We start from the raw sequence: 121,896 nt of genomic DNA on the forward strand, positions 1-121,896 counted from the left end.
TTTTTACCTAACAGACTTCTTACATAATTTACTCTATTCCAGATTCTAGTCAGGATATTGTTAGTATGCTGTGTCCAGGTTAATTTTTATTTATTTGTTTAAGGGCTAAATACAACTTTGAATCCCCGAAACTCACTCGTGACTGCAACGCCACACAGCATCAAAAACGCCTTTAAGTTCACAAGGTGTTTATATATAAAAAAACTATTTTATTGTTTAGAGAAATAAACTAAAATACAACTTTGCTTGAATGTTAATCAGTGTAAACAATGAAAGGAAAGAAGGATGTTAAACATTCACTATCCTATAATAAACAAATATGAGTTACGACACTCAACGAACTTATATTTAAATTCTTGTTGTTGTTGTTTTGAATTAAGCACAAAGCTACACAATGGGCTATCTATTGTCTGCCCACCACGGGTAAGGAAACCCGGTTTTTAGCGTGGTAAGTCCGCAGACATACCGCTGAGCCACTGGGGGGCTTCTCGTTTCGTATCTTGTTATATTTTGTCTAGTTTGCTAGATAAATTTATACTTTACAGACTTATTAGAAGCATAAGTTATTTTAAACATTTTTGTTTATACCGGTTTTAGGTTTTTTTTTTTGTTTTGTGTACACGTATTAGATCAAAAAACAAAAATGTAGATACGTAAAAGTTTAGTGTCAGTTTTTTATAAGATAGAAAATATGTGACAGTACAATTATATATATGAACACACAACATTAAAAATACAACATGACGTTGCTTTATTCCTGTTTAGTATATTCACCAGAATAAATAAACAATATATTTTATAACTCAAACATGTTTTAACTGAACGATGGTATGGTTATTTTATTTTAGAGAAATGAAGGTCAGTGACAAATTTAACGTGTTTATTTTTATACAAAATATTATATAACTAATTGTGGGAATAAAATGGGGGGTCATTTGTGATAGGTGCAGGATAATTTAACACAAATTATCAAAATTACAATTTACACTACAGCAATTATTGTTTTAATAAGTCATTCGAACATGGCCATTATCGTATTATTCAAATCATTTAAACATGGTCATTATGGGATACAGATAATAGAAGTTGTAATTCACTGGATGCAGATACTGTAACTTGTAATTTACACAATACAGATAATTACAGCTTGTAGTTTACTAAATCAACATATGTTATTCATCATGAGTTCAACAAAATGAACCAAATAAATTTCAAATATTTACATGTGACTTGTTTGTTTGTTTTTGAATTTCACGCAAAGCTACTCGTGGGCTATCTGCGCTAGTCGTCCCTAATTTAGCAGCGTAAGAAGGAAGCTAGTCATCACCACCCACCGCCAACTCTTGCACTACTCTTTTATTAATGAATAATGGGATTGACCGTCACATAATAACGCTGAAACAGCGAGCATGTTTGGTGCGACGAGGATGTGAACCCGCGACCCTCAGATTACGAGTCGCACGCCTTAAGCAACCTGGCCATGCCGGGCCTTAACATGTGACATCCACGTCTACAAGTAATAATAAAAAGTTATATATCTTCTGTTACGAACAACTCACTGATAAAAATTGAGTAAAAATGTACTTACATGACCACAACAAACATGAAAACACTAATAAACATGTGTGAGAAACGGGCTATTATTGAAATTTAACACTTTTATACCACGTGACGTCAGTGGTTCGTTTTGAAGAAAGTGACGTCACTGAATGCCTTCTATATGTTAAGGTTAGCCTGCTTCAGTTTTGTGTAGTTTCCGTCAATTGACTGAAAGAAAAAAGATATATTACACTGAAAAAATTAATATTTTTGAAAAGAAATATATAACTAAAAGCATCATTGCAAATCGTGTAAATATTTGATATCAGTCATATGAAATTTTCTATATGAATTTAAATTAACCATCAGCGGATACACAAATATGAAACGAGATATAACCTGTCATGATATCTCTCTACCGTGTGGAATATTAGCAGAGTTGAGAAATATCCGCCTAAAAGTTTAACAAATTTAGTTTTAATGAAAAATTTTCAAGGTATTGTGAAATTCGTTTTACCATACGTTTTTAAATCAAATTACAATCTATAATCCAAAATTTATATTAATTAGAGCAATATTCAATTAGATATTTTACTAGCTAATTTAGGGATATATTCACCAATGACAAATAATATTAAATTAATGCAAATACGCGCCATTAATAAATATACCCAAGTTAGATCTATCATATTTAATAATGTTCTGCACATGACTAAATGATAAAATGTGTTAGCTTTTGTGTAGCACTCGAAAGATGTCCCTTTCAAAAGCGAACAATTTATTTTACCACGTTTTCATTTTATTCGATTATTTACTTGAGATGATTTGGAAACAATAGTGTATATCTATGTGCTGATTATGTAGAAATCAAATCACTAACCTCGAGTTATAAACCAAAGTAATGCTACTGAACAACAGAGGTGGTGGTTTATCCAACAAGGTTCATCTGAAGTATCCTTAACAGTTATATTACACTGTTCCTGAATGTGATGTGCGAGTTAAAATCTACTTATAACAGAAACTTTTATTTTCTGTTGGTGATGACTTCCAATTGACCTTAGCAACCCTGCTACGAACGTCTCCGACAACAATATTCGAAGGACTCTGAGGAGGTTCTATTTTTCAAAAATATTAAAAAATAATGAATTTCTATTCGGTTACTTTCTTTGAAATGTCATTATTTTCACGTCACTTCCTCTGACGAAGGTCCGGTTCCTGCACTATTAAAAGCTTTCACAGTAACTACGTATTCTGTTCCTACGTTCAAACCTCGAATTGTTACTTCTTCTTCATCATCTTTGTCTGTTACGTCATCTGTCGTCACAGTCTCATAAGAGAATCTACTTGAAGAGTCCTTGACCTTATAGCTGACGTAGTAACCTTTCAGAACTCCGTTCCACTGGTGTCTAGGTGGACTCTAGATAAGTTGTTAACAATGTTAATCCAAAGTCACAACACTTACCTTACAAGATATTAACATTGTTAGTTCAATGTCACAATACTTACCTTCCAACTCACTAACAGTGTTCCTGAGTCCAGAGCCAAAACATTAACATCCACAGGTGACGCTTCTGGTTCTGTAAAATAGTTTACTCCATCATAATTCATTATAATTAACACATTGATGTGTAATTACGTTCATAATTTATTAAGATTAAACACATCTACATATTATGATAAGTCAAGATGTAATACATTTAAAATGGAGTGATAAAACACTCTAGGATACTTTACTTGTATAATTATCTTAATGAGTTACTGTATTACAGTAGGTGTTTGTAAAATAAGTTTGCATAGCTAAAGATAACTTGTAAAACAGATGAATCCACAAACATCTTTCTAAAATCGTACTTTACACAATTCTGTTATGTTAGAGAGATTTGTTTACAGTGATGTCAAGAAACCCACTTGTTGAGAAATTTATATGCAAAAACGGCTCGTTTGGGTTGAGAAAATATTTTACATAGAAAAGCGAACAACGTTTCGACCTTCTTCGGTCATCGTCAGGTAAACCTGCCGTTTTTGCATATAGATTTGTTTACAATAATAAAGATGAGACACCTACCTTCCTCCTGTGTAGTAAATTTAACAGGGTCAGAAGGTTCACTGAGTCCTATACTGTTCTCTGCCTGAATTTCTATTGTGTATTCTGTACCAGGAAGAAGATCTCGAAGCAACAGGTTTGTTTCACCAAAAGATAAAACTTGTTCTTTTAGTTTTTTCACTCCGAAATATCCTAAGAAAATAAACTTCGAATTATAGGGCATAATTGTATAAAACTATTATTTTATTAGCTTTTTGAGATCATTATGCTTCTAGAAACTTGTTCTGTCGTTCACACAGAACAAAGCTTAACGTATCATATCATACAAATGTCTGATATTATTTCACTGAATTTCGCATTATGATTATTATTAGTCCAATATTTATGAACAACTTTATATAGACACTGTTTACAATTAAATATGGTTTTATCGTTTTTTATAAACAAACAATTACTTCACATTATTTATTATTGTAATTTTAATTGTTGTTAAATTTGTGTTTAGATATAACACAACTCACTTGATGATTCCCAGAACCGAACAATGAACTGAGTGACTGCTGACAGTGTTGGTGATGACTTCCAACTGACTTTAGCAACTCTGCTACGAACGTCTCCGACAACAATATTGGAAGGACACTGAGGAGGTTCTATTTTTCAAAAATATTAAAAATAATGAATTTTTATTCGGTTACTTTCTTTGAAATGTTATTATTTTTATACTAACAGTTTACACAAAGATATGATACAATTTAGCATAGATATAAGATTTATGTAAATGTTACGTTATAGTTACTTTAAAAAAAATTAGTGACTAATTATGTTTTTTAGAATGTCTTACCTTTGTATGCTACAGTAACTGATATAAAATAAGGCTTACCATTCACAATCATCTTAATATTCCAGCTGTCGTTTCCGTATGAGTTCTCTACATAACACGTATAGAGGGCAGCATCTTGAGTTTGAACATTTCTGATGACGAGTAGAGTTAGTCCCAACCGATGTTTCTTTACTGTAAGTTTCATGCCTGTGGTGATACGGAAAACGTTAAGTTAAATAATCTTTTATATTATATTAGTAAATTATTTCGATATTTACATCAAACAATAAAAGTTAAATAATCCTACCGGTTCGACCAAGGTTCTAACAAGTGATTGTTTTTTAGCCAGCTCACTGCTAGAGGTCGCTCTCCCCTTACAATACATTGCACGCTCTTTGTATATCCTCGCTGCACAGTTACAACTTCACCTTTGCTCTCAATAAATGGAGGAACTGTCGAGAAATCAACATAACACCTGAAGCAATTACAAATTATGTATAAAACCTTCATAATTTTAAATAATCTAAACAACAATGTGTTGTAATATAAATGTTCATCCCTACAAGAGATAGTAATAGAATAAAGATTAATGAAGTATAATCTGTTCAAGCCACATTCATTATTAGAATGTTCGATACGATAAAGATCGAGTTATTCTTGTTTCAGTTATTTCAAATTTTAAGTTTATTTCTAATTATTTAAATAAAGTTGTTACTAGTATCAAGTAAAGATAAACTTAAAAATTACTTAAACAAGGTATTTCTATCAGACTTAATAATCTTTGAATACTCGGAGAGTTATTAAACAATAAGAAACGTTACCGTGGACAGATACGCGGACAGCTTTCTCCAACTTTTTTCCCATTCCGTTATCGGCCTGACACAGGTACGTTCCTGAATCTGTCTCCTTAAGGTCGTTAATCAACAGTGTTCCATTGTCCAACACTTTCAACTTGTAGCTCCTGGAAACAGGGGTCAAGGAGCCTGATGGATCTGAAGAATATAAGGGTTTGTAAATATTATTCCGTAAAGCCACCTAGATAACATGCTGTGAACTATTCCTTGTAGTAGGAACCATTATTAAAAGATGGAATAATAGGTTAATTGAACAGAAACTATTCCTAACACTCGCTCTAAGGATGTTAAAATATTTGTTTTAAATTTCAGGGCGATTGACACATTAGTATTATGCTGTTTACTCATTACCGATAAATACAGTCTACTAATTATTTATTGTTACAGAAATGTAAAATGTAAACTTAAATATAAGAAAAGAATTTTGTAATAACTAACTTTTTATTTTCCAGGCGACTCTAGGAACCGGATATCCCCCGACAGAACAACCAATCAACGTTCGTGTACCCAAAATAGCCTGGACATTATTTTCTGGTTGTTGTTTCCAGAAAGGTGGCGCTGTTCAGGAGAAAACTTGCGATGACTTGTAGAAAGTTTTAACAATGTGCAAGTAAAGGAAAATTATTTCGGTGACCAGATTATTGTTGTAAGTCGTAGGTAGATAAAGAATAACTGATTAAGAACAGAAAATATTTGTTTTAAAATCAAGATAAACATGAATGAATCAATTAATTCAGAGAAAGTTTCAACAGGAGAAATTACTTTTAACCATAACAGCAGCTGTAAAACTGTCAGATCTTGTGTAATTACTAGATACTTGGATAACGTTACCTCTAACAATCAGAGCAGCTGTAAAACTGTCAGATCCTGCTGAATTAGCGACTGTACAGGTGTAGTTGGCTACGTCTTCAGATTGGATACGTTGGATTCTTAAATTGCTTGAAAAGGTGTCTAGTCTTAAAACAGTAATTCGTTCGTTCGTTGATAGAGGTTTTCCATCTTTCTTCCAGCTAAAGGTAACTGGTAAATCTCCTTTCTTGAGATTACACACGATTTGTACTCTGGAACCCAACTCAATATCACTAGGAAACTCATCAGGTTGTAATATTGGTGGTTCTTTGGAAGAAATGTTGAGGAAACAAACATAGAAGATATTATTGTTAGTTCAAATTTTGAGTTAACAGATTAATATCATGTGGTAGCTGATGTAGTTGTGAGATCAAACTTCTCAGACATGGTAACTAGTTTAAAACTTGTGTTAATAGATTATTAATATATAGTAAATGATGTGGTTGTGATAACAAACTAAATAGAATATGGTAAGTAGCTTACAATTTGTGTTAACAGATTAATAACACATGGGGTTGATAAATGTGGTAATTGTCAACTGTACATATAAGCCAAATGAATTAACAATATTTTCGATTTTCTGTGTAAATGTTACATTACATTAAGTGTTTAGACAGGTTCTAATGTTTTCTTAGGTTTATTGTACGTTTCTATTAAATTAAAAATCTCGCTCAAATAAACCATCAGTGGAATGACAACGTATTAACAACGTTAATTTTAAACTTCTGTGTTGTATATCAGTTAGGATGGGTGTCTGTGTTTATTACATCCTGGTGGATTCCGAATTTTATTTTAACATAGAACCACCAACTTTACAACCTGGAGAATTTCCTAGTGACATTGAGCTGGGTTCGAGAGTACAAATCGTTTGTAATCTCAAGAAGGGAGATTTACCAGTTACTCTTACGTGGAAGAAAGATGGAAAACCTCTATCAACCAACGAACGAGTTACTGTATTAAGTTTTGATGCTTTTTTCTAGTGACTTAAGAATCCAAACAATTATTCCTGAAGACGTAGCCAACTACAGCTGTACAGCCACCAATTCAGCAGGATCTGACAGTTTTACATCTGCTCTGATCGTTAGAGGTAGTGTTACATGTTATAACTGAATGTAATTAAACAATATATAGATTTACAGCTGCTCTGATCTTTAGAGGTTATGTGATATAACACACTGTAATTAAACAAGATCTGACAGTAATGTTACCTCGAGTAAACTTTACTAATTTAACTGATGTTTGTAAGTTGTCTTCCTCTGATTTTTAAATGACTAAGTGAATATCGTGTATCACAAAAGTGGTTCATAATAGGATTCGCAAGGAATTCCACAAACCCTGATAGATCGTTCGGCAAAATAACATGTTAAACAGTAAAAATTCAATTCAAGCAACACTTAAACATTTAATGTTTATTTCTAAGCCTGTACACGTAAAAAGGAACAAAAATATGTATGTTTGACTCACTACGAAAATAAAATCTATTCAAACAAGTCCATTGATAATTATTCTATTTATTATTTTTCACTTGCCAGCCTACAAATAGAAATTTATTATATTGGCCCAAACCTTTATATAATGTTAAGTAAGGTAATGTGAATATCATATGGGTATGTAAAGTACGTGTTATATTCTATATTATTTTTACCTTAAAACATCATAATGTTAGTGTAGAACAGGGGTAAGTAACTTATTTTTCATAGTGGCCACAATTGTGGCTAATTAAAACAACGTTGGCCACAATATTAAAAAAAGAAATGTTAGTTTTATCAAAATAATCGCATTTCAAGTAACCTTCAATCTGAAAATTGATGGTTTTCATCAACAACTTTCGTGAAACTTGTCTTAATATCAAATATAAATATTTAATATAAATAATATAAATATAAATAAATAATAATAAAAATATAAAATAAAATGTACAATGGGCATCTTAGCTCTGCCTCTCAGTTTGTCAGTAAGCCGAGATGTATCTACACTTGAAAAAATCTAGCGTAGAAAATGTTGACTCGCACACCTGTGTAGATCCAAACATGGAAGATAATTTGGAAATTGCTATCTTTAAATTTGGAAGACACTCATTTATCATAATAGTAAGCTAAATCTCTCTGATAGAACATTTTTGTTTACCTTTTATGTGTTCTACACTTTGCAGGGTAAGCATCTCGTCTTCAAATCCACACTTATCCAAAGAGAAAAAAAAAATGTAATTTTCTAAGTCAAATTGAAGTGGATCATGCAAAAAATCAAATATTTTTTTAAAATTCGTAGAAACGTTATTCAAATTTTTAGATGGATTTTTTTATCCAGTTTGCATAGAGATCATCTGTAGTAACAGAGAAACCATAGTCCTTATTATTTTCTAGAAAACTATTCAACTTTGCAAAATGTATCAAATCATTTTTTGTAATTGTTCCACAAGGAGATTTATCTTTAATTGAAATTCATGAATAGACTGTGACTGCTCGCTTGTTATTTTACCTCTTCCCTGAAGCTTCGTATTAAAATTATCCAAGTGAGCCATCATGTTGCACAGAAAGTGCAAATCACACTGTCGTGACAAAGTTTCAATTTCAAAGAAATTTTCAATCTTACATTTTTCAACGAGGTACTCTTTCATTTGAGGAAATAAAGTTAATAGTTTCAAAACGTTTCATCTACTTCACCATCTTACATTTGCAAAATCAGTAAGATAATCAAAAGTACAGCCGTTGCTTTTCTTCAAAGACTAGACAAACTGTCGATGGATGTGAGAGCTTCCACTTCTAATATAATTCACAATTTTTACAACAATGTCCATGAAATTTTTCAACTCATCACTTTTAGGCATCTGAACACAAATTTTCCTGATGCAAAATGCAATGGAAAGGTGGTAATGTGGACTTCATATTATTTTCAAATAAATGCTGCTTCAAAAGAGAAACAAATCCTAATTTCGCCCTAGTTATGGCGGGAGCACCGTCTGTTGTGACAGAAACCAGTTTTTAAATAAAGTTTGAATAATTTTGACATTTCCAGGCCTGGCATGGCCAAGTGCGTAAGGCGTGCGACCTGTAATCTGAGGGTCGCGGGTTCGCGCCCGCGTCGCGCTAAGCATGCTCGCCCTCCCAGCCGTGGGGTGTATAATGTTACGGTCAATCCCACTATTCGTTGGTAAAAGAGTAGCCCAAGAGTTGGCGGTGGGTGGTGATGACTAGCTGCCTTCCCTCTAGTTTACACTGCTAAATTAGGGACGGCTAGCACATATAGCCCTCGAGTAGCTTTGTGCGAAATTCCAAAACAAACAAACAGACATTTCCAGAAGTGTTTCAAAGATGTTTTTGTACATGTTCGATCTCGTAATTCACATAGGCCATGCATTTCTTCCCTCACTTAAAGTTATGAAATTACATGTCGAACCCAAAATATCATTAACATCTGTTGACTTATCTAGTGATTAAGAAAAATACAAACGGTCTTTTAGTTGTTGAAGCAACTGATTTTATGTCTTTCGCTAACTCTAGCATTCTTCTGACAACTGTTCTTTGACTTAATTGTAAATTATTTACCATTTGAAGAATATCATCTTTTATTTTTGAATCATAATTCTCTAACAGAGTTTGACTACAATCACAATCATTATTCCTTTTACTAGTTATCAATTAATGTTGCTACCTACGACATTCCCGCAGTTTAAGAGTTAAATATTTTGTACATTTCTAACGATCCTTGTTTCAACGTTTTTAGATTCCCAGTTTATTACTTATCTTGTGTGGTTAATCATTTTATATTTACACACCACTAAAAATAATATTCTGGTTACTGATATAATTTTTTACAGTCATGTTACCAAAAAACAGTTCTTCGTCATAAATTTAGTTTCCTTTTCAATAGCGCCACCATTCTGGAAACAACAACCAGAGAACACTGTCCAGGCTATTTTTGGTACCCGAACGTTGATTGCTTGTTCTGTCGGAGGGTATCCTGCTCCTGGAGTCACCTGGAAAATAAAAAGTTAGTTATTACAAAATTCTGTTCTATATTTAACTTTACAATTTATATTTGTGTAAGAATAAATAATAAGTAGACTGTAATTAGCGGTAATTAATAAACAACATAATACTAATGTGTCTATTGTTCTGAAATATAAAACCAATATTTTAACTTCTTAGAACGACTGTTGGGAATCGTTTCTGAATAATTAAATAACACATTATCCATGTTTTAATAACTGTTCCTGCTACAATTTAAAGTAACAATTTACAAAATATTATCTAGGTGGCTTGACACAATAACTGATAAAAACTACCAATATTCTTCAGGTCCTTCAGGCTCCTTGACACCTATCTCCAGGAGCTACAAGATGAATGTGTTGGACAACGGAACACTGCTGATAAACGACGTTAAGGAGACAGATTCAGGAACTTACCTGTGTCAGGCTGAAAACGGAGTGGGAGAAAAGTTGGAGAAAGCTGTCCGTCTGTCTGTCCACGGTAACAATTATTGTTTAATAACTCCGAGTATTCAAAGATTAAGTCTGATGGAAATACTTTGTTAAAGTAACTGTAAGTCTATTGTTAGTTCATATTAGTAATAACTTTATTTAAATTATTAGAAATAATCTTAGTTTGAAATGATTGAAACAAAAATAACTATAGATCTTTATATCGTATCGAACATTTATATTACTAAACATTGTTTTGTAGTTTATTGAAAATTATGAATGTTTTATAGATAACCTGTAATTGACTTAGGTGTTATGTGGTTTGTCGACAGTGCCTCCATCGATTGAGAGCTATAGTGAAGTTGTAACTGTACAGCAAGGGTACACAAAGAGTGTACGATGTATTGTAAGGGGAGAGCGTCCTCTACTGGTCAGATGGCTAAAGAACAATGACGAATTAGAACCTTGGTCGAACCGGTAAGATTATTCAGTTTTTAATGTTTGACGTAAATATCGAAATAGTTTAATAATATAATGAAAAAGCTCAATGAACTTAACGTTTTCTGTACCACCACAGTCACGAAACTTACAGTAAAGAAACTCCAGTTGGGACTAACTCTACTCTCGTCATCAGAAATATTCAAACTCAAGATGCTGCCCTCTATACGTGTTCTGTAGAGAACTCATACGGAAACGACAGCTGGAGTATTAAGATGATTGTGAATGGTAAGGTTTACTTTATATAGTGTAAGTACATCAGTTAATGTGCTATAAAAATGTAAAGCGTTCAAAACAAAATCAGCGACTAACCCTAATTTAGTTGTGTAAATATTGTGATTGTGAGTCTAAACAGTAATGTTTGGTTATGTGTATCAAATACCTATTGGTATATACGTGGCATTTACTTAAAGGTTAATTATATCAATTTAATCTTCGTCGTATCTTTATGTTAACTGTTAATATAAAGACAGTGCATGAATAATAACCAAATAAACATTTATTTTGGAAAACAGAACCACCTCAGAGTCCTTCGAATATTGCTGTTGGAGACGTTCGTAGCAGGGTCGCTAAGGTCAGTTGGAAGTCATCACCAACACTGTCAGCAGTCACTCAGTTCATTGTTCGGTTCTGGAAATCATCAAGTAAGTTGTGTTATATCTAAACACAAATTTAACAACAATTAAAATTACAATAATAAATAATGTGAAGTAATTGTTTGTTAAAAAGTAAGTGGTAAAACAATGCTTACATAAAGTTATACATAAATACCAGACTAATAAAAATCACAGTAAAATAATATAACACATTTGTATGCCACGATACGTTAAGTTTTTTTTCTGTGTGAATAAAAGAACAAGTTTCTAGAAACATAATGATCATCACTAAAAGCTACAAAAATGATAATTTTACACGATTATCGCCTATAATTCAAAGTTTATTTTCTTAGAATATTTCGGAGTGAAAAAACTAAAAGAACAAGTTTTATCCTTTGGTGAAACGAGCCTGTTGCTTCGAGATCTTCGTCCTGGTACAGAATACACTGTAGAGATTCAGGCAGAAAACAGTATAGGACTCAGTGAACCTTCTGATCCTGTTAGGTTTACTACACAGGAGGAAGGTAGGTGTCTCATCTTTATTAGTGTTAACAAACAATATAATAGAATTTTTAAAGTACGATCTTAGAAAGATGCTTGTAGATTCATCTGTTTTATAAGTACAGTATCTTAAGCTATACAAATATCTAATAGAGTAATTCTTTAAGATAATCATAGAATTAAAGTATCCTAAAAGTGTTTTATCACTTCATTTTAAATATATTACATCTTGGCTTACCATAATATGTAGATTTGTTAAGTCTTAATAAATTATGAACGTAATTACCCATCACTGTGGTAATTATAAAGAATTATTTTACAGAACCAGGAGCGTCACCTGTGGATGTTAATGTTTTGGCTCTGGACTCAGGAACACTGTTAGTAAGTTGGAAGGTAATTGTTGTGACTTAGAACTAACACTGTTAGTAAGTTGAAAGGTAAGTGTTGTGACTTAGAACTAACACTGTTAGTAAGTTGTATGGTAAGTGTTCTGACTGAGAACTAACATCGTTAACAACTTGTCTAGAGTCCACCCAAAGACCAGTGGAACGGAGTTCTGAAAGGTTACTACGTCAGCTACAAGGTCAAGGACTCTTCAAGTAGATTCTCTTATGAGACTGTGACGACAGATGACGTCACTGACAAAGATGAAGAAGAAGTTACAATTGAGGTTTGAACGTAGGAACGGAATATGTAGTGACTGTGAAAGCTTTTAATAGTGCAGGAACCGGACCTTCGTCAGAGGAAATGACGTGTGCCACACTCCGGGGAGGTTCGTCAAATATTACAGAAGATTGCATAATGTAGATTACTTGTTTCTGTGTAAAACTGATACATAAAAATCAAAGAATTATTTTGTCTTTATATGAATAATTTGTTACAAACTGACAGCTGATAAACAAATATGGTTCTTGTTCAGATCCACCATCAGCTCCTAACGTAAGACTAATCGGTGTGGACACTGACTCATTGACCCTGGACTGGAGAAACCCACCCGAAGAAGGACCTGTTTTACGTAAGTCAGTTTTCAAACATCTGATAAGTTATGAAAATCATTATATTTTACAAACTTAATGACCGTTAATCTAATATCCACTCAACATGGTGTGTTAAATCTGGTTAAGTTAGTCCAGTTTTACTGTTTAGAATACGTACTGGAGTTACAAAAAAATGGGATGAAGAAACACCAGCGCAACCTACCGGGATCTATCAGTAGCTACAAAGTAACCCACCTACAGGCAGGATCTCGGTATGAACTTAGACTGGCAGCTTACAACAAGTTTGGAAGAGGAAGTGCGTCGTCTCCTGTTGTAGCTTTTACTGAAGCTCTTGGTAAGTTCAAAGATTTAAACCAACAGAGATACGGGTATGAACATAAGACAGGCTTAAACTGTTAGGTGTTGGTTAGTGAATGTGGATCGTGTTATGTAAATATATTTTTTAAATTATTCCAGTAAACGTTAGTTATATCTGTTTTTCTTGGTAAACTGAAACCAAAAGCTGTTTTCTGTTTACAGGAGTTAAATCAGCTCAGGAAACAGAAGACGGACCTTTCTATATCCGGTTATATTTCATAATTCCTGTTGCCGTTTCCCTCACTGTTATTGTTTGTGCTGTGGTAGTTGCTTGGGCTTGTCTGAAGAAGGAACACATAGTGGAAAGTAAGTAAATCAGTCGTTACGTTATCTTATGTTGTCGTAATGGTCGTTTATTTTAACCCTTCATCTTAGATACGTAATTCAAGTTTTTCAGACACTTGTCATCTGTAGCTAAACCACTGAAGTATGATAAGTTGATGATGAACTAAAATATTTTACAATTGTAGCATTTTGATTGAAATGGACGCAAAAATTATAGATTTCTTCTACGTACAGAAAATCAACCAATATACGTAGCTTATGGGTACAGATCATCTTACGAACCTTCCACAACCATACAAGGAACACTAAAGACACGTGAGAGTCGGGCACTTGAAAATGGATATGACATTCCATGGGACGTTTCAGGACACAGAAGAAGTGGGGTAAAGTAACCAATAAAATTTTCTGTTATAAGTAGATTTTAACTCGCACATCACATTCAGGAACAGTGTGATATAACTGTCATGGTTACTTCAGATGAACCTTGTTGGATAAACCACCACCTCTGTTGTTCAGTAGCATTACTTTGGTTAATAACTCGAGGTAAGTGATATTATTTATACATCATAACATATGGATATACACGATAGTTTCCATATTCTCTTGGGTAAATAACCGAATAAAATGAAAATGTAGTAAAGTAAATTGTTCGGATTTTTTAAGGGACATCTTTCAAATGCTACAAAAGCTTCCACATTTTATCATTTAGTCATGTACTGAACATTATTAAATATGTCAGAACTAACTTTAGTATATTGATTAATGACGCATATTTACATTAATTTAATATTAGCTGTTATTAGTGAATATATCCTTTAAATTAGCTAGTGAAATATGCAATTGAATATTGCTCTAATTAATATAAATTTTGGATTATAGATTTTAATTTTATTTACCTTGAAGACGTATAGTAAAACGAAGTTCACAATATCTTGAGAACTATTCATTAAAACTAAATTTACTAAACTTTAAGTCGCGTATTTCTCAACTGTGCTAATATTTCACAGAATGAAGAGATATCATGACATGTTATACGTTGTTTGATTGTTCTACATGCTCTGATGGTTACTTTATATTCATATAGAAAGTTTCATGTGAATTATACCAAATATATGAACGGTTTGTATTGATGCTTTTAATTATAGAGAACTTGAATTTTTAGGTGTAAAATTTTTGTTTTTCTCTATTCAGACAAGTGACGGAAACTACACAAAACTGAAGCAGTTTAACCCTAATCTGTAGAAGATATTCAGGAAAGTTGAGTGACGTCACTTCCTTCAATACGGACCAGTGACGTCGCACTGTATGAAAGAATTAAATTTCATTTTGAACACTGCGTTTCTTACTCATGTATATTGGTATTATGTTTGATGTGTTTATGTAAGTACATGTTTGCTTAATGTTTATCAGCGAGTTGATTGTAACAGAAAATATGTAACTTATGAAACGTGGATGTCACATTTAGATATTTGACATTTATCTGGTTCATTTTGTTGAAATCATGATGTATAAGATATGTTGATTTAGTAAACTACAAGCTGTAATTATCTGTATCCCATGAACTACAACTTCTATTATCTGTATTTTAGAATGACCATGTTTGAATGATTTATTAAAACAATAATTCCTGTGTTCAAATGCCTAATTTGACTATTTGTATTAAATTATCTAATTTTCTAAAATAAAAATATCTATAACATCGTTCAATTTAAATGTTTTTGTTATAGAATATATTGTTTATTTATTCTTGTGAATATACTAAACAGTAATAAAACAACGTTATGTTCTATTTTTAATGTTGTGTGTTCGTGTATTTAAATATTCTTGTGCTGTTACATATTTTCGATCTTATTAAGAACTGATACTTAACTTGATTTCCAATCAAGTAATGGAAACTATACGTACCTGAAACACGTTAACCCTTACACTAAGATGATACCTGGTAATGTTCAGTGACGTCACTTTGAATAGAAGCTTTAAATATGAACTTTCTATTAAGTTCACCCGTTAAAAGAAAAATATGAACCAAATAGCACAAGAATCAATACAAAATTCGAAACAGAAATCCACAGAAAAATCACCCATAGTGGATTATACATTCCCTGGAACACAGCACATGAAACAAAACAAAAACTCAACATATTTAGAAACCAAAAAAGACACAGCCATAAAACTACGCTCTGTCGATAAAAGTTACAAAATAAAACGACACTTCATCAACATCAACTAATTCCCTCCAATAACCTTTGAAAAAATTCAATACACACACCTGCAACAATAAACAACAAAACCTGACACTGCTACACACCATATATTCTCGACATCAGCGAAAAATAACCAAGATTTAAATAAAAACTTATAATAAAACACAACATTCCAGTAAACACCAAATTTATTCAAAAATCAAGTACAAAACTAAAGTTCATACTATGTAAAAATTACACTGACAAACACAACACCAACATACATGACTTCTATATTGGAGAAACAAGCAGAAAAATGGAAACCGGGTTCAAGGAATATATATAAAAAAAACGCACACACTTTCACAGGTTTTTGAACACCACAAATCAAATACACACAACACAACCATAGAAAATACCCAAATACTAAGTAGGGAAACAAATATAAACAAACGCAAAATCAAAGAAGCTCTGCTTATACAACTAAAACCAAAATTAAACCAATATAGAGAAACACATTTATACCTATACTAAATAATAACGTAACTCAGGGATGGACAACTCCATGGCCATAATTGGCCAGCCTGAATTTAGGAATCAACTTTTTTCATTTATTTTTATCGCAAATTTGGCAAACAGCACAACCCCACGTCATCTTTAATGTCATGCGCTTCATCATTGCCACATACTCGGCCCATTCTGTAACTTCAGTATGGTTTAGATGCGTGTTATTGAGTGTGCGTTTTGCAGGCGCTTGCAAACATATTTTATTGTGCAACTTTCAAGTGTTTAAATATATTTTGTTTTTAATCCCACAATATGGATAAGTGGATAATTCAAAAACAAAAGAATCCAGATGATGGTGAACACTCAGAAAATAAAGACAACCTAATTGGTTCTGTCATTACTGATGAAAATAGAATGATGTGTGACTTGAATAACGTAAAACAAGAATTTAATGTAAGTTGAGAGTTGAAGTTTACAGTGATTGAAGTAAATAATAAATCAGTGTGTCTTTTGTGTAACAAAGTGTTTAGGAATAATAAAGTATACAACTTTAAGCAACAGTTTAACAATTTTCACAAATAATTTGGTGTGAAATTTTCAGTTGATAGCAAAAATCGGATGAATGAAATTAGCCTTCTGAAAGAACAACTTCATGAACAAAAGGGAGGCTTACAAAGATTTTTAAGAACGATAGAATAGCTAGTTACGTTAGCTAGCGATAAAGTAGCTTGGATTCTAGCTAAAAAGAAACAAATCATTTTCTGATGCTGAACTAGTAAAAGAAATACTGGTTGTAGTCATTGAAACTCTGTTGGAGAATTATAATTCAAAAATAAAAGATAATATTCTTCAAAAGGTAAATAATTTGCAATTAACTCGAAAAACAATTGTCCGTACAATGCTAGAGTTAGCGAAATACATAGAAAATAAGTTGCTTCAACAATTAAAGACTGTATTTTTCTTTAGCACTAGATGAGTCAACACACGTTAGTGACACTGCACAATTGATATTTCGGGTTCGATGTGTATCTTCAGATCTTGAAGTGAGGGAAGAAATGCATGGCCTTTGTGGATTACGAGATCGAACATGTAGAAAAAACACGATATATGATTGACACATAATAACACATAATTATTATTATTATTATTATTATTTAATATTTATTATTATTATTATTATTTAATATTTATTATTATTATTATTATTTAATATTTATTATTATTATTATTATTATTTAATATTTATTATTATTATTATTAATTAATATTTATTATTATTATTTAATATTTATTATTATTATTATTATTATTTAATATTTATTATTATTATTATTAATTAATATTTATTATTATTATTTAATATTTATTATTATTATTATTGTTTATTATTTAATATTTATTATTATTATTATTAATTAATATTTATTATTATTATTTTAATATTTATTATTATTATTATTTAATATTTATTATTATTATTTAATATTTATTATTATTATTATTATTTAATATTTATTATTATTATTATTTAATATTTTATTATTATTATATTATTTAATATTTATTATTATTATTATTATTATTAATTAATATTTATTATTATTATTATTTATTATTATTATTATTTAATATTTATTATTATTATTTAATATTTATTATTATTATTATTATTTAATTATTTATTATTATGTTATTAATTAATATTTATTATTATTATTAATTTATTTATTATTATTATTTATTTATTATTATTATTATTATTATTATTATTATTATTTAATATTTTTATTATTATTATTATTATTTATTAATATTTATTATTATTATTTAATTATTATTTTATTATTATTATTTAATATTTATTATTATTATTATTTTTATTTTTATTATTATTATTAATAAATTAATTATTTATTATTATTATTATTATTATTGATTATTTATTTTATTATTATTATTTTATTAATATTTATTATTATTATTATTATTATTATTATTATATTAATATTATTATTATTATTGAATATTTATTATTATTATTGAATATTTTTATTATTATTATTGAATATTTATTATTATTATTATTGAATATTTATTATTATTATTATTATTAATTAATATTTATTATTATTATTTTAATATTTATTATTATTATTATTATTATTATTTTATTATTATTATTATTATTATTATTGAATATTATTATTATTTAATATCTATTATTATTATTATTATTATGGAATATTATTATTAGTATTGAATATTTATTATTATTATTGAATATTTATTATTATTATTATTGAATATTTATTATTATTATTTAATATTTATTATTATTATTGAATATTTATTATTATTATTGAATATTTATTATTATTATTGAATATTTATTATTATTATGGTTGAATATTTATTATTATTATTATTGAATATTTATTATTATTATTTAATATTTATTATTATTATTTAATATTTATTATTATTATTTATTATTTATTATTATTATTATTATTATTTAATATTTGTTATTATTATTATTATTATTTAATATTTATTATTATTATTATTATTATTTAATATTTATTATTAGTATTGAATATTTATTATTATTATTTAATATCTATTATTATTATTATTATTGAATATTTATTATTATTATTGAATATTTATATGAATGGATTAACGAGATTCCCACTGTCCCTATCTACTATCATTAATATTTATTATTATTATTATTATTAATTAATTAATATTTATTATTATTATTATTAATTAATATTTATTATTATTATTATTAATTAATATTTATTATTATTATTATTATTAATAAATTATAATTAATTAATTATTATTAATTAATATTTATTATTATCATTTGATATTTATTATTATTATTATTTTTAATGTATTTATTTATTTATTTTTATATTTAAAATATAAATTAACTAGGGAGAGATATTTAGGACTAGCTTCATCATGTATGAGGTACCTGTCTAGAATAGTAATTCGTTTTTCATCCGATTCTTATTAAAGTATATTATTGTACTATGTAGGAGTCTATCTGGTATGGTTGGTATGTTCGAATATTTGCGAATGAATTGAGATGATATAGTTCTTGGAACTCTGTATGCAGTTGTGAGGAGTGTGTTTTGGATTGTTTGTAGTTTGGTTTTAATTGTTTTATCACTGCATAATCTATTACTGGTCTAATATATATTTTATAGATTTTTAGTATGTTATCTGTAGATGCTCCACTGTTTTTACCAGTTAGACTCCTAGCATAGTTAGTTCTTCGCCAGACTTTATTCTTAATTTCGTTCACATGATTGATCCAAGTTAGTTTTGAATCATAGGTCAAACCTAAAAATTTTGCCGATATTGCAGTCTGAAGAGGTGTGCCATTCATATATAATTCTGGCTGTTGTTTATTTGTGTTTTGTTAATTTCGTAAAGACTACGGGTTGTGTTTTTTGCTGTGTTTATTTTTATTCTGTATTTTTGACAGTATTCACTTATTCTATTAAGTTGCGGTTGTATGTTAGTGGTTGCGGCACATTTCCAGATTGCCACATCATCTGCGAACTGTGAAGAGAATCCATGATTTGGATCCCTCAGTGGCATATTGTTTACATACATGATGAAGAGTATTGGGCTAACCACCCCTCCCTGAGGGACACCAGCTTTAGGAGTAAAGTATTCAGAAAATGTACCCTCAATATTTACTCTACACTTTCTATTTTCCAAAAAGTTAGATAACCAGCGAATAATTCCTCACGGTAGTTCCATTTCATTCATTCGGAACCTTAAACCATCGTGCCATACAGTGTCGAATGCTTTCTCGATATCAAGGAAGCAAGCGACAGTACATTATTTTTTCAATGAAGCTATCTATTATAGTTTCGGTTGATCTGATTAGGTGATCTGTCGTTTGTCTAAATTTCCTGAATCCATTTTGTTCTTTTGGTAATTTTGATGTTATCTCTAAGAATGTGGAGAGTCTATAACTGATTATTTTTTCGAAAATTTTGCCTACACAGTTGGTCAGGCTGATTGGCCGGTAGCTATTAGGTTTATTTACTGGCTTTCCTTCCTTATGGCACATTAATATATTAGCAAGCTTCCAAGAAACTGGGATGTATCCTGAGGGTAGAGATAGGTTAAAAAGTGATTTTAGGTGGTCAAACTATATCGGAGCGCTCTTTTTTAGAAGGATAGCTTGTATTTCATCTTCACCTGGAGATTTGTCTTTTGTGTTTTTTTATTGCTTTGAGTAATTCTTGAAGGGATATTTCATTTGTTAGTAACGTATTTGCATAATCTGTGTTCGGTCTTGTGTTTGTCTCAGTTATGTTTATTGGAAAAATTGGTTCAAATTGTTGTTTATTGTTTAATATGTGATTAGTGACTTTATTTTAGAAATATGTATCCATATTTGAATCATTGTGAGTTTTAAAAGTATTTTGAAGTTGATCTTTGAAAGCTTGGGCTATTTCTTTATTTGTGTGTGCTATTGTATTATTATGTTCGAGTGCAGGATATTTCTTTGGGACTGTATTATCATTGATGAGTCTTTTAAGGTGTGACCAGAATTTTTTTCGGGTCAGTTTTATCATTTAGTTTTGAGCAGTAGTTGTTCCATTTATCTTGTTTTTGTTGTTTTATTTGTGTTCCGATGTGATTTCTTATATTGTTTATTTGCGTTTTTATTTCTCTGTTTCTTGTTATCATGCACTGTCTTCTTAATCGTCTTCGTTTTTTGATTAAGACGATTATTTCTGTGGTGGGTTTCCATGTGTTGTTTGTTGTTTTATGGTGTTGTTTTGATATTGTTTCCATTCCTTGGCTGCTTTCTGAAGGCACTCCATTGTTGTTTGACAGTAGTTATCCATTTCAATATGGATTTTAACTTCTTTTATAACTTTATTAGGTGATAGATTGTCTAATTCCTGTTTGTAATCTTGCCAATTTTCTTTTCTGTAATTAAATGTTTCTTTCTTAAGGGTTATATTTTTATGGGGGCGAGATCGAAGACGCAATAAATTGGTAGGTGATCACTATCATCTTTTCCCACTTGGAATTTTATTAGTTTTTGGCTCAGATTATATGTACACATGCACAGGTCTACTAAGTCACTGGAGTTAGTGGAATACGCTATGTGTGTAGGGGTGGTATCATTTAATAAGACTATGAATCATCTATCAATTGTAAGAGGCTTCTACCATTGTTGTTTGAGCTCCATCATCCAAAGTTAACACATTTTTACTATTTAAGTCACCAATAACTATAGAGTTTTGGTTGTGGGAAAAGATGTTGTTGAGTAATGCTATATCTAGTTGTTTATTTGGTGAGCAGTAAATCCCTGCTACAGTTACTTTTGTTTTGTTTCTTTGCAGGATATCGATTGTAACATGTTCGTTGTTACAACCTCAATGTAATTTTTATAACTGATAGTTCCATTTTGTAGAGCAGCATAATGCCTCTATTTTCATCATTTTTGTTTATTCTGTCTTTCCTTATTGTTGTATAATTTGGTATTTTAAATTTATTGTTATTGTATATCAGAGTTTCGCTTACTATTATAATATGTTATTGTAAGAAATAGACTGAAGCAGCTGGGGTTCGAACTTTCAGCCATTTCCACACTCACCCACATTGCCGTGAGGCCACAGTTTTTGTTGCACGAACATATCAGTGTTAAGCGTCACTTTTACCATAGATGTTACATTAATTGTGTGTGTGTGTGTGTTTTCTTTTAACAAATCCAGATCGGGCTCTCTGCTGAGCCCACCTAGGGGAATCGAACCCCTAATTTTAGCGTTGTAAATCCGTAGACGTACTAGCGGGGGCCTGTTACGTTCAGTATAAGCTTTACCATTCTTTCTCTGCTTCCTTAACTTGTTTAATTCTTGTTAGAAACTTCTTATGGATACAATAAATATAACAGAATTTCTAAACCAACACTATGTACATTATTTTCAGAAAAAAATATTGTTTATAGAATTTACACTGCGACAAAAGGTTTCCTTGTAAACACAAGAAAACAACGCCACTTAATGTTTCCACTAAGAAAATATAAAATATTATGTCATTAATGTATAAAAACCATTCTGTGTTGTTTGTAATTTACATATATATCTAAACTGTTATTTAAACAGCACCAAACACATTATAGTGACTGTAAACAAGAAAATTAAACATAGCTCACGAATAAAAACTAACAGTGTTAGGATAAAGATAGAATGTAAATATTTTAAGATAAATCAACAGAGACAAGGAAGAATTATTAATATATAAATGTTTCCCAAGTTATCAATTTAATTGTACCATTCTTCCTTCACTTCTGTAACTTGTTCATTTTTGGTTAGGAACTTCTTACAGTTATAGTAAACACTGATTACATTGTACTAAAAGTTAGACACTGACAGAGTGTAGCATAACACTCATAAATGCAATCACATTGTTTCTCTTCATTTCCTTCAAGTATTATTTAGATCGTACTGGACGACCTACAAGAGTAAGGTCAATAGAGCCATCTAGTCTCTTGTTATTTTAATAAAAAGTAGTAGTTTGTCCACAAGTGGTAAAATTAATTTCACAGTTTCTATTGTCATCTTCAAGGCGATTGTCATAAATTTCTTCTTACAGAGTTTCGTGCTATTTACCATGTTCCACAGATAAATAACGTTTATCTGGTAAACATCACATATCATTACACCGTATTACCAGACACCTAGTTATTTCTTCTTAATACAATAGTTTGTGATTTTTATCGTAGTTCAAGTTTTTTAGATGTGAGAGGATCAGGTCCCCTTTTTCTCCTCCTTGAGAACCTGAGAAAACCATACTTACATTGACTGATTTCAAAGCAATGTTCATGTAGGGGTCACCAGTTACATTAATGTGTAATGTACACCATTACTTATGTTCGATATTACATAGTTCCATACTTAATAAACAGTTTAGTATGTTACACACACTTTTCACTAGTTATAATCTCATTTGAATAACATTTTAAATGTTTCAACTTAATCTGAAACTAATGTGGTTTAATCAGTCCAGTATTAGAGGGCCTGATTAACTCTTTCTTTCTAAAATAAATGTTAAATGGCAACAGGTGCTTAGATCTATTTACATCACGTATGTATTAATTATAATTTAAACACAGTAGGTCGTTTTATGACAACATTTCATAAATTAATTTAAGGAATTAAACCAGAGTCTATCAGAGATAGTTTTATGTAATGAACATGTAATGAATTTGGATGGTGTGTTACGTGTGCTACTATAAATAATGATTTTTGCATTGTGTGTAATTTATTTAACTGTTTAGGTGTTATGTTTAACGATACTGGACATAAGTGTTCTAAGACAGGGTGTATGTATGTTTTGTATATTTTGATAACGTTATCTCCTATGATTCCGTGCTTTTTGTACCTTAGACTTCTTTCAGGACAAATGTCCATGTAGGTTTCCATATCAACATCTTGCGTTACGTATAAGATATCTAATGTTGGTTTTAAAACGTCTTTCACTTAAACGAACGGTTAGGTATATACTTACAACACATTTTTCACTTGTTCTGGACTAACATAAAAACGTTGTACATATAAAAACCCTTTTGTATCTGAGATCGGCTGGTATGGGTATTAACACTTTTACTAATAAAGCAGAGAACAACGTTTCGACCTTCCTAGATCCTTTTTAAGACAACAAAGAGAGAGAGTGCACCGAACAATACCGGACACGTCTCAGGAACGAGAGTATAAACGGTTACGTCATTGTAGGTGGCGTTGTAGATACGTGTAAGGTTATTAATTCGTATAGGTATAAAAGGGTTTCTTTATATTTGTTTTAGTTGTTTAAGTAAGGCTTCTTTAATTTTGTGTTTATTTCCCTTCTTAGTATTTGGGTGTTTTCTATGGTTATGTTGTGTTTATTTGATTCGTAGTATTCTAAAACGTGGACAGGATTGTCTTTTGTATTCTTTGAATCTGGTTTCCATTTTTCTTCTTGTTTCTCTAATATAGAAGTCGTGACTGTTGTTGTATTGTATTTTATACATAATGTTGGTGTTGTGTTTCTCAGTGTAGTTTTTACATAGTATGGACTTTAGTTTCGTACCTGGTTTTTGAATATATTTGGTGTTTACTAGAATGTTGTTTTTTTGTAATAAGTTTTTATCCAAATGTTGGTTACTTTTTCGCTGATGTCGGGAAAATATGGTATGTAGCAGTGTAAGGTTTTGTAGTTTCTTGTGTCTTAGGATTTATTATTGTTTGTTGTCGATTGTGTTGTTAGTCTCTATGTGTGCGTGTAATTTTTTCAACGGATATTGGAAGAAATTTGTTGATGTTGATGAAGTGTTGTTTTATTTTATTGATTTCGTCGTTAATTTTATCAGGTGAACATAGTTTTGTGGCTGTGTTTATTTGGTTTCTTAATACGTTGAGTTTTTGTTTTGTTTCATGTGCTGAGTCCCAGGGAATGTATAATCCACTACGGGTGATTCTTCTGTGGATTTCTGTTTTCAATTGTGTATCGGTTCTTGTGATATTGAAGTTGAAAAATACTATTTGGTTATTTTTACATGAAAAATGTCAGTGCTAATTACGAGAATAAATTAAGGGGCCATTTGTGATAACTGGTGGATAATTTAATACAAATAGATAAATTTGTTATTTGAACACAGGAATTATTGTTTCAACAAATCAATCAAATACGGCCATTATTCTTTTAATAAATCATTTAAACACGGCCATTGTGGAATACAGATAACAGAAGTAGTAGTAGCTATAATGTAAACACAGTAGGTCGTTTTTTTGATAAGTTTTCATAATTGATTATGTTAATTAAACCAGAGTCTATCGGCGATAGTTTCCATGTAATGAACTTGTCATGAATTTAATTTGGATGGTGGGTTACATGTGCTTTTATAAATAATTAGTTTTGTATTGTGTGTAATTTATTTAACTGTTTAGGTGCTATATTTAACCATACTGGTCATACGTGTTCTATGTATGTTTTGTATATTTTGATAATGTTATCTGCTATGGTTCCATGCTTTTATCACCTTTGATTTCTTAAATAATTTATTTGTTTCCAAATTGTTGTTAATATAGTTCCTTTTCTTCTTATTTTTGAGAGTTTGGTCTCATAGTCCAGGGAGGCTCTGGTTCACTTTGAGTGTTCATTATAATACTACAGGAGGGTCGGAGTAAATCACACTTGTTCCGACCCCTTCCAGGACAAATGTCCATGTAGGTTTCCAGATTAAAATCTTCTGTTGCGTATAACTTCTCTAATGTTCGTTTTGAAACGTCTTTCACTTAAACGAACGGTTTGGTAAACACAAACAACACATTTTTCACTGTTTCTTGACTAACATAAAACATTTTACCAGGTCATCCCTTAAGTAATGCCCGATTTTTGGTTCAGAACAAATGAAGGATTTCAAACGTCTTAATGTTATTTATCAATAATGTATGTTACATTATTATTAATTATTTCCTGCCAACGATTCACAGGCTTCTGAATGCCACTTCTATGAAATTCTTAGTGTTTGGAAGAAAAGAATGTAGAATGTATTCCAAGCTCTTTTCCATCAAGATAGTTCTGTAAACGTCAGAATAAATGGTAATCGGATGGGGCAAGGTCTGGAGAATAAGGAGGATGTGGATGAGTTTCCCAGTCTAGCTCTTTAATCTTTGCAGATGTGATCCTTGCTGTATGGAGCCGTGCATTATCCTGGTGTAACACAACACCTTCACGACTGATCAAAGCAGGCCTCTTTTCGTCCAGTACAACATTCAAATGCTGTAATGTTGACAATAGAAGTCAGAGTAATCGTTTCATTGAGTGGTAGAAACTCAAAGTGGATAACACCAACAATATTCCACCAAACGCTTAACAACTTTCCAAGGGTGGAGGTCTATTTAAAGCTTTGCTTTAGCCAGTTACCTGTACTGAGCCATTGTATGCGGAGCTTAAGATTTTTATAAAATATTCATTTTTCGTCTCCAGTCATTAACTTGTTTAAAAAATCTGTGTTACGTTCACGAGAGTGCAGAAAGTGTAAATGTCCACTCTTGCTCTAAGGTTGACTTCTGTCAAATTATGGGGGACCCATTTTCAAGGTTTTGACACCTTTCCAAGTTGTTGAACTGTTGAATGGATTGAATTAAGCTTTTGTACTGGTTCTTCAACTGTTACAGCACAATCTTTATCAAGTGCAGCCAGCAACAAGTCATCATTAATCTCAATAAGATGACCTGAACGTAGAGCATCACTCAAGCTGTAATCACCTGATCTGAACATCTGAAACCACCTTCAACGTTTTCTTTCATTGAGAGACTCTACACCATAAACACTATGAATGTTTTGTGTAGTGTCTGCTGCACTATTGCCTTTTTTAAGTTCATAAAGTATTATATGCCTAATATGCTCCTCAGACATATCCATCTTCATAAGGGTTTATTTGATTAATGATCTGAAAAAGTGGAGTTGGGTTACTTTCTTTAATTTGTCTGAACATTTTTATACACATCCTACTACATGTTTTACTCATTAAAGCCTTCTACAAAGACAGAAATGATGATGCACTTTCTATATTAAATTTTCGGACATTACTTACGAGATGACCTGATACATACAAAAAACCATTTTGTATTAATTATCACATTTGTCCAAAACTCTTGTGGGGTTTATAATCTTTTGATAGCCTTATTACGTGTTTATTTCTAAAATATATATTAACATCAAAGAGGTTCTTAGGCCTAATTCCATCATTTGTGCAATTGCCATCAAGTTCACACAATAGATCGTTGTTTTTTTCCACCAATTTTTTCTCAAAGTTAGAGAAATATGCAGAAGTTTCTGTTACAATTTGTATATTTGTGAATAAAACTTGATATACTGCGAGGAACTTTATATGATACAGTAATTATTCAGTTTTGTATTGATGATATTTTATTTGTATGTTTTAAGGGCTAAGTACAACTTTGCATACCCCGAGAACTCACTCTTGAATACAACGCCACACAGTGTTAAAGAAACGCCTTTAAATTTGCAATATATTATTCATTTGCAACAACTATTTTATTGTCTAGAGAAATAAACTAAAACGCGATACGCAAGTGCTACATGCGCTGCCGTCCCCAGTTTAGTTGTGTAAAACAAAAAAGAGGGCAACTACTCATCACTACCAACCACCGACGAATAATGGGATTGACCTTAACTTCATAACTCACCCACAGCTGAAAGGATGAGCATATTTGGTGTGTCGAGGATTCGAGCCCGCTATCCTCAGATTGCAAGTCGTGAGCTCTAACCAACTGGACCTGCTAGTCATAAAACTATTTATAACAAATATGTAATGATATTTCTATTACTAATAAACGCTGACATAAACATTATGTAATCATGTATTTATACCGACACAAGGAACACCAGAAAAAGTGAGTATGACACAGAAACTTCATATTAGAAGTTATAGTTTCTGTCCAAAGCGACGTCAGTGGAACAGAGTTACAGGAAAGACGTCACTGAATAATGCTAGGTAATATCTTAGTGTTAGGGTTAACTTGTTACAGTTTTGTTTAGTTTCCGTCACTTAACAGGAAATTAAAAAGTATCAGTTCTTAATAAGATCGAAAATATGTGACAGTACAAGAATATTTAAATACACGAACACACAACATTAAAAATAGAACATAACATTGTTTTATTACTGTTTAGTATATTCACAAGAATAAATAAACAATATATTCTATAACAAAAATGCTTAAATTGAACGATGTTATGGATATTTTTATTTGAAAACAATGAAGGTCAGTGACAAATTTAATGTGTTCATTATTACATGAACAGTTATATAACCAATCGTGAGAATAAAATGAGGGGTCATTTGTGATAACTGCAGGATAATTTAACACATTATCAAAATTGTCATTTAAACACAACAATTATTGTTTTAATAAGTCATTCAAACGCGGACAATACTCTTTTAACAAAACACTCAAGAGTTGACATTCTTGTTTTAATAAAGCATTCAAACGTGGTCATTATACAATGCAGATAATAGAAGTTGTACTGATTCCAACAAAATGAACCAAATAAAAGTCAAATATCTACATGTGACATCCACGTCTAAAGTAATAATAACTTACAAGTGACATGTGTTATGTTTCGAACAATTAGCTGATAAACATTGAGTATACACGTACTTACATGAACACAACAAACATAAATATGAGTAAGAAACGCAGTGTCAATATTGAAATTTAATACTTTCACATAGCGTGACGTCATGGACCTACTGAAGGAAGCACGTCAATCAACTTTACTGAATATCTTCTACGTGTTAGGGTTAAACTGTTTCAGTTTTGTGTAGTTCTGTCATTTGACTGAAAAGAGAAAAAGAAATATTACACCTGAAAATTCAAATTCTATAAAGAAATATATATATAATTAAAAGCATCATTGCAAACCATTCAAGTATTTGGTATTATTCATATTAAACATTCTATATGAATTTAAAGTAACCATCATCAGCAGATGTAGAACAATGGAACAACATAAACATATCATGATATCTCTTCATTGTGTGGAATATTAACACAGTTGAGAAATACTCGACTAAAAATTTAGTAAATTTAGTTTTTAATGAATAATTCTCAAGATATTGTGAACTTCGTTTTACTATAAGTTTAAGGCAAATAAAGTAACAATCTATAATTCAAAATTTCTATTAATTACAGCAATATTCAATTAGATATTTCACTAACTGATTTAAATGAGTTATTCAGGTATGACACCTAATATTAACTTATGCAAATATAGATCATTAATAAATATTCTCAAGTTAGTTTTCTCATATTTAATACTGTTCAATACAATAACTAAACGATAAAATATGGAGATTTTTGTAGCATTCAAAATATGTATTTATTTTATACGATTATATAGGTGATTTACTAGAGATGCTTTGTAAACTAACCTGTGTTAATGGGGTAAAAATGATATCACTAACCAAGAGTTACTAACCACAATAATCCTCCTGAAGAAAAGAGGCAGTGGTTTATCTGAGAAGGTTGTATCTAGGAACATTATGTTTTGAAAAAGGTTAGTTACATGTCCTTTGTTAGTTACAAACAAAAATTAATAATTCATCACTGAGAAAAATGTGTAAAGATGTTCAGCAAAGTGAATATTTGTAAAAATCGTTTGTAATAATATTTTACACGAATTTGACTTAATCACTTTTTAAATCTCTCTTCACAATAAAACAAGTAATTCAACTGAAGTAACCCTAATATTTATAATACATTTTATCTCAATACGATGCTTGATTTCAAATCTATTTATCAAAGAAACCTTTCTCAGCTACATTACACCCTTCCTCTATATTCTGAAACGTCTCATGAAATGTCATATCCACTTTCAAAGGCCCTACTGTCACGTGACTTTAATGTTCCCTGTATGGTTGGAGGAGGTTCGTAGGATGATCTGTACCCGCAAGCTACGTATATTGGTTGATTTTCTGTAGGTAAAAGAAACAGTTGTGCTATACACAACTTTTGATAATATTGAAATCGTTCCACAATTAATAACAAGAGAAAAATATAGTTTGTGTATTTGTTAAAGTGTAAGGATTAAAAGAAATATAGAATTTTTGTGTCCATTTAAACCAAAATGTCACAATAGTTAAACATTATAGTTCATCATCAACTGACCATACTTCAGTGGTTTATCTACAATTATAAGTCTTTTAAACTTGTCAATCTGGCTAGTATTACGTACCTAACATGAAGTGGTAGAAGAACGACCATTACGACAACATAAGATAACGTAACGACTGATTTACTTACTTTCCACTATGTGTTCCTTCTTCAAACAAGCCCAAGCAACTACCACAGCACAAACAATAACTGTAAGGGAAATCGCAACAGGAATTATGAAATATAACCGGATATAGAAAGGTCCTTCTTCTGTTTCCTGAGCTGACTTAACTCCTATAAGCAGGAAATAGCTGCTGATTTCAATTTACCAAGACAAACAGGTATAACTAACGTTTACTAAAGTAATTAAAATATTATTTACATATTACAGTCCACATTCACTAACCAACACTTAACAGTTTAAGCCTATCTTATGTTCATACCCTTATCTCTGTTAGTTTAACTCTTTGAACTTCCCAAGTGCTTCAGTAAAGGCTACAACAGGAGACGACACACTTTCTCTTCAAACTTGTTGTAGGCTGCCAATTTAAGTTCATACCGAGATCCTGTCTGTAGGTGGGTTACTTTATAGCTACTGATAGATCCCGGTAGGTGGCGCTGGTGTTTAACCATCCCATCTTTTTAAACTCCAGTTCGTATTCTAAACAGTAAAACTGGACTAACTTAACCAGATTTAACACACCATGTTGAGTGGATATCAGACTAACAGTCATTAAGTTTATAGAAGATAAGTTATGTATATATTTATCAGATGTTTCAAAAGTAATTTACGTAGAACAGGTCCTTCTTTCTGTGGGTTTCTCCAGTCTAAGGTCAAGGGGTCAGTGTCCACACCTACAAGTTTTACGATAGGAGCAGATGGTGGATCTGAACAAGAACCATATTTGTTTATCAGCTATCAATTTGTAACAAATGATTCATATAAAGACATAAAATAGCATGGATAGTATGTGTTATTATTTATTTGCTTATGTTGTAATAGTACATAAAATGGTCATTATTCCCTTCAAACTTTGAAGAATTTAGAAATTAACCTATTTTATGTGTATAAAGGAGCAAATTTGCACATTTTCATTTACATAAGGTCTGAATAAAACAACATATGAATCAAAATGTACATGTATTTATACTAAAGTTGTACAAAAATGTTTAGAAGTGAGTAGTTTTTCAAGACTTGCGACTGTAATGTAAATCACTTTCATGTATCAGCCCCCAGATATAGTCTTCCATCATATTTTCTTTATACGCTCTTTGGTAGCGGCGTTCAAAGTCCAGTATGTCTTGGTGGAAGTGCTGCCTTGAGAGTATGCTCTCATATTCTCCTTGAATTTACCAAGATGATCGTCAAGGATATGGACTTTCAGGGACATCCTGTGGCCTATTTTGCCGTAGTTCTTCACCAGGACCTCAACCAGTTCCACATAATTTTCGGACTTGTAATGACCCAAGAAGCCACGAACAACTGCGGCAAAGCTGCCCCAAAACTTTGTTTTTCCTTTCTACTGAGATTTTTTGGGAATTCTGTGCACTCCAGGATCTTCTTTATTTGTGGTCCAACGAAGACACCAGCTTTTATCTTTGCCTGAGATAGCTTAGGGAAGAAGTCTCAAAGGTACTTGAAGGCTGCAGACTTCTTATCAAGAGCTGTGACAAATTGTTTCATAAGAACCAGTTTTATGTGTAATGATGGGAACAACACCTTCTTAAGGTCCACCAGTGGCTTACACTTGACATTGTGCCTTCTCACAGAGAACTCGGTCCTTTGTGACCAGTACTTCCTATTGTAGTGCGCTGCGGTGTCCCTGCTGTCCCAAAGGCAAAGATAACAGGAAAACTTGGTAAAGCTTCCTTGGAGACCCATAAGGAATGCCACCATTTTTAAGTCTCCAATAACCTTCCAGCCATACTCATCATACTTCATGGCTTCTAGCAAGGTCTTGACGCTGTTGTATTCCTCTTTGAGTTGCACAGAATGAGCCAGGGGAAGAGACGGATACTTATTCTTGTTATGAAGCAGCATAGCTTTGAGACTTCTAGATGACATATCAATGAAGAGGCGCCACTCGTTCGGGTTACAGACCGGATACATTGTGGCAGAAGCAGAGCCCAGCTTGATAAGTGAAGAAGCTTGAAAAATGTCGGTGAGGCTTCCTCTGACTTGCGACTTGCACACTTTCATCCAACAAATCCCACTCCTCGAGCCTAGATGTCGAAAGCTCGGCATTCGACTTTGTTAGACCAAGATCTCTGATCAGGTTATTAAGGTCTCTTTGGTTGGGGTAGTATGGGTCTCTCTCACCAGCTGCACCTCTGAAATTGTAATCTGGATCTTCAACGTCTACCTCCTTTTCTAGAAAATTCTTGTAAGTTCTACAACGTTCTGGAGAGTTCTTGAAAATTCTAGTAAGTTCGAGAAAATTCTCTATCAGCTACCCAGCACTGAATCTACCTGGAATGTTCTGGAAAATTGGTAAATTTGAGAATTTCATTACCCAGGTCACAAAAGCAAAGTTTGAAGAGAAAAACAGATTTTTCCATTTACTTTAAGCATAAGCAATTGAAAAATGACACTTTCTGCCCAGGAACAAGAAACACTAAAAATTTTCTTACATGTTTTCTAGGTTTAGGTAAGACCACATCGATAATTTAATAATAAATTCTTTTATTTTTACGTAATAATTTGAAAATGAAACAATTTATTTACATTACACAATCTTATGTAATATTTCTCTAAAAAGTTAGCTCTCAGTCACATCACTTACCTTCCAACTTATTGACAATGTTAGTCGTAAGTCACCACACTTACCTTCCAACTTATTGACAATGTTAGTCGTAAGTCACCACACTTACCTTCCAACTTACTGATAATGTTAGTTCTAAGTCACAACACTTACCTTCCATCTTACTAACAGTGTTCCTGAGTCCAGAGCCAAAACATTAACATCCACAGGTGACGCTCCTGGTTGGGTAAAATAGTTTACTCCATCACAATTCGTTATAATTAGTACATTGATGTATAATTACGTTAATAATTCACTACGATTTAACATATCTACATATTGTGATAAGCCAAAATGTAATACATTTAAAACAGATTGATAAATGAATGTTAAGATACTTTAATTCTATGACTATCTTCATGAATTACTGTATTAGGCGTTTGTAAAATGTGTTTGTATAGCTTAATATACTGTAGTAGTAAAAGAGATGAATCCACAAACATCCTTCTAAGGCCGTACTTTACACAATTCCATCATCTTAAAGACATTTGTTTGCAATTATAAAGACATCTACCTTCCTCCTGTTGAGTACTAGTAATACGGTCAAAAGGCTCACTGAGTCCTCTACTGTTCTCTGCCCGAATCTGTGCAGTGTATTCTTAGCGACCGTGCTACGAACTTCTCCGATAACAATATTCGAAGGACTCTGAGGAGGTTCTGTTTTAAAAAATAATAAAATAATTAATGTTTATTCGGTTATTTTCTTTCAATTGTTATTATTTTTATACAAGCAGTTAATACAAAGATATGATGTAATTTAACACAGATATAAGTAACATTTAAGTTAATGATACGCAATATATACTTTAATAAATTAGGGTACATAAATTACGTTTTTTAGAATGTCTTACATTTTATACTTCAGCAACTAATGTACAAACACTACATAAAATAAGGCTTACCATTCACAATCATCTTAATATTCCAGCTGTCGTTTCCGTATGAGTTCTCTACAGAACACGTATAGAGGGCAGCATCTCGAGTTTGACTATTTCTGATGACGAGAGTAGAGTTAGTCCCAACTAGAGTTTCTTTACTGTAAGTTTCGTGGCTGTAGTGATACAGAAAACGTTAAGTTAATTAACCTTTTACATTATATTATTTCGATATTTACGTCAAACAGTAAAAACTGAATAATCTTACCGGTTCGACGAAGATTCTTATTCGTGATTGTTCTTTAGCCATCTGAACAGTAGAGGTCGCTCTCCCCTTACAATACATCGTTGATGGTGTTAGTTACTGTTTTTCTAGGTCAAAGTGAGCTAAATTACTTCGACCCTTTTCAGGGCAATGTCCATATATTGATATACATTTATATTTATTGATATATATTTTTATTTATATTTGTTATTATTATATATATATTTAGTTAGTTAGTTATCACCATTAGATTCCATCTAGGAACATAGGGCCGCAATGGCTTGCGGATTCTTCAACAAGTATTTGAGTGAGTAGGTTGTTAGCCCACTGCACCGGGCCGTCCCTAATTTAGCGGTGTAAGACCAGAGGGAAGGCAGTTAGTCATCACCACCCACCGCCAACACTTGGGCTACTCTTTTACCAACGAATAGTGAGATTGACTGTAACATTATAACGCCCTCACGGCTGGGAGGGCGAGTACGTTTGGCGCGACGCGGGCGCGAACCAGCGACCCTCGGTTTACGAGTCGCACACCTTACGCGCTTGGCCATGCCAGGCCATATTTATTTATTTATTTATTTATTTTATTACTGTTATTATTATTCTTTTATGTTTAAGATATATATTGATCGGGGAGAAGTGTTTAGGACTAACTTCATAATGTATGAGGTACCTGTCTTTTTAGCATAGTAATTCGTTTTTCATCCAATTTTTATCAAAGTACGTTATTGTACCATGTGGGAGTCTATCTGGTATGGTTGGTATATTTGAATATTTTTGTATAAATTATGAGATAATTTTGAGATAATGTTGCTCTGAGAACTCCTTATGCTGTTGTGAGGAGATTGTTTTGGATTGTTTGTTGTTTGATTTTAATTGTTTTATCACTTACAGTTATCCATGCTGGAGCTGCATGGTCGATTGCTGGTCTAATGTATGTTTTGTAAATTTTAGTGTGTTGTTTGTTGATACTCCACTATTCTTGCCAGTTAGACTCCTAGCATAGTTGGTTCTTCGCCAGATTTTATTTTTAATTTCATTTACTTTCTTCCTTCACTACTGTAACTTTAGTTTTGGTTAAGATGATGTGCTACTATAAATAATGAGTTTTGTATTGTGTATAATTCATTTAACTGTTTAAGTGTTATGTTTAACCATACTGGACATACGTATTCTAAGGCAAGGCATACATATGTTTTGTACATTTTTATAATGTTATTTACTATGATTCCGTGGTTTTTACACCTTAGCCTTCTTGTATAATTTATTCGTTTCCAAATTGTTGTTAATATATTTATTTTATTCCTACTCTTGAGAGTTTAGTCTTACAGTCCAGGGAGGGTTAGGTTCACTTTGACCTCTTCCTCCTGTCAATACTGTTAAATGTTCATTGTCATACTACATGAGGGTTAGAGAAAACCACAATCATTCCGACCCCTTCCAGGACAGATGTCTATGTAGGTTTCCAGATTAACATCTTCTCTAATGTGCGGTTTGAAACGTCTTTCACTCAAACTAACGGTTCGGTATATACAGACAACACACTTTTATTCCTTCTTGACTAAGCTAAGAAACATTTTACATATAAAAACCTTTTTGTATTTGTTATAACATTTCTCCAAAACTTGTGTTGGTTTTATAATCTTGTGATAGCCTTATTACGAGTTCATTTCTAAAATATATATTGACAGCAGAGAGGTACTTAGGCCTAATTCCATCATTTATGTAGTAGCGACTGATTTCACATAATGGATCGTTTTTATCTTTTTCCACCATTTTTTTCTCAAAGTTAGAGAATTATGCAAAAGTCTTTGTTGCAATTTGTGAATAAAACTTTACGATATACTGCGAGGAACTTTGTATGATACGGTAATTATTCAGTTTGGTGTTTATAGTATTTTATTTATATTTTTAAGGGCTAAATACAACTTTGAATACTTGCAAATTCACTCGAGACTACAACGTCACACACCGTCGAAGAAACACCTTTATATTCAGAATATATTCATGTATAACAACTATTTTATTGTTTAAAGAAATAAGTTGTTGTTTTGAATTTAGGACAAAATTACACAATGGGCTATCTGTGCTCTGTCCACCATGGGTATCCAAACCCGGTTTTTAGCATTGTAAGTCCACAGACATACCGCTGAGCCACTGGGGGCAGAGAATTGACTGATTGATTGATTTAGTGTTTTATGGCACAAAGCAGCTAGGCTATCTGCGCCAAACGTCCGGTAAAAAGGTAAAAATAAATTAAATGTAGTAAAATACATAAAAAGGAATGAAGGTAAAACAAAACAGCATTGAAAAACAGAAAAAGCATAAAACCAATGTTGACACCTAGTCTACAATGTTAAGAGAGAAAGTAGAGTAAAAGAAGTTGTAAAGTATTTACTCTAGCATAATGGTAATGATCATAACCCGCCAGGAAGACTAACAGGTAAGTACAAGAACCACCATCAGTCACCTGAAGTTGGTCTTTCTAGTCCTGGTTCCGGGTTATGTGTCATAGCAGCCATTATCAACATGTAAAATAATAGAAGTTTTAAAAGACATATAGCAAAATCGTAATAATGAGTAGCCAAATGTCCAGTAAAAAGATAAAAGTCAAGTAAATGTAGTAAAATTTGTAAAAGTAAATGAAGGTAAAACCAAAACAGCAATTAAAACAGAAAATGGCGTAAAACCAATGTTGACATCCAGTCTACAAAGTTGTAAAGGACTACCTGTAGCAAAATGGTAATGATCATAACCCGCCAGGAAGACTAACAGGTAAGTATAAGAACCACCGTCAGTCACCTGAAGTTGGTCTTTCCAGTCCTGGTTCCGGGTTATGTGTCATTGTGTCCAGTACTAAAAGGTAAAGTAGTAAAAGTGTGAAATGACATGCAGCAAAAGTGTAATAACAACTCGCCAGGATGACTAACGAATAGTTCAAACGGGTAGTTCAAACAGCAGCGTTAGTCACCTGAAGTTGGCCTTTCCAGTCCTGGTGTCGAGTTATTTAATGTTCTGGCCAATGTCCAATGTCAAATTGAACGAGAGAGAATAAAACTGTAAAAAAGGAACCACAATTAAAAAGGTGTAATGAATAAATATGCAACACTTAAATGAGATTAAAAAGATTAATGGCCATTAAAAAATTAAAAACGTTATCAAGGTGGACAGTGTCACCATCACCAATAACACTGTCCAATGTTACAGATAGACCCTGGGAAAAAATATGTTTAAAATATTGCCGTCGTTGAGAATTGTAACGATGGCAAGAAAGTAAAACGTGGCTGATAGTGATTTGAGTGTCACACAAACTACACATTGGTGCATCAGTTCCAGATAAAAGAAAACGATGAGTTAAAAAACTGTGACCAATGCGTAGTCTAGTTAGAACAACTTCCTCCTTCCGAACTTTACGGAAGCTAGATGGCCAAAGTCCAATATAGGGTTTTATGTGAAAAAGCTTGTTGTCGCGTTGCTCACTCCAAGTGGACTGCCAGCTGGCACGGAGCCGAGCCTTAAAGACGAGACCATAGTCCATGTACGGAATAGGCACAGGGGTGATAGTGCCGGAGCAGATAGATTTAGCTGCCGTGTCTGCAAGCTCGTTCCCGCGAATACCAACATGGCCTGGTATCCAGAAAAACTGGATAGAAGTACATGTAATGAGAAATGGGCCAGTCGGTTTTTTTTTGAATATCAGCGAGAACAGGATGTGAGCCAACGTGTAGCGATTCCAGGGCCAGTATAGAACTAAGCGAATCAGAATAAATAGTGCAGTTGGAGTACTGCTCAGCTGCAATATGATCCAGGGCAAGAGATATGGCATACAGTTCAGCAGTGAACACAGAAGCTGTAGAGGGGATTCTGCGCGCAACTACTGAGCCACAGCAAACCATAGCAGATCCCACTAAATTACCTGATTTGGAACCATCTGTATAAATGGGAACTGAATGATTGTTCGAAAGATGTTCATTAAATAAAAGACGGTACTTCCAATCTGGAGTATCTGCCTTTTTTAGATGACTGAAAGAAAGGTCACATTTGGGGGCTGTAATAAGCCATGGTGGGATGGGCTGACCTATGGAATCTGCAATGTTATCCAAGGACAGACCCAATTCATCCAATTGCGCCCGGATGCAAAGGCCAAACGGAGCAATGACAGATCGTCTGTTCTGAAAAAGTACTGCCCACCGAGGAAGAAAAACACATCCCCAGGTGGGATGCTTTGTTAAGGAACGAAGTTTCGAAGTATATTGTAAAGATAGTTGCAAACGGCGAAGGTGCAGAGAAGGTTCATGAGATTCAACGTATAAGCTTTGAACTGGAGAGGTACGGGAAGCCCCAGTGCAAAGTCGAAGTCCTTGGTGATGAATGGGGTCCAGCTTCTTTAAGGCCGAGGGTCTGGCAGAGCCATAGACCATTGATCCATAGTCGAGTTTTGATCGAATAAGAGCACGATATATCTTTATCATTGAACATCGATCTGCTCCCCCAACTGGTAGCAGAGAGGACACGGAGGATGTTCAGTGCTCTTGTGCATTTGACCCGAAGCTGCTTTAAGTGTGATATAAAGGTCAGCTTACGATCAAAGATAAGCCTCAAGAACTTGGTCTCCGGGACCACTGCCAGCAAAACTTCACCGATAAGAAGTTTAGGATCAGGGTGAATACCCCGTTGACGGCAAAAGTGCATGCATACGGTTTTAGAGAGAGAGAAATTAGAGCCGTTCGCCATAGTCCACTTCAGTACACGATTGAGGGCAGTTTGTATTTGCCGCTCAATATATCTCATGTTCGACGACTGACATGAGATGTGAAAGTCGTCGACATACATCCCATTTGCAATAGTGAGAGGGAGTTGTTCAGTGATGGCATTTATCTTTATACTGAAAAGTGTGACACTCAAAACACAGCCTTGAGGGACTCCAAGTTTCTGTACAAAAGAACGGGAAAGTGTCGAACCCACACGAACTTGGAATTTCCTGTACATTAAAAAAATTTTAATAAACATGGGTAAATGGCAACGTAACCCATATGTTGTGTCATAAGCCTTCTCAATGTCAAAGAATATTAATACAAGATGTTGACGTTTGAGAAAGGCTTCTCTAATAGATATTTCAAGACGAATTAAGTGGTCTGTGGTGGAGTGAACCCACACTGGGTGGTCGATAGGAGGTTGTTTGATTCGAGGAACCAAACAAGACGAGCATTAACCATCCTTTCTAAGGTCTTACAGAGACAGCTCGTCAAAGCAATTGGACGGTAGTTTGAAGGAATCTTGGGATCTTTCCCTGGCTTAGAGAAAGGTAAAATAATAGCCTGGCGCCAGGCATCAGGAAAAACATTCTCCTGCCAGATCTGGTTAAAGACAATCAGAAGGACATCAAGAGAAGCAGGAGATAGATGGTGCAGCATATCATAATGAACATCATCAGGTCCAACAGATGTACTGGCAGTTCCACCGGTGTAAAGGGACAATTATAGTCAAAGAGACAGTCAGTTCGAAAGGAAAGAGGTGAACGCTCTGCCCGAGTCTTGATGGCCAAGAAGGTGGAAGAACAAGCAGAAGTGCTAGATATCCGGCAAAAGCTTTCACCTAGAGTATTGGTGATGCTCCGGATATCAGCTACTTTTTTGGCCATGAGAGAGTAAGATCAATAGGGGAACAGAATTGTAGTGCCCACTGACCTTTTGAACCCTGTCCCATATGACTTTGGAACTGGTGGTAGAAGATATGCCAGTTGGGAACGTAATCCAAGATTCCTTCTGGCTTTGATGTCTTACCCACCTTGCATGTGCACGGGCCCATTGGAAAGCGACACGGTTTGAAAGTGTGGGATATCTACGAAAAGTATCCCAGGCCCGTTTTTGGACCTTCCGTGCTAAGTGGCAAGCAGGATTCCACCACGGATGAGGATATCGTGGAAAACGTGTCGAGGTTTTAGGAATACACAGAGCAGCTGCTTGTATAATACAGCCAGTTACTGCTGCCACACAATCGTCTATTGATGGCTGATTTATGATGGCAGGATCAAGTTTTTCGAGATCAGTGAAAGTGTCCCAGTCTGCCTGATCTAGCTTCCACCGGGGCACGCGGGTAGTGTGGCATCGACCACGGCCAGTCTCTCTCAAAAGGATAGGAAAATGATCACTGTCTAGTGGATTACTGTCAACCCTCCATGAAAAATGGGAGAATAATGAAGGGGAGCAAACCGAGAGATCAATAGCGGTAAAGGACTGACTAGGTGCATGACAATAAGTGGAAGAACCAGCATTGAAAAGAGAAAGATTGTGATCAGAGAGCATATGCTCTACAGATCGACCCCTCCCATCAATAACAGCACTTCCCCGGAGGGGATGATGTCCATTAAAATCCTCCAGGATTAGAAATGGAGATGGCAACTGTTCAACAAGAGCATCAAGGTCTGATTGATCAGATGTCTCTCCAGGGGACAGGTACAGAGAACAAACAGTGATGGTATGACCCAAGGAAACACGGATGGCTACGGCCTCCAAGGGTGTGTTGAGTGACAAAGACAGGGTGGGCACATGCTTATCAACCAATAGTGCCACCCCTCCATGTACTCGTCCATCACACAGCCTGTCATTTCTGTACAGAGAAAACTGCCGAATGGAGACTGTATCAGCAGGTTTGAGAAATGTTTCTTGTAAGGAAAGACAAACAGGATGGTAGGAAGCAATCAGTGTTTTGATATCATCCAGATTAGAACGTAAACCTCGACAGTTCCATTGTATCAAGGTGGCCATTTTTAAGAACGGGTAGGTGAAGTGGCTGGAGAACCACTCTGTTTACGACCACGTCTTTTTCCTTACTGTCCTTAGTCGGGGGAGGTCTATCAACCTCCATGGATCCTGCCCTGGGTCGAGTGGACAGGTCTTTGTTATTGGAAGGGGATTCCAGTGACTGAGGACGCAAACGAATGATTGTTTTGCCTCTTAGGGTGGGAGAAAAAGATGTATCAGAAGAAATGCCTGTATTTGAAACTGAAGAACGTGGATCTTGAGGTTTGTTGGAACGTATCGGAGAAACAGAGATGGGTGTGGAAGTCGATTCATCAACCTTTTTAACCACAGAGGTCAAAAGGCTTTTCATTTGTTTTTAAAACGATTCTCTTGGAGGCACAGAGAGATCTGTCTGCACTCCCACTGTAGTTGTGGAATGAAGTGCAGCAGCATATGTCCGAGATGGAGTGGTGGGCAGCAATTTCCGAGCCTCAGGATAACTAATGTTATGTATCGTTTTCAAACGCTGCACCTCTTTTTCCTCCAACCATTTTGGGCAAGAACGAAAGTAAGAGGGGTGAGAACCATTGCAGTTGATGCAATGTGGGTCCATGTCACATTCATAGGCATCGTGGTCCTTGGCCCCACAACGAGCACATGTCAGGGAACCACTACATGATGTCTTTGAGTGGCCGAATCTCTGACATTGGAAACATCGGAGAGGGTTTGGAATGTATGGCCGAAACCTGCAAATGAGATAACCTGCCTTGATGGTGGCAGGTGCACGTGGTGATATAAATGTCAAAACAAGGATATTTGTCGCCAGAGTAACTCCGTCTGTGTGAGTGGAGATGCGCCTCACTGCAGAAACTTCTTGAGTGGAGAGACCAGCGAGAATCTATGACTCGGGGACGTTCTTCAAATCCCTCTCAACAATAACTCCTCGTGATGAATTCAAAGTATCATGAGGTGTAACCTCAACAGGTATATCCCCAATTGCCTTTGAATTCAAGAGGAGTTCACTGTGTTGGGATGTGGATGTTTCAACCAATATGTCTCCAGATCGAAGCTTCTTCACTGACTTTGGAGAGCCAGCAAGTCCTTCTAGTCCCTTCTGAATAAAAAAGGGGGACAATTGCCCTAAAGGTTTGTCTGACAGAGAATGTAGTATAAGAAAATGAGGTACGTGTGTTACTGATGTTGAAGATTGCTGTTCTGAGTATTCAAGTCGTGGTCGCTTACCCATTGACTGTTTTTTCACAATTTTATTTAAATTTTTTGAAGGAGGATCCATAGGAAAAGGAAAATTTCGGTACCCACTGACCCCACCCACCATGGAGCCCTACAAGGGGACGCACTACAAAGTCATGCAAGGACAATGCAGCAACGCTAGGGTTTCATGAGCACTATACCCAAACACCAGCATCAGGCACAATGTCCACAACACCCGTTGAGAACTTCCAACACTGGTACTTGGTTGACTCTAGCTCAAGTGGACCAGCCGATTGACCCAAGGGGGGCCACCCAAAGGCCGCCCGTCTACAGGAATTCAAGGCCAAAGTGGTGTGTTAGGGTTGGACCCCTCAACCACCAGGATCCTCTCCTCCCCTTCACGGGTCGCCACGCACGGCAAACACGTGGGTGGATGTTTAGATCCCAGAGAAGGTAACCAGACAGAACAGAACCTTCCTGGGAGGTCCCTCACCACGAACAGGGCAGAAAAATAAGATAAAATACGATACGCGAGAGCTATATGCGCTACCGTCTACAATTTAGTTATGTAAAACTGGAAAGAAAGCAGCTACTCATCACCACCAACGAATAGGAGGATTGACCTTCACTTCATAACTCACCTACGGGTGAAAGCACGAGCACGTTTGGTGTGTCGAGGATTCGAGCCCGCGACCCTCAGATTGCAACTGGCCATGCTAGTCATAAAACTATTTACAACAAATATGTAATGATATTTCTATTACTAAGGAATCGCTGACATAAACATTATGTAACCATGTATTTATACCGACACAAGGAACACGAGTAAAAGTGAGTATGACACGGAAAGTTCATATTAGAAGTTATAGTTTGTGCCCGCAGTGACGTCAGTGGACCATAGTTTCAGGAAATTACGTCTCTAAATAATACAAGGTATCATCTTAATGTTAGGGTCAACCTGTTACAGTTTCGTTTAGTTTCCGTCATTTGACGGGAAATTAAAAAGTATCAGTTCTTAAGATTCAAAATATGTGACAGTACAACAATATTTAAATATATGAACACACAACATTAAAAATACATCATAACGTTGTTTTATTACTGTTTAGTATATTCACAAGAATAAATAAACAATATATTTTATAACAAAAATGCTTAAACTGAACGATGGTATGGTTATTTTTTATTTTAGAGAAAAATAATGTCACTGACAAATTTAATGTATTTTTATATGAAAAATTATATAACTAATAGTGAGAATAAAATGAGGATTAAATTGTGATAACTACAGGATACTTTAACATAAATTATTAAAATTGTCATTTAAACACAGCAATTATTGGTTTAAAAAGTCATTCAAACACGGATATTACAAGTTTAACAACTCATTTAAAGATGGCCTTTATTGTTTGTTTATTTTGGAATTTCGCACAAAGCTACTCGAGGGCTATCTGTGCTAGCCGTCCCTAATTTAGCAGTGTAAGACTAGAGGGAAGGCAGCTAGTCATCACCACCCACCGCCAACTCTTGGGCTACTCTTTTACCAACGAATAGTGGGATTGACCGTCACATTATACACCCCCACGGCTGGGAGGGCGAGCATGTTTAGCGCGACGCGGGCACGAACCCGCGACCCTCGGATTACGAGTCGCACGCCTTACGCGCTTGGCCATGCCAGGCCGCGTCTTTATTGTCTTAATAAATCATTCAAACATGATCATTATAAAATACAGATAATAAAAGTTGTATTTCACTGGAAACAGATATTGTAGCTTGTATTGTTTGTTTGTTTATTTTGAATTTCGCGCAAAGCTACTCAATGGCTATCTGCGCTAGCCGTCCCTAGAGGGAAGGTAGCTAGTCATCACCACCCACCGCCAACTCTTTAGGACTGACCGTAACATTATAACGCTCCCACGGCTGAAAAGGCGAGCATGTTTGGTGCGACGGGGATTCGAACCCGCAACCCTCAGGTTACAAATCGAACGCCTTAAACCCACCTGGCCATGTCGGGCCAGCTTGTAATTTACGGAATACAGATAATAACAGCCTTTAGTTTAATGAATCAACATATCTTATCCATCATCAGTTCAACAAAATGAACCAAATAAATGTCAAATATCAACATTGTGCCATCCACGCGTACAAGTAATGATAACAAGTTACGAGTGACATGTTACTAATAACTCGCTGATAAACATTGAGTAAACACGTACTTACATCAACACAACAAACATGAAAACGCCAATAAACATGAGTAATAAACGCAATGTTAATACTGAAATTTAATACTTTCATACAATGTGACGTCATTGGTCCGATTGAAGGAAGTGACGTCACTAAAGTTTACTGAGTATCTTCTACGTGTTAGAGTTAACCTGCTTCAGTTTAGTGTAGTTTCAGTCACTTGACTAAAAGAAAAAAGAAATATTACAACTAAACATTTAAATTCAATAAAAGAAATACATAATTAAAAACATTGTTACAAACCCTTCAAATATTTGGTACCAACCATATGGAACTTTCTATATGAATTTAAAGTAACCATCAGCGGATGTAGAACAATGAAACAACATATAACATGTCATGATATCTCTTTACTCTGTGGAATATTAGCACAGTTCAGAAATACCCGATTTAGCCTTTAGTAAATTTAGTTTTAATGAATAATTCTCAAGAAATTGTGATCTTCTTTTCACTATACATGTTTTCAATGTAAATAAAATAACAATCTATACTTCAAAATTTATATTAATTAAAGCAATATTCAATTAGATATTTCACTAGCTAATTTAAAGGACTTACTCATCAGTGACAGCAAGTAGTAAGTTAATGAAAATATAGATCATTAATAAATATTCTTAAGTTAGTTCTGTCATATTTAATGCTGTTCAGTACATCATGTAAATGACAAAACTTAGAAGTTTTGAAGCACTCAAAAGATGTCGCTTAAAAAAGACGAATATATTAGAGGTTCCCACACTTTTTATACCTGCTGAGCTTCACATCAGAAAAAAAAACATTCCAGGGGCTTAATATAAAAAAATACACTAAAAATAGAAACAATCGGTCACTAACACCAGATAAAGCTTACTTCAAGCTTTTAGAATATAAATGTTAATGTTTTTATTACATTTCTTATCACTCGTGCAGTCTAGAAAATATTTTGCGCATGGTTTTATCAAATCTTCTGCAATTGCGTGAGCTTCACCTTTTTTTGCAATACAGTAACTTACACGATATGAAGTAATAAGAGTAACTTTATTGTTCTGATGGACAAATGAACGAAATGTAGCTTTACTTGTATTTAATTGCAAACACTTTCTTCTGAAATACTCGGAAGTTGGATTTTTAATTGGAAATGTTTGGTTTCTTGATGCCATTTAAACTTGGCTGGATGCAAACTACTGTTACTCAACACAATTCCACATTAAACACACAACCCACTAGGTCTGTCTTCATTACCTGTCCATGTAAAACCATACTGAATAAAACTTTCACCATACTTTCATTTTTTTTCGCTACTTCTTGCATCATTCTGCATTGAAGTTCTTGCACACGACGATAACGCCGATGAACTCGTATTAGGCCTAGGCCTAGAAAGATTTTTACTCGTATCAGATTTATTACTGATATTCAGCCACTTTATCCATTATAAAGGTGACAACTAATTATTAATTTGTTTAAAAAGATATAACAATATCTTCGGCACTTCAAAAGTATTTTAACGGACACAAAATAGCGCCTCTATAAAAAAAATCGTTCAAGTACTTACGTTTTATCATCATATAATGACATGCTGACTTAAGATCAATGTTGCCATATCGAAGTCAGAAATAAAGATTTGTGGGAAAAAAGGCTTTGAAAAACCATGGAACATGTTATTATACTACGTATTCATTTTATACGATTATTTAAGTGATTTACGGGAGATGATTTGGAAACTAACGAGTATACCCACGTGTTAATGATGTAAAATAACATCATAACCTCGAGCTATTACCCAAGATAATACTACTGAAAACAGAGGCAGTGGTTTATCTGACAAAGTTGTATCTAGGAAATACTATATTTAGATACAGCTTAGTTACAAGTCCCGAACAAAAATTAATAATTCATCGCAGAGAAAAATGTGAAGAGACGTATAACAAAGAGAACAGTCCTAAAAATCGTTTATAATAATATGTTACACAAACTAAGCCTAATCACCGTTTCAAATCTCTCTGAACAATAAAACTAATAATTCAACTAAAGTAACCCTAAGAGTTACATTACACTGTTCCTCAAAGTGATATGTGATATAAAACCTTTCTTGGTTACCTTACCTCACTTCTTCTGTAGCCTGAAAAGTCCCATGGAATGTCATATCCATTTTCAAGGGCCTTACTGTCACGTGACTTCAATGTTCCTTGCATGGTTGGAGGAGGTTCGTAGGATGATCTGTACCCGTAAGATACGTATATTGGTTGATTTTCTGAAATAATTGTGCAACACACAATTTTGAAAATATTAGAAACATTCCACAATTAATAACAGGAGAAAAATATAGTTTCTATATTTATTAAAGTTTACAGAATTAAAAAAAATATATAAATTTTGTGTCCATTTGAACAAAAATGCCATAGTTGTTAAACACTATAGTTCGTCATCAACTTACCATATTTCAGTAGTTTACCATGAGATGACAAGTGTCTTATAAACTTGACAAACTGTCTAGAATTACATACCTAACATAAAGGGTTAGAAAAACTACCATAACAACAGCATAAGATAACGTAACAAGTGATATACTTACTTTTCACTATGTGCTCCTTCTTCAGACAAGCCCAAGCAACAACCACAGCACAAACAATAACAGTAATGGAAATGGAAACAGGAATTATGAAATATAACCGGATATAGAAAGGCCCGTCTTCTGTTTCCTCAGCTAACTTAACTCCTGTAAGCAGGAAACAGCTGCTGATTTCAATTTACCAAGACAAACAAATATAACTAACGTTTACTGGAATAATTAAAAAAAATATATTTACATAACACGATCCACATTCACTAACCAACACCTAACACTTTAAGCCTGTCTTATGTTTATACCCGTATCTCTGTTGGTTTAAATCTTTGAACTTACCAAGTGCTTCAGTAAAAGCTACAACAGGAGACGACACACTTCCTCTTCCAAACTTGTTGTAAGCTGCCAGTCTAAGTTCATACCGAGATCCTGCCTGTAGGTGGGTTACTTAGTAGCTACTGATAGATCCCGGTAGGTTGCGCTGGTGTTTCTTCATCCCATTTCTTTTGAACTCCAATACGTATTCTAAACAGTAAAACTGGACTAACTTAACCAGATTTAACAAACCATGTTGAGTGGATATTAGATTAACGGTCATTAAATTTGTAAAATATAATGATTTTCATAACTTATCAGATGTTTGAAAACTGACTTACGTAAAACAGGTCCTTCTTCGGGTGGGTTTCTCCAGTCTAGGGTCAATGAGTCAGTGTCCACACCGATTAGTCTTACGTTAGGAGCTGATGGTGGATCTGAACAAGAACCATATTTGTTTATCAGCTGTCAGTTTCTAACAAATAATTCATATAAAGACAAAATAATTCTTTGATTTTTATGTACAAGTTTTAAACAGAAACAACTTATCTACATCATACAAACCTCCCCAGAGTGTTGCAAACGTCACTTCCTCTGAGGAAGGTCCGGTTCCTGCACTATTAAAAGCTTTCACAGTCACTACGTATTCTGTTCCTACGTTCAAACCTCGAATTGTTACTTCTTCTTCATCTTTGTCTGTTACGTCATCTGTCGTCACAGTCTCGTAAGAGAATCTACTCGAAGAGTCCTTGACCTTGTAGCTGACGTAGTAACCTTTCAAAACTCCGTTCCACTGGTCTCTTGGTGGACTCTAAACAATTTGTTAATAATGTCAGTTCGAAGTCACAACACTTCTAATTTGCTAACAATGTTACTTCAAAGTCACAACACTCACCTTCCAACTTACTAACAGGGTTCCTGAGTCAAAATATTAACATCCACAGGTGACTCTCGTGGTTCTGTAAAATAGTTTACTCCATCATAATTCCTAAATAAACAAATAAGTCCTTACTTGGAAACATAATACTCAGTAATTATTGCTTTTCATTCATTTAGAGATAATATTGATAAATTTGAAAGATACAGAAAATGTATTTATATTTCTTTAAAAATCATATTTATCTGAAGAAACACTCGAAGTTTTCATTTTACCCATAACAGGGTCAGAAGGTTCACTAAGTCCCACACTGTTCTCTGCCTCAATCTCTACAGTGTATTCTGTACCAGGATGAAGATAAGAAATCTTCCTTCCTCCTGTGTTGTACACCTAATAAAGTCAGAAGGTTCACTGACTCCTATACTTGGAATGTACGTAAGTGCTTTTGCGAAGTTGAGTCCTTTGTTAAGTAGAAGTATCTCGTCTGTGTTTAATTGTCGATCGGATTTGTTAATTATGAGATTAGTCAACGGTTTGTCGTGTTGGTGTCTTTTCTGTTGTTTGCATCTTAGTTTTTCTAGTTTTTTGTTGCGGCGGATCTTTTTGTCCCTGTCCTCTAGTTCTAGTTCTAGTGTTGATTTGGTTTATGTTTTGTTGTATAAGTCCGTAAATCTCTGGTTCAATGCAGCATGCCAGTTGATGGTCCAGCAGATCCGACCAACAATTAAACACAGACGAGATACATCTACTAAACAAAAGACTCAACTCTGCAATAGCACCTGGGTACATTCCAACCTTAGAAATTAAAACATATTTAGATGACTCCTACACGGTTCTCTGCCTCAATCTCTACAGTGTATTCTGTAACAAGATGAAGATATGACACCCACCTTCCTCCTGTGTAGTAAATGTAACAGATGTAGAAGGTTTGCTGAGTCCTATACTGTTCTCTGCCTGAATCTCTACAGTGTATTCTGTACCAGGATGAAGATAAGATACCCACCTTCCTCCTGTGTAGTAAATGTAACAGGGTTAGAAGGTTCACTGAGTCCTATACTGTTCTCTGCCTGAATCTCTACTATGTATTCTGTACCAGGACGAAGATCTCGAAGCAACAGGCTTGTTTCACCAAAATATAAAACTTGTTCTTTTAGTTTCTTCACTGCGAAATATCGTAAGAACATAAACTTTGAATCATAGGCCATAATCGTATAAAATTATTATTTTTATAGCTTGTATTTATAATAATTATGTTTCTAGAAACTTGTTCTGTTGTGCACAAAACAAAAAACATAACGTATCACGTCTTACAAATGTATTATTTCACTATAATTAGTATTCTGATTAATATTAGTCCAGTATTTATGTACAATTTTACATGAACATTGTTTACAATGAAACTTTCAACTTAACAGTTTGTTTCTTAACAAACGATTACTTCACATTATTTATTATTGTAATTTTTCTTGTTATTAAATATGTGTTTAAGTATAACAGAAATTACTTGATGATTCCCAGAACCGAACAATAAACTGAGTGACCACTGACAGTGTTGGTGATGACTTCCAACTGACCTTAGCAACCCTGCTACGAACGTCTCCGACAACGATATTCGAAGGACTCTGAGGTGGTTCTATTTTTTAGAACCATTATTATTAAATAATGAACGTTTATTCGGTTATTTTCTTTGAATTGTTATTATTTTAGTACTAACAGTTAACACAAAGATATGATACAATTTAACAAAGATACCAGATTTGTGTAAATGTTACTTTAATAAATTAGGATTTCTGGCTTATGAATTTTAGAATGTTTTACAATTTTATACTACAATGACTAATATACAAACACTATATAAAATAAGGCTTACCATTCACAATCACCTTAATATTCCAGCTGTCATTTCCGTACGAGTTCTCTACAAAACACGTATAGAGGGCAGCATTTTGAGTTTGAACATTTCTGATGACGAGAGTAGAGTTAGTCCCAACTGATGTTTCTTTACTGTAAGTTTCGTGACTGTGGTGATACAGAAAACATTAATTTCAATAATCTTTCATATCATATCAGTAAATTAATTTAATATTTACGTCAAACAATAAAAATTGAATAATCTTACCGGTTCGACCAAGGTTCTAATTCGTGATTATTCTTTGGCCATTTGACCAGTAGAGGTCGATCTCCCCTTACAATACATCGAATACTCTTTGTGTATCCTCGCTGCACAGTTATAACTTCAATATAGTTCTCAATATATGAAGGCACTATCGTGAAACCAACGTAACACCTGATGCAATTACGACTTTTGTATAAAACATTAATAATTTTATATAAACTAAAAGCAAAGTTTAGTAATATAAATGTTCGATACGATATAAAGATCTAGAGTTATTTTTGATTCAGATATAATCAAACTTTAAGATTATTTTTAATAGTTTAAATAAAGTTATTACTGGTATCAAATAACAACAGACTTAACAGTTATTTTAATAAGGTACTTGCATAACACTAAATTATATTTGAATACTCAGAGATCTACTGAACAATAAGTGTTACCGTGGACAGACAGACGGACAGCTTTCTCCAACTTTTCTCCCACTCCTCTTTCAGCCTGACACAGGTATGTTCCTGAATCTGTCTCCTTAACGTCGTTAATCAGCAGTGTTCGATTGTCCAACACTTTTATCTTGTAGCTCCTGGAGACAGGAGTCAAGGAGCCTGAAGGACCTGAAGAATATTGGTAGTTTTTATAAATTATTCTGTAAAGCCACCTAGATAACATTTTGTAAACTGTTCCTAACACTCGCTCTAAGGATGTTAAAATATTTGTTTTAAATTTCAGGGCGATTGACACATTAGTATTATGTTGTTTATTAATTACCGCTAATTACAGTCTACTAATTATTTATTCTAACAGAAATGTAAAATGTAAAGTTAAATATAGAACAGAATTTTGTAATAACTAACTTTTTATTTTCCAGGTGACTCTAGGTACCGAATATCCTCCGACAGAACAACCAATCAATGTTCGTGTAGCCATGATAGCGTGGACAGTTTTCTCTGGTTGTTGTTTCCAGAATGGTGGCGCTGTTCAAGAGGAAACTGAAGTTATGATGAGTGGAACAACATTTTAATGACATTCAACTAAACATAAATTATTTAAGTAACCAGAAGATTGTTGTAATTTGTGTGTAGATATTGAATACTTAACCACACAAGAGAAGTAATAAATTGGGAATCCTAAAACCTTCAAATGGGGTTCGTTACAAATGAAAAAAAAAAAAAATACTTATGCTAGAAATCCTTATTTGGATTCGATCAAATGTAATTCTTGGTAACTGTATTGAGCCAATATAGGGTGTTTATAGTTTAATACGGTAATGTCTACAGTTTCTCTTGCCTTGTTTCTTTCTTTTTAATGATCGCCATTTTGGGAGTTTTGAATTCCCAGTTATTGATTTATATGGTCGATGGATTGTTTTATGCTCAATTAAGTGTAAAGGATAATTTGGTATGATAGATAACTTTATACGTTATAATGATAATAAACGTAGCTAGTACCTAATGGTGCTGGTATGGTTTATGATGATGTACTGTAGCTATAGTGTACTTGATCGCATTAATTCAATATGTAAAACGTTAAGCTAAAACTGGAACATGCAGCGAACATTTATACTTGTTACGTACCTAAATTATCTCAATGTAATGAATATAAATAAGTAAACATGCCAACACTAAGACGGAAAAAGAGGACGGAAAATAGTATTAGAAAATCTGCAAACAAAACGCGTTTATAAAAAAATCGCTTTAAATAAACCTTCGTGTTTTAAAAGTATTTTACAATATAGTTATAAAATGTAATATTATGTGTAATAAGTCTTTTTTACTCCTCTACTTATGACATAATATAGGGGTTAGCTCTATAAAGACTCCGATTGTACAGTGTGCGATGCACTGAGTATCTGTATCTTCCAGTCACCTGATTTTCACATATTAATTATTGGCAATTTCTCTTTTACACTGTACTTAAGCTTTTATAGCGACATCACATATCTGTAAGAAAGCAAATTTCAAAGGGTAATGATTACATCGTTTATATTACAATTTTGATATTTTTAGGTTACATAAAATATAGAAGAAAACACGTAAAGTTTTATATATCCATATGATATTTATATTACCTTATTTAGTATTGTGTAAAAGGTTTGAAATAATATAACAAAAACTTTTCATTGTAGGCTGGCAAATGAATTAGAATAATTATATACGGGGTTGCTTGGAATTTACTTCTGTTGTGAATCAAATATGCTTAGTTTTTGTTTATTTTTATATGTACAGATTAGAAATCAACATCAAAGGTTTTTAAGTGTTATTTGAAGTGAATCTTTAAAGTTTAATTTCCTATTCACTTGAACTTATCATAGATTGTGAAATACCTTGTGATCTCTATTATGAACCGCTCTCATGATACATGATATTCTCTTTGTCACTTAGGAATGAGAGAAAAACAATTTACAAAGAAACAGTACAATTAGAAACAATTACTCCAGGAAATATTACTGTCAGATATTGTTCAATTAAATTATGTTATATTAGATAACCTCTAATGAACAGAGCAGCTGTACAACTGTCAGATATTCTTTAATTACATCAAGTTACAACAGTTATCATTACCTCTAACAACCAGAGCAGCTGCAAAACTATTAGATCCTGCTGAATTTGTGGCTGTACAAGTATAGTTGGCTACGTCATCAGGAATAACTCTCTGGATTCTTAAATTACTTGTGAAAGCATCCAAGCTCGAGACAGTAATTCGTTCGTCCGTTGATAGAGGTTTTCCATCTTTGTTCCATGCAAAAGTAACTGGTAAATCTACTTTCTTGAGATAACACACAATTTGTACTCTCGAACCCAGCTCAGTGTCACTAGGAAACTCGTCAGGTTGTAAAATCGGCAATTCTGTAAAAGAGAGGGTGAGCTCGTGGTAACTTATATTGAATTTATTGTAAAGTGATATAATCTTAAATATCTAAATTTAAACGCTCTAAGCTTTTCAAAAGTCGTTAGATTCAAAGTTTACATATAAACGTGACACCAAAAGACTTCATTCTTTTCCAGCATGATTTTATTATTCAGCAAAAAGGTACGAAATGGGTTATATTACAGTATAAAACAAGATTGTTAGTTATTTACCTTCAGACTTGCCACTGAGGGCATCTTATAGAAGAAATCATAGTTTCTATGTTCGACCAAGGTTCTAGCACCTGACTGTTCTTCAGCCATTTGACCAGTAGAGATCTCTCTCCTCATACAATACAATACTCTTCGTATATCCTCTCTGCACAGTTACAACTTCACTATAGCCCTCAATAGATGGAGGCACTATTTGGAAACCAACATAACACCTGATGCAATTAAAACTTTCATAATAGAACATTCATAACTTTCAATAAACTAAAAAAAACAGAGTTTAGTCACATAAATGCTCATCCCTACAAGAGATAATCTTTATTCTATTAGTAATGAATGATATTCTGTTAAAAACACATTAATAATATAAAAGTTCAATTCGATATAAAGATCTAGAGTTATTTTTGTTTCATATATTTCAAACTTCAAATTTATTTCTAATAATTTAAATAAAATTGTTATTAGTGTCAAGTAACGACAGACTTAAAAGTTACTTTAATATGGTATTTCCATCAGAGTCAATAATCTTGGAATATTCGGAGAGTTACTATACAATAAGAAGTGTAACAATGGACAGACAGACGGACAGCTTTTCTCCCACTCCATTTTCAGCCAGACACAGGTACGTTCCTGAATCTATCTCCTTAATGTCATTAATCAACAATGTTCCGTTGTCCAACACTTTCTTCTTGTAGCTCCTGGAGACAGAAGTCAAGGAGCTTAAATGACCTGAAGAATTTTGAATTATTGTAAGTTATTCTCTAAAGCCACCTAGATAACATTTTCTGAACTATGATTTTAAAAATATAGCAGGAACGATTATTAGAAGATGGAAGAATGGGTTAATAGAACCATCGCACTAAGGAAGGTAAAATATTCATTTTACATTTCAGTACAATAGACACATTAGTATTATGTTGTTCATTATTTACAGGTATTTACATTTTAGTAATTATTTATTCTGTAAGGAATGTACAATGTAAACTTAAATATAAGAACACAATTTTGTAATAATTAACCCTTTATTTTCCAGGTGATTCTAGGAGCAGGATATCTTCCGACAGAACAAGCAATCAACGTTTGTGTTCCCAAGACTGCTTGGATCAAGTTCTCTGGTTGTTGTTTCCAGAAAGATGGCGCTGTTCAGAAGGAATTCGAATTTATGATAATTTGCACAAATGTTTTTCATTTCATGAAAATGTTCAGTAATGACCTAAATAACCACATAGTTATCATATACAGTAGTACCCTAAATAACTAGTTAATTGTGTTGTGTACATTGCTATGTTAAATAACGAGATAATTGCTCTCTGAGTTAGCCTAAGTTGCATAAAATAACGTTACCTTAAACGATCAGAGTACGTGTAATACTGTCAGATATTGTTTAATTAAAGTATGTTAACATTAGATAACATTACCTCTAACTATCAGAGTACCTGTAAACTGTCAGATCGTGTTTAATTACAAGATACTTAGATAATCCTACCTCTAACGATCAGAGCTGCTGTAAAATTATCAGATCCTGCTGAATTAGTGGCTGTGCAGATGTAGTTGGCTACATCTTCAGATTAGATTTTTTTATTCTTAAATTGCTTGAAAAAGCGTTTAAACTTAAGACAGTGACTCGTTCGTTGGTTGATAGAGGTTTTCATCTCATTCCCACGTGAAAGTAACTGGTAAATGTTCTTTGTTGAGATCACAAACGATTTGAACTCTCGAACCCAACCCAATGTTACTAGGAAACTCATCAAGTCGTAAAATCGGTGCTTATGTGGTGGTTTTCAAGTTATATTGAATTTATAATAAACTGTTAGATATCTACATTTAAAGCTCCTAAACTTTCCAGAATCGTTAGTTTCAGTTTACACATAGACACCAAAAATCATGACTCGTTTCCAGCATGATTTCGTTTGTTATTTAGTAAAAATGTACGAAATGGGTTAACAGGATTGTTAAAGTTATTTACCTTCAGACTTGCCACTGTGGGCATCTCATAGAAGAAATCATAGTTTCTATGTATGACACTCTTCGACCATATACGAAACGAAACTGCACTTAATAGGTTAAAATACTTTTTGCATTTGATATTTAATTTATTTATTTAATTTATATAATATTTAACTTATGCGGTGTGAACTAGATGATACTTCCTATCATTGTGAACTAACAACACTGTTAAATGGCAAATATTACAAAATTTAACATTTTATGAAAATATGATATAAATATTTACTAACTAACCAACTGCCAACGCTGTTGTAAAACGGAATGAGCACAGCTAGCATGTTCCAGCTTCCTATCATTTCCACACTCACCTACCTTCCCGTGAGGCCACAGTCTTTGTTGTAGGAAGATACCAGTGTTAAGCGTCACTTGTACCGTAGATCTTACTTTCAGTCTAACCTCTACCGTTCTTTGTCTGCTCCCTTAATTTGTTTAATTGTTGTTAGAAACTTCTTATGGTTACAATAAATCTTACAGAATTTCTAAACCAGCACTACGTACATTATTTTCGTCAAAAAGTTATTTTTTATAGGACTTACACTGCGACAAAATGTCTTCTACTAAACACCAAAAACAACGACACCTTACAAAAATACTTTAAAATAAATAAAACATTGCATCATTTAGTTAGAGGAATTATGAAGTGTATTGTAAGTGATATGCGAATATAAAAATAATTCAATTTATCAACAGTTTTTAAGTTTTTTCACCTACTTGTTTTAGATTGTTAATACAGCTGTCACCGAAATAAGTTTCTAAGCACCTCAAATTCAAATCCTTACAACAAGAACATCTGCTCAACTGTTTTAGAACCTAGTTCTTTCTTTACAATTCTCACAATTCTATTGTGTATTAAACAAGCTGAAACTTAATAGCTTTATTCTAAAACAATGTGATATTCCAAATATATTTTAAAGTTGGATTGTTCATTTCAGAGCAAAATCACACTGGGCTATCTACTTTTCTAACATGACATATCGAACCCAGAATTATAGAGATGAAAGTCCATAAAATGACCGTTCTTTCACTGCATAACAAACGTATAACATATTTACAGAAATTTATCATTTTAAAACTTGTAGATTATTACAAAATATATCATAAAAAGTAGTTTACCGGATACAGACATCATAACATTCACTTTACTAAGTAACAATACTCGAAGTTACAGTTTAGTTTAACAGACATCATAACATTTACTTTACTAAGTAACAATACTTGAAGTTATAATAAGACAACATATAACATGTTATGATATCTCTTTATTGTGTGGAATATCAACAGAGTTGAAAACAACCTGAAACAAAGTGTCATCCATTTACTTTTAATGAAGAATTCTCAGTGTTGTGAACTTCGCTGAACCATACGTTTTTTTCTATTACAAAGAAAATAACAACCTACCTTTCAAATTTTATGTTAATTAGAACAATATCTAATTGGATATTTTGCTAGCGAAATTAAAGTGCATTAATATCTGTGATAGCTAATATTAAATTAATGAAGATATGTCATTAGTAAAAAGGTTCAAGGTCTTTCTGAAATTAGATATGGTATTGTGAAGGTAAATCAATAATAAAAATTAATTTTTGCAGTATGTTACATTGAATAACGTTACATCTTACGATTCGAGCAGCTGTAAAACTGTAACAAACAGAATTAACACAGCTAGAGTTCGAACTTCCCGCCACTTCCACACTCACTCATTTTCCCCTGAGGCCACAGTCTTTGTTGCAGGAAGATACCAGTGTTGAGCACCACTGCTACTGTAGATCTTGCCTTCAGTCTAAACTTTATCGTTCTTTCTCTGCTTCCTTAACTTGTTTAATTCTTGTTAGGAACTTCTTGTGTATACAATAAACTTTACAGAATTTCTAAACCAACACTACGTACATTACTTCAAGAAGAAGTTATTCTTTATAGGATTTACACTGCGACAAAATATCTTCCCGAAAACACAAGAAAACAACGCCACCTAATGTTTTCAAGTAAGGAAATCTAGACTATAACATAATCAATGTATAGATATCATTCTGTGTTGATTTTAACTTACATATATATATGTAAAATATTATTTAAACAGTACCAAACACATCGTAGTGGCTGTAAACAAGAAACGTTCAAATATCGCCAACGTATAAAAATTAACAATATTAGGATAAAGATAAAATGTAAATATTTTAAGATAAATATTAAATATTTTTATCAATCAACATAGACAAGGAACAATTATTAATATATAAATGTTTCCCAAGTGATCAATTTAACTGTACCATTCTTACTTCACTTGTGTAACTTGTTTAGTTTTGGTTAGGAACTTTTTTACGGTTACAATAAACCGAACTACATTGTACTAAAAGTTACACACTGACACTCTGACCAGAACACTTAGAAATAAAATCACTTTGTTTCTCATTATTTCCTTCAACTGGTATTCAAGTCATAGTGGATGACGTACTAGGGTCAGGTCAATAGAGACATCTTGCCTCTTGTTATTTTAATAAAATGTGGCAATTTGTGCACAAGTGGTAAAATTAATTTCACAGTTTCTATTATCGTCTCCAAGATTTTTCCATAAATTTCTTTTCATAGAGTTTCGTGCTATTTACCATGTTACACATATACATAACAATTTTTTTGGTAACCATCACTTGCCCCCCAATGGCTCAGCGGTATGTCTGCGGATCTACAAAGCTAAAAACCGGGTTTGTTTCGAAACTCGTGGAGGGCAGAGCACAGATAGCTCCTTGTGCATAATTTAAAAAACCGTCACTTTTCACTACATCTTATTACCGGACACGTGCTAATTTCCTTTTAATACATTTGTTTGTGATCTTTGTCGGAGTTTAAGTTTCATAGATCTGGGAGGATCAGGCCACCTTTTTTTTTTTCTCTTTGAGGACCAGAGAAAACCAAACTTACATTGACTGATTTCAGAGCAATGTTCATGTATGGGTCGTCAGTTATATTCATTTGTAATGAACACCGTTACTTATGTTCGATATTACACAGCCCTATACTTAATTAACAGTTTAGTATGCTACACATACTTTTCACTGGTTCTAATCTCATTTGAATAACATTTTAAATGTTACAATTTAGTCTAAACCTAATTTGATTTGTTCAGTCTAACATTAAAGTGCCTGATTAACTCTTTTTTTTTTTCTAAAATAAATATTAAATGGCGACAGGTGCTTGGTTCTATTTACATCACGAATGTGGTAGTTGTAATGTAAACACAGCAGGCCGTTTTTTATAACTTTTCATAAATTAATTTTGGGAATTTCTATGTAATGTACTTTTCATGAATTTGGATGATGTGCTACACGCGCTGCGATAAATAATGAGTTTTGTATTGTGTATAATTTATTTAGCTGTTTAGGTGTTATGCTTAACCATCCTGGACATACGTGTTCTATGACAGGCCGTATGTATGTTTTGTATATTTTAATAATGTTATCTGCTCTGTTTCCGTGCTTCTTGTACCTTACTCTTCTTGCATAATTTCTTTCTTTCCAAATTGTTGTTAATATACATTTCTTTTATTTCTATTCTTGAGAGTTGGTATGATATTCCAGGGAGGGTCACGTTCACTTTGACCCCTTCCTCCTGTCTGTACTGTTGAATATTCATTATCATATTTCATGAAGGTTAGAGTAAACCATACTCATTCCGACCCTTCCAGGACAAGTGTCTATATAAGTTTCCAGATAAACATATCTAATGTTAGGTTTGAAACGTCTTTCACTCAAAAGAATGGTTCGATATATACAAACAAAATATTTCACTGCTTCTTCACTGAGATAAAAACATATTACATATTAAAAACCCTTTTGTATGTAAAATGTTTTTATCTTTCACATCTATATCTTATTACACTACTTCTTCAGTAAGATACAAACATTTTACATGTAAAAACCCTTTTGTATTTGTTATCACAGTTGTTCAAACTCGTGTGAGTTTTATAACCTTGTGATAGCTTTATCAGGTGTTCATTTCTAAAATATATATTAACAGCAGAGAGATATTTAGGCCTAATTCCATCATTTATGTAGTAGCGACCAAGTTCACATAATGGATCGTTTTTGTCTTTTTCCACCATTTTTTCTCAAAGTTAAAGAATTATGCAAGAGTGTCTCTGTTATGATTTGTATATTTGTGAATAAAACTTGGCGATATACTACGAAGAACATTGTATGATACAGCAGTTATTCAGTTTTGTATTGATGGTATTTTATTTAAGGGCTAAATACAATTTTGAATAACCGCAAACTCAATCGTGACTACAACGCCATACAGATATTCTTAAGATATTCATATATAAAAAAAAACTATTTTATTGTCTTGAGAAATATACTAAAATACAACTTTGATGGAATTTTTAACTTATTTTTTCTCTTTGTTAATCAGTGTAAACAATCAAAGGAAAGAAGGATGTTAAACATTCACTATCCTATAATAAACAGATATGAGTTACGACACTCAACAAACTTATATTTAAATTCTCGTTTCGTATCTTGTTATATTTTGTCTAGTTTACCAGAAAAATTTATACTTCACAGACTATTAGAAACCTAAGTTATTTTAAACATTTCTTTTGTTTATACCGATTTTAGGTTTTATCTGCGTTCACAAACAATTTGTGTATACGTATTAGATAATAAAAAACAAGAATGTAGATACGAAATTAAAAAGCTTACTGTCAGTTTTTTTGTAAGATAAAAATATGTGACAGTACAATAATATTTATGAACACACAACATTAAAAATACAACATGACGTTGCTTTATTCCTGTGTAGTATATTCACTAGAATAAATAAACATTGCATTTTATAATTTAAATACGTTTAAACTGAACGATGTTATGGATATTTTTATTTTAGAAAAATGAAGGTCAGTGACAAATTTAATGTCAAATTTAATGTGTTTATTTTTACACGAAATATTATATAACTAATTGTGAGAATATATCGAGGGGTCATTTGTGACAACTGCAGGATAATTTAACACAAGTGATTAAAATTATCATTTAAACCCAGCAATTATTGTTTTAACAAATCATTCAAAGATGGCTATTATTGTTTTTATGAATAATTAAAACACGGACATTACTCTTTTAACAAAACATTCAAGTGTGGACGCTATTGTTTTAATAAGTCATTCAAACATGCTCATTATTGTTTTAACAAATGGTTTAAACATTTCCATTATCATATTATTCAAATCATTCAAATATGGACATTATAGAATACAGATAGTAGAAGTTGTAGTTCACTGGATACAGATATTATAACTTGTAATTTACAGAATACAGATAATTACAGCTCGTAATTTACTAAATCAACATATCTTATTAATCATGATTTCAACAAAATGAACCAATAAATGTCAAATATCTGGATGTGACACCCACACCTACTACTACTACTAAGTTACATATCTTCTGTTACTATCAACTCGTTAATAAACATTGAGTAAACACGTACTTACGTGAACACATCAAACACAACAACACCGATAAACATGAGTAAGAAATGCAGTGTTAACAATTAAATTTAATACTTTCATATAGTGTGACGTCATTGGTCCATATGGAAGGAAGTGACGTCACTCACGTTTTCTGAGTATCTTCTACGTGTTAAGGTTAACCTGCTTCAGTTTTGTGTAATTTCCGTCACTTGACTGAAAGATAAATGTGATATTACACCTGAATATTCCAATTCTATAAAAGAAATAAATTATTAAAAGCATTATTACAAACCGTTTAAATATTTGGTATTATTCATATGAAACTTTCTATATGCATTTCAATTCGCTCGTACAAAAATTAATAATTCATCGCAGAGAAAAATGTATAGAGATTTAGCAAAGAGACGAGTTGTAAAAATCGTTTATAATATGTTACACGAGGCAGGCCTAATTACTGTTTCAAATCTCTCTGCACAATAAAACTAGTAATTCAACGAAAGTAACCCTGAGAGTTACATTACACTGTTCCTCAATGTGGTATGCGATATAAAATCTACTTATAACAGAAACCTTTCTTGGTTAGCTTACCCCACTTCCTCTGTATCCTGAAACGTCCCATGGAATGTCATATCCATTTTCAAGGGCTCTATTGTCACGTGACTTCAACGTTCCTTGCATGGTTGGAGGAGGTTCATAGGATGATCTGTACCCGTAAGCGACGTATATTGGTTGATTTTCTGTACGTAGAAGAAACAATTATGTCATAAAAGATGTTTGAAAATATCAGAATCGTTCCACAATTAATCACACGAGAAAAATACGGCTTTTATTAAAGTGTGCAGGATTAAAAGAAATATATACATTTTGTGTCCATTTAAACCAAAATGCCACAATAGTTAAACATTATAGTTCATCATCAACTGACCATACTTCAGTAGTTTACCAAGAGATGACAAGTGTCTTATAAACTTGTCAATCTGGCTAGAATTACGTACCTAACATGAAGTGGTAGAAGAACGACCATTACGACAACATAAGATAACGTAACGACTGATTTACTTACTTTCCACTATGTGTTCCTTCTTCAGACAAGCCCAAGCAACTACTACAGCACAAACAATAACAGTAAGGGAAACCGCAACAGGAATTATGAAATATAACCGGATATAGAAAGGTCCATCTTCTGTTTCTTGAACTGACTTTACTCCTGTAAGCAGGAAACTGTTGTTGATTTCAATTTACTCGGATAAATAAAGCTAATTAAATTTTACTAAAATGATTCAAAACTTCATTATATAAAACTATTCACTATCCGACACCAAACAGTTTAAACCTATCTTGTGTCCATACCCGTATATCTGCTGGTTTAAACCTTTGAACTTACCAAGTACTTCAGTAAAAGCTACAACAGGAGTCGACGCACTTCCTCTTCCAAACTTGTTGTAAGCTGCCAGTCTAAGTTCATATCGAGATCCTGTTTGTAGGTGGGTTACTTTATAGTTACTGATAGATCCCGGTAGGTGGCGCTGGTGTTTCGTCATCCCATCTTTTTTAACCTCCAGTACGTACTCTAAAACAGTAAAACTGGACTAAATTAACCAGATTTAACACAGCATGATGAGTGGATCTTAGACTAACAGTTATTAAGTTTATACAAGGTAAAAACATACATAACTTATCAGATGTTTGAAAACTGACTTACGTAAAACAGGTCCTTCTTCGGGTGGGTTTCTCCAGTCCAGGGTCAATGAGTCAGTGTCCACACCGATTAGTCTTACGTTAGGAGCTGATGGTGGATCTGAACGAGAACCATATTTGTTTATCAGCTGTCAGTTTGTAACAAATAATTCATATAAAGACAAAATAATTCTTTGATTTTATGTACAAGTTTTAAACAGAAACAACTTATCTACATCATACAAACCTCCCTGAGTGTGGCACACGTCACTTCCTCTGACGAAGGTCCGGTTCCTGCACTATTAAAAGCTTTTACAGTCACCACGTATTCTGTTCCTACGTTCAAACCTCGAATTGTTACTTCTTCTTCATCTTTGTCTGTGACGTCATCTGTCGTCACAGTCTCGTAAGAGAATCTACTTGAAGAGTCCTTGACCTTGTAGCTGACGTAGTAACCTTTCAAAACTCCGTTCCACTGGTCTCTTGGTGGACTCTAAACAATTTGTTAATAATGTCAGTTCGAAGTCACAACACTTACCTTCTAATTTGCTAACAGTGTTAGTTCTAAGTTCCAACTACTAACAATGTTCACAAAACACACTTACCTTCCAACTTACTAACAATGTTACTTCAAAGTCACAACACTTACCTTCCAACTTACTAAGAGTGTTCCTGAATCCAGAGCCAAAATATTAACATCCACAGGTGACGCTCGTGGCTCTGTAAAATAGTTTACACCATCACAATTCCTAAATAAACAAATAAGTCCTTACTTGGAACCACTAAACATATTTCGTGTACTCAGTAATTATTGCTTTTCATTCATTTAGAGATAATATTGATAAATTTGAAAGATACAGAAAATCTATTTATATATCTTTAAAATCATATTTATCTGAAGAAACACTCGAAGTTTTCATTTTACCCATAACAGGGTCAGAAGGTTCACTAAGTCTCATACTGTTCTCTGCCTCAATCTCTACAGTGTATTCTGTACCAGGATGAAGATAAGAAATCTTCCTTCCTCCTGTGTTGTACACCTAAGAAAGTCAGAAGGTTCACTGACTCCTATACTTGGAATGTACGTAAGTGCTTTTGCGAAGTTGAGTCCTTTGTTAAGTAGATGTATCTCGTCTGTGTTTAATTGTCGATCGGATTTGTTAATTATGAGGTTAGTCAACGGTTTGTCGTGTTGGTGTCTTTTCTGTTGTTTGCATCTTAGTTTTTCTAGTTTTTTGTTGTGGCGGATCTTTTGTCCCTGTCCTCTAGTTTTAGTTCTAGTGTTGATTTGGTTTATGTTTTGTTGTATAAGTCCGTAAATCTCTGGTTCAATGCAGCATGCCAGTTGATGGTCCAGCAGATCCGACCGACAATTAAACACAGACGAGATACATCTACTAAACAAAAGACTCAACTCTGCAATAGCACCTGGGTACATTCCAACCTTAGAAATTAAAACATATTTAGATGACTCCTACACGGTTCTCTGCCTCAGTCTCTACAGTGTATTTTGTAACAAGATGAAGATATGACACCCACCTTCCTCCTGTGTAGTAAAAGTAACAGGGTCAGAAGGTTCACTCAGTCCTACACTGTTCTCTGCCTGAATCTCTACAGTGTATTCTGTACCAGGATGAAGATTTCGAAGCAACAGGCTCGTTTCACCAAAATATAAAACTTGTTCTTTTAGTTTTTTCACTCCGAAATATCCTAAAAAATAAAGTTTAGATTATTGGACAATTTATCATGAATATTTTGTGATGGTTTAAAGTCCTTACTTAACTTCTTTTCTTATTTAATTTTTAAATACATTTTAAATACTTTGACAGCTTAAATTATATATCTTGATATTGGTGTACTTTTCTTAATGTTATATAAACATCGTTTATAATAAAACATACATCTTTACAAATTATTTTTAAACAAAAATTACTTTGCAGTATTTATCATTGTAATTTTAGTTGTTGTTAAATCTGTGTTTAGATATAATAAAAACGTACTTGATGATTCCCAGAAGCGAACAATGAACTGTGTAACCGCTGACATTGTTGGTGATGACTTCCAACTGACTTTAGCGACCCTGCTACGAACGTCTCCAACAACAATATTCGAAGGACTCTGAGGCGGTTCTGATAGTAAAGATTTTTTGTTATTTCATATGAATACTTTTTATGTTAAATTTTACACATATCAGTTCGGGTTAGGTACCTATTAAGGAGGTCTGTATTCGTACCAGTGAAGGTTATATACAAGTTACAATACTTGTATGAATGGCTGACATACACATTTAAAGTATTATTTGTAATATATATTTTAGAATACTAGAAAACGACATAAGGTTTATGTTTTAAAAATTAAACATTCATTTTTGAATGTTTTATATTTTTATACTACATTAACTGACACAAAACAAGGCTTACCATTCACAATCATCTTAATATTCCAGCTGTCGTTTCCGTACGAGTTCTCTACAGAACACGTATAGAGAGCAGCATCTCGAGTTTGAATATTTCTGATGACGAGAGTAGAGTTAGTCCCAACTGTAGTTTCTTTACTGTAAGTTTCGTGGCTGTGGTGGTACAGAAAACGTTAAGTTCATTAAGCTTTTTCATTATATTATTAAATTATATCGATATTTACGTCAAACAATAAAAACTGAATAATCTTACCGGTTCGACCATGGTTCTAATTCGTGATTGTTCTTTAACCATCTGACCAGTAGAGGTCGCTCTCCCCTTACAATACATCTTACACTCTTCGTATATCCTCTCTGCACAGTTACAACTTCACTATAGTTCTCAATAGATGGAGGCACTATCGAGATACCAACATAACAATGCAATTAGAACTTTCATAATAAAACATTCATAACTTACAATAAACTAAAAAACAGAGTTTAGTCACGTAAGTGCTCATCCCTACAAGAGATACTCTTTATTCTATTAGTAATGAACGATATTCTGTTAAAAACATTAATAATATAAAAGTTCGATTCGATATAAAGATCTAGAGTTATTTTTTTTCATATATTTCAAAGTTTAAATTTATTTTTAATTATTTAAATAAAATCGTTATTGATATCAAGTAACGACAGACTCAAAAGTTAATTGAACATCAGACTTAATAATCTTTGAATACTCGGAGAGCTACTATACAATAAGAAACGTTACCATGGACAGACAGACGGACAGCTTTCTCCAGCTTTTCTCCCACTCCATTTTCAGCCAAACAGAGGTACGTTCCTGAATCTGTCTCCTTAACGTCGTTAATCAACAATGTTCCGTTGTCCAACACTTTCATCTTGTAGCTCCTGGTGACAGGAGTCGTGGAGCTTGAATGACCTGAAGAATTTTGGATTAATGTAAGTTATTCTCTAAAGCCACCTAGATAACATTTTCTAAACTATGATTTTAAAATTATAGCAGGAACGATTATTAGAAGATGGAAGAATGGGTTAATAGAACCATCGCACTAAGGAAGGTAAAATATTCGTTTTACATTTCAGGACAATAGACATATTAATATTATGTTATTTATTAATCACAGGTATTTACATTTTAGTAATTATTTATTATATAAGGAATGTACAATGTAAACTTAAATATAAGAACACAATTTTGTAATAATTAACCCTTTATTTTCCAGGTGATTCTAGGAGCAGGATATCCTCCGACAGAACAAGCAATCAACGTTCGTGTTCCCAAGACAGCTTGGACCAAGTTCTCTGGTTGTTGTTTCCAGAAAGGTGGCGCTGTTCAGAAGGAATCCCAATTTATGATAATTTGCACAAATGTTTTTCATTTCATGAAAATGTTCAGTAATGACCTAAATAACCACATAGTTATCATATACAGTAGTACCCTAAATAACTAGTTAATTGTGTAGTGTACATTACTATGTTAAATAACGAGATAATTGCTCTCTGAGTTAGCCTAAGTTGCATAAAAAAAACGTTAACTTCAATGATCAGAGTACCTGTAATACTGTCAGATATTCTTTAATTACAGTATGTTAACATTAGATAACATTACCTCTAACTATCAGAGTACCTGTAAAATGTCAGTTCGTGTTTAATTACAAGATACATAGATAATCCTACCTCTAACGATCAGAGCTGCTGTAAAATTATCAGATCCTGCTGAATTAGTGGCTGTACAGGTGTAGTTGGCTATATCTTCAGATTGGATTTTTTTGATTCTTAAGTTGCTTGAAAAAGCGTCTAAACTTGAGACAGTAACTCGTTCGTTGGTTGATAGAGGTTTTCCATCTTTCTTCCAGGTGAAAGTAACTGGTAAATCTCCTTTCTCGAGATTACACACGATTTGTATCCTCGAACCCAGCTCAATGTTACTAGAAAATTCGTATGGTTGTAAACTTGGTAGCTCTGTGGAAGAAAGGGTATGGTAACAAACTTATCAGACATAATAAGTAGTTTGAAACGTTTGGAAACATATTCATAGCACGTGGTAACTGATGTAAAAAATGGTAACATACTGATAACTGATATAAAAGTTGTGGTAATAGATTAATAACTGATGTAGAAATGCTAACAGATTGATAACAAGTGATAAATGATGCCGAAATCATGGTAATATATTTTGAACACGTGATAACAAATACAGAACGTATAGTAACAGACTGATACCACGTGATATCAGAAATGGAAATGATAGTAACAGATTGATACACGTGATATCTGATGTACAAACTTGTGCTAACAGATTAATTACACTTCTTAACTGACGTAGAACTTGTGGTAACATATTGATGTAGAAATTCTGACATATTTATGAGATGTTAAAAGTGATCTAGAAAACATGTTTTATCTTTCTGATAAAATTACCAAAAATAAACACACTTATCCGACATGTGTCCTTTATTGTTACATGCACGATTTTTATCTGTGCATTACATATCTTACAACTTTTGATTACAGTTTTCCGTCGTGTAGAACTGCGTAGATAACGTCCATCACTTTATAATTAGTCATCATTAGTTTGTAATGTAAAGAAAAGTCAAGTCATTAAGTTATTTTACATTTTTCTGTTAATAACAAATATTATATGATTACTTACCAACTGCCAATGCTGGTGTAAGAAACACAAAGAACACAACTAGTGCGTTCCAACTTCCCGCCATTTCCTCACTCACCCACATTCCCGTGAGGCCACAGTCTTTGTTGCAGGAAGATACCAGTGTTAAGCGTCACTATTACCGTAGATCTTAGTTCAGTCTAAGCTGTACCGTTCTCTCTCTGCTTCCTTATCTCATTTAATTCTTGTTAGTAACTTCTTATGGATACAATAAATATGACAGACTTTCTAAATCGTCACTACCTACATTACTCTCATCAAGAAATTATTGTTTATAGAATTTATACTGTAACAACATGTCTTCAACTAAACACAATAAAACAACGCCACCTTACGGAATTACTTTAGTAGAACGAAGATATTACATCATTAATTTCGAAAAATTAAGTTGTATTTTGTTTTATATAAATAAATAGTTATTTAAGTATTACCTGGCACTTTGCTGTAGCCATAGACAAGAAACAATGAACATACACATAGTTATTATTAGAAATACAGCTGAATTGTATAAAAATGTTTAAAGGTTAAGATAAATCAGGAATGAGAATAAGTTTTAAGTTTAAGATAATATTGAAACATTCGTGTTATTTTTAATGAAAATTGTTTGTTTGTGTTTGAATTTCGCACAAAGCTACTCGAGGGTATCTGTGCTAGCTATTCCTAATTTAGCAGTGTAAGACTAGAGGGAAGGTAGTCATCACCACCCACCGCCAACTTTTGGGCTACTCTTTTAGCAATGAATAGTGGGAGTGACCGTCACATTTTAACGCCCCCACAGCTGAAATGGTGAGCATGTTTGGTGCGACAGGGATGCGAACCCGCGCTCCTCAGATTACGAGTCGCACGCCTTAACACGTTTGGCCATGCCGGGCCCTTTTAATGAAAATATATTATTACATAGAAAATAAACTATTATTCAAAATGATTTTTATTTTTAATGAAAACGTAAGTTTATAATTTTATTTTTCTGATAAAATTACCAAGAATAAACAGTTTTTTCCAATTACAAGAATTACCGGTTACAAGAATAAACACACTTTTCATTTTTAATGAAAATATATTATTACGTAGAAAAGAAAGTATTATTCAAAATAAACTTTAGACAGATGTGATGCCTCAACTAGAACATTCTTGTACATATACCAAAAGTTAGACACATTTGAATGTGGGATTCTTGAAACACTTTGATTCCATGAGAATTTTGAATTCGCTCGATCTCTCTTTTTACTACAACACCACACAGCGGCAAATAGACGCCTTTAAACCAAAAGGAAAATGATTTGTAACATTCAATTTATTGTTAAAATAATAAAAAAATACTACGCTAATCAGGAAGAAATAATAAAATAGTTTGTTGTTGTTTTGTACTTGACAATATTTATTACAATACGAAATAAATAATCTCGACACACTTATACCTAAATCATCCTGAGATATTTTTGTTACAATTAGGTATTCTAGGTTTAATAACGAAGCCTGTGATCAGGTTCTGTGTTTTATAGTTTTAACAAATCAGTCAGCGATCAAGAGTCTATGTTTTATAGGCTTAGCAAATCAGTCACTAATAATATTCTACGTTTAATAGGTTTAAGATCAGTCTGTGAATAGAGTTTATTTGTTTTGTGGGTATAACGAAAACCTAGTGATTTCAAACAACTGTTTCTTCATATACATTGTCGAAATTATTGAAATCAAAACGTGGATTTTTAACAATACTGTTCATGAACAAAATAGTTTTATCACTCATTATTTTTTCAAATTTTTCTAAAACTTCATTGTGAATTCACGAATAAAAATCCAAATAATGAATTAATTTGAAATTTGTAACATTAATTTTAAAACAGTATAATATTCAAACCACATTTACCTTAACAAAGATATTGTATATAGTTTACTGAGTTCAAATATTGTAGTTTGTAGTTCTCTGAATATAGATATTGTATAAAGTTCACTGAATACAGATATTGTAAATAGTTTACTGAATACAAATATTATAATTTCTAGTTTACTGGATACAAATATAACTTCTAGTTTACTGAATACAGATATTATAATTTGTAGGTTACTGAATACAGATCTTATAATTTCTAGTTTACTGGATACAGATTTCAAAACTTCTAGTTTACTGAATACAGATATTATAATTTCTAGTTTACTGAATACACATCTTATAATTTCTAGTTTACTGGATACAGATATAACTTCTAGTTTACTGAATACAGATATTATAACTTATAGTTTATGGAATACAGATGTTATAGCTTGTATTTTATGGAATACAGATATTATAATTTCTAGTTTACTGGATACAGATATCATAACTTCTAGTTTACTGAATACAGATATTATAACTTATACTTTATGGAATACAGATATTATAGCTTGTAGTTCATGGAATACAAATATTATAACTTGTAGTTTACTGGATATAAATATTATAACTTTTATTTACTGAATACAGATATTATAATTTCTCGCTCACTGGATACAGATATTATAACTTCTAGTTTACTGAATACAGATATTATAATTTCTAGTTTACTGGATACAAATATAACTTCTAGTTTACTGAATACAGATATAACTTCTAGTTTAATAAATACAGATATTATAACTTGTACTAGGGCTGTTCAAAAAATGCGCGGACTGACGTCATAAAACAAAATGTACTTTATTTAGAAGTTACAGGTCTGGGACCCCTTCAAAGTACTCTCCTCCCCAACGCACACACTTATTCCAACGATGTTTCCACTTGTTGAAACAGTCCTTGTACGCTCTTTTGTAATGTCCTCTAGCTCCTTCATTGCATTTGCCTTAATCTCGGGAATCGTCTCAAATCTTCTTCCTTTCAAGGGTCTTTTGAGTTTGGGAACAAGAAAAAATCGCAAGGAGCAAGGTCAGGTGAGTAGTGGGGTGGGGAAGAACAGTGATCAAGTGTTTGGCCAAAAACTGACGAATTCTGAGGCACAAATTTCGCAGCAACGCGGTGCATCTTCAATTTTTGGGTCAAAATCTCGTAACAAGATCCAACTGATATCCCACACTCTTCAGCAAGCTCCCTGACAGTCAGACGTCGATTTGCCCGCACCAGAGTGTTGATTTTTGGCGACGTGTGGGTCGTCAGTTGACGTGGAAGGAAGTCCAGGACGCTCATCATCTTCAATGGACTGTCGACCATCCTTAGAACTTTCATGCCACTTGAAACATGCCGTACGCTTCATAGCAACATCACCGTAAGCCGTGTTAAGCATAGCAAAAGTTTCAGTCGCAGATTTTCCAAGTTTAACACAAAATTACACAGCAAGTCGTTGCTTCTTCAAATCATTCATTCTGAAATCCGCCAAACGAAAAAAATCGCACTTCACTTAAAACCGCGTAGGTAATACACAAATAAAGATATCTGCAATCGGGAAATGGCGTCGTAATCGGCTGATCTGTGCAAACATAGCGACACCAAGCGGATTCCCCTGGAACCAACTGGAGCCGCGCAATTCAAACAGTCCGCGTATTTTTTTAACAGACCTCGTACACAGTTCGCTGACGATGTAGCAGTCTGGAAAAGTGCCCCCACTCCGTCAATAGCAGCAACGAACCTACAACCAGTCCTAAATAACATCGAAGAATACTGCCAGAAATACAGAATCAAAATTAATATTCCAAAAACCCAAGTCATAGTATTCAGCAGACTGAATAAGCTGAAAAAAGATCCACCAAAACTCTATATGAATGGATCACTTTTACTGACTGCTACTTCTGCTAAATTCCTAGGTCTAACCTATGACTCAAAATTAACGTGGATACCAAATATTAAAAATGTACTGATACGAATCTGGAAAAGAGCAAACTATGCAAGAAGTCTTTCAGGTAAAATCCAAGGAACATCACCAGACAACATACTTAAAATCTACAAAACGTACATTAGACCAACAATAGAATATGCATCACCTGCCTGGATTAACATAGCACCCACACATGTACAGAAACTTCAACGTATACAAAATTCTGTACTAACTTCAGCATATAAAGTACCACGTAGCACCTCAACCACATTCATGCACAAGTATGCAAACATAGATACGATAGCTGAAAGACTCTTGCATAATTCTCTAAAATATTTCAATAAGAATTGGCATAAAAATGACTTAATGTGTGATCTCGACAGATATCACGTACATGATGTAAATGGTCCTAAATACCTCTCCCCGTTTAACATATATTTAAGAAATGTAACACAAGCTGGCCACTATGCACTAGACACTTAGTCCTTGTTTCTTTATATTTTTATAATCATTATTTTCTTTTTTAATCATTTTTTATCTCTTTTTGAATTATTATTCAAGTATTGAATAATAATTATTATTATTACTTTCTTTGTGTGTGTGTGTGTGTGTGTTACTACAAGTAGTAGAAGCATTCTCTCATTTGAGAAAAAGGAGAAAAATACAAAAATATATATATATATATGAAAATACAAAAAAATATATATATATGGAAAAAAAATTAAATGAAGAAAAAAAAACAAAAAAAAACTTCTTCGTCCATGCATGGACTGAGCTCTGAAATGGACCTGAGTATGATGTTATACTTTTACTCTGGCCCAAAGCTTTAAAAAAAACAAAAACAAAAACAAAAAAATACCCTAAAGACAGACGCTATAATCGTTCGGGAGGGAGGAAGAGGTCAAATGTACCTGACCCTCCTGGGTATTTAACAACATCAATACCCAAATTCCAAAAAATATGGAATACAAATATTATAACTTGTAGTTTACTGGATACAGATATTATAACTTCTAGTTTACTAAATACAGATATAATAATAATTTCTAGTTCATTGGATACAAATATTATAGCTTGTAGTTTACTGGATACAAATATTCTAACTTCTAATTTACTGAATACAGATACAATGATTTCTAGTTTACTGGATACAGATATTGTAACTTGTAGCTTCCTGGACACAGATATTGTTCATTATGGTTTCAACATCATAAAAATATGAATATTTAATGTGTATGTAACATTCAAGTTTAAAAGTAATAATAACAAATTACTTATACACATACACATATTTACCAATGAAAATAACAAACATAAAAACTGTAATAAACATGTTTGAAACACTGATAGTTCATACTGAAAATTATTTATTTTATTTTTATTTTACTGTGACGTCAACGAACCTGATAATAACGTCACCCAACTTTAGTTTCATATTGTTTCCGTCAATTGACTATAAATTAAAAATTTAAATTTCAGTTCTACGTAACATTCAAAATCTGTGATAGAACAATAATATTTAAATACATGAACTGAGACCAATAAAATACACCATAAGGTTGTTTGTTTTTTATATTCATGTTTAAAATATTTAGCAGCGGGTTAAATAGCAGGATTTTATGGATTTTGTTTAGTTATGGTAAATGAAGTTGAACAACTAGTTTAGTTTTTCAGTTTTTAATTTTAAAAATCATCTTTATCAAAATATTTTGAATAAAATACGGTAAAGCTATAAGAAATTCTTCAAGTTCCCAAAAGATGACGCTCTACAAATCAACGTACGACCTTACGGATAACATTAAGCAGATTGCTCTCTTACGCAACTTTCTTTATGAGTGAGCTTAAACACCACGGTTATTTTAACCTAACTTTTAGGGTTACTCGATACAGATATTATAACTTATAGTTTACTGAATACAAATATTATAACTTGTAGTTTATGGAATACAAATATTATAACTTGTAGTCTACTGGATATAAATATTATAACTTTTATTTATTGAATAGAGATATTATAATTTCTAGTTTACTGGATTTAAATATTATAACTGTTATTTACTGAATACAGATATTATAATTTCTAGCTCACTGGATACAGATATTATAACTTCTAGTTTACTGAACACAGATATTATAACTTGTAGTTTATGGAATACAAATATTATAACTTGTAATTTACTGGATACAGATATTGTAAGAAATTCTTCAAGTTCCCAAAAGATGACCTAACGTTTAGGGTTAATAAGCCTTCAGACTAACCCCAGAACTACCAATGAGCTTATAACATTCTCATTATAATGCCTTCAAATTATTCCTATGTTTATTAAATCAAGTTTAAATCAATTGTGAGGACTTCTGTGAAGAGGGAGATTATATTAAAACTTGCCATTAAGGCTTTATGATTCAGTTGATTAACAATATATTTAAAGTTAAAATAGTCTTTGAAAAAAGAAGCTGACTGATGTTACATATTAAGAAACTAAATAAACACAGCTACAAAACTATGTTCACCTGATAAAATTAATAAAATAAAACAACACTTCATCAACATCAACAAATTTCCTCAAAAAACCGTGGAAAAAATTATGCGCACACACCTAGACCAACAACAAACAAACAACAATAAATCCCAAGATACAACAAACTACAAAACCTTATACTACTGCATACCATATGTTCCGAACATCAACGAAAAAAATAACCAACATTTAGAAAAAACTTATAACAAAACACAACATTCTAGTAAACACCAAATTTATTATAAACCAGGTAGAAAACTAAAGTCCATACTATGTAAAAACTACACTGACAAACACAACACCAACATAATAAATAAAATACAATGCAACAACTGCTACGACTTCTATATTAGAGAAACAAGTAGAAAAATGAAAATCAGATTAAAAAAATACAAAAAGTACCTTCACATGTTTTTAAACACTGCAAACGAAATAAACATAACATAACAATAGAAAACACCCAGAAACTAAGATGGGAAACAAATGTAATCAAACGCAAAATCAAAGAAGCCATACTTATACAACAACTAATACCCAAATTAAATTGATATAAAGGAACACCTTTGTACCAATACTAATTATAAACGTAACATCCACCTGCAACGCCCCCCTACAATCCGTACTCGTTTATACTCTCCTTCCTAAGACATGTGGCCGACAGTGGTCACTTCAAACGTTGTTCTCTCCATATCAACAAAAGTTTTAATACCCATACCAGTCGTTCTGAGATATATATCTGAATTACTTTGTTTTATTTTGTTATCTAGATAATTCATTGAAACTCTCTGAATTACGTTCTTTAGTTTGTTATCTAGATAATTCACTGAAACTATCTGAATTACTTTATTTCTATGATGAAACATTGTAGAATGGGCGGCAACTCCCTGTTGAGGAGACACAAGTGTAGAGGACAACGTTCCAAAAGTATTCTACCTTAAGTCTACAAGTCAGTGTGTGTATGCAAACGCACACGAACTTGACAGGGGTTTAGTTTAGAGAGAGAGAAGTCTCAAGAATTCTCTCGCCAGCAGGGGTGGTCAGGAACGTTGTGGTTCCTCTTGGTCCCCTCACATGAAAGATTATTAACTGTGCTTGGAAATTTGTCTCTACTTAACTTTTATTTGTTTAAGGTGATGAAGTGAGGTGGGGTATTATGAGAAAGGGGGGGAGCGAGACAAAGATGGCAAAAATGAGGGTTGAGAAAGGGTGCCCCGAGCGAAAGTGAGACGAAAGATGGCAACGGAGGAAAAAATATTTCCTTAGTGAGCCAGGCCAGTGTCCGACAAGCAGTGTCCTCACACTTGGAAAAAGCTATTATTACCACGACTCCCAATAAACAAACAAATAGGACTAGTCCTGATAACTTCCGTCCCATCAGTCTGTTAAGTTGTCTTGATGGAGAAACTAATATCACATTGCCTCCTTCATTTCTGTGAAATAAATAACATCCTACCAGGATTTCCAAAATCTTCTAGGAAAAACAGACAATAGATCACCTCACACGACTTACTGAATCAGTTTACAAAGCTTTAAATAACAATCAGGTAACAATAGGTGTATTTATAGACCTTAAGAAATCATTTGACAGTGTTTGACATAACGCCATTAAGTATAAATTAACTGATTTGAAAGTAAACCAAACTATTATCAAACGGATATCAAACTTCTTAACAGATAGAACAGATCAAGTAAGAGTCAACAAAACCTTATCAAAATCACTCCAGGAGAGCCCCAAGGATCCGTCCTCTCGTCACTCCTGTACATTATTTTTGTTAGTGATATACCTTTCCCAAACTTAACTTACAATTCACAACACACAGACGACATTGCTATCTGGAGTACCTCTATAAACCCACTAATGGCCATATCTCGCGTTCAAGAAACACTAAATACTGTCTCGAGCTGGGGCAATATCTATGCCCGGCCCCAAATCGTACCGTTTGAGCTGATGTTTCGTTTCGTCTCGTCGGCTGTGCAGACTACGGGCTCCGGCCTGCCCTGCTTTCCTTGTGCCACCTTTGTTTTGCTCTCCTTTCCCACACATCATTTTCATACTGCTCCATCTTACTTCATCACTTTAATCAAGTCAAATCAAAAATACAGGAAAACTCCAATGTAAAAGTAAACAATCTTCCATGAACAGGGACGAAGAGGAAATACAACGTTTCTGATCACCCCTGTTGGGAAGCGAATTCAACAGACTTCTCTCTCTAAACTAAACCCCTGCCAAGTTCGTTTCGTTTCTTGTCTTCCAGAATTTGTCTGTGTCGATGAAACTATCTGAATTTAGGTTAACAAAGAGAGTTTGCAAGTGACTGTTACCGGACATATGTCTTAGGGACGAGAGTATAAACGGGTACGGGATTGTAGGGGGCGTTGCAGAATCATTGATACAGACAAATACTAGAAGACAAGAAAAATAAAAGAATACTTTTATATTAACACTATTAAACCTTCACTGAAGAGAGATTCCGGATTAGAGGTGAGTAACCTGTGGCTGCCGTTGGTTGAATCAACAGGAAATCTCTCCTCCAATTAGAAACAGTGATAATTCAACCAATCATAACACGTTCTCCACAATTCACCAGGACACTATAAAAGACTGACAACACCGACACACACACACACACACAGGACAGGTAACACTTTCGGCGCCTGTCCTGTGAAAGTGGGTTTTCTCGGGGGCACTCCCGTTTCACCCCACATCCAAATCTCAGACATTGGATCTTTAGATCCCAGCCAAGGCAACACTGTTGCCCAGCCCTGAATCGGGTCGTTCTACGTTCATATCTGCTTGTCGGGCTCCGGCCTGGCTCACTTCTCAGGTGCCACCTTTGTCTCGTTCCCCCCTTTTTCAACCCTCATTTTTATAATGTCCCACCGCACTTCATCACCTTAAACAAATAAAAGTTAAATACAGGCAAATTTCCAAGCATAGTTAATAATCTTTCATGTGAGGGGACCAAGAGGAACCACAACGTTCCTGACCACCCCTGTCCGGGAGAGAATTCTTGAGACTTCTCTCTCTCTAAACTAAACTCCCTACCAAGTTCGTTTGCGTTTTGCACACACACTGACTTGCAGACTAAAGGTAGAAGACTTGAAACGTCGTCCTCTCCACTTGTGTCTTCACAACAGGCAGTTGCTATCCATTCTACAAAGTTTCATCATGAATACTCTGCCTAAACAATCTATCAAAGAATAGTTTGTTTCTAATTTGTTAAATTGTTAATTAATATCATTACGTGAAGACCGAATTATTTAAGTTGTGTCTGTTGTTCAACTAAAGAATAATATGAATTATTATGTGTGTAATTTATTACTCAACAGATTGAAACATGGATTTAATGCCAATTTAGATAAAGAAATTGTTATATGACTGTTTAATAAGTGAAATGTGGTATTGCTCCGTCTGACTAAACTTTCGCTTGTGAAATTGTATTTTCATCCACAAAGGCGAATGATAAGGGAAAACCAGCCACGTAAGTAACGTCTGTCGTTGTTATTATTACAACTTCATAACATTTCCAAACTAAATTGTAGGATAGTGATAGTAATTAGTTTTATAATTTTGGTATATTGCGATATATTCTCGATACTTAGATGCACGTGTAACGTAACGTAGTAATTACTTATAATTTAAAGTATGGTAACTATATAATTATGCTCTGTTATCCAAGAGCTTTACCAACTTATTAACAGTAGAAGGAACTCAATTAATATGTAATTATCATTATCTAGTTAAACACTTTCAATTTTGTAGAAAACATTGTTTCAACTTCTCTCACTGATAGATTATAAATTGTTGCTTTTCCTTACCCTTACTGAAGGTTATCTCATATTATTAGATTAAAAGTTATCGCCTCAAATTAGTGTTATGTTCTCAGGTTAGTGGTATACCATGGTTGTGAGGAAGTCCAAATAATAAATTTACTAGTTTCGGTGTGGTTGTGAAAAGAAAAGACCAGATAGCTAGAGTTTTACTGTGACTGTCAAAATAAAGTTTAGACCGTTAAACATTTACTATGATGGTAAAAAGAAAGCCTAGACGGCAAAAGTTTTATTGTGATTGTAAAAATAAAGTCTAGACTGTTAAATATTTGCTATGATGGTAAAGAAAAACCAGACAGCTGGAGGATTTATGTAACTGTAAAAAGAAAGTCTAGACCGTTACAGCTTTTTGTGATTGTGAAAAGAAAGTCTGAACTTTTAAAAGAATTCTTCTTGTTTCCTTAAGGTACTGTCAATGATCAATGACGTAATTTTAAGTCTAAATGTGTACGTTTGAAGTAGTTCTTTCCTTTTTTAAGTATGTTATTTATCGCCACGATACGAGTAGAAAGTGTAATGACGTAACAAACATATGATTTGAAAAACCTCTCTGAAAAGTGCAGTTGGATTCTATAAGTTTTGAAAACTATTAATTTTTGAAGATTGTGAACAAAGCTGTTTAAGAAGATAAGTTCATCAATGGAAGCGTTAACAGCATATGTGGTCACAATCTCTCATGTTTTCGTCAGAAACATTGATATAGATATATCCTATAAAATACATTTATTTCTTTATGATCCAAACGTTACATATGTGTGGAAATCACAGAAAAGGGAGGTAGTTATACAGGTAGAAAATGAATAAATCCAACAAAAACTTCATACAGAGGAAGTAACAACATTTATTTTCCTATTCTGTTTCTTGTAGTTTGAAAGTCATCTCTACTAGGGTGACAGCAGCCATTTTATTAGCAAATTATCTCAGGATCTTAGGAGGTGTGTTACACGTAAATACACTTTCAGTATGTACAAATCCACATTCGTGATAAATATGGCATACAAATATACACCTGTGAGTGTTCGCGATGCCGTTTACAGTTCACCTCGTCCAATTACACCCAGTTTTATATCGACCTTATCAGAACATAACTTTCCTCTCTAGAAGTGAAGTTAAGTCAACGTGACATAATATTTAATAATGGTGTATGAACATTAACTGGAAAAGTAGGGAGTCACGTGCCCCTTCTGCCCTATGTACTAAATGTCTATTTTTGACACATGATATAATAGAGCATATTATAATCGACAATTTTATTTATGACATCATTAAAAATTTGTGTACAAAATAAGGGTTTCCTTAAGGTTTGTCTTAAACCTAATGACATCGAATTTCAGGATTAGGCTCATTATTCTCCACATCTCCGATCAAATTACATCAAATTCTGGGCCCATCTTTGGCATTTTTAGGTTTAAATAAAACAAACTTCTTGACTTTACTCTTGTTACTGAAATCCTTTTATCTGTAAATCAGTATAGCTCAGTTTTGTTTGTATTGTTTTAAACATCGTATGTTCACAACGTATTTGAATATTAATACAAATAATGTATTTATAGAAACAAAATAAAAACTAAAAGTAGTGGAAGACAAACAGTTTACTGGAAAAGTTCATTTTTCAAACATTTCAATACACCTCTTCGTGAAATACTTTATTATAAGAATTGGAAGAAAATTATTTGTTTAAATCGTTGTTGTTTGTTGTGTGGGGGGACATTATATCAGACCCATTTTACCATTACACTGAACTTCTGGAAATATGATCTGATAAACTTAATTTGATTAAAAGCGTTGCAGCCTATACAACAATATGACAACGTAAGAAATTAAAAACACTTATACACAAGTATAAATATTCTTACGACGCGACACGTTTAAACTTTCTGAAAGTGTCTGTCTTTCCTAGAGAAAGGTTTGGAAGAGTATTTTAAAAAGTTTAACTTCACTACCTACATCTTTATAAAGCATTAGGAAAAAAATCCTTCAGTGGTAGAGATTGAAACTATCTGGTCACTTAAACAATGAATGTAAAAACAGGAATATAATAGAAAAATACTAAAAAGCTTTGGGTTCTTTAGTCGCGTCTGATGTGGTCGCTGCAGTCAAGATGGAATACAAAAAAGTCATAGACTGGTTGGAAGCCGCTTGTAACGTATAGGTTTTCCGAGGCAGAATTGCACCGCTTGATGGTAGTACAAGGAATTAACCCTAGACACAGAGATTCTTTGGTCAAGAATTTGAGGGCTATGCGACTGTAGCCCTTCATTCGGTGTTCTGGAAGAGTGAAACCGTGTCCATTGTAACCATTGATACACGTGGTCCGCCAAGAGATGAGCTCATTGGTTTGGCGGAGAAAAATCCCTGATGATGGAAGATATTCTACTTGTTCTAACAAGTTATCGTAGCTATAAGCCCAGCGGAATCGCCAGAATTTATATATTTCTTTGGCATGGTGAGGTTCCAGAGGTGCAACATACACTTCAACTGGGAGGCTGAAAGAAAGAAAGAGAATTTGGATGTTGCTAATGAAAACAGTGACATTTCTACCCTTATTCTAAGTAGCTTGTTGAACCAGAATAGATTAATAGTTTGTTTGATGGTTGTTAGTAGTCGTTTGAACTGGAACAAATTAATAGTTTGTTTGGTGGTTGTTAGTAGCTGATTGAACCAGAACAGATTAATAGTTTCTTTGATGGTTGTTGTAAGACAGCAGAAAACGATTAAAACAAAGACAGTATTGTTACAATCTTAATTTCTACACCTATTAGGGTTAGGGCAATAATTAGGCTAAGTTTTGTCATTAATCTTCGATAGAAACTTATAATAACAAACTAAAGTGTTGTACAAAATTTGTCATATATATAGAAATCATTGAAGCAATTTCTATATAACATCATTATGCACAAAACTACACTTGGGCTGTTTGTACTGTGCCAACCGCAGGTAAGAACCCCGTTTTTAGCATTATAAGCCCATCACCATTCAGCTACCAAGAGCCTTGTTTAAAAGGAAAAACAAACTATTTGAAACTAAAATAAGTTTTCCTACTCTATCTCCAAGTCCGCTGGATTCAGGTCCTTAAAGACCCACCGTCTATACGAATTAAGTTCTTCAACCTTTCCCTTCTTCTGAGCAGCTCGGATTGTAGGAGGCAGTACCCATGGTAACAGGTCAAAAAATGAAATGTTTCTGCTCCAGTCCACCAGGGTGGTGTTTAGCAGGTGATCCTCGAGTTGATGGGAAGCCTCAGGAGTGGCGAAGATAGACACCGGAAATTGATCTCTCTAGAAACAAAGAAATGACTCGGGAAACAAGTTTTTTTCACCTTGTGAAGTGGTAACTATTGTAAATACATAGCGTTGCTATAGAAACAAATTCTGTTTTACCTTGGCTGGGAGAAACGCCCTTTATTGTGACGTCCACGAAAATGACAGGCTCATTAATTAATCTTAAAGGTACGAGGGAAAGTGTATTTATTAACTTTACGAAACAAGCTTGTTTATGAAAACCGAAAATAAAATATAAATTTAGTTCTTATTTCTTAGAACTTTAGAGGATTTATTGAAGTGAAATGTTTCCTTATCATTTCCACAAGATGCTTTTTTTATTAAATCTCTTTAATATTAAATATTAAATAAAATTAAATATTCTAAATCTCTACAGTGTATTGGATCTATTTACATCACGTATGTGGTAGTTGTAATGTATACACAAGAGGCCGTTTTTATAACTTTCATAAATTAATTTTGGGAATTAAACAAGTGTCTGTCGGTTATAGTTTCTATGTAATGTACTTTTCATGAATTTGGATGATGTGCTAGACGCGCTGCGATAAATAATGAGTTTTGTATTGTGTATAATTTATTTAGCTGTTTAGGTGTTATGCTTAACCATCCTGGACATACGTGTTCTATGACAGGCCGTATGTATGTTTTGTATATTTTGATAATGTTATCTGCTCTGTTTCCGTGCTTCTTGTACCTTACTCTTCTTGCATAATTTCTTTCTTTCCAAATTGTTGTTAATATACATTTCTTTTATTTCTATTCTTGAGAGTTGGTATGATATTCCAGGGAGGGTCACGTTCACTTTGACCCCTTCCTCCTGTCTGTACTGTTGAATATTCATTATCATACTTCATGAAGGTTAGAGTAAACCACACTCATTCCGACCCTTCCAGGACAAGTGTCTATATAACTTTCCAGATAAACATCTCTAATGTTCGGTTTGAAACGTCTTTCACTCAAAAGAATGGTTCGATATATACAAACAAAATATTTCACTGCTTCTTCACTGAGATAAAAACATATTACATATTAAAATCCCTTTTGTATGTAAAATGTTTTTATCTTTCACATCTATATCTTATTACACTACTTCTTCACTAAGATAAAAACATTTTACATGTAAAAACCCTTTTGTATTTGTTATCACAGTTGTTCAAACTCGTGTGAGTTTTATAACCTTGTGATAGCTTTATCAGGTGTTCATTTCTAAAATATATATTAACAGCAGAGAGATATTTAGGCCTAATTCCATCATTTATGTAGTAGCGACCAAGTTCACATAATGGATCGTTTTTGTCTTTTTCCACCATTTTTTCTCAAAGTTAAAGAATTATGCAAGAGTGTCTCTGTTATGATTTGTATATTTGTGAATAAAACTTGGTGATATACTACGAAGAAATTGTACAATACAGCAGTTATTCAGTTTTGTATTGATGGTATTTTATTTATGTTTAAGGGCTAAATACAACTTTGAATAACTGCAAACTCAATCGTGACTACAACACCATACAGATATTCTTAAGATGTTCATATATAAAAAAAACAACTATTTTATTGTCTTGAGAAATATACTAAAATACAACTTTACTGGAATTTTTAACTTATTTTTCTCTCTTTGTTAATCAGTGTAAACAATGAAAGGAAAGAAGAATGTTAAACATTCACTATCCTATAATAAACAGATATGAGTTACGGCACTCAACAAACTTATATTTAAATTCTCGTTTCGTATCTTGTTATATTTTGTCTGGTTTACCAGAAAAATTTACACTTTACAGACTTATTAGAAACCTAAGTTATTTTAAACATTTCTTTTGTTTCTACCGATTTTAGGTTTTTTTTCTACGTTCACAAACAATTTGTGTATACGTATTAGATCATAAAAAACAAGAATGTAGATACGAAATTAAAACGTTTAGTGTCAGTTTTTTTATAAGATAAAAAATATGTGACAGTACAATAATATTTATGAACACACAACATTAAAAATACAACATGACGTTGCTTTATTCCTGTGTAGTATATTCACTAGAATAAATAAACATTGCATTTTATAATTTAAATACGTTTAAACTGAACGATGTTATGGATATTTTTATTTTAGAAAAATGAAGGTCAGTGACAAATTTAATGTGTTTATTTTTACACGAAATATTATATAACTAATTGTGAGAATATATCGAGGGGTCATTTGTGACAACTGCAGGATAATTTAACACAAGTGATTAAAATTATCATTTAAACCCAGCAATTATTGTTTTAACAAATCATTCAAAGATGGCTATTATTGTTTTTATGAATAATTAAAACACGGACATTACTCTTTTAACAAAACATTCAAGTGTGGACGCTATTGTTTTAATAAGTCATTCAAACATGCTCATTATTGTTTTAACAAATGGTTTAAACATTGCCATTATCATATTATTCAAATCATTCAAATATGGACATTATAGAATACAGATAGTAGAAGTTGTAGTTCACTGGATACAGATATTATAACTTGTAATTTACAGAATACAGATAATTACAGCTCGTGGTTTACTAAATCAACATATCTTATTAATCATGATTTCAACAAAATGAACCAATAAATGTCAAATATCTGGATGTGACACCCACACCTACTACTACTAATAAGTTACATATCTTCTGTTACTATCAACTCGTTAATAAACATTGAGTAAACACGTACTTACATGAACACATCAAACATAACAACACCGATAAACATGAGTAAGAAATGCAGTGTTAACAATTAAATTTAATACTTTCATATAGTGTGACGTCATTGGTCCATATTGAAGGAAGTGACGTCACTCACGTTTTCTGAGTATCTTCTACGTGTTAAGGTTAACCTGCTTGAGTTTTGTGTAATTTCCGTCACTTGACTGAAAGATAAAATAAATATTACACCGAATATTCCAATTCTATAAAAGAAATAAATTATTAAAAGCATTATTACAAACCGTTTAAATATTTGGTATTATTCATATGAAACTTTCTATATGCATTTCAATTCGCTCGAACAAAAATTAATAATTCATCGCAGAGAAAAATGTATAGAGATTTAGCAAAGAGACGAGTTGTAAAAATCGTTTATAATATGTTACACGAGCCAGGCCTAATTACTGTTTCAAATCTCTCTGCACAATAAAACTAATAATTCAATTAAAGTAACCCTGAGAGTTACATTACACTGTCCCTCAATGTGGTATGCGATATAAAATCTACTTATAACAGAAACCTTTCTCGGTTAGCTTACCCCACTTCCTCTGTATCCTGAAACGTCCCATGGAATGTCATATCCATTTTCAAGGGCTCTACTGTCACGTGGCTTCAACGTTCCTTGCATGGTTGGAGGAGGTTCGTAGGATGATCTGTACCCGTAAGCGACGTATATTGGTTGATTTTATGTACGTAGAAGAAACAATTATCTCATACAAAACGTTTGAAAATATCAGAATCGTTCCACAACTATTCACACGAGAAAAATACAGCTTTTATTAAAGTGTGCAGGATTAAAAGAAATATATACATTTTGTGTCCATTTAAACCAAAATGCCACAATAGTTAAACATTATAGTTCATCATAAACTGACCATACTTCAGTAGTTTACCTAGAGATGACAAGTGTCTTATAAACTTGTCAATCTGGCCAGAATTACGTACCTAACATGAAGTGGTAGAAGAACGACCATTACGACAACATAAGATAACGTAACGACTGATTTACTTACTTTCCACTATGTGTTCCTTCTTCAGACAAGCCCAAGCAACTACCACAGCACAAACAATAACAGTAAGGGAAACCGCAACAGGAATTATGAAATATAACCGGATATAGAAAGGTCCATCTTCTGTTTCTTGAACTGACTTTACTCCTGTAAGCAGGAAACTGTTGTTGATTTCAATTTACTCGGATAAATAAAGCTAATTAAATTTTACTAAAATGATTCAAAACTTCATTATATAAAACTATTCACTATCCGACACCAAACAGTTTAAACCTATCTTGTGTCCATACCCGTATATCTGCTGGTTTAAACCTTTGAACTTACCAAGTACTTCAGTAAAAGCTACAACAGGAGTCGACGCACTTCCTCTTCCAAACTTGTTGTAAGCTGCCAGTCTAAGTTCATATCGAGATCCTGTTTGTAGGTGGGTTACTTTATAGTTACTGATAGATCCCGGTAGGTGGCGCTGGTGTTTCGTCATCCCATCTTTTTTAACCTCCAGTACGTACTCTAAAACAGTAAAACTGGACTAAATTAACCAGATTTAACACAGCATGATGAGTGGATCTTAGACTAACAGTTATTAAGTTTATACAAGGTAAAAACATACATAACTTATCAGATGTTTGAAAACTGACTTACGTAAAACAGGTCCTTCTTCGGGTGGGTTTCTCCAGTCCAGGGTCAATGAGTCAGTGTCCACACCGATTAGTCTTACGTTAGGAGCTGATGGTGGATCTGAACGAGAACCATATTTGTTTATCAGCTGTCAGTTTGTAACAAATAATTCATATAAAGACAAAATAATTCTTTGATTTTTATGTACAAGTTTTAAACAGAAACAACTTATCTACATCATACAAACCTCCCCGGAGTGTGGCACACGTCACTTCCTCTGACGAAGGTCCGGTTCCTGCACTATTAAAAGCTTTTACAGTCACCACGTATTCTGTTCCTACGTTCAAACCTCGAATTGTTACTTCTTCTTCATCTTTGTCTGTGACGTCATCTGTCGTCACAGTCTCGTAAGAGAATCTACTTGAAGAGTCCTTGACCTTGTAGCTGACGTAGTAACCTTTCAAAACTCCGTTCCACTGGTCTCTTGGTGGACTCTAAACAATTTGTTAATAATGTCAGTTCGAAGTCACAACACTTACCTTCTAATTTGCTAACAGTGTTAGTTCTAAGTCACAACACTTACCTTCCAACTTACTAACAATGTTACTTCAAAGTCACAACACTTACCTTCCAACTTACTAACAGTGTTCCTGAATCCAGAGCCAAAATATTAACATCCAGAGGGGACGCTCGTGGCTCTGTAAAATAGTTTACACCATCACAATTCCTAAATAAACAAATAAGTCCTTACTTGGAACCACTAAACATATTTCGTGTACTCAGTAATTATTGCTTTTCATTCATTTAGCGATAATATTGATAAATTTGAAAGATACAGAAAATCTATTTATATATCTTTAAAAATCATATTTATCTGAAGAAACACTCGAAGTTTTCATTTTACCCATAACAGGGTCAGAAGGTTCACTAAGTCCCATACTGTTCTCTGCCTCAATCTCTACAGTGTATTCTGTACCAGAATGAAGATAAGAAATCTTCCTTCCTCCTGTGTTGTACACCTAACAAAGTCAGAAGGTTCACTGACTCCTATACTTGGAATGTACGTAAGTGCTTTTGCGAAGTTGAGTCCTTTGTTAAGTAGATGTATCTCGTCTGTGTTTAATTGTCGATCGGATCTGTTAATTATGAGGTTAGTCAACGGTTTGTCGTGTTGGTGTCTTTTCTGTTGTTTGCATCTTAGTTTTTCTAGTTTTTTGTTGTGGCGGATCTTTTTGTCCCTGTCCTCTAGTTCTAGTTCTAGTGTTGATTTGGTTTATGTTTTGTTGTATAAGTCCGTAAATCTCTGGTTCAATGCAGCATGCCAGTTGATGGTCCAGCAGATCCGACCGACAATTAAACACAGACGAGATACATCTACTAAACAAAAGACTCAACTCTGCAATAGCACCTGGGTACATTCCAACCTTAGAAATTAAAACATATTTAGATGACTCCTACACGGTTCTCTGCCTCAGTCTCTACAGTGTATTCTGTAACAAGATGAAGATATGACACCCACCTTCCTCCTGTGTAGTAAAAGTAACAGGGTCAGAAGGTTCACTGAGTCCTACACTGTTCTCTGCCTGAATCTCTACAGTGTATTCTGTACCAGGATGAAGATTTCGAAGCAACAGGCTCGTTTCACCAAAATATAAAACTTGTTCTTTTAGTTTTTTCACTCCGAAATATCCTAAAAAAATAAAGTTTAGATTATTGGACAATTTATCATGAATATTTCGTGATGGTTTAAAGTCCTTACTTAACCCCTTTTCTTATTTAATTTTTAAATACATTTTAAATACTTTGACAGCTTAAATTATATATCTTGATATTGGTGTACTTTTCTTAATGTTATATAAACATCGTTTATAATAAAACATACATCTTTACAAATTATTTTTAAACAAAATTACTTTGCAGTATTTATCATTGTAATTTTAGTTGTTGTTAAATCTGTGTTTAGATATAATAAAAACGTACTTGATGATTCCCAGAAGCGAACAATGAACTGTGTAACCAACTGACATTGTTGGTGATGACTCCAACAACTGACTTTAGCGTTCCCTGCTAAGAACGTCTCCAACAACAATATTCGAAGGACTCTGAGGCGGTTCTGATAGTAAATAAAGTGCTTTTTGTTATTTCATATCTTAGAAAACATACGCTCTTTTATGTTAAATTTTACACATATCAGTTCGGGTTAGGTACCTATTAAGAAGGTCTGTATTGGTACCAGTGAAGGTTATATACAAGTTACAATACTTGTATGAATGGCTGACATACACATTTAAAGTATTATTTGTAATATATATTTTAGAATACTGAAAAACGTCATAAGGTTTATGTTTTAAAAATTAAACATTCATTTTTGAATGTTTTATATTTTTATACTACATTAACTGACACAAAACAAGGCTTACCATTCACAATCATCTTAATATTCCAGCTGTCGTTTCCGTACGAGTTCTCTACAGAACACGTATAGAGAGCAGCATCTCGAGTTTGAATATTTCTGATGACGAGAGTAGAGTTAGTCCCAACTGGAGTTTCTTTACTGTAAGTTTCGTGACTGTGGTGGTACAGAAAACGTTAAGTTCATTAAGCTTTTTCATTATATTATTAAATTATATCGATATTTACGTCAAACAATAAAAACTGAATAATCTTACCGGTTCGACCATGGTTCTAATTCGTGATTGTTCTTTAACCATCTGACCAGTAGAGGTCGCTCTCCCCTTACAATACATCTTACACTCTTCGTATATCCTCTCTGCACAGTTACAACTTCACTATAGTTCTCAATAGATGGAGGCACTATCGAGATACCAACATAACAATGCAATTAGAACTTTCATAATAAAACATTCATAACTTTCAATAAACTAAAAAACAGAGTTTAGTCACGTAAATGCTCATCCCTACAAGAGATACTCTTTATTCTATTAGTAATGAACGATATTCTGTTAAAAACATTAATAATATAAAAGTTCGATTCGATATAAAGATCTAGAGTTATTTTTTTTCATATATTTCAAAGTTTAAATTTATTTTTAATTATTTAAATAAAATCGTTATTGATATCAAGTAACGACAGACTCAAAAGTTAATTGAACATCAGACTTAATAATCTTTGAATACTCGGAGAGTTACTATACAATAAGAAACGTTACCATGGACAGACAGACGGACAGCTTTCTCCAGCTTTTCTCCCACTCCATTTTCAGCCAAACAGAGGTACGTTCCTGAATCTGTCTCCTTAACGTCGTTAATCAACAATGTTCCGTTGTCCAACACTTTCATCTTGTAGCTCCTGGTGACAGGAGTCATGGAGCTTGAATGACCTGAAGAATTTTGAATTAATGTAAGTTATTCTCTAAAGCCACCTAGATAACATTTTCTGAACTATGATTTTAAAATTATAGCAGGAACGATTATTAGAAGATGGAAGAATGGGTTAATGGAACACTCGCACTAAGGAAGTTAAAATATTCGTTTTACATTTCAGGACAATAGACACATTAGTATTATGTTGTTTATTATTTACAGGTATTTACATTTTAGTAATTATTTATTCTGTAAGGAATGTACAATGTAAACTTAAATATAAGAACACAATTTTGTAGTAATTAACCCTTTATTTCCCAGGTGATTCTAGGAGCAGGATATCCTCCGACAGAACAAGCAATCAACGTTCGTGTTCCCAAGACAGCTTGGACCAAGTTCTCTGGTTGTTGTTTCCAGAAAGGTGGCGCTGTTCAGAAGGAATCCCAATTTATGATAATTTGCACAAATGTTTTTCATTTCATGAAAATGTTCAGTAATGACCTAAATAACCACATAGTTATCATATACAGTAGTACCCTAAATAACTAGTTAATTGTGTAGTGTACATTACTATGTTAAATAACGAGATAATTGCTCTCTGAGTTAGCCTAAGTTGCATAAAAAAACGTTAACTTCAATGATCAGAGTACCTGTAATACTGTCAGATATTCTTTAATTACAGTATGTTAACATTAGATAACATTACCTCTAACTATCAGAGTACCTGTAAACTGTCAGATCGTGTTTAATTACAAGATACTTAGATAATCCTACCTCTAACGATCAGAGCTGCTGTAAAATTATCAGATCCTGCTGAATTAGTGGCTGTACAGGTGTAGTTGGCTACATCTTCAGATTGGATTTTTTGGATTCTTAAATTGCTTGAAAAAGCGTCTAAACTTGAGACAGTGACTCGTTCGTTGGTTGATAGAGGTTTTCCATCTTTCTTCCAGGTGAAAGTAACTGGTAAATCTCCTTTCTTGAGATCACACACGATTTGTATCCTCGAACCCAGCTCAATGTTACTAGAAAATTCGTATGGTTGTAAACTTGGTAGCTCTGTGGAAGAAAGGTTGTGATAAGAAACTTATCAGACATGATAAGTAGTTTGAAACGTTTGGAAACATATTCATAGCACGTGGTAACTGATGTAGAAATGGTAACATACTGATAACTGATATAGAAGTTGTGGTAATAGATTAATAACTGATGTAGAAATTTTAACAGATTGATAACAAGTGATAAATGATGCCGAAATCATGGTAATATATTTTAAACACGTGATAACAAATACAGAACGTATAGTAACAGACTGATACCACGTGATATCAGAAATGGAAATGATAGTAACAGATTGATACACGTGATATCTGATGTACAAACTTGTGCTAACAGATTAATTACACTTCTTAACTGACGTAGAACTTGTGGTAACATATTGATGTAGAAATTCTGACATATTTATGAGATGTTAAAAGTGATCTAGAAAACATGTTTTATCTTTCTGATAAAATTACCAAAAATAAACACACTTTTCCGACATGTGTCCTTTATTGTTACATGCACGATTTTTATCTGTGTATTACATGTCTTACAACTCTTGATTGCAGTTTTCCGTCGTGTAGAACTGCGTAGATAACGTCCATCACTTTATAATTAGTCATCATTAGTTTGTAATGTAAAGAAAAGTCAAGTCATTAAGTTATTTTACATTTTTCTGTTAATAACAAATATTATATGATTACTTACCAACTGCCAATGCTGGTGTAAGAAACAAAAAGAACACAATTAGTGCGTTCCAACTTCCCGCCATTTCCTCACTCACCCACATTCCCGTGAGGCCACAGTCTTTGTTGCAGGAAGATACCAGTGTTAAGCGTCACTATTACCGTAGATCTTAGTTCAGTCTAAGCTGTACCGTTCTCTCTCTGCTTCCTTAACTCATTTAATTCTTGTTAGGAACTTCTTATGGATACAATAAATATGACAGACATTCTAAATCGACACTACCTACATTACTTTCATCAAGAAATTATTGTTTATAGAATTTATACTGTGATAACATGTCTCTAACTAAACACAATAAAACAACGCCACCTTACGGAATTACTTTAGTAGAACTGAGACATTACATCATTAATTTCGAAAAATTAAGTTGTATTTTGTTTTATATAAATAAACAGTTATTTAAGTATTACCTGGCACTTTGCAGTAGCCATAGACAAGAAAGAATGAACATACAAATAGTTATTAGAAATACAGCTGAATTGTATAAAAATGTTTAAAAGTTAAGATAAATCAGGAATGAGAATAAGTTTTAAGTTTAAAAAAATATTGAAACATTCGTGTTATTTTTAATGAAAATTGTTTGTTTGTGTTTGAATTTCGCACAAAGCTACTCGAGGGTATCTGTGCTAGCTGTTCCTAATTTAGCAGTGTAAGACTAGAGGGAAGGTAGTCATCACCACCCACCGCCAACTTTTGGGCTACTCTTTTACCAATGAATAGTGGGAGTGACCGCAACATTATAACGCCCCCACAGCTGAAAGGGTGAGCATGTTTGGTGCGACAGGGATGCGAATCCGCGCTCCTCAGATTACGAGTCGCACGCCTTAACACGCTTGGCCATGCCGGGCCCTTTTAATGAAAATATATTATTACATAGAAAATAAACTATTATTCAAAATGATTTTTATTTTTAATGAAAACGTAAGTTTATATTTTTATCTTTCTGATAAAATTACCAAGAATAAACACGTTTTTCCAATTACAAGAATTACCGGTTACAAGAATAAACACACTTTTCATTTTAATGAAAATATATTATTACGTAGAAAAGAAAGTATTATTCAAAATAAACTTTAGACAGATGTGATGCCTCAACTAGAACATTCTTGTACATATACCAAAAGTTAGACACATTTGAATGTGGGATTCTTGAAACACTTTGATTCCATGAGAATTTTGAATTCGCGCGATCTCTCTTTTTACTACAACACCACACAGCGGCAAATAGACGCCTTTAAACCAAAAGGAAAATGATTTGTAACATTCAATTTATTGTTAAAATAATAAAAAAATACTACGCTAATCAGGAAGAAATAATAAAATAGTTTGTTGTTGTTTTGTACTTGACAATATTTCTTACAATACGAAATAAATAATCTCGACACACTTATACCTAAATTATCCTGAGATATTTTTGTTACAATTAGGTATTCTAGATTTAATAACGAAGCCTGTGATCAGGTTCTGTGTTTTATAGTTTTAACAAATCAGTCAGTGATCAAGAGTCTATGTTTTATAGGCTTAGCAAATCAGTCACTAATAATATTCTACGTTTAATAGGTTTAAGATCAGTCTGTGAATAGAGTTTATTTGTTTTGTGGGTATAACGAAAACCTAGTGATTTCAAACAACTGTTTCTTTATATTAGTTTTATACATTGTCGAAATTATTGAAATCAAAACGTGGATTTTTAACAATACTGTTCATAAACAAAATAGTTTTATCACTAATTATTTTTTCAAAATTTTCTAAAACTTCATTGTGAATTCACGAATAAAAATTCAAATAATGAATTAATTTGAATTTTGTAACATTAATTTTAAAACAGTATAATATTCAAACCACATTTACCTTAACAAAGATATTGTATATAGTTTACTGAGTTCAAATATTGTAGCTTGTAGTTCTCTGAATACAGATATTGTATAAAGTTCACTGAATACAGATACTGTAAATAGTTTAACGAAGACAGATATTATAACTTATACTTTATGGAATACAGATATTATAGCTTGTAGTTTATGGAATACAAATATTATAACTTGTAGTTTACTGGATATAAATACTATAACTTTTATTTACTGAATACAGATATTATAATTTCTAGTTTACCGGATACAGATATTATAACTTCTAGTTTACTGAATACAGATATTATAATTTCTAGTTTACAGGATACAGATATAACTTCTAGTTTACCGAATACAAATATTATAACTTATACTTTATGGATTACAGATATTATAGCTTGTAGTTCATGGAATACAAATATTATAACTTATAGTTTACTGGATATAAAAATTATAACTTTTATTTACTGAATACAGATATTATAATTTCTAGCTCACTGTAACTTCTAGTTTACTGAATACAGATATTATAATTTCAAGTTTACTGGATACAAATATAACTTTTAGTTTACTGAATACAGATATTATAATTTCAAGTTTACTGGATACAAATATAACTTCTAGTTTACTGAATACAGATATTATAACTTCTAGTTTACTAAATACAGATATAATAATAATTTCTAGTTCACTGGATACAAATATTATAGCTTGTAGTTTACTGGATACAGATATTCTAACTTCTAATTTACCGAATACAGATACAATGATTTCTAGTTTACTGGATATAGATATTGTAACTTGTAGCTTTCTGGACACAGATATTGTTCATTATGATTTCCACATCATAAAAATATGAATATTTAATATGTATGTAACATTCAAGTTTAAAAGTAATAATAACAAATTACTTATAGTCATATACATATTTACCAATGAAAATAACAAACATGAAAACTGTAATAAACATGTTTGTCACACTGAAAATTCATACTGAAAATCATTTATTTTATTTTTATTTTACTGTGACGTCAATGAACCTGGTAATAACGTCACACAACTTCAGTTTCATATTGTTTCCGTTAATTGACTATAAATTAAAAAATTAAGTTTCAGTTCTACGTAACATTCAAAATCTGTGATGGAACAATAATATTTAAATACATGAACTGAGACCATTAAAATACACCATAAGGTTGTTTGTTTTTTATATTCATGTTTAAAATATTTAGCAGCGGGTTAAATAGCAGGATTTTATGGATTTTGTTTAGATATGGTAAATGAAGTTGAACAACTAGTTTAGTTTTTCAGTTTTTAATTTTAAAAATCATCTTTATCAAAATATTTTGAATAAAATACGGTAAAGCTATAAGAAATTCTTCAAGTTCCCAGAAGATGACGCTCTACAAATCAACGTATGACCTTACGGATAACATTAAGCAGATTGCTCTCTTACGCAACTTTCTTTATGAGTGAGCTTAAATACCACGGTTATTTTAACCTAACTTTTAGGGTTACTGGATACAGATATTATAACTTATAGTTTACTGAATACAGATATTACAACTTCTAGTTTACTGAATACAGATATTATAATTTCTAGTTTACTAGATACAGATATAACTTCTAGTTTAACGAATACAAATATTATAACTTATAGTTTACTGAATACAGATATTATAACTTGTAGTTTATGGAATACAAATATTATAACTTGTAGTTTACTGGATATAAATATTATAACTTTTATTTACTGAATACAGATATTATAATTTCTATCTCACTGGATACAGATATTATAACTTCTAGTTTACTGAATACAGATATTATAATTTCTAGTTTACTGGATACAGATATAACTTCTAGTTTACCGAATACAAATATTATAACTTATACTTTATGGAATACAGATATTATAGCTTGTAGTTTATGGAATACAAATATTATAACTTGTAGTTTACTGGATATAAATATTATAACTTTTATTTACTGAATACAGATATTATAATTTCTAGCTCACTGGATACAGATATTATAACTTCTAGTTTACTGAATACAGATATTATAATTTCTAGTTTACTGGATACAAATATAACTTCTAGTTTACTAAATACAGATATAATAATCATTTCTAGTTTACTGGATACAGATATTATAGCTTGTAGTTTACTGGATACAGATATTATAGCTTGTAGTTTACTGGATACAAATATTATAACTTGTAATTATAATATTGATAACATTCTCATTATAATGCCTTCAAATTATTCCTATGTTTATTAAATCAAGTTTAGGGCGATGCTTACTAATTTATATACACAAGTGTCCCCATGTTTAGATATATTTTTACGAGTGTCCCTGTTTTCAGTTATATTTTTACATAGGCGTCCCTGTGTTCAAGTATATCTTTTTAATAAGTATCCGTGTGTTCGGATGTATGTTTAATAAATAGTTTTTGGAATAAGACTTCTTTCTTACATAATTTATTTCACAGTATTTATTACTATAATTTTAATTATTATTAAATTTGTGTTTAGATATAACTTGATATAAACATAATAACGTATTGGCAAACATTTATTTCACACTATTTGTTATTGTATGAATTCAGAAAAGCATATTTGAATATAATTTTATATGTAATTAACATCAACAAATTATTAAATTCTTTGATATTTTTGAAAGCAACAATATGTGTTAGACAATTTTCTCTGTCCAACAAAGGTTTCAGACATGATTGTTTTAGCCATTTAACTACTGCATTTGTCGACAGATGGAGGCACTATTAATATAGAAACACAGTATCGCAGATTCGACATGTGAACGTGGATATTGCAATAATTAGTTATTCCAATGATGACTATTCTTTAATCACAATCACAAACGTAGACGAGACGACATGAGTTACTGTTACGTGTTTTATATATGGAGAAATTTTATAATACTTTAAACACTGATGATTAGGGCACTAGCCTCATAATCCCTGAGTCACGGGATCGAATCTTGTCACCACTAAATGTTCCCCGATAAGGGTTTATAATATGATGGTAAATCCTACTATTTGTATGGTAATATTGGCAAGTTACTTGCCCTCTGGCTTATCACTTCTCATTTAAGAACACCTTCCGTTAATAGCCCTGGAGTAGCTTCACAGATGACCGTGTGTGTTATCACTGATGACAAACAAAAAATCAACACACGAATAGAAAGTGTTACCGTGGACAAACAGACGGACGGACAGCTTTCTCTAACTTTTCTCCCATTCTATTTTCAGCCTGACACAGCTACGTTCCTGAATCTGTATCCTTAACGTCGTTAATCAACAGTGTTCCGTTGTCTAACACTTTCATCTTGTAGCTCCTGGAGACAGGAGTCAAGGAATTAAATTATTAATTTAGATTTATAACAGAAAATAAATATAAATATGAATTCCAATCCATGATTCGATTGCTCACTCAGTTATAGCGGTATCGGAGAAAAGTTCCTCTTGTCAGTAATCTTGAACATGGAGTTTAAGCTTCATAGAGTAGTAAAGTGTATATTTAGAGTTGTATTTTACCCACTACAGTGGTCCCATGTTTGTATAATATTCTCAGAATACGTGGTGATGAATTTCGTTATTTATTTTTATTGAATATTCAGTATAAAATATAATTATTGACTGTAATTCGTGTTCATTGTAAACCTATAACAGAAGCTATTGTTACAAAAATTGTTACGATATTCTCCTAAACAACCAATCACTATTTGTGCGCCCAAAACAACCTCGAGCGAGTCCTCTGGTTTTGTTTGTTTTTCAAAAAGGTGGCGCTGTTCAGGAAGAAACTGAATTTATAATAAGCTGAACATTTTTTTTATTTCGTAAAAATGTACAGACGTTACCTGAATAACCACATAATTGCCATGTACAGTAGTACCTTAAATAATTCATTAACTGTAGCATATAGAAAAACAACCTAGATTACCAGACGGTTGTGTAATGTACATCACCTAGATAATTCATAGAAACCATCTTTAGTTTATTACCATGATAATTCACAGGAACTATCTGAATTACTCTTTCTTCAGTTTATTATCCAGATAATTCAGTGAAACTATCCAAATTACTCTTTCTTTAGTTTATTATCCAGATAATTCACTGAAACTATCCAAATTACTCTTTCTTTAGTTTATTATCCAAATAATTCACTGAAACTATCCAAATTACTCTTTCTTTGCTTTATTAGCTATATAATTCACTGAAACTATCTAAATTACATTCTTTAGTTTGTTATCTGGATTATTTACTGAAACTATCTAAATTACTTCTTGATGACGAGAAACCCACTTGAAATAAAAATGTATCTCAGAACAACTGGTATAAGTATTAACACTTTTATTGATAAGCCGAGAACAACGTTTCGACCTTCCTAGATCATATTTAGGTTAAGAAAGAAAGAGTTTGTAAGTGACCACTGCCGGACACATATCTTAGAAAGGAGAGTATAAACGAGTACGGATTGTAGGGGGCGTTGCAGGTGGATGTTACGTTTATAATTAGTATAGGTACAAAGGTGTTCCTTTATATCAGTTTAATTTTGGTATTAGTTGTTGTATAAGTATGGCTTCTTTGATTTTGCGTTTGATTACATTTGTTTCCCAACTTAGTTTCTGGGTGTTTTCTATGGTTATGTTGTGTTTATTTGATTTGCAGTGTTCAAAAATATGTCAAGGTACCTTTTGTATTTTTTTAATCTGATTTTCATTTTTCTGCTTGTTTCTTCAATATAGAAGTCGTGGCAGTTGTTGCATTGTATTTCAGAAATTATGTTCGTATTGTGTTTGTCAATATAGTTTTTACATGGTATGGACTTTAGTTTTCTACCTGGTTTATAATAAATTTGGTGTTTACTGAAATGTTGTGTTTTGTTATAAGTTTTTCCAAATGTTGGTTATCTTTTCGCTGATGTCGGGAACATATGGTATGCAGCAGTATAAGGTTTTGTAGCTTGTTGTATCTTGGGATTTATTGTTGTTTGTTTGTTTGTTGTTGGTATAGGTGTGTGTGCATATAATTTTTTCCACGGTTTTTTAAGGATATTGTTTGATGATGATGAAGTGTTTTTATTGTGTTACTTTTATCGGGTCAGCATAGTTTGTGGCTGTGTTTATTTGGTTTCTTAATATGTTGAGTTTTCGTTTTGTTTCATTTGCTGAGTCCCAGGTGATGTATAGTCCAGTATGGGTGATTTTACTGTGGATTTCTGTTTTGAATTGTGTATCAGTTCTAGTGATTTTGAGGTTAAGAAATGCTATTTGGTTAGTTTTTCCTGTTCACAGGTGAACTTAATGTGTATCAAATTAACGTGATTGAAAAACTAAATGTGCGTTCTGTAGATATGAATCCAGCAATTGTATCATCAACATACCTGTGCCAGTATAGTGGTGGGCGTAAAGTGGAATTGATCGCTTGAGATTCAATTTGTGTCATGAAAATGTTGGCTAGAATTGGTGACACGGGATTCCCCCATACTTAGGCCGTTTATTTGTAAGTGCTTTTGGTTATTGAACACCAAGTTAGTTTTGGTTGTAATGAATTCTATAAGGGTTGCTACTTGGTTACTGTGGATGTGTATCAATGGATTGGGGTTTTGGATATAAAGTTCTAAGGCCATTTTGCAGACTTCAGTTGTGAGGACCTCTGTGAAGAGGGAGATTATATCAAAACTTGCCATTAAGGCTTTATGATTCAGTTGATTAAGAATATATTTAAAGTTCTTTGAAAAAGAAGCTGACTGATGTTACATATTACGAAACTAAATAAACACAGCTACAAAACTATGTTCACCTGATAAAATTAACGATGAAATCAACAAAATAAAACAATACTTCACCAACATCAACAAATTTCCTCAAAAAACCGTGGAAAAAATTATGCGCACACACCTAGACCAACAACAAACAAACAACAATAAATCCCAAGATACAACAAACTACAAAACCTTATACTATTGCATACCATATGTTCCCGACGTCAACGAAAAAATAACCAACATTTAGAAAAAACTTATAACAAAACACAACATTCTAGTAAACACCAGATTTATTATAAACCAGGTAAAAACTAAAGTCCATACTATGTAAAAATTACACTGACAAATACAACACCAACATAATTAATAAAATACAATGCAACAACTGCTACGACTTCTATATTAGAGAAACAAGTAGAAAAATGAAAATCAGATTAAAAAAATACAAAAAGTACCTTCACATGTTTTTGAACACTGCAAACAAAATAAACATAACATAACAATAGAAAACACCCAGAAACTAAGTTGGGAAACAAATGTAATCAAACGCAAAAAATCAAAGAAGCCATACTTATACAACAATTAATACCCAAATTAAATTGATATAAAGGAACACCTTCGTACCAATACAAATTAATAACGTAACATCCACCTGCAACGCCCCCTACAATACCGTTCTCGTTGAAACTCTCCTTCCTAAGACATGTGACAGACAGTGGTCACTTCAAACGTTGTTCTCTCCATATCAACAAAAGTTTTAATACTCATACCAGTCGTTCTGAGATACATATCTGAATTACTCTGTTTTATTTTGTTATCTAGATAATTCATTGAAACTCTCTGAATTACGTTCTTTAGTTTGTTATCTAGATAATTCACTGAAACTATCTGAATTACTTTATTTCTATGATGAAACATTGTAGAATGGACGGCAACTCCCTGTTGAGGAGACACAAGTGTAGAGAACAACGTTCCAAAAGTATTCTACCTTTAGTCTGCAAGTCAGTGTGTGTATGCAAACGCAAACGAACTTAGTAGGGATTTAGTTTAGAGAGAGAAGTCTCAAGAGTTCTCTCCCCAACAGGGGTGGACAGGAACGTTGTGGTTCCTCTTGGTCCCCTCACATGAAAAATTATTAACTGTGCTTGAAATTTGCCTATATTTAACGTTTATTTGTTTAAGGTGATGAAGTGCGGTGGGGCATTATAAAAATGAGGGGTGAGAAAGGGGGAAGAGACAAAGATGGCACCGGAGAAGTGAGCCAGGCCGGAGCCCGACAAGCAGATATCAACGTAAAACGACCCGAATCAGGGCTGGGCAACAGGGTTGCCTTGGCTGGGATCTAAAGATCTAATGCCTGATGTGGGGGAAACGGGAGTCCCCCGAGAAAACCCACTTTCACAGGACAGGCACCGAAAGTGTTACCTGTCCTGTGTGTGTGTGTGTAGGTGTTGCCGATCTTTTATAGTGTCCTGGTGAATTGTAAAGAACGTGTTATGATTGGTTGGATTATCACTGTTTCTTATTGGAGGAAAGATTTCCTTAGATTCAACCAATGGCAGCCACAGGTTACTCACCTCTAATCCGGAATCTCTGTTTAGTGAAGGTTTAATAGTGTTAAAATTATTCTTTGATTTTTCTTGTCTTCCAGTCTCCTAGTACAACACCTCACAAACATCATGAATCTCTCACTAACAACAGGTTATTTATCCTGACACTTGGAAAAAGCTATTATCAACACGATTCCCAATAAACAAACAAATAGGACTAGTCCTGATAACTTCCGTCCCATCAGTCTGTTAAGTTGTCTTGATGGAGAAACTAATATCACATTGCCTCCTTCATTTCTGTGAAATAAATAACATCCTACCAGGATTTCGAAAATCTTCTAGGAAAAACAGACAATAGATCACCTCACACGACTTACTGAATCAGTTTACAAAGCTTTAAATAACAATCAGGTAACAATAGGTGTATTTTTAGACCTTAAGAAATCATTTGACAGTGTTTGACATAACGCCATTAAGTATAAATTAACTGATTTGAAAGTAAACCAAACTATTATCAAACGGATATCAAACTTCTTAAGAGATAGAACAGATCAAGTAAGAGTCAACAAAACTTTATCAAAATCACTCCAGGAGTGCCCCAAGGATCCGTCCTCTCGTCACTCCTGTACATTATTTTTGTTAGTGATATACCTTTCCCTAGCTTAACTTACAATTCACAACACACAGACGACATTGCTATCTGGAGTACCTCTATGAACCCACTAATGGCCATATCTCGCGTTCAAGAAACACTAAATACTGTCTCGAGCTGGGGCAATATCTATGCCCGGCCCCAAATCGTACCGTTTGAGCTGATGTTTCGTTTCGTCTCGTCGGCTGTGCAGACTACGGGCTCCGGCCTGCCCTGCTTCCCTTGTGCCACCTTTGTTTTGCTCTCCTTTCCCACACATCATTTTCATACTGCTCCATCTTACTTCATCACTTTAATCAAGTCAAATCAAAAATACAGGAAAACTCCAATGTAAAAGTAAACAATCTTCCATGAACAGGGACGAAGAGGAAATACAACGTTTCTGATCACCCCTGTTGGGAAGCGAATTCAACAGACTTCTCTCTCTAAACTAAACCCCTGCCAAGTTCGTTTCGTTTCTTGTCTTCCAGAATTTGTCTGTGTCGATGAAACTATCTGAATTTAGGTTACGAAAGAGAGTTTGCAAGTGACTGTTACCGGACATATGTCTTAGGGACGAGAGTGTAAACGGGTACGGGATTGTAGGGGGCGTTGCAGAATCATTGATACAGACAAATACTAGAAGACAAGAAAAATAAAAGAATCCTTTTATATTAACACTATTAAACCTTCACTGAAGAGAGATTCCGGATTAGAGGTGAGTAACCTGTGGCTGCCGTTGGTTGAATCTACAGGAAATCTCTCCTCCAATTAGAAACAGTGATAATCCAACCAATCATCCGTTGTGACAAGTGGACACTTTTGTCACACAGGACAGGCACTTTCGGCGCCCTCGGGCACTCCCGTTTCACCCCACATCCAAATCTCAGACATTGGATCTTTAGATCCCAGCCAAGGCAACACTGTTGCCCAGCCCTGAATCGGGTCGTTTTACGTTCATATCTGCTTGTCGGGCTCCGGCCTGGCTCACTTCTCAGGTGCCACCTTTGACTTGCTCCCCCCCTTTCTCAACCCTCATTTTTATAACGTCCCACCGCACTTCATCACCTTAAACAAATAAAAGTTAAATACAGGCAAATTTCCAAGCACAGTTAATAATCTTTCATGTGAGGGGACCAAGAGGAACCACAACGTTCCTGACCACCCCTGTTGGGAGAGAATTCTTGAGATTTCTCTCTCTCTAAACTAAACCCCTACCAAGTTCGTTTGCGTTTTGCACACACACTGACTTGCAGACTAAATGTAGAAGACTTGAAACGTCGTCCTCTCCACTTGTGTCTTCACAACAGGCAGTTGCCATCCATTCTACAAAGTTTCATCATGAATACTCTGCCTAAACAATCTATCATAGAATAGTTTGTTTCTAATTTGTTAAATTGTTAATTAATATCATTACGTGAAGACCGAATTATTTAAGTTGTGTCTGTTGGTCAACTAAAGAATAATATGAATTATTCTGTGTGTAATTTATTACTCAACAGATTGAAACATGGATTTAATGCCAATTTAGATAAAGAAATTGTTATATGACTGTTTAATAAGTGAAATGTGGTATTGCTCCGTCTGACTAAACTTTCGCTTGTGAAATTGTATTTTCATCCACAAAGGCGAATGATAAGGGAAAACCAGCCACGTAAGTAACGTCTGTCATTGTTATTATTACAACTTCATAACATTTCCAAACTAAATTGTAGGATAGTGATAGTAATTCGTTTTATAATTTTGGTATATTGTGATATATTCTCGATACTTAGATGCACGTGTAACGTAACATAGTAATTACTTATATTTTAAAGTATGGTAACTATATAATTATGCTCTGTTATCCAAGAGCTTTACCAACTTATTAACAGTAGAAGGAACTCAATTAATATGTAATTATCATTATCTAGTTAAACACTTTCAATTTTGTAGAAAACATTGTTTCAACTTCTCTCACTGATAGATTATAAATTGTTGCTTTTCCTTACCCTTACTGAAGGTTTCTCATATTATTAGATTAAAAGTTATCGCCTCAAATTAGTGTTATGTTTTCAGGTTAGTGGTATACGATGGTTGTGAGGAAGTCCAAATAATAAATTTACTAGTTTCGGTGTGGTTGTGAAAAGAAAAGACCAGATAGCTAGAGTTTTACTGTGACTGTCAAAATAAAGTTTAGACCGTTAAAGTTTTACTGTGACTGTAAAAATAAAGTCTAGACCGTTAAAGTTTTACTGTGACTGTAAAAATAAAGTCTAGACCGTTAAACATTTACTATGATGGTAAAAAGAAAGCCTAGACGGCAAAAGTTTTATTGTGATTGTAAAAATAAAGTCTAGACTGTAAAGAAAACCAGACAGATTTATGTAATTGTAAAAGAAAAGATTGTCTGAATTTTTCTAAATGTGTAAAAAATCGCATATGATTTGAAAAACCTCTTTGAAAAGTGCAGTTGGATTCTATAAGTTTTGAAAACTATTAATTTTTGAAGATTGTGAACAAAGCTGTTTAAGAAGATAAGTTCATCAATGGGAGCGTTAACAGCATATGTGGTCACAATCTCATGTTTTCGTCAGAAACATTGATATAGATATATCCTATAAAATACATTTATTTCTTTATGATCCAAACGTTACATATGTGTGGAAACCACAGAAAAGGGAGGTAGTTATACAAGTAGAAAATGAATAAATCCAACAAAAACTTCATACAGAGGAAGTAACAACATTTATTTTACTATTCTGTTTCTTGTAGTTTGAAAGTCATCTCTACTAGGGTGACAGCAGCCATTTTATTAGCGAATTATCTCAGGATCTTAGGAGGTGTGTTACACGTAAATACACTTTCAGTATGTACAAATCCACATTCGTGATAAATATGGCATACAAATATACACCTGTGAGTGTTCGCGATGCCGTTTACAGTTCACCTCGTCCAATTACACCCAGTTTTATATCGACCTTATCAGAACATAACTTTCCTCTCTGGAAGTGAAGTTAAGTCAACGTGACATAATATTTAATAATCGTGTATGAACATTGACTGGAAAAGTAGGGAGTCACGTGCCCCTTCTGCCCTATGTACTAAATGTCTATTTTTGACACATGATATAATAGAGCAAATTATAATCGACAATTTTATTTATGACATCATTAAAAATTTGTGTACAAAATAAGGGTTTCCTTAAGGTTTGTCTTAAACCTAATGACATCGAATTTCAGGATTAGGCTCATTATTCTCCACCTCTCCGATCAAATTACATCAAATTCTGGGCCCATCTTTGGCATTTTTAGGTTTAAATAAAACAAACTTCTTGACTTTACTCTTGTTACTGAAATCCTTTTATCTGTAAATCAGTATAGCTCAGTTTTGTTTGTATTGTTTTAAACATCGTATGTTCACAACGTATTTGAATATTAATACAAATAATGTATTTATAGAAACAAAATAAAAACTAAAAGTAGTGGAAGACAAACAGTTTACTGGAAAAGTTCATTTTTCAAACATTTCAATACACCTCTTCGTGAAATATAACCTATTTTAAATTAAACTAACAAATTCCCAAAACTTTATTATAAGAATTGGAAGAAAATTATTTGTTTAAAACGTTGTTGTTTGTTGTGTGGGGGGGACATTATATCAGACCCATTTTATCATTACACTGAACTTCTGGAAATATGATCTGATAAACTTAATTTGATTAAAAGCGTTGCAGCCTATACAACAATATGACAACGTAAGAAATTAAAAACACTTATACACAAGTATAAATATTCTTACGACGCGACACGTTTAAACTTTCTGAAAGTGTCTGTCTTTCCTAAAGAAAGGTTTGGAAGAGTATTTTAAAAAGTTTAACTTCACTACCTACATCTTTATAAAGCATTAGGAAAAAAATCCTTCAGTGGTAGAGATTGAAACTATCTGGTCACTTAAACAATGAATGTAAAAACAGGAATATAATAGAAAAATACTAAAAAGCTTTGGGTTCTTTAGTCGCGTCTGATGTGGTCGCTGCAGTCAAGATGGAATACAAAAAAGTCATAGACTGGTTGGAAGCCGCTTGTAACGTATAGGTTTTCCGAGGCAGAATTGCACCGCTTGATGGTAGTACAAGGAATTAACCCTAGACACAGAGATTCTTTGGTCAAGAATTTGAGGGCTATGCGACTGTAGCCCTTCATTCGGTGTTCTGGAAGAGTGAAACCGTGTCCATTGTAACCATTGATACACGTGGTCCGCCAAGAGATGAGCTCATTGGTTTGGCGGAGAAAAATCCCTGATGATGGAAGATATTCTACTTGTTCTAACAAGTTATCGTAGCTATAAGCCCAGCGGAATCGCCAGAATTTATATATTTCTTTGGCATGGTGAGGTTCCAGAGGTGCAACATACACTTCAACTGGGAGGCTGAAAGAAAGAAAGAGAATTTGGATGTTGCTGATAAAAACAGTGACATTTCTACCCTTATTCTAAGTAGCTTGTTGAACCAGAATAGATTAATAGTTTGTTTGATGGTTGTTAGTAGTCGTTTGAACTGGAAAAAATAAATAGTTTGTTTGGTGGTTGTTAGTAGCTGATTGAACCAGAACAGATTAATAGTTTCTTTGATGGTTGTTGTAAGACAGCAGAAAACGATTAAAACAAAGAAGACAGTATTGTTACAATCTTAATTTCTACACCTATTAGGGTTAGGGCAATAATTAGGCTAAGTTTTGTCATTAATCTTCGATAGAAACTTATAATAACAAACTAAAGTGTTGTACAAAATGTGTCATATATATAGAAATCATTGAAGCAATTTCTATATAACATCATTATGCACAAAACTACACTTGGGCTGTTTGTACTGTGCCAACCGCGGGTAGAGAACCACGTTTTTAGCATTATAAGCCATTAACCATTCAGCTACCAAGAGCCTTGTTTAAAAGGAAAAACAAACTATTTGAAACTAAAATAAGTTTTCCTACTCTATCTCTAAGTCCGCTGGATTCAGGTCCTTCAAGACCCACCGTCTATACGAATTAAGTTCTTCAACCTTTCCCTTCTTCTGAGCAGCTCGGATTGTAGGAGGCAGTACCCATGGTAACAGGTCAAAAAATGAAATGTTTCTGCTCCAGTCCACCAGGGTGGTGTTTAGCAGGTGATCCTCGAGTTGATGGGAAGCCTCAGGAGTGGCGAAGATAGACACCGGAAATTGATCTCTCTAGAAACAAAGAAGTGACTAGGGAAACAAGTGTTTTTTTTTCACCTTGTGAAGTGGTAACCATTGTAAATACATAGCGTTGCTATAGAAACAAATTCTGTTTTACCTTAGCTGGGAGAAACGCCCTTTATTATGACGTCTACTAAAATGACAAGCTCATTAATTAATCTTAAAGGTATGAGGGAAAGTGTATTTATTAACTTTACGAAACAAGTTTGTTTATGGAAACCGAAAATAAAATATAAATTTGGTTCTTATTTCTTAGAACTTTAGAGGATTGCTTGAACTGAAATGTTTCCTTATCATTTCCACAAGATGCTTTTTTTATTAAACTGTTAAAAATTAATCAAATACCTCCTTTATCTGTGTATCTGGCCATAACACGACTAAAGTGCCCCTTGTGTCATCTTGAGGAACTAAAACTTTGTAAGCCTTCAGTCGTCCAACGACGATCATACGAATCATGTTCACTACCTTCAAAGAAGTAAACCGAATGAAACCAGAAACTGAAAACACACAAGTTTTACATCTCTATGACATTAAAAAAATGTTTACAAGTCTGGATGTATAACTTTTGTACAAGTACGGACACGTTACTATATACATACCGCGACCGAATAAGGTAATCTATCCTTGAGTTGGTCGAGGAGTGTGGGAAGTTCTCCGGGGTCTACTTCGACCAGCATGTTGTTTCAAATGAGGGAAGACTGGGAAGAACAGATTATTTCTAGCAGAACCGCAGCTGTGAAACATTGAAAGACTCATTAAATGACAATAATTAAAAAAAAACATGCAAGCACCAACCTGAGAAAACCACGAGCTATTAGACCATGTTCTGAAACTTAAGTGAATTAACGTCACGGTACGTAGTACAGCTAAAGAGCACCAAATGTTTATCTCTTACTAAGTTAACGAGGTTTATCGGATGACTGGTTAAACTAGTTTTACATCGATTATTTTAGTCATGGTCGTCTGAACAAGTTAAAGAAAGACTAAAACTTACAACATTTCAAAATTTGTTAACCCTTGAATTAGAAACATACTTGTTTCTATATCACTCACTATCTGAGGATCATATACATTTCGTATTTACGATTTTCCGTTACAACATTCTGAAAACAAAACTGATCACTAATTAAACCCCATTTAAATACTTGGGATTTTTTATTACAATTTTCGTATGACTCGTAAGACTAAGGACCAACAATCATGGAACCAAATACATTTTGTATATTATATTTTAGAATCGTTTAAAAGGCTGGCGAAGTTTTGGAGTGAGTTTCATGAAACTGGTCTCCAAAAAAATCGCCGTCACAGCAAAGTCGCGAGTAATATTTTATTTCGTGAGAGAATCGTAGATTGGTAAGTGAAGGCAGTGACTGATAGAAACCAGCCACATGTGCCAGTTTTTCATCACCAAACGGAGAGAAGAATAAATTTAACATGGTGCCAGTTTAACTTGCTTGTCTTCAATAGGCTTATTAATCATTATAACAATTCTGAATTAATTAATAGCTACCTACAAACTGTTAATAATAATTAATAATCTTTATAACAATTTTGAATTAATTAATAGCTCCCTACAAACTGTTAACAATGATCTTTATAACAATTTTGAATTAATTAATAGCTACCTATAAACTGTTAACAATAATCTTTATAACAATTCTGAATTAATTAATAGCTACCTATAAACTGTTAACAATAATTAATAATTTTCATAACAATGCTGAATTAATTAATTAATTAATTAATAGGTACCTAAAAGCTGTTAACAATAATTCAAGTACAAAAGAAAACGGAAGTTATCACTAACTGTTTCATTACAAGCACTAACTACACTAATTTTTATGTTAATAGTAATTTTTAAAGAGCGACACCTATGGAAAAAGTATAGTGCTAAGAGCGACGATCAATACTGAAAACGTCCAGTGCTCTGTGTGGCCACATTGACCAATACATAGTCTTTCTTACACAGTCTAAAAGTTTGTTTTATCAAGATATTTTATTATAGAAAAATGCTTTATGTTTACCTCGTGTAGGTAAACAGACTTTATATTTGATATAAATAGCTATTTTCTAACATGATTTTTTTCTTTATTTAGCCTATTTAAATTTGACTCAATTGACAACATCTAAGAATTTTATTTCATAGTTGTAGTTGTTCTTTATCAATATCTTGTCAGTGTTTGCTGGCGAGTTTTTTTTTTTCCTTTTATCCGTCAGTTAAACTTGAGGGAAATTTTCCAAATATAGTTGTCTTGTTTTCTCTCATAACTAAATTCAGTTTCTAACTTTTGTTGTTGTTGTTGTGGAAGTTGCTTTCCCTTATCATGTTGGTCATGCTTTCTACATGTGTTCTTTTTATCCAGTGAAGCTTTTTTATGGTCATTTATTAGATCGCAAAGAGAGCAACCTCAATGGGAACCATAATTAAACGTACCCATGAACCCAACCTGTAAGTTTAGGATTAAGAAAATTTCACAAAACAATTTCAGGACACAAAATCATTTTCACTTTTTCAAAGTTTAGTACGAAACAGATCCTTTTAATTCTTTAGAAGATGTAATCTTGCTCTTTTGAAGTTAAAGTAAATACTTCAGTAAATTGAAACATCTTGTTTGAAATACAGACAAGAATTACTTTGTTTATTTTAAAGCAAAGCCACACTTAATATATGCTGTGTCAACTGCAGGAAATCGAACATTGGATTTTAGCGTTGTAACTCAGTAAACATTTACACCATCTGGGGTCAGAGGGATGAGAGAGATTCGATCGATAGTTTTACAATTTATAGCTCTGCGAATAATTTAATTTATTGCTTTAAATGCCATTAATTCAATAACAAACAAGTTTATTCTGTAATGCAGCGGTATGTCTGCTAGAAACCGTATTTCAATATCTGTGGTGGGCAGGGCACAGACAGCCCATTGTGTAGCTTTGTGCTCACCTTCAAATAAACAAACCATAACTGAACTAATGTAAATGAAGAGACAATACAGTAATAAGAACTAAACTGAAAGTAAACTATAACAACCAACAAATATTAGCAACAAGCTATGTTGTTAAAGCAGGACTAAATAAAACCGGAGATGTAAAATATGGTGACAAAAAGAAAAGTTTTTAGCTCAGTTCAAAATTACATTATGGAATATATCCGTTGTGTCCACCGCAGGAATCCAAACCCGAATTCTAGTTTGATAGACCCTCAATATATATCGCTGAGTTACTGGGGAATGATGGGGGAATGAGGGCACTAATTATTAAAAGCCCAACTAGTCTAGTTTATCTCCATGACGACATAGTTCATGACCATGAAAAAAGAAAGGATCAGTTATGATTTTAAAAATTAAAAGATTAAAAATCAGCGAAAGATAAAAATGGCAAACTTTATAACCTGAGTGATTTCGAAAAGTTTGCCATTCAAATAGAAATACTTAAATATTCGATATATATGGAGTTCAGTTCTCCAGTAAACTGAAAATAAATCTTACAAACCTCCGAAGACCTGACACACCTCAACGACTATCTATTTCCAATTTTTCCCGCTAGTCTTTTTTTAAATCCGTATATTATAGAAAAATATCGAAGAAATAACATTCATACTCATACTGTGGGTGTTAAGTATGAGGTAAAAATATCAAACCACTAGGCCTTTTCTTCAATAATCAAACGACCCCCAAACAAATTGATCCGTGGTCTTTTAGACACAATTCAGAATATAACTTTTTAAAACTCGTGTTGCTTATGATTCAATATGAACTTTAAATTATAGCAGAAACGAGCTGAATGATAGCTAAATTATGGTGAAGCCAGAATGGTCTTTGAATAGTTTACTTCTATAAGACGGAAACATTTCGGCAAAAACCATTAAAACAGTATAATTGTATCTTGATAAACGGATATCTATCGGGAAAGAATCAAAGTACCCCCAAAGTGATGGCTCTATAAACTTCTCATACAACAAATTTAGTACAAACTAACAATCCCAATATTATCTGACAGCACTCATTCCGACAAAAATACTTCAGAGGAATAAACTCCCCATTTGTAATAGTTGTCAATTCCCCAGCCCCATGATAATTCCACAAAACATGGCCCCAAGTCTAAGGGATATAACTGTTGTAGTGTGTAACCTTTGTCCGACTGGTATAGAACATTAAACAAGTCGTTAATCCACCTGGTGCAGTAAGTTTGGTCTAATATTGTCACACAACATGCACAATGGAAGAGTAAGTATGGTCTCCTGATTCTATCATACAACGCGCACAACGGAAGACCTACACAATCGTTGTACTGTGTGACATTCAGTCACGATTCTTAAGATGTCTTACCAAAAATTCTTTATTAATTTATGGAGTTAAGAAACCTCAGAACACATGTTTTTACACTAGATGTGTTCAATCCCCTTCATGACAAAACAACAAGAACTAATATTGACACATAACAAAACACATGGATGAGTATGTAATAAATGGTTTTCTCGAAGTTCTAAACGTTACTGTAATAAACTTGACAGAAATCCAATGTTTGATATTACTTATTTTTCTTTTGGTTTATACATAAAACTTAAATTTAAGTACAACGTGTCTTCAAAGTACTATAAAAGTATTATCACGATAATTTAGAAGGTAACTAATAAAGCATGCATTATTACAGTATCTTAGAAGGTACTAATAAAATACGTATTATCACGATATTTTAGAATGCACTAATAAAGTATTATTATCATAGTACCTTAGAAGGTACTAATAATATATGTATTATCATGGTACTACTTATTACCGTGTTGTTATTGATTACATGTGGCTATGACTAACAACAACACTATCTATTATAGTAATTGTAACCACATGTAACCATGTTAGCACAGAATTTCTTACATAGTTAGCATTTAATAGTTTCTTGTTTATATTTGTGTGAGTAAAAAAATAAAAACACTCACCCCTCCTTTACTCTAGCTGACGTACCATCTTTTGTTTTCACCTTACGATATCAACTTGCAGTATTTGTTCCAGACTGACATCACTTCTCGAAGGTGGTTTAAATACCACAGTCTGATGGCGATGTATTCCTCCGCCAACACGAATATTAAGACATTGTGTTTGTAAACCAGAACGGCTGTAAGGCAGTGTGTTGTTATAAACGGTATCGAGTTGATTATCGAAAATCACTTCACCATCCATCCAATAGAAACACGTGCACTATTTTGTTTACGTGGAATAATATAGTCATCAGTAGTCGCATAGCCAATCGCACATGTTAGAAAATACGTCAGGAAAGACGAGTTCCAGAATGAAACTTCGGTGTAACTGGTCTGTGCCGGTTCTGCTCTCCCCCCTCACTAAACTAAATCTTTGCCGCCGAGACACTATTTATCGATCTTCACCAAAAACGTTCAAACATATTTGTGGAGTTTGCGTGGTAACCGCGAAGTGCAGTTAAGACTAGTCCGTAATCAGATGTTGGATGCAAGAGAAACATATAGTAAAATTATAACCTGCTATAAACTTCACGCACAAAATACATTAAATTTAAAAGTCACAAACCGGGTCTTATTTAAGATTCTGATGTCCTAGTGTTAGACCTGTGACACATACTAACGTTTAACTTTCTGTATTCTAATATTTCAGTTGATAACCTAGCGTTAGAACTGTGACACATAAACTAATGTTTCTCTTTCTGTATTATAAACATTTCAGTTGATAACCTTGTGTTATACCTGCAACACATAAACTAATGTTTCACTTTCTGTATTATTAGCATTTCAGTTGATAATCTTGTTATCAATGTTATTTGTGTTTGATCGTTATTTTTACTTTTTCACCATTGTTGTTACTTATTTTCCATCAATATTATTTGTGTTTGATCATTATTTTTATTTTTCACCATTGGTGTTACTTATTTTCCATCAATGTTATTTTTGTTTGATCATTATTTTTACTTTTTCACCATTGTTGTTACTTATTTTCCATCAATGTTATTTTTTGTGTTTGATCATTACTTTTACATTTCACCTTTATTGTTACTAATGTTTGATCATTATTTTTACTTCTTCACCATTGTTTGAACTTGTGTTCTTACTTGTTTTTCATATTATTGTTATTTCTTTTCACCACTACTGTTACTTTTCTTCACTGTTATTTGTTCTTACTTGTTTTTATCAGTTGTTGTTACTTGTTTTTTACCATTATAGTCACTTCCTTTCTCATCAAATGTTATTTGATGTATCACTTACAGTGATACGACTGTAAGTTATTTTTTATAATATTAAATTTTTACCTCTTTTATTTACAGTGGTTTATTAAAGTGGAATTCAATTTTTTGTTTAATTTATAATTTGTTATTATTTAGTCACGTGATGCTGTTATTTTTACTCTATTGCCACACATTTCAGCCGGTCAATGACATGTATCGTGATAATTTATTTCACATTTAAAAAAAAATATATAAATATATAAATTGAAAGTAACGTATCACAAATTGTTTTCAGTGTAACCGTTAAACATTTATGTGACAGACATAAGCCAAATTGTTTGTATTCTGTTAGCCATCTATCCCGAAGTTCAAAGTACATAACGATTGATAGAAAGTAATGGTCAGTTCACTTTGAGTTGACTGACCTTGGGTCATATCATATTATCGAGTTTGGTTGATTGTTAAGAAATAAAGATAATAGAATTATAAGAACTGTAGGCTCAAACGTTACTGACTATTTAAAAACCAGACTATGTAAATTATATCCTTCGAATAACTAATCGTTCAGATAATGTCTATAGAGTAAAACCAATTGCACTATTCTAATAGCTACTCAGTTAGATAATATTTACATAGTAAAACGAACTATTAAGATACGTTGTACTTTGTTTCTGTAACAGTGTCGATTGAAGCACTTAATATTTTTATTAATTCAATTTATTATTTTTAAATTGAGATTATGTTTCCTTATTTTATAACATTAGATAATATTTGTTTATATAGTTCATACTTTAACACATTTATATTTATTTATAATAGTGATTTTATTAAAATACTACTCTTGCATCGCTTCCTTAATGCATATAATAACAACTTAAGTAGTCTCCTACGTTGGACAAACACCGCGTGATATTATTGGAAACATTGTTAATAGATAAATAAACCAAAGTGACGAAACGTAAGTAGGAAGGAACAAAGTTTTACTCGTTCCTGTTGTGTACCTTCACTAAACAGCTTCATAGAAGTTTACCTTAACGAAACCTGTAACACACAAACTTATTCTGTATCGTTACCGTTTTGGTTAATTAATGAGTGGTGGACATGTAACACACAAACAAATACAAACTTACAAATATAAACACGCACATAAACTTAGGCAAGCTTGCAAACATATACAGACAATATAATGTAAGTTTACAAACATATACACACAAAATAATACAACCATACAAACATAAACACAAAAACTAAAACAAGCTTACAAACACACACACAAACTAATATAAGTTTACAAACATAAATACACAAACTAATGCAAGTTTTCAAACATACACAAACAAAGTAATGCAAGCTTACAAACATACACATACAAATTAAAGCAAGCTTACAAACATAAACACACAAACTAATGCAAGTTTACAAACTTACACACAAATTGATGAGGTTTTCAAACATACACACAAATTAATACAAGTTTACAAATAACAGTGAGTGATAAAAACACTCCATTTACAAACCGAGAAAACAAGTTCAGGAGGCCAACAACAAGATAATAAAACACTATGTAATATTAAACATTGCAAGATGAAATCCAGAACAAGATAATAATGCATTATTCGGTGTTACACTATGGCACATGAAATCCAGAACAAGACAAAAAACACCATATAGTATTAAACACTTCAGGATGAAATCCAGTACAACATAATCAAACAATATATAGTATAAACCCTATCAGAGTAAAATCCAGAACAAAATAATAAAAAAATATATAGTATTAAACCTTCCACGATGAAATCCATAGCTAAATAATAAAACACTATATAATATTAAACATTGCAACACGAAGTCCAGAACAAGATAATAAAACAACATATATTATTCAAATTGGCAGGATTGAATCCAGAACAAGAAAATAACACACTATATAATATTAAACCTTGCAAAATAAAGTTCAGAACAAGAAATTAAAGTTTGTCACACGAAATACAGAACAACATAATAAATCACAATATAGTATTAAACCTTCAAGGATTAAGTCCAGAACAAAAAATAAACCAATATAGAGCATTAAACATTTCAGCATAAATCCCAGAACAAGATAATAAAACAGAATACAGTATTAAACCTTGCAACATTAAGTCCAGAAGAAGATAAAAATACAAAATGTGGTATTAAACCTTCCAAAATAAAATCCAGAATAAAATAATTAAACAATATATAGTATTAAACCTTGCAATACGAAATAAAGAATAATATAATAAAACAATATGTAGTGGTAAACCTTGAAGGATGAATTCAGAACAAGATACTAAAATAATACATAGTATTAAATCTTGCAGCATGAAATCCGAAACAAGATAATAAAACACAACACTATATTAAACTTTACAGCATGACTCCAGAAAAAGATAAGAAAACACTATATAATATTGAACATTACAGCATGAGTCCAGAACTAGATAATAAAACACCATAGAGTTTTAAACCTTGCATCATGGAGTCCAGAACAAGATAATAAAACAATATAAAATATTAAATCATGGAGAATAAAATCCATAGCAAGATAATAAAACAATATATTCTATTAACCCTTGCAAGATGAAATCCAGAACAAGATAATAAAACAATATTTAGTATTTAACCTTTCAATATGAAATCCATAGTAGTATAATAAAACAATATAAAGTATTACTCTTAAAGAATGACATTAAAAACAAGATAATAAAACAATATATAGTATTAAACCTTTAAGGATAAATCCACAACAAGATAATAAAATAATATATGCTATTAACCCTTGTAACATGAACTCCAGAACAAGATAATAAAACTTGCAGAATAAAGATAATAAAGCAATATATGGTATCAAACCTCCCAGGATGAAATACAGAACAAAATAATAAAACAACATATGGTATTGAACCTAGCAGCATGAAGTGCAGAAGACCATAAAAAAACAAAATGTGGTATTAAACCTTCCAAAATCAAATCGAGAACAAAATATTAATACAATATATAGTATTAAACCTTGCAGTATGAAATAAAGAGTAATATAATAAAACAATATACAGTGTTAAACTTTAAAAGAGGAAATCCAAAACAAGATAATAACACACTATATTCTATAAAACTTTACAGCATGAGGCCAAAACAAGATAATAAAACATTGAAGAATGAAATTCAGAGCAAGATAATAAAACAATATATTGTATTAAAGCTTTCAATATGAAATCCAGAATAATATAATAAAACAATATATAGTGTTGAGCCTTGCAACATGAAATCCACAAAAATATAATAAACCAATAAGTAGTATTAAACCTTGCAAGATTAATTCCAGAATAAGGTAATAAAACAATATACAGTTCAAGCTTTGCAGCATGAAGTCCTGAACAAGATAACAAAACAATATCTAGTATTTAACCTTGCAACATGAAATCCAGAACAAAATAATAAAAGAACATTTAGTATTTAACTTTGCAATATCAAATCCATAAGAGTATAATAAAACAATATATAGTGTTAAACTTTGCAGCATAGAATCCAGAACAAGATGATAAATCACCCAATAGTATTAAACCTAGCATCATGAAGTCCAGAACAAGATAATAAAACAATATGTTGTATTAAACCTCAAAGCATAAAGCTCACAAGAAGATAATAATACACAATATAGTATTAAACCTTGAAGGATTATGTCCATAATAAAACAATATATAGTATTAAACCTTGCAGCATGAATCAAAAAACAAGATAACAAAACAACTAATAGTACTGAATCTTATAACATGACGTCCAGAAGAAGATAATAAAGCAATATGTGGTATCAAACCTCCCAAGATGAAATACAGAACAAGATAATAAAACAACATATACTATTGAACCTAGCAGCATGAAGTGCAGAAGACCATAAAAAACAGAATGTGGTATTAAACCTTCCAAAATCAAATCGAGAACAAAATATTAAAACCTAGTAAAAAAATTTAATACATAGTATTAAACCTTGCAGTATGAAATAAAGAATCATATAATAAAACAATATATAGTGTTAAACCTTAAAGGAGGAAATCCAGAACAAGATAATAAAGAAATATATTGTATTGAATCTTATAACATGAATTCAGAAGAAGATAATAAAGCATTAAGTGGTATTAAACCTTCCAAAATCAAATCCAGAACAAAATATTAAAGCAATATATAGTATTAAACCTTGCAATATGAAATAGAGAATAATATAATAAAACAATACATACCCTTAAACGTTGCAGGATGAAATCCAGAACAAGATAATAAAACATTATATAGTATTAACCCTTGCTATATAAAATCGAGAATACGATAATAAAACAATATATAGTATTAAACCATGAAACATGAAGTCAAGAACCAGATAATAAAACATGTTGTATTTGATCTTGCAGGATGATGTCCAGAAAAAGATAATAAAACTCTATGTAGTATTTAACCTTGCAACATAAAATCCAGAATAAGATAATAAAACAATATATTGTATTAAGCTTTGCAACATTAAGTCCAGAACAAGATAATAAAACAATATATAGTATTAAACCTTGCAACATGAAATCAAGAACTACATACCATTAAGCGTTGCAAGATGAAATCCAAAACAAGATACTAAAACACCATATAGTATTAAACCTTTTAACATGAATTCAAGAATAAGATAATCAAACAATATGTAGTATTAAGCGTTCCAGGATGAAATCCAGAACAAGATAACAAAATCTATATAGTATTAAAATTGCAAGAAGAGATCGAGAATAAAATAATAAAACAATATATAGTATTAAACCTTGGAACATGAAGTCCAGAAGAAGATAATAAAAAATATATAGTATTAAATCTTCCAGGATGAAATCCAGAAAAATATAATAAAACAATATATATTATTAAGCATTGCAGTATGAAATCTATGCCAAGGTAATAAAACATTATACAGCATTAAACCTTGCAGCATGAAGTCCAGAACAAAACAATAAAACAATATAAAGTGTTAAACGTTGCAGTATGACGTCAAGAAAAAGGTAATAAAACAATATATAGTATTAAAATGTGAAAGCAAGAGCAAGATTATAAGTTACTATACATTATTAAGTCCCCCGCTAGGCCAGCGGTATGTCTCCGGATTTACAACGCTGAAATCAGCGGTTCGATTCCCCTCGGTGAGCTGAATAAAAGGTCCTCTTAGGTGGGGGTTGTGCAGTATACTAACAACCTACTCACTTAAAATCCAGTCTGTTCATCCAAGCGATTGCGGCCCTGTGTTCCTTCATGGAATTGAGAGGCATAATAATACATTATTAAATTTTGCAGGATGAAATCCACAACAAAATAATAAAACACTATATTGTATTAAAACTTGCAGCATGAAGTCCAAAACAAGATAATGAAGCAGTGTATAATTTTAAGCCTTGCAACGAGAAATCGAGAACAAGATAATAAAACAATATATAGTATTAAGCCTTCCAACATGAAGTCCAGAACAAGAAAATAAAACTATATATAGTATTAAACCTTCCAGGATGAATACACAATAAGATAATAAACCAATATATAGTATTAAAATTGCAGTATGAAATCCAGAATAAGGTAATAAAATACTATATTGTATTAAACCTTCCAATATGAAGTCCAGATTAGATAATAAAACAATATAAAGTATCAAGCCTTCCAACATCAAGTCCAGAACAAGATAATAAAACAATTGGTTGTATTAAATGTTCGTGCATAAAATTCAGAAGAAGATAATAAAACAATATATAATATTAAAAGCTTCAGAAACAACTCCAGAACAGGATAATAAAATAAAACACTATATAGTATTAAACCCTTAACATCAAATCCAGAACAAGATAATAAGAGAATGTATAGTATTAAACATTCCAACATAAAATCAACAAAAATATAAAACAATTTGTAGTATTAAATCTGCCAGGATGAAATCCAGAACAAAATTATAAAACAATATAAAATATTGATCGTTGCAACATGAAGTCGTGACAAAGATAATAAACCACTATATAATATTAAATCTTCCATGATGAATTCCAGAACAAGATAATAAAACAATATGTAGCATTAAATTTTCCAGCATGAAGTCGATAATAAGATAATAAAACAATGTATAGTATTAAAACTTGCAGGATGAAATCCAGAGCAAGATAATAAACAACTTATAGTATTCAACCTATCCGCATGAAGTCCAGAAGAAGATAATGAAACAATATATAATATTAAAACTGGCAAAATACTCATGATGAAACTTTATAGAATGAACGGCTACTGCCTGTTGTGGAGACACAAGTGTAGAGGACGACAATTCGATAGTATTCCGCCTTTCGTCTTTACATCAGTGTGTGTAAACGCAAACGAACATGGCAGGGGTTAGTTTAGAGAGAGAGAAATCAGGAGAATTCTCTCCCCAACTGGGGTGTTCAGAAACGTTGTGGTTTCTCTTCGTCCCCTTTCGTAGAAGGTTATTGAATTTAGCTAAGTTTTTTTGTTTTTCTTTTATTTTGACTCTTTTTTGGGTGGAGTGAAGTTGGTCATAATTAATGCTCATATTCATGAGCAAAGCAAAGGTGGCACCGGAGAAAACAGCCATAACTCATCCCGAGAGGCAGATGGCATAGTAAATGTGAACATAAACGCGAAACGACCCGATTCAGGGCATGGCAATAAAGTTGCCTTGGCTGGGATCTAAAAATCCAATGCCTAAGATTTTGCTGTGGGGAGAAACGGGAGCGCCCCGAGAAAACCCACTTTCACAGGACAGGCGCCCAAAGATTTATCTGTCCTGTGCCCGAGACCTGAAAAAAAAAAAAACATAATATTTGCGTGACGTTTGCCCTTTATGTACTTTGTTATCTGATTTGTAATTCCTGAAATATGTTGTATGGTGAAATAAATTTGGTTGGTGCATTGGCTGATTTACAGAGAGATGCAGTTAGTTTGTTTCTGTGTTCTGCTTTTAAATAGTATTTGTATGACATTTCTGTTAGTCTGTTTCCTAGTGTTGGTAAGTTACTGATTTGATGTATATAATTTACTGGCGTGAATGATGGTAGTCTGAATGCAGATCTTAGTATTTTGTTCTGTTGAATTTGGATTTTCTGGAGTGTGTTATTTGACATATTATATGTTACTTCAAATCCATACTCTATTAACGGACGGATGTATGCCTTGTATATTTGAATAATGGTTTTTGATGAGCATTTTGAGTGTTTGCTGGTTAGAGTCATTAAGTGTGAAATGCGTTTTCTAATTGATGAGTGTATGCTGTTAACATGTTTTTTCCATATTAGTTTTGTGTCGAAAGTGATGACAAGGAATGTGATGTTTTTGCTCATGTTAATGGTTTTATTTCCGAGTGATAATTTTACTTTTTCTAGAGTTTTTCTTTGTCTTTTTAGTTTCCTGTAAAAGGTGATTGCTTGTGTTTTGGTTGGATTTAAAACTACTCTCCACTTGTTACTCCAGTTCAAGACGTTGTTAAGTAATTCTTGAACGCGAGACATGGCCATTACTGGGTTTCTGGAGGTACTCCAGATAGCAATGTCGTCTGCGTTTTGTGAATTATGAGTGTATGTTAAAGTGGGGAAAGGTATGTCGCTGACAAAAATAATATACAGTAGTAGAGAAAGGGCTGATCCTTGGGGCACTCCTGCAGTTATATTGAACGATTTGGATATAGTTTTATTGACTTTTACTTGTGCTGTTCTATCTGTTAGGAAGTTTGATATCCATTTAACAATAGTGGGATTTATTTTCAGAAGAGTTAGTTTGTATTTAATGGCATTGTGCCATACACTATCAAATGCTTTTTTAACGTCTAGAAATACAGCAATGGTTACCTGGTTGTTACTAAAAGCTTTGTAGACTGATTCGGTGAGTCGTGTGAGGTGATCTGTTGTTTGTCTGTTTTTCCTGGAGGCATTTTGGGGTTCTGGAAGGGTATTATTTGTTTCACAAAAGTGAAGAAGACGATTAGAGATAACCCTCTCCATCAGTTTGCCAAGGCAGCTTAACAGACTGATGGGACGGAAATTATCTGGATTGGTTCTGTTTGTTTGTTTCTTTGGAGTTGTGGTTTTATGATTAAGCCATTGTGATGGCTTTTTTCCAAGTGTCGGGGTAATATCCAGTTGTTAGTGAGATGTTCATGGTGTTTGTCAGGTGTTGCAATAGGAGAGTAGAGCTTTTTTTGAGAATAATGTTTGATATTTGGTCATGTCCGGGGGAAGTGTTTTTCAAGTTTTTAATTTTGATTTTTAGTTCAGTGATGGTAATTTTCCTGTTGATTGAACTTGAGTATGTTTTCACTGTCTCGCTAGGGAATTGTGGTGAGAATGAAGCTTGATTTGTATTTATGAAGTTGTTGGCATGATGTTGGTGTTGTGTGTCAAAGTCGATTAAATTTAAGTGTATGTACATTATTTTTGTCAGTGATGTACCTTTTTCTAGTCTAACTTACCTTTCACAATACACAGACGACATTGCTATCTGGAGTATCTCTAGAAACCCACTAATGGCCATGTCTCGCGTTCAAGAAACACTAAATACTGTCTCGAACTGGAGCAACAAGTGGAGAGTGGTTTTAAATCCAACAAAAATGCAAGCAATCACTTCTATAGGAAATTAAAAAGACACAGTAAATCTCTGTATTTTGTATGTCCACTGGCTAGTTTACATTATGATGCAGTTAGTTGGTTTCTAAGTTCTGCTTTTAAGTAATATTTGTATGATATTTCTGTAAGCTTGTTTCTAAGGGTGGGGAGGTTACTGATTGTATGTACATAGTTTACAGGTGTGTGTGATGGTAGTGTTTGCTGCTCTTAATATTTTATTTTGTTGTATTTGGATATTCTGTAGTGTGTTGTTAGACATATTGTATGTGACTTGACATCTATATTCTATCAACGGACGGATGTAAGCCTTGTATAACGTGTGAAATGCGTTTTTTGATGGATAAGTGTACGTTGTTAACATGTTTTTTTCCATGTTAATCTGGAGTCAAAAGTGATGCCAACGAATGTGATGTGCTTGCTCATGTTGATAGACGTATTGCCGAGTGAGATGTTTACTTTTTCTAGTTTTTCTGTGCATTTTAATTTCTTATAAAAGTGATTGTTTGCGTTTTTGTTGGATTTAAAACCACTTTCCACTTGTTGTCCCAGCTCGAGACAGTATATAGTGTTTCTTGAACGCGAGACATGGCCATTAGTAGGTTTCTAGAGGTACTCCAGATAGCAATGTCTTCTGCGTGTTGTGAATTGTATGTGTACATTAAACTGGAAAAGGTATATCACTAACAAAAATAATGTACAGGAGTGAAGAGAGGACGGATCCTTGGGGCACTCCTGGAGTGATTTTGATAAAGTTTTGTTGACTCTTACTTGAGCTGTTCTATCTGTTAAGAAGTTTGATATCCGAGTGATAATAGTTTGATTTACTTTTAAATTAGTTAAGGTATACTTAATGGCGTTATGCCAAACACTGTCAAATGATTTTTTAACGTCTATAAATACACCAATGGTTACCTGATTGTTATTAAATGTTTTGTAAACTGATTCAATGTTGTGAGGTGATCTATTGTTTGTTTGTTTTTCCTGGAAGCATTTTAAGATTCGGGTAGGATGTTATTTATTTCACAGAAACAAAGGAGGCGATTTGAAATTATTTTCTACATCACTTTACCAAAACAACTTAACAGACTGATGGGACGGAAGTTATGAGGTTTAGTCCTGTGTCTTTCTTTCTTTGGTATCACGGTGATAATGGCTTTTATCCATGTGCGCTGGAGCCTTTTTTGATAATAATATTTGGTATTTGATCATTCCAGGGGAAGTGTTTTTCAAGTTTTTAATGTTAATTTTGAGCTCAGTGGTGGTGATTTTTCTACTGAATGAATTGAAATAGCTGTTTAGTGTGTTACAGGGGAATTGTGGTGTAAAAGAAGATTGATTTGTAGTTGTTAACATGTTGTTGGTGTTGTGTGTCAAAGTCAGTAGAGTTTAGGTTACTGAAAGAGGATTCGTAATAGTCGGCCTTCTCCGAGTCCGTCCTTGCCATTGTGTTGCTGTGTGTGAGGTGTTATAGTAAGTATAAGTTTTTGTCGGAAGAAACACTCTTAAATTTTTTCCAAAATTCTTTTGAGTCGTTCTTGGTTTTTTTTCTAAGTTTTCACAAAAGTTTTGCCAACTTATTTCTTTTGCTATTTTAATTTGTTTAATTTTTGCATTTGTTCTGTTGATCTGTGTTTTGATGATCGGGTGGCGTTTTATAAAGTGTGTTAGTC

General features: G+C 32.9%; 3 protein-coding genes, 1 long non-coding RNA gene and 4 pseudogenes across 7 annotated transcripts; 1 reads left to right on the plus strand and 7 right to left on the minus strand.

The window, feature by feature from the left end:
- Window positions 1-2,722: 2,722 nt before the first annotated feature.
- LOC143251704 (cell adhesion molecule DSCAM-like) lies at window positions 2,723-6,395 on the minus strand (annotated as a pseudogene). Its single transcript, XR_013028642.1, has 9 exons — window positions 6,089-6,395; window positions 5,696-5,815; window positions 5,225-5,395; window positions 4,711-4,855; window positions 4,464-4,610; window positions 4,105-4,233; window positions 3,605-3,775; window positions 3,046-3,116; window positions 2,723-2,956 (listed from the first exon to the last, which is right to left on the minus strand). The product of XR_013028642.1 is annotated as a cell adhesion molecule DSCAM-like (transcript).
- A 457-nt stretch (window positions 6,396-6,852) lies between these two features.
- LOC143251705 (cell adhesion molecule DSCAM-like) lies at window positions 6,853-15,549 on the plus strand (annotated as a pseudogene). Its single transcript, XR_013028643.1, has 14 exons — window positions 6,853-7,193; window positions 9,977-10,096; window positions 10,405-10,575; window positions 10,859-11,003; window positions 11,104-11,252; window positions 11,540-11,668; window positions 11,974-12,144; window positions 12,444-12,514; window positions 12,648-12,893; window positions 13,041-13,136; window positions 13,268-13,453; window positions 13,639-13,782; window positions 13,996-14,144; window positions 14,953-15,549. The product of XR_013028643.1 is annotated as a cell adhesion molecule DSCAM-like (transcript).
- A 12,706-nt stretch (window positions 15,550-28,255) lies between these two features.
- LOC143251445 (uncharacterized) lies at window positions 28,256-30,646 on the minus strand. The gene is made up of 4 exons (XR_013028561.1): window positions 30,317-30,646; window positions 29,823-29,988; window positions 29,446-29,545; window positions 28,256-28,852 (listed from the first exon to the last, which is right to left on the minus strand). It is a non-coding gene; the product is annotated as an uncharacterized LOC143251445 (long non-coding RNA).
- Window positions 30,647-44,350: 13,704 nt separating this feature from the next.
- LOC143251706 (cell adhesion molecule DSCAM-like) lies at window positions 44,351-56,938 on the minus strand (annotated as a pseudogene).
- Window positions 56,939-59,540: 2,602 nt separating this feature from the next.
- LOC143253524 (cell adhesion molecule DSCAM-like) lies at window positions 59,541-67,803 on the minus strand. The gene is made up of 15 exons (XM_076507542.1): window positions 67,454-67,803; window positions 66,478-66,762; window positions 66,010-66,129; window positions 65,549-65,719; window positions 65,048-65,192; window positions 64,799-64,947; window positions 64,379-64,507; window positions 63,918-64,088; window positions 63,028-63,098; window positions 62,626-62,871; window positions 62,404-62,527; window positions 62,086-62,271; window positions 61,765-61,908; window positions 61,290-61,438; window positions 59,541-60,914 (listed from the first exon to the last, which is right to left on the minus strand). The coding sequence occupies exons 1-15, from the start codon at window positions 67,533-67,535 to the stop codon at window positions 60,864-60,866; spliced, it is 2,223 nt and encodes a 740-aa protein (XP_076363657.1). The 5' UTR covers window positions 67,536-67,803; the 3' UTR covers window positions 59,541-60,863.
- Window positions 67,804-79,668: 11,865 nt separating this feature from the next.
- LOC143251707 (uncharacterized) lies at window positions 79,669-82,191 on the minus strand. The gene is made up of 3 exons (XM_076502953.1): window positions 82,105-82,191; window positions 80,643-80,878; window positions 79,669-80,086 (listed from the first exon to the last, which is right to left on the minus strand). The coding sequence occupies exons 1-3, from the start codon at window positions 82,189-82,191 to the stop codon at window positions 79,669-79,671; spliced, it is 741 nt and encodes a 246-aa protein (XP_076359068.1).
- A 226-nt stretch (window positions 82,192-82,417) lies between these two features.
- LOC143253523 (cell adhesion molecule DSCAM-like) lies at window positions 82,418-90,649 on the minus strand (annotated as a pseudogene). The gene is made up of 15 exons (XR_013029683.1): window positions 90,310-90,649; window positions 89,335-89,619; window positions 88,868-88,987; window positions 88,407-88,577; window positions 87,906-88,050; window positions 87,657-87,805; window positions 87,217-87,349; window positions 86,756-86,926; window positions 85,864-85,934; window positions 85,484-85,730; window positions 85,261-85,356; window positions 84,943-85,128; window positions 84,622-84,765; window positions 84,147-84,295; window positions 82,418-83,772 (listed from the first exon to the last, which is right to left on the minus strand). The product of XR_013029683.1 is annotated as a cell adhesion molecule DSCAM-like (transcript).
- A 12,132-nt stretch (window positions 90,650-102,781) lies between these two features.
- Window positions 102,782-110,806, minus strand: LOC143253525 (uncharacterized). The gene is made up of 5 exons (XM_076507543.1): window positions 110,323-110,806; window positions 105,986-106,119; window positions 105,732-105,851; window positions 105,142-105,377; window positions 102,782-104,581 (listed from the first exon to the last, which is right to left on the minus strand). Exons 2-5 carry the CDS (start codon window positions 106,061-106,063, stop codon window positions 104,164-104,166), a joined length of 852 nt encoding a protein of 283 aa, XP_076363658.1. The 5' UTR covers window positions 106,064-106,119; window positions 110,323-110,806; the 3' UTR covers window positions 102,782-104,163.
- Between the last annotated feature and the right edge of the window lie 11,090 nt (window positions 110,807-121,896).

Source organism: Tachypleus tridentatus, chromosome 6 (assembly GCF_004210375.1).
Source record: "Tachypleus tridentatus isolate NWPU-2018 chromosome 6, ASM421037v1, whole genome shotgun sequence".
Taxonomy (NCBI): domain Eukaryota; kingdom Metazoa; phylum Arthropoda; class Merostomata; order Xiphosura; family Limulidae; genus Tachypleus; species Tachypleus tridentatus.

Coding starts and splice junctions, on each gene's coding strand:
- LOC143253524 (XM_076507542.1), bottom strand. CDS start 67,535: ATGTGGGTGAGTGAGGAAATGGCGGGAAGTTGGAACGCACTAGTTGTG. Junction 66,763..67,453: donor TACACCAGCATTGGCAGTTG/GTAAGTAATCAT, acceptor TTTCTTCCACAG/AGCTACCAAGTTTACAACCA. Junction 65,193..65,548: donor TGTCCGTCTGTCTGTCCATG/GTAACGTTTCTT, acceptor GTATCTCGATAG/TGCCTCCATCTATTGAGAAC.
- LOC143251707 (XM_076502953.1), bottom strand. CDS start 82,191: ATGGTGGAAAAAGACAAAAACGATCCATTATGTGAACTTGGTCGCTAC. Junction 80,879..82,104: donor GGCCTAAATATCTCTCTGCT/GTTAATATATAT, acceptor CTTTGTTTCTAG/AGAGATCAATTTCCGGTGTC. Junction 80,087..80,642: donor CCAGCGGACTTGGAGATAGA/GTAGGAAAACTT, acceptor TCTTTCTTTCAG/CCTCCCAGTTGAAGTGTATG.
- LOC143253525 (XM_076507543.1), bottom strand. CDS start 106,063: ATGCTGGTCGAAGTAGACCCCGGAGAACTTCCCACACTCCTCGACCAA. Junction 105,852..105,985: donor GATTACCTTATTCGGTCGCG/GTATGTATATAG, acceptor ACTTCTTTGAAG/GTAGTGAACATGATTCGTAT. Junction 104,582..105,141: donor CCAGCGGACTTAGAGATAGA/GTAGGAAAACTT, acceptor TCTTTCTTTCAG/CCTCCCAGTTGAAGTGTATG.